The sequence below is a fragment of the Falco punctatus genome, assembly GCF_963210335.1.
Source record: "Falco punctatus genome assembly, chromosome: 13".
NCBI classification, from domain to species: domain Eukaryota; kingdom Metazoa; phylum Chordata; class Aves; order Falconiformes; family Falconidae; genus Falco; species Falco punctatus.
The window spans coordinates 2,960,138-3,104,316 of record NC_137593.1 but is presented as its reverse complement, the minus strand read 5'-3'; the positions used below and the strand labels follow the sequence as shown (position 1 = coordinate 3,104,316).

General features: G+C 40.8%; 2 protein-coding genes across 3 annotated transcripts; one reads left to right on the top strand and one right to left on the bottom strand.

The window, feature by feature from the left end:
• Positions 1-29,261: 29,261 nt before the first annotated feature.
• PPM1L (protein phosphatase, Mg2+/Mn2+ dependent 1L) lies at positions 29,262-137,822 on the top strand. Of its 2 annotated transcripts, XR_013931691.1 has the most exons (5): positions 29,262-30,248; positions 104,475-104,649; positions 123,304-123,465; positions 128,049-128,840; positions 129,783-137,822. XR_013931691.1 is itself a non-coding variant. In XM_080409554.1 (4 exons), the coding sequence occupies exons 1-4, from the start codon at positions 29,850-29,852 to the stop codon at positions 128,393-128,395; spliced, it is 1,083 nt and encodes a 360-aa protein (XP_080265680.1). In that variant the 5' UTR covers positions 29,262-29,849; the 3' UTR covers positions 128,396-137,822. The 2 variants fall into 2 exon arrangements, 1 of the variants encoding a protein (XP_080265680.1); XM_080409554.1 differs by having other exon boundaries at positions 128,049-137,822.
• Positions 129,054-143,402, bottom strand: B3GALNT1 (beta-1,3-N-acetylgalactosaminyltransferase 1 (Globoside blood group)). The gene is given in 4 exon segments (XM_080409555.1): positions 129,054-134,342; positions 138,577-139,569; positions 139,571-140,028; positions 140,032-143,402. Coding segments are annotated over 3 exon segments (945 nt in total). The 5' UTR covers positions 140,326-143,402; the 3' UTR covers positions 129,054-134,342; positions 138,577-139,376.
• Between the last annotated feature and the right edge of the window lie 777 nt (positions 143,403-144,179).

Sequence of the window (144,179 nt, the reverse complement as noted above, 5' to 3'; positions counted from 1 at the left end):
GCTGTGCTTCTCATTCCTATTCCCTGGACAGGGCAGGCAGTTCAGAAGGAGAAGTGTGAAAGTCAGTGAGGTGAGTGAGAAGCTATAGATGCTGCAGAGAGGAAAAGAATCAAAGCCCTGGTCTCCTCAGGGAAGCATTAGCAGGCAAACATTCATATTTTCAAATTCTCACCTTTGCCCCTCTGAAAATTATCTAGAAAAATTACTATGCAAATACTACTCTATATAGTATTTACACTGTATGCCAGAAGTGTCACCAATATAGGAAGAAGTAATTTCCTGTAACAAAGCAGGCTATAACTAAGCTGTTGCATGAAGTAGTTTCAGCTGAGCAGGAAAGCTGGAAAGTTTCAGCCAAGCAGGACTGAGTAATTTAAGGTCAGCTTTGTAAAAAGAAACATCTGCTGTAAAACTCAACATTGCTCTAAACAAATATATGCAAGATAAGAAGGAGTATGTTCTGCAGGATGCAAAGGCTATTGAGTGCTGACAAGTTCATCTCAGAAACAGGATTTTCAAGTCAGATAATGAATAGGTAAGATAAGAACTCCAATTACATTCAGATGTAAATAGCATAGACAACATGCATACATCATAGTAGTGAAACAATAAAAATAACAACAAGGAGCATGAACTTACCTTAGTTCTCTAGAATCTGTTAGAAGTAATCAGCAGCAGAGGGGGTACGGTTCCATGTGAACAAAATCATCTTCTTCATTGCCTTTAGGAAGTTTAAATTATTTGGATCAATAAAATAAAGATTATAGTTTAATGAGAGAGAAGCTGTAAAAGTACTACAATAATAAACCTTCATAATGATGATGCTGTGAATCTACCGTTATGTATTATAGCTGTAAAGATCCAACACTTCACAGTGAACAGCATGAGCAGTTTTATTTTAGCAGTTGTTTATTATTTTGTCCTTTAGTTTCAACTCTTGCTGAACCAGTGTTGCTAAGTTGTGCGATTTAAAGATGAAATTCCTTTTAAAAAGTCAGTGAAACAGTGATCTGAATGGTGCTCTGTGTCACTCTCTCCTTCCTTTTTAATGTATAGTACTGCAGTGACACAAATTTCCCCTGTATAAACGTGTGTGGACCAGGAAGTCACATGTATTCACAGAAGTGGGGAGTGGAAATGATGTTAATAGTACTGGGCTGGTAATATGTCAGAAGTGAACTTTGTCAAATTAAGACTGCATGTTTAAGTACATGTTTGCAAATGCCATAATTTCTTTCTTGACAGAAGGTCACTAAGCAGCACAGACTGCCTATATGAGCATACGCTGTGGTCAACAAGCCCAGGAGATCTTATTTATGCATCTGATTGATAAAACCCTACAAACAGCAATTGCAGCCAACATCTCTTCTCCCACGCACACACCCCAGTGCTCAGCCCACATGGACAGTGGAAGACAGCTGGGTGAATTAGTAGCTATCTCATGCGTCAGGCATTGGCGTTAAGGATTTGATACTCCTGTTGAGCAAGCAGATCTTCTGACAATGTTTAGAAGACTAACCAGCCTTTCCAGTGGCTAACAACCAACCTCCTATTTGTGTAGATGCTCTAAGTGTCTCTGCAAAAAGTGTAGATGGCTGGCCTTGCTATGCGAGAATGTGTGAAAAACTTTGCTTGTTTTGGTTGTGCAAGAAACTTAGGCAAAGTGCGATGGAAATGCTACTGGTGCTAGCAAGAAGTCACAGGGAACTGAACTTAGTGCAAGTGTCCTAAGAAGGGTGTGCAGGCAGGAACTGCCCGGAATACTCAATTTCTTTCGTATTCTTCTTGAAGTACTTTCTGCTTTGGCCACATATTAATAAATCTAATTTGCAGCACTTATCATCAAGTTTGAAAAACAAATATTGTGGCTACTCAGTGCAGGCTGCTGAGCCAGTACAAACTCTGCTGATTGAAAAATATCTTGAAAAATATTGAAGCAGACTGTTGAAGTAGACTATTCTACAGCAGATAGCATCTGTTCTCACACAGCTGGGATCAACATACCAAGCGTATGGCTGGTTTGATACACTCCAAATTATACCAGTGCCTGACTTTGATCAAATTTACATTGCTGGGTGAGCATGCACAGGCCCAGCATTAGCACATCGGGAGCCACAGCTGCCTTCTGTCAATTCAACACCTCGGGCTGCTGGTCAGAGCACAGCTTCCCGTGGGGAATCTGCCTGCACAGGTTTGTGTTTCAAAATTGAAATTGCAAGGTGGAGTTTGAATGTAGTTATTTTAAATCCTCTCCTGTAGATGAGAGACTTGACGATAGGCAGGGAAAAGACTGTGATGAGTGAAGTTAATCGAGAAGTTGGGGGAGGGGGTGTCAGCTGCCACTTAGCCCCTTGTGCCCTCCTTTGGGTTTTGGTGCTTTCCTGGCTCTCTGATTCATGCAGCTGAGCTGGGATCCCTGCTGCTGTGGGACAGCATGAAGACCTGAAATGACACTGTCGCAGGCAGACACCCAGGAGCCGGTCCTTGCCGAAGAAGTGGTGCATGCCAACAGGGCAGCTCACCAGGCACAAGCCTGCATCGGTTGTTGCAAAAGAGGCAGCAGGCGCTTCAGGCAACCACAACAAACACCCAGTAGGTTTGTGCTGGAGAGACAGGGAAAGGGCTGCAATAAACAAAAACACACCCAGGGTAAGAGTTCCTAGTCTCCAGGCTGATGTCAGATTCCTGAATGTCGACAAATACTTTGGATGTATGTGTATAGTAGTCTACTATAGTTTAGTGTAAACATAGTTATGGTGGCCTGTTTATCCACTGAGCTTTTCTTCGCAAGTATACAGTGTGTTATGTGCACGTCTCTCCAGCACATATAATGTGAAATGCTGCATTTTCTTTTCTACATTATAGACTGACAGTTTTGAAACAAAATTGTCTTCGTAAACAGTCTAATAATTGACATAATTAAAATACTATGTTTCCCTCTTCTGTTCCTAAACATCAGTAAATGCAACACACATAATGACCACGAAAGCTGCTACGGGCAAATGTAAGATATTTACTACATAAGCCATTATATTACTTCAATAAAACTTACAATTGGGTTCTAATCTGAAAGTATTAAATAGATTTTTTTGTTGTTTTTGCAGACTTAGAGATTACTTTGGGTACCATCCAAAGCCTTGTAAGTTTAAGCACAGTGGCCTTCATTTTCCCAAATAAACTATTTTCATATCCTATATATTTCCCCCCAGTTATAAACTGGGAAAGTAACTGGATCTCATGTTGACATGACAGATTACGTAATTAGTGTCTTTGTTTTATCACTGTCTATGACAAAATCTCATTTCGTAAGTCGTTTGATTGCCACTTACTAATAACATCCTGTTCTCTTAAAGAAGACATTCTAGTAGCATCTCTGTGCTCGAAAGACGTAAGAAAACTCACCTCTGTGTGGGTGGGAGCAAAGCTGCATTTATAGTACCCTGCAAGCCACCTGCTACTACTCTGTTCTTCTTCTGGGATGATACACAACACTGATTCTAGTTCCCAGGTTCATCGTACTGGTGCTTCATCTCTAGCCAGCTCCTGCCAATGGCTGCTGTAGCAAATTGGCAGTGCAGGTATCTCGTGTTTCTAAGGCTGAAGTTTAAAAAAACACAGACTTTGAAATAAAACCAATTACAGCACATTAATTACAAAGTCTGCAGTCTCAAGAGTTCATGTTTCAGACACTACTCAACAGGTAGAGTATAAAAGGAGGTAAAAGAGGGGAAATGAGAGGTTTAGGAAAAAAGGAGAGACATTGTATTTTAGGTAGGCTTTTTATTGTTTTTCAACTGAAATGGCCCTTCCACAACTGAATATGTATTTTCATGTTCTGTATATGATATGCACGCTTTTTTTAATAAAGTCTAAGAATATGAGAATTTTATTATAAATTTTCATGGAAGTAAATCCCCACATTTTTAATAAATCAACTGCATTGTTTCCATAATGATGATGAACCAGTCAAGTAATTAATTGTATTAAATAACTGAGGAAAGTAAATAAATAACAAAATCATTCTATAAATACATACATACCAAGCTTAGAGAAGCAGTTTATAGTTGTACAGCATCGTGCAAAACCTTTTTTGTACACATCTCTCCTGTCAGCAAAGGTAAGGCAGACAAGAACAAAGGCATGCCATGTACTTTCTCAAGATGAAAACTCCGTATCAGAGCAGCTCTCCCTGGAATAACAAAATATGCAGCACGGTTGTTTCTGTACCAAATCCAGCCTCCTAACTCCAGCCAGTCTTTAAAATTGAAAGCTCTTTAAGAAGCAGTCAGTCAAACAATAAAAACAAGGACGGATTTCAATTGTTTTGGCAAAATAATTTGCTGTCAGAGAGTCCCAGAATACAGAAGAACATTAAAAGATACTGCAGAATAAAACAGTGTTTGCACACACACTGAACCTGTTTCTCAACAAAAATGAAGTGTTAAGAAAAACACTTCGTTGATCCAAAAGTCAGTGTCAGGTTGACAATGTTACTTCACGACAGAAACAGTATTTTCATGTTGGTTTCCAAATAAGTGCAAGAAGAATTGAAAAGCCATGCTAACGTGGACAGGGACAAAGATGTAAGCGGTGTATAATAGCATAACTAACATAGTAATGTTGAAGGTATAGAAAAGCAGTTTTTCCCAGGGCTCCATGAGATAGCTGCAGGTGATCAGTTCAAACTGGCAGTACAGCCAATACAGATAGTTCTTCATGCTCTTAATATCCATCTTAGGCTTTGTGCTGCTTCTGAAAGCCTTCCCTATTAAAATAAAGTATAGTTAGCAGAAATAGAAACCTTACAAAAGAAAAGCAAAAATATATATAAAAACATCATAAGGGCAGCAACTCCATGCTACTCTGTTTGTTCATACTCACCATTTTTAGTAAATTATGTTTTAAAAAACCAAGAGATCTAAAATTCCAAGATCACAAGTACATTTTGAAGCCTGAAACGTGATCAGATGGTAACAGACTAGCATGAGTCATTCTTTTACCCTGTCCCATAAAAGGTTTCATTTGTATTCCTTTTTCCTTTCCTATACTCAATGCTGAACACGATGGTCCAATTTAGACCACTGTGTAGTGGGCACCATTATTTGCAATGGAGTTTCCACAATATCTCTTTTTTTTCCAGAAATTAGTTACCTAATAATTGCTGCAATTCTGTTCTCCAAGCCAAACTCTACTTTCATAACTTTGCCTTGCACTGCATTAAGACACTGTTGAAGCAGCTTGATCCAAAAAAGCACTTCAAGCCCTCTCCCCTTCACCACACGTGAATTTTGACACAGAACTTAGCTAGAATTCTGATTTCTGCTACTACAGACTGACTTTTATGTAATGCCTCAGTTGCTCCTGGAATACAAACTGGGAATATGGAGAACACCACACATACAGAACTACAATAAAAGGAAACTATATACGGATTATCCAGCTGCTTCTGCAACAGAGGTTGACTTGATTTGTTGCCAGAATGAAAACATAAAGAATTATTTTAAAGCTCTGTGTTCAAATTAATGCTAATAATTATTGAGTGTCACATTATATAGTTACCAGAATGCAGAACTGGAGAGGTAAAGGGAAAACAGAACTATTTCAGTTACTAGTGCTTCCTGACACTTGGTAAGTAAGAGGAGACAAAACAAAAACGATGGTTCCTTACTTTTTAGTTGGCAAGTTAAGAACTTTCGGTGGTGTCAAGATCTGTGGGAAAAAACTTATTCCACAGAAATTAAATACAACTTCAAAAACCTATATAGAGTGGGATTTTACCCTAACAAAAGCTACTTCCCAAAGTTTGCAGAAAAAATTTGCCTCACCTTTTCCATTTTACTTCCATAGCTTCCCCACCTCTTTTCTGCCTGACAGGTAATATAAACCAGATAATGCTTCTGTAGTTAAGAACTATTATTAACTACTTTTAGCAATATTCTTAATATAGCCATCACATTTCTGTACATTACATGGAGTTTTTACTATACTTATGTTATACTTAAGCCTCTTATCATCAAATGTATTGCCAAGCTACTTTGAGGAAAGACTTTTAAAAGAATCAGTTCTATAAAAAGTAGAACTTACCTTTTCACTTCTCCCTGATGATAAAACATCTAGGTAAGAGATGCTTCCTACCACTTCTGCCTGTAGCAGCTGAACAGCTCATGTACAGATTGAGAAGCAGAAACAACTAGCTTTGAACCTCAATTACAGAGTGTGTCCTCCACACCCCGCCCTTCTTCACTATTGCTAAAAACTCCCCTGGCCAAAGCTATCTGCATTATGCAACAAGGACAGCCATGGTCTGGCTCAGTACCACACTCTCATGACAGCATTAATTTGATAATCTGTACAAAGTTAGAGTTGAAGAACTGCAGGTAGGGACGAGGATATAAGGCTGAAATACATCTAGGGCAACCAGCAAAAAATGTTTACAATTAGTGCCTTCCCTAATTTAAAATCTCAAAAAATATCTGTTTTCATGGGACTTACAATGCAGGCTGTCAAAGTTCTAACAAGGTGCAATTTAATGTCCATGCAAAAATACAGTGTCAGAGTTAAGTAGCCACAAAAATACAGCGTCAGAGTTAAGTAGCCACAAAAATGTAGCTCAATTAATATGTCACAGGAAAGTCTCTGGTGAAGCCACCACCTCCTGCAACCTTTGATTAATACCACTTTCAAACAGTTCCCAGTCTTCTCTGCATCAGTTTCTCCCAACCCATATACACACCTTATTCATCCTCATCCAGAAACCCCAGAGTGGAGAATAAGCAGACAAGATTTCTGCAAGGAAAAGATGCTGAGTTTCTCTTAAAAATGCTACAAAATAAAACCAAGCCACAAATGCTTGAGGCATTTTAATGATCTAATTGGACAAATAAATTAGGTAGAAATCTGCATAGTATATTATGTTCTAAACCATCTCCCTGCAGTCAAATCATTTCCAAATACGAATCAGCTTTATTTTGGGAGAATATGCCACAAGTAATGTTTAAGACATCTGAGCCTCACCCTCTTTTTCCCTTTCTTACCAAACGCAGCCTGAGCTGATCCATTAGTAAACACTGACCTACTCCCCCAACCTTTTAATAAAGTTTTCTGTTCTAAAACTGTCCACTTTCCACAGAAAATTCAGAAATGGTAAACCACTGCCCCTGGCAGCAGTAGGTGACATGCCCCACCTTTCTCCTGTAGAGCTAAGATCTACCACAGAAGCGTATCTCCCCAGCTGGATGAGATACTACATCATGGAAAATATAACCTAGGTTGGGGTCTACAGAATGAATTCATCAAATGTGAAATATAATTGCCCTGGAGTACTGCTGCAGGATTCTTACCCCAGGAGTTTCTACTTTCAACCAGACTTTCTCAGCTACATATTTCAACCGAGCATGGAGGGCTGTGGTGGGACAAGGAGATTTTTAGTTTGTTTTTTTCCCCCATGAAAATCTTGGTGAAAAATAACTTGTACACAGGAAAAACAATATTTGACTACCACAGTGCCCACGTTCTTGGCGGCCAGCATCCCTACTACATGTTATTCACCTTCCCTGCTAGGTGGATCAGCCTCTTTTGAATCCTTCAGCAAGATGCAGTGGCAGAGCACCCATTACCAAGGCAGCTAAAGGTAGGGCTGTCACCTCTGTGCTCTCTGAATCCCCTCCAAAAAACCATTTACATAAAGCCAGGAAAACTTGTGTCAGTACTTCTGCCGTTCTCAAGTGCAAAACTGTACAGGTGTTTTCATTCTTTTCAATAATTCTCCACAAACATTGAGTTTGTAATTCAATAACAAACTCCCTAGGTTGAAACAATGCAGAAATTGAGCTTTGTCTCAGTCTGCTTTAGTTCTAACAGCTACAGAAAGTTTTTACCTGACAGCTGAGCACCATTGTGAAAGAGAGAGGTGGTAGTGCAGAACAGGCTGTTTCACAGCAATAAAACGTTGGGATAAGCAGAATCCATTCCCAATGTGATGCTGTAAGCAGATCTTGGACGGTGGTATGTAAAGCCCTCAGGCATTCTCTTCTGAGCAGCCACTCCTGCTGCTTTTCCCAGCTCCTACCTCAAGGGGAAATAAGAACTCATGAATACCTTTCACAATTCGTAATCAGATGTGTACAGCATCAGTCAGAATACAAGATTTGGCTAAAATCCCTACCTCTTAAGGCAGATATAGCTTATGTGCTTTAAGATACTTTTCCCCACGCAGAGAAGAAAGTCTTCAAGATTAAAAAAAAAACCAAAACAACAAACAAAACACACATACAAAAAATAACAAAACCAGGCAAAACCATACTGCTACGTTTGGTGAGACACTGTGACACATGATTACAGATGCATGGAGAAAGCTTTCAAAGATCACACTCTGAAGAGTGGGAAAGAGACTCTCCTCCACAGCACCCTGTACCAGAGGGGCTGGACCCTTTTTTACAAGTCTCTTGATCATGCTGCCCACATGATTAAATTTCTAAACCTCTTTTTACTGCTCCTCACTGTGGTTTCCAGCCAAATTCAAACACAACCATACAAGTCACAGAGTGACATAGCAATAATTCCTCCTAGCAAGGGAAACACAAATTAACAAAGCAAATCAGAAACATTCAAATTACCACTGCACCAAAGGAAACCAGCAGCGTCCCTTTTCTAAGTTCAGTGAGGTGCTCCATATGCAAAAGCAGTGACTTCTGGTTTATACAGAATTTAGCCGATTAGCTCCATAAGAAGAGGTAATATTTTTCCCCCCTATTATTTCATGCCTTATAATGGGATCCTCTGATGTCTAATAAAGTATAATAGTAGGTCTAATATAAGGGCTAATAATAAACTCCTACTGAGGCATTTGCTCTGCATTTGGCTTCAGAATGGGTGTCTTCTGTGTAACCTTCTCTGCTGCCTAGTAAGGGCTATGTAATAATGCTGCTTTTCTCTTCTTCATTATCTCTTCTGACAAAATTTTATCCTTGAGATCACTACTTTTTTCTCAACTTAACTGAAACTGGTCATGGGTTAAAAAGTATGGTATGCATAGAGAGATACAGGTAATGAAAGAAAATAAGCCTCGTTTCCTTAGAAGACTAAGTAAAAATGACTGAAATATCTCTACCTTACACCTATACACTGTGGTAATTATTTATCTGTCTACCTAAAGTTTAGATGCTGGAAAATAATCAAAGCAGAAAGTTAAAGTGATCAGGACAGCTTTCTAATCTACCCCATCAGTCTATCCACACAAAGCAAGGCACAGGCAAGTCTGGTTTTTTTGTAATAGTATACACCAATTTTTTTGATCCCTTTTGGCTCCAGCACCACTTGGAAAGAAGCAGCATTTCTGATGGATTATTAACATACTGGGAGGGCAGCCTTCTGCAGGTCTCTGTGACAGCCAGGATCTGCATGAGCATTTAGTACAAGCTCTTCTGGCTGCAGCTTCAAGTTCCTAACACAGTTCTGCTTGGCCCAGCAACCTCTTCATGCCCTCTCCCACGTGCTGGCAAGGAGGACACACCAGGGAACCAGTCAGGCCTGGCAGGACAAAGATGTGACAGTGTCCTCCATCTGCGCAAAACCTGACCACACAACTGCAGGCACTGGGGGAAGGAACAGGGTGGAAACACATGACAAGGGCAAGGAGACGGTGGAAGGTTGGGCAGGCCATGGTAGCCCAGGCAAAGATGAGCTTGACCTGCTACAGAGCCACACCACAGGGTAAGTAATGTGATCACAGAGGTGTCAGCCTCCTCCTGCACCCTTGGATAGTCATCCTGTGTCAAGATACCCAAGCACCAGCTTCATGGCATAAGGAAAGAAATGCAGCAATAAGGAATGGCCCCTATAGCAAGTTCTTAGCTTGACTTCCCAATACAATCAAGCTGCACCAAAGAACCTAGAGAATACATGCTACCGTTCTTGGAAAGGAGAAAAAATGCCCTATAGTGTAGAACAGGCAAATTCTTAGAAAGGTTCTGTTCTGCATGGTGTAAAATACCTGGCGTGCGGGTCCACGAATCCCAGCACCAGACAACAGGTTCATCTGGAGTGGTATCACGCCCAAAATCAGGCTGTATGACACCACATAACAACTAGATGAGGAATGTATCTTGATGAGGAATGTATCTTGGCTACAGCTTATAGGGGCTTGCCATTGTAATGGCTTACTGCCATTTGTAATGCAAATAACATATTTTAATTATTACATTGTTGTCTGCAAGAGTCATACAATTTCCCAGCATGCTTCCCGACACCTAGCTAGACCAGTTCAGGAACTTTTTTTAATTCTACATCAAGACAAATAATTAAGTAAGTGAAAACTGTGGAAACTAGTAATCTCCAAAAGCACAAGGAATATGCATAGTTGCCCCAGAAGGATTAGGCAGAGACTATTGCAGCTTGAGGTAATATGACATCATACCATTTAATATGGCATCAACTGTTATGAAACACTCAGTTCGACAGTTAAGCATGGCAGTTGTGAAGAGCAGCAAGCCTAGACCTTCCCAGCTGCAATTGCTTCTTATCTTACTATACAGCTCACTCACATAATTTTTTATTTAGCTACTAGATGCACAGGCAACTCCAGGAAAGCAAGTTTCTTCTGCACCACCAGTGTCCCAGCAGTATATAAAGCATGCTCTTGGGCAGTCTGCTGTGACAGTCCTTGCATGCCTGGTCTCTCACGGAGGTCAAAGGCCCTTCTCCAAGCATGGTTCAAATTCACCACATTTTCCAGCTCCACACTGTGCTTCATTCCTTGTTCCTTCACCTGGCAGACTTTCATGTCCCTTTCTGAATTGAGGATGCGTCATTTAGGAATAGAAAAGATAAGGGAAGCTATGTGTTACTGCACCGAGCACCTAAGCTCTGCTTTGTCCCTTGTTTCCCTCAGCAGTTAACAGTGTCTAATAATTCCAGTTCTTTTCCCCAGTGTTGCCCATGCGGTGGTATCAGTCAACATGTAACTGATGTTGTTTCAAGTGCGAAGCAAATATAACTGAAAAAGAAATGCTGACTACAAGGAGTTTAAAATCTGTAACTGTACAGAGATACAAAGCCACAACTGTGAATTGCAGAGCTGCATGCCCAGCCTGGGACTAGGAGTGGATTAAACTGAGAGTTCTCCTAAGACCAAGATTCTCCCGTTCGTTAATTTTTAGGATCATTCCGTAGTTTTACTTTAGAACTGGGGTGATACAACCCTAGCTATCTTGCAGACCTTCAGCACACATTACACAAAGAACTGGGTAAAGCAGTAGGAAGAAGTTTCATTGGGCTTTTAGTAGAGAAATAGCTGTGGTTCTTCCTTATTTTACACATTTTTAAATGCATACAGCAAATCATATGCACAATGACAGTCATAGTTCTGTCAAATACGATGGACTCTAAAAAAAAAAAAAGTGTCTAAAATCGTATTTCCAGTCATTAGCCTATTTGTGAGGCACACACAAAATTGCACCAGAATTTCCTCCTAAAGTGACAACAGTAGAGTGGCACAGGATGTGAATCGACAACTTTCCATTAGCACTGGTCACCACATCCTCCTGCACTGCCAGTCTCCTCTTTTTTTCTCTCCCCCTCCTCATTCAGATCAGAAATATATGCACCCCTGGCAAACGGTCTGAGTAAACATTTCAACTACATACTTCAATGAAATTCCACCTTTAACTAAGAACTCTGAAGCAGACTCCCAAGTACTCCTGCAGTAACTGAGTCTCAAGAGATGACAAAAAGCTGCTACAAATTTCAGTTGTGCTGCCAGGAAATACAGTTGTCTCCCACATGTGTGTGGAGTAGTGTTTCTATATATAGGCTCAGGATGGCAACAGCTGCAATCCCGATGTGCTCCATTAAAGCTCCAATCCTTTTCCAGGAAGACACTCAGCTGCCCGATTCTGTCACAGGCATTGAGGGATTCCCAATGCCTTCATGACTTAGCCCAGCTGCAAAAAAGGCAGAAGGGGCTTTTTAGCAGTCAACAACAAATTTTAAATCACTGCAGCATGAAACTGTCCCCCATGTAATGCTGAAACCACACGAAACAGCACAGAGTTGGGAACATTCCACTTACAGAGCATCAAAAGGATAATAGCTGTGTGCTTGGTTCTCTCTCCCAAGAAAGTCAACATATATTTAGCAAGCACTAAGAATCCACCAGAACTAGTGCACTGTACAGAAGACTTCTCTGTAAGATAAATTAGCAAAGGGTGACATCCAAGAAGCTGGTTTTCAGGAGGAAAGATAAGGAATTAAATTTTGAGGTTTTAAGAAAATATGCAAGATGAAAGCATGAGCTCAGTGACTTTCTCTTGTTATAACTAAGACAGGTAGTTACCAAAATGGGTGTCCCTTCCTGGAGACATCCTTGTTAATTTCAGTTGTGGCATCTAAAGCCTACCTGAAGCTTTTACCACCCCAAAAAACATTCTCAAATTCAGTATTTCAGCAGAGTGTAGCTCCTCATCCAGCCATCATCCAAAGACCTGGCCTTGCTCTGAGAAAAAAGCCCTTGCCAGCTGGCTGGTGAAGGGCAAGCAGGAGTCACTAAGTGCTCACTACCATTAAACAAACCCAAAGTAAAAACCCAAACCCAACCCACCCAGATCTCATATTTTCATCACAAGCGAGGGGAGATGGGCAGCCGTGCAAAATCTCCTCAGCACCCGTTCCACTGCTCACCACAGCCGAGCCCCCCAGAGCCCCCCACCCCCTCAGCCTCCTGCTGGCCCCCCACAGCCCCCTCAGCCTCCTCGCTAGCCCCTCACACCCCCTCAGCCTCCTGCTGGCCTCTCACAGGCCCCTCAGCCTCCCTGCCAGGCTGCCCGCAGCTACCGGCCCGTCCCTCACCCTGTGCTGCTGCTTCGTGTCGCTCCCTCCGCCCCGGGCAGCCGGCAGTACCTGCCCTACCGGGTAACCCAGCCGGTGTTCCCCGGCCCCCCCGGGGCGCCATCAGCGGGGCGGCAGCTGCCTACAAGCCCCAGCGGCCCGCGCCTCGGGGCCGCCAGGTGCGGCGGGAGGGCGCCGCAAGGGATGCTGGGGCCGGTAGTCCTGGGAAACGTCGGGCGGGAAAGCGTGAGGCGCAAGGGGCGGGAACAGGTTGTGGGCATATCGTGAGGGGATAACTCGTGTCTGTGACAGTGACAGATAGGAACAATCACACAGACCTCAGAATTCATCTTCCATAGTGCTGATGGTTGTTGCCACATCCACCCTCCTCACAGCTTCTCCAGCCCAGACTCTCCCCTTCCCCAGCAGCAATGACACCATGTAAACACCTTGGGGGGTGTGGGGGGGTTATGTCTCTATTTTTCTTCAGAGTTTCCAAATTAGAAGTGGTTTCGCTTATATGAGCCTCTTTACTGACTGTCTGTCTCTCACCTCAGGTGGACCAGGCAGCCATGTGTCCCAGCCAGTGCAGAGCTAGTGGCCACCCTCAACAGAGTGCTTTAGGTAGCCCACACCCGCCATTTTGCTGCACATCTTTTCAGCATAGCCTTATGCTTGGTGAGTAAAACCCAAAGCGGGTATAAAAGAAAACTCCCAGTAAAATCTAATCACATATTTTCTACAGCATCAGGTAATTCATTAAGAAAGTTATGAGGAAAAGAGAGTTCCTGCCTTGAGTAAGTGATCCTTTGAAAAGGCAAATTTGAGAACATTCAATCTATTACCTTCGACTGTAACAGAAGGCTCTCCAGAGGAATTACAGTACTTGGAGTCTTTTCTGTAATTGCTTGTAAGTACATGGCATTCAAATGTGTCTGTTAAGAAATGTTCCCTTTTCTTTCTGTATAGGCACAGGTATATTTCCTGGAAGAAAGTCTGCGAGTGTCTTTCTCATTTTTTTACCTTTTTTTCCTTTATTTTTGTAGGAGACTATTGCTATTTTAGCATAGATTCTTCCTTGCCTCATCAAACCCGAGGCAGAGGTGTTTATTCCTCAGTGTGCATAGCTGTGCTCAAGTGAATGGGCCTTCAGGAGCACATAGCACATGGCCACAATTGTGTATGTGAACAGTTTGTTAGGATGAGAAACCAAAATTAGGTTTACCAAGTTATTTAATACATCACTCCCAATTGTCTTGAAGAGGTTTTAGATATCAAAATAGCTTTGAGCTATAGGCACTGGAGTTGAAATGGCATAGCCATTTGGGTACTTAGTCTCTTTCAATGAAATCCTAGTTGATAAAATCTTGCTTGGATTTAAATACACGGTGTAAAAAGTGAACACAATGCAAGGGGAAAGCACTGGGAAACTGAATAATCCTTCCAAATAATACATGGTTTATCTCCAAAAGGCCACATCAATCTGCCTATCTAAACCTTATTTCAAAACAGTCTTTGTCAATGTCATCAAATTGAAACTGTTTCTAATTTTACTTAAACCCAATTTTCTTTTATCCCTACACTTTGAAAATTCTGTTTCGATCTCTGGTGCTTTATAACTATAAGGAAGAAGAATATTCCACATACCTCTGAAAGGAAAAAAGTGCTATAGATTACCTATAGAAATGGAAATATTGCTAGAAGTTTATCTTCTGCTGAGATACTAGCCCAGACTGCCTCATGGGTGCCTGTGCCTTTCACAGGGCAGAAGATGACTTTCAGTGAAATTTAATCTACTATAAGATGAGCAGAGAAGACAATTGAAGAGTCAGGAAATCATTTGTTTTCTTAATTGCTGACTCCTAGGAACTAGAGAAGTGAACATCCTCACACTGCTATGAAAGCAGGAGTAGGAATAAGTCAAGGAAAGACCGGAAAAAAAATCAGCAAACCCTGCAGCTTCAGTAATGGAATGTAATTTACTTGACAGAGGGAAAAGTGGCCCATCAGCAATGCTCTCCAAATAAGGAACAGGGATTTGCACTTTTACTGGCTGATATAATTAGTCATTGCTTCCTACAAAAACACAGAAAGCAATAACCAGGCTATTTCAACCCGCTAGATCCAGCCTCTTCTGACTGTCAAACCCACTCACACCAACATGTTAGAGCTCAGTTTACAGAACTGAGATGTTTGCTCCCAGAGAAGACTGTGCCCTTTCTCTGCTCTCCCGAGTAGCTTCCAACAGCCAAGCATAATGAGGTTCAGCAGTATGGAAAATGCTGGCACGCTGGAATCATCTGTGCCCCAAAGAGACAGCTAATTCACCTCACGCTGCCATCAAGCCTTGTGCTGGGGAACTGAAGATGCGTGTTTCACAATGGGTTCATCATGGTCAGCAATGCCTGTCATCGCTTTCAAACCGGCATGCTTCAGGAGTCAAAGTGTGTCCTGTCACCTTTTCCTCTCACAATGCTAATTAGACTGTGCTCTGCAGGTGCACAACACAGACACAAAAGATGTTGTTAAATCTTGTTTGTTGTTGCCCTGTAACTGTAATAAATGCACCTCAGGACGGGCAGATGGATCGAGCAGAACTGTTAGAATTAATCCTGTGTTTTAGAAGGGAAACTAGCAGATAAAACAGGTTCTGCTTTAAGAAATTCTTATTAGCTCATTAAAAATATATATGGACCTCAAGCAGAGACCCTTCACCTTTGCCCAGAAGTCTTCATCAGACTTGGTTTCTACTGTGGCACATGAAGGGGAAAAGGCTTTCTTTCAGGGCTAATTAGGATGGAGAGAATTTTTTATTCTTGGACTGAAGACATGTAAAAGACATCTGCAAGTATGAGAGAGTCAGACAGTGGAAATTGCACAGAATGCAGCAATTTATGTTCAAAGTTAATTTCCCTAGCCAGAGAACTGGAAGTTTATTATTTTAAAATAAAATCTTAACATCTATAAACAGTGTTTAAACTGTCTGCAAAGAAGGCAAACACATAAAATTTGTGTCTCCTTTGTGTGCATTAATTTCTCATTTACTTTTAATCGGTCTTTCTATATAAGATGCTTTATAAAATCGGAAGGCTAAAATGCGCAGAAATACATATTTTGCTTAACTATATTACAGTTCATTGTTCTCCAGGACACTTGAATTTGAAAGCTTCAGATAGCTTTTTTTAAGTTAGCTCTGGCCATCTATACTTTGCAGTAGCATCTATCAGAAAAGTGGATCCACCTTATATTTTATTCCTGTGATTTCTGAGTCATGAAAGTGATTAATTGTGAGTGAGAATTTGAGGCAGATTTGTCTTAATCTTTATGTATTTTCATTAGAAAGTAAGTCTTCTGCATTTCTGCACTGCCAAGACAATTGGGGATGCTGCTTCTTTATTCGTATTATTTTGACAGAGGTTTGGACCCTTCCCTCTATATGAATTCTCTTTATTTAGAGACATCTTTTACATGTGTCCTAGTTTCTCTAGGACTGTGGCATAAGAAACAGGAATTTATTTTCAGTGTAATTCCCAAATCACCACTGACAAAAATAAAATCTGAAGGATAATTAGAACTATTCTAGAAATACATGAGGAAAAAAAGGAAAATAAATATATTAATAGCTTATAATTAAAAGCGATGCAAGAACTGTATGGCTGTTACTACACAGTGCTCACATGCATGCACATGAGCAGCAGAACAGTACATATAGTACTAGTGATACAGTAATGTTAATTGTGTATTTCTTCTGTTATGAAATTTTTACTTGTCAGGTTTAGCAGTATTCCTATAAAATACTGGTTTGTGTGAAATTTCTTAGGTTTTATTGCTGTCTTCTGACAGCTGTTTCATACTGTTGCAAGAACTTATGTATGGATCAACAAAGAGGTTTCCGTTCTGTAGCTTTATTTTCAATGTAATTAAGCATTACCAGAGGGATGCTATCTTGTATATCATACCCAAAAGATGGATGCTTCATTAAATATGATACAGTTAGTTGCCAAACAGTAAATTAAGAGAAACTGGGATTCCTGAGTTTTAACCTTTCACCTGCCTTAGCTCCCTCAGTGCCCCTTCATATTTGCAATCTCTGGAAGCAATGGGTCTTTGAGCCACGAGGTCTCATTTTTAACATTTCTCTCTGCTTTTCTCTTATTAAAAGCCATTTTTCAATGCAGAATTTTCAGAATTTTAGTGTAGATATAAAAATATCTTCTTTTATACATATCCATCTTTATGATTAATAACAGAAATGTAGTGACTGGCCTAGAAAGACTTGATTCCTCTCAAAATTAGAAAAGGTTTTCACCCCATCCTCTGATCTGATCTTAAATGAGGACATTTTCAGTCCTGGAAGGATGAGGGATTGCTACTCCTTATAAATCAAAATCTGAGCTCAGTCTAATTTAATCAAAAAAGGGAAGAACAATTTTTACTGGAAAATGCAGACATAATCATCAATGATGGATAACATCAGGTCAACGGTAAGTCATATCTTAGAAGAAAAATAAACCAGAGATTTGCAGATGCAAGATTGTATTTATAATTAACCTTTACAGTGTAACTAAATAGAAACATTTCCCAGCAGGGATTAGTACCCAGAGTGCAGCTTTTGAATCTTCATGGATTTATGACCCATGTTCAATTACAGTTTTAATTCTTTTCTCATACCCAACACTTTTATGACCTTCTGACCTATCAAAGTACCATAAAAATAGGACTCTGCCACTCCAGAGAGACCTATTGTTTCAAGACTTCACAGACTTACTATTAAAGCCCATTTCGTGTTTCATAAATTTTTATATCAAACATTTATCCCTGGCTTGCTTTCCTGTCTGAATGACATACTGGATTTTATTTTAAAGATAAACTAAATCCTTACAGCCATATTTTCCTTATTCCAGATGTAACCCTAGAGGACCTCTGTAAAGTATCATTTGATGGTGAGAGAAAACAAAGCCCATTTTGAAAACAGAGGGCAAAATTATCCGTAGTTTGTCTCATTGCTACTTAGATGTTGAAATCCTTCTCCATGTTGCTAAGATAAATGTGACAGTTGTTGATCTCCTGCCTCTTTTCATATGCAGAGTTCAATCACTAAGTATGCTTCCAATGAAGGATATTTATTAATATACTCTTAGCATCAAATGGCTAGAGAAAGGGAGAGCTCTGAGTACAGAAAAGCATCATTTTAGCTATAAATCTGCCACTTATTCGAACGGTAAGCAATGCATTAGGCAAAGATTTAGATGTTGCTAAATGATACCAGTGTGTCTCTATGAGTCATTAAGAAATCTGCATCTCATGGAAGAGATTGGATTCAGTTGTCATATCCATATGTGACATTTCACCTATATAAATTTAATGCAGGACTGTTGGTGTTCTTTCAAATGGTATTTATTTAAAAGATGGGCAGGAAAACAGTTTTCCACAAAAAAAGTGTTGTGATTTTCAAATGTTCTAATGAAAAATTTATTTTTTATGAAAACTGTAAATGTCAGTGATTCCTTAAGCAGATCTTTATAGCGACTTTGATATTTTCAATGCCCTTTAAAAACAATTCTGAAGAACTAATACAAAGAAGAATAATCTCAGGAAGGTTTTAAAATGAGAACCTTAGGCTGTCAGGAAACAAAGGAGTTAAGGAATTGTGTGGGAATGGTGAGAAAGCAAAGAATTGCAGCATGACAGTGGCAGCCTCTTAAACTGATTTTGACAGTGAGCAGAAGTCTCATATAGCCACACCTTTACACTCTGTTCTTTTACAACCTTTTGTACGTGTAGGGAGTTAAATACAACCAAATACAGTTTAACAGCACAACAGTGAAATTACGCTATTTATACTTCTAACCACACAGCTATTAACATTAAATAGTAAACTAAATTGCCATCCAAATAAATGCTGTGAAAAGAGCTAGTATTTAACAGCAGCACAGGAGGTGTGGAAGGAACTATTATAAACTATTCCTCAGGTCTTTCACTAGTTTATTGATGTTTGCCTTAGCAGTGCAGCACATGGTACTTATTCTCCCTACGTGATTTTTCCATTTTCTTATGTATGCATTGTGCTATAATGGCAGATAGTGCAAGGTCCTTTAGCATTAAAACAAATACCACAAGCAGTTGTATCATTATCCTTATAACTAGTCCCATTGATTTCAGCAGTATATGTATTCCAAAGAGAAATTCAAGAAAGCTGTGTATAGCAGAGCATAGGCTGAAGGTCAGCGAGACTATTTATGTGCTGAACTGCCTTTCCAGAGCAGGGTCACAGTTAAAAAGCCTTTAATTTTAGTTTTTTCAGCAGAACTCAGCTATTTGGAGAAACTGATTTTAAGACTCAACACTTCATCAAATGTCTCTTGGTATCATAGAGGAATAAAACTAAGTGAACTTACTAGCCTTAAGGAAGTGATACAGCAGGTTTAGAAAATGGCAGCTGTAGTTTCAAATACATATTACTTCACCCCAACATAACTTTGTCTAAGTTTAAAATATATATCTTCATTTAAAATTAGGGTTTCTCACTTCTTCAGAGAGGTTCTGTCTGACTCGCTTTCTTGTGTTGTCACTCCTGTCTTGATGTCTGTCAGCGTGAGACTTCTCAAACATTTAAGAACCCATTTAATTGGATTTAGAGGCCTTTATTATGTTTCATCATGTCCACCAGACAAGTACTTGAACTTCCTTACATCTTCCTAATTTTTGAGTAAAAAATCCTGTAAGGAAATTTTGTGTGGTGTCTCAAAACTGTATTTTACACAAACCAACATATACTGCCACTGCTTCAGCTTTTTATCTTAGACTGCTCCTTATACCTCAGCAGTGCAGATTTTCTTAAAAGTGCTTGCTACTGGTAGTTTCAGGTAGAAACTTATGAAGATAAAGAAAAATATATTAAAGTCTTACAAGTAACATGTTTCATGTCATAATCATTACAGGAATAAAGTATATGGGCATCTAGTTTTTTCACGATGGTTCTGCTGTTTCATGCATACTGATTGAGCCAACTACTGCTGAAGGAAACTCTTTTAAAAGGCGCCAGGCTCAAAAGCACTAGAAAAGTAGGATCTTCCATATCTTTCACAGGAGTTGCGCTGTAAATATAGCTTGCTTCACTTCCAAACAGTTTTGTGATTCAAGACTTGTATGAATTTTCAGAACTGGAAAGATAAAGAAAAGCAATAGAAGAAAGATAGATTAATATGCACACAGCCCACAGATTCTGCACATTATGTTATATTTTGTTTTTCTATCCTCACACACATCAATTCAGGAATTAATTCCTGTTGCTACTGGTTGGGAACATAACTAGTAGAACTCAAACTTTGGCTGGTAGCCCAGTTCCTTTCATATAAGTGCGTCAGCCATCTCCTGTGCCATTACCAATCCATAGTACCATGTATTTGTTACACAGAAAGTGCTGTTAGTTAATGCCTAGCCAAGCTGTGGAATTATTGCTTGAGTACTTTACTTTTTCCATTACAGCAAGGAGCAGAAAGGAGAAACTGTTTTATGTGCATGCAGTTATCTGGTTTTGCTTCTAAAGCACAGGATTAATTCTAACATTAAGATGTTTCTGCTCAGTTGATCTGCTTATCCTGAGGCACACTTCTTATGCTTAAAAGTTAAAGCAGAAATGTTATGAGAGGCCATAGCGGAAAGGGTTGCTGCTTCTTTGTGCTGTCACTTCTGGTGACAGAGCAGAGTGTGGTCAATGCCCTTTTGCTGTAGCAGGTCAAGTCAAGCTGCAATGACCCTGGCCTCCCTGAGCCCGTCCAGGCGGCAGGTGGAACCAGGATTGCAGGGGCATGAGCAGAAGCTAGATGCACGGCTGCAGGAACTGCAGCAGGACTATGGACTGTGCATCAAGGAAGGGAGCTAAACCCTTCCCCTCCTCCAGCAAGAGCTCGGGACATAGCAAGCATGTGAAATACTGTATCATCCCTCCAGCAAACAGCATCACTTCCCATTTACTGCAAAGGTCTCCTTTGTAACTCCTATGGGCAACAACAAATCAGATTCATCAATATCTTCTGTCTGTGTTGTGCGCTTGCAGAGCGCAGAGTCTTAATTAGCATTGTGAGAGGAAGAGGTGACAGGACACACTCTGACTCCTTGAAACATCCTGGTTTGAAAGTGGTGACAGGCATTGTAAAACATGCATCTTCAGTCCCACAGCATGGGACTTAATGGCAGCGTGAGGTGAATTAACAGTCTCTCTGGGGCACAGATGACTCCAGCGTGCCGGCATTTTCCATACTGCTGAACCTCATTATGCTTGGCTGTTGGAAGCTACTTGGGAGAGCAGAGATAGTGATCAAAGAAAGGGCACGGTCTTCTCTGGGAGCAAACATCTCAGTTCTGTAAACTGAGCTCTAACATGTTGGTGTGAGTGGGTTTGACAGTCAGAAGAGGCTGGATCTGGTGGGTTGAAATAGCCCGGTTATTGCTTTCTGTGTTTTTGTAGGAAGCAATGACTAACTATGCCAGCCAGCAAAAGTGCAAGTCCCTGTTCCGTATTTGTGGAGCATTACTAATGGATTGGGCATTGCACAGGCCACCGAGAGATGGAACCCCTGTATAAGGAGGTGACAGTATAAGCAACTGATCAGATTACTGGCTAAGTGTACTCAACTCCCATAATAAATTGAGTTGTGGTTGTTTTCTTCTCATGTTCCAAGTTTACTGGTTATTCTGGAGAATTAATAGCTGCTCATAGTGACCAGCAATGATAATAAGGTAAAAAAGCAGGAGGCACAGTAGTTAACAATGGATTCATAATACAGCAAGAAGGTTTCCCCCCCCATATTTTAGTTTAAAATTAGTTCATTTACTTGGCAGAGTAGGTCTCCTGACTTTCAATTTAAGCATAAAGGTCAGAAGAGAACAATGTTTTTGGAGAAGTCATTAGCTATAAATAAATCAGTTCATAACATCTGATAAACAGCCTCCTTCAGAGGGATCCGTGTAAATACATTCCATTCCTTCTACACGCTCTCTCAAGCTTTATTTGCTTCTTTTTCATCAGCTGAAGGCAGCTACAGTCACTGCCCTTTCTAAACAGATACTGTGATGGTGGCAAATTCTGTGAGCAGTGAGAATGCTGAAAGCAGTGGAGCTTGCAGGGAAGAAAACTGATTTTAGTATTGTCTTGCTATCACCAGCTTTTTCCATATGCACATGCAGAAATGAATCCTTGATAGCTGGAAGTAGCAGTAGGGAAGCCCGCAGCTGTTTGAAACTCATTCTCCCATCTGGTGTCAGCTTTACAGTCTGGTGCCTCAGGAGACTCAGGACTGATGTGGGAATTGGAGGGGGGGGGGAGAGATATAAAAGAAAATTAAAACAAAGTCATAAAATTCTCTTGTAGTCAGATGATTTTCTCCATTAAAATACAGCTCCTATGCGGCAAATCTGCGTCACGGTAAAGCAGATGGTGCTGTGGTATGTATATTTCACAAAGTGGGAAGGAAGGAGAGACAGTTCCGACAGCTGAAGGTACCAATCCATGCAGCTATTTTAGTACAAACCATGCTGTTTGGATCTCAGTAGACATATTGCCCATGCGAAGACGAAGAACAAACAAAAAGAAATGTGTTTGTCACTGCAGACACACAATAAGAATAGATACCACTTAAAACATCCTTCAGTAGTTGTGTATGGGAATGATCACTCTCGTTAGTGCATCCAGTTCTTATGAACCCAGACTTTCTTGTACAATTCAGTGGAGGGTAGACATGTAAATATCTCTAAGCAGTTTGTTGCTATTACCTAACACAGAATGTTTTAAAAGTCGTCTAATGCGAGTGTCCCTAACAGTTAAGTTCTGATTTTTTTTTTTAATTACTTTGTATTCCTTTCTGTGCATTTGTATTTCTCTTGGAGGAAGGTTATGGCTGTATCCAGTGGACAATCAGCAACGCTCTTTCAGTTTTCTGTGCCAGCTCCTTATAAAACACATACCCGTTTTCAGCCCTAGAGGTATGAAAGCTTCATCTTTATTTATCGACAGACCCATTACAAGCAAATTTCAAGCACTGGGCATGAATACAAACACTATCATTTAAAAAACAGGGAAAGTCCTAATAAATTCTCCATATCCCAATAAAAAAAATCTTCCACCATCCTTGTTTGAATATTTCTCTATCTCCATCACCAAAATCTGGGAAAATAAGTGAGCCCTTTGAACTGAGTTAAAGGAGCCTGTCCCTGAGGCTGTATATGAAAATGAGGCAGTATGTGAGAATCAATCACGTATTCCCAGAGACAAAAAGGAACACAGGCTGACTGCTTCATGCCATTCAGGAACCATAAAGCAGTCAGAAAACCAATTTACCTGGCTTGCTCAAGGAAATCTTAAGTGGCCCAGAGCTGAGTTATCTCTATCATGCCTTTTAGAAGGCTTTACTTTTTAGCGTATATTAGGAATACGGTTAAGGGGAGAGATGTCAGGGTTGGATACATGCTGCACCTTTGAAATTCACCATGGCTGTAACTAACCTCTTGAAGAGTCATGAAACTGAGTGCAACTTAGAATCTGTTCTAAATTGTGCCGTTAGCTGAGTTGACAGTTAGTAAAAGTCACAGAAAAGGCACCTGTAACCTCAGTTCCCCTCTTATCTCAGTTTTGGTACAAGCCTAGCATGGCTGACTTAAGGATCTAACCCAGAATGCAGCCTGTAATGTTTTGCATACAAATGTGCCTGCAAGAAGTGAAAATGCAAGGAATTAAAACATATAAATCAAATTTGTAGTCTCTTGCTTAATGCAAATTGAATAGTCTACAACAAAGACAAGAAACATCTGCTAAACAGAGTAAAAATTAATGAAGAAGAAAATTAAGATTGCTTTGTTGTTGTTTTTTATCAATTTGTGTTCAAATCTGAGAAATATTTAATAAGAATGCTACCACTTTGTAGCTAATTCAAAGTGATTCTAAATTGTTTCACTTCTATTTATATTTTCCTTGCATATTTTGGAGTTTTTCATAGAAGTTGTAAGTCTGTGATTCATTAACTTACCAGCAAATACTTTACAAACCTTTCCAAATATATCTTCATTCAGTAGTGATGCAAAGTTATGCTGTGATTTAAATTAAAGAATATTTTATAAAGCAGATTTGGCAGTCAGGATCATCTTCAGCTTTATCTGCTGGGCTTTTTTGGTGATATTTCAGTCACACTCCAATTCTTAGTGAGTTCATCTCTGGAAACTGACAGGGGAAAATGTGTTTTGAATAATTATGATACAGAGGGCCTAACCAGGGAAACCGAATAAATCAGTGAGAATATCCAAGAGTATGTCTTGCCATTGAGAGGTGGACTCAGAATCAAAATTTTGGGATTGTGCTCCCACCAAGGTCCAAGGCAAAGACTCCCACTGACTTCAGTGGGAACAGAACTTCAGCTTTTTCTTCTCATTTCATTGTCCTTGTCACTATTAGTTTCTTTGTGAACCTTTTACCTATTTGGATCACCTGGTAACTGTGTAACTACTGAGATCAGAATCACATTGTGTTTCTATCAGCTTCTTTCCATCCCACTTCCTTATGCCAGCTGCAGATTGTCTTTATGTCAATATGTGAGTTCTCTGTTAGAAAAATGTTTTACTTTTCACCTACAATAGCTGAATTTTTATTGCAATTCTAGAATTGTATTAATTCAAGGTCCTGTAAGTTGATAAACTTCAGAATTTCCTTCTGAAATACATTCCTGATTCAATTTTTCCATAAAATTAGTACCAGCATCTTTTCTTGCACATGATAGTTTGGCTCTGATACTAAAAGTAAATAAGAACATGTAAACACTAATAAGCAACACGCCTTACTTTACTTGGGGAATTACACTGATTTTTGTTTTCTGAAAATGTTAGCTCCAGGTATAACTTACACCAAAATATATACATAAGTAAATAATCAGAAATTATATACATTAGTATATAGTATATAGTACATTAGTATATAGTATAACATTAGTAAGCCAGGTGTAGGATTTCCATTCTTACGTTATGTGTCTGTATATGTGTACTTGCATGCATTTAACCTTTCCAAGATATCCAGGATGTGCTTCAGTTGAGCAGTGATACACTGCTTCAGTGTTGTGGTCTGATGCACGCTATTCCATGGCAGAATCTTATGTTTAAATAAAAGATGTTCCTAAAACATGACTCTTTTCCAGAAATCTCCCTGCATCCTGTGACTCTCATTCTTATTGACACTAAGGTCACTTTATGTTGCCAGGAAATAAATGAAAATCAGACTTTACACACAAAGATGTACTATAATGAGGAATGGGAATTGAGAATCGTGGAAAATAGAAAAGAACAACTTGTGTGGAAAATTGCTATTTTCATTCCACATCTGCAAATGTTCCTCTTCAATGGAGATGCAAGATGAGCAATACTCCTATAATAAGATTTCTCATAGGTTTACCAGGGAGAAGGCAGAATTTACCTGCAGTGCTTGGCATTTGCTGCAACGTGAAATTCTGGAAAGAGTATTAGAAAGTGTTGTTTACATCAACTGAGATCGAAAGAAAGGATAAAAACTATTGGCAGAAAAACTAAACTTAATTTATCTGTTATCAAGACTATTGTAGAAAACAGTTTATGATATTACTATACTGTTATTCCTCTGGAGACCTATGTCTGTTATCCTGAATATTCTAAAACTTGTTTCTTTAAAACATCTGAAAGGAAATGCACAAGATATTTTACTGCATTGCAGTTTTATTCCTGACATGCAAAAAGCCAGTTCTATAGTTATCATTGGTACTAATTTTTCTATTATGATTTTATATATTAACAGAAGAAAAGGGAGATGGCTTTGTAGGCATCTGGGAATATTTTGATGTAAGTTTCAGTGTTCTGACCTGCCATGAAAGGACTAACCTGCAGTAAGCTACATTAGTGTGCACTTCTGATTTATGCTAATAACACTGTTTGAATCTGAAAACCCTGAGAAGACTTTTCAAATAGGCAACAGAATACAGTCAATAATAACAGAAGCATACTCCAAATTTTAGCAACCCTGAGAATATTATAGAATATAAATTCTAGAAATTTTGGTAGTTAGTATTTTTATGAGGAAATTTCCATCAAACTAAAAGTTTCATGTTGGTGAAATTGTCCAGTAAAGCTGGTGACCCATCCAGTATTGTATCTTCACTGTTGATAGTAAATTCAGTTTGCTACTACAGTAAATTAAATGGTTTTAATTGTTATTATTAAAGTTATCCTTGTAAGTATCTTTATAAAAGGAGGCTACTTACAATCAAAAATAACTGGGTTTCTATTCTAACTAATAAATGGTCATGCTAACAGTGTTGGTATTGTCCAGTCGAGGAAAACGTGAGTGCTTTCTCCAACATCTTATTCTGTATTTTAATTCTGGGTACCATGAAAATTGCCTATGAATCAACGTTGTATGTTGCTTTTTTTCTCTGGGACCCAAAAGAATTTCCCATTTTACTCCAGATCAGGCAACATATACGCAGTTCCTACGTATTGTAACACTAAATAGAGGATGAATATATGTTTACATTAACAGATGATTTGCTTCTGTAGCCAACGCATGAAAACAAATTATGCCTTGATCGCTTCATGCCAGGTGCAAGCAGTAGGAGGAGCTGTTGAGCAAGAAATGTTTTTACACACATTCAAATTATTACATAGTCTATACGTTTGTGAAGCAGACTCAGTGATCGCTATTCATTCCTTTCAGAAATAAAACAACAGTCAAGAGTTCTTCCCCCCCCAAAAAAAACAGAATTAAACCTTTCAATAACAACTGATATCCCAAATATTTATGGGATTTTTATTATTGATTTCCAGTGTTTAAAAGAAACATGTTTGGATCTTGAAGTTCTGTTCCTTTGCTGGGGAGATTTGCTGGAGTATGCAGTGCAGGATTCAGCCATGGAGTGCAGAGTGAAACCCATAACTGGGTTTCTTGGCTCACTCTGTATCAGATCATTGGCCTGTCTCAATGTTGCTTTGAATTTTGCACTTAGCAGTAAATTGGTGTAGAACTTTTACTCAATACCTGGATTGTTAGCATTTATTTAGTGGACAGTTCCATATCAAGGGCAGAATATTCAGATGGATGACTTTGAGATGGCCCTAGCATGATAACAATTGCTACCGCATTGCATCTGTTCAGCAGAACAAGACTTTGCCTGTACCCTGTTGTTTCATCTGCCTTCCATTCAGAAAAGAAAAGCCTTAAGACACTCTGCAGCTGCAGAGCATTTCAGATCGTATTTTCACAGTCGAGATGCTTTTGGAACCAGCTCAAACTCTTTTGCAGCATAAAATATGATTAATACAATGGAAGATAGGCAACAATAATCATTTTGCTAATGGACTGCTCCAAGGTAGTATGAAGCATCTTCTGCTTCTGGCAACCTTTAACACAGAGAGGGTCCTATACTTCTTTGGAGGAAATTTTGGACAGTGTATGGATAGTAGTCCTCAGCAACTAAAATAACAATGAGGAGATGCATGCTGGTGACTGGAAGAGTGATTTGTGCACTCTCTGGTTTGAAACCACTTTATTTCACTTTGCAGTTTCATAGTCTGCATTCAAACTTCCATCAGTGTAACACAACTTTCACACAAGTCACTGCTCCCTGACAGTACATACACATTTATATTTCATTAAAATGACAACTGATTGAATAAATAATGAATTAGTTGGTGGTAGTAAGCAGTATTCTCCACATTTTTGCCTTTATTTTATCTTTTCTTAAACATAAATAGAACTAAAAGAAGCCACACTACAGTTGTCATTAAAACCAAACACGAGCATTACAGATCCAGTTTTGCTTAGCAGCCACAAATGGCTTCCAGCCAGTACAATGAACAACTGAAAGGGGAGTTGCTGCAGCAGATACAGCAAAAAGCCAGAGAGAAGAAATTAGCTAAGGGCACATATACAAAGACAAACTGACTGTGCCGAGGGATCTGTGTTGTAATGCAAGTGTCCCAGGCACACTAAGACACAGTTTAGAGACAAAACTGAGGCTTTGTTTGAACTGAGCAGTTTCTCTAGAAAAAGCTCTATTCACAAAATGGGGACTTAGTCTGAAAAATATTATTTCATTGGTGCAAGTTATTTCAGCCTGTTTGTCACATTTGGTCTTATGTTTCCTGGAAGCACTCATTATGTTTGCTCCTCAGTCAGCATCATAAGCTACAGATGCTGCAAAGTCTGTGTTGTTACTGTATTACTGGACTCATGGGCATGTATTTTGGCCTTTCAGGTAAAGAACCCGCAGCTCAACTCAAGTGGATAGAGACAGATAAGAAGAAAAAGGTAAGAGTCTCTTCAGGCTTGAAACATACACCTTTGGATAGTCCTTTGAAATACTAGTACCTCTAAGACTTAAAGCAGTGCCGTTGTTTATACAACACCTGTCATTAACTTTTCTGCTTCTCAGAGCTGGATGTAAGAATCAGGCACAAAAATGCTTAAATCATTAACTTTGGGTTAACAGAGTCTGAGTTTATGAAATTTACTTAAGCTGATCTTTGACAAAACTAGCAAAACAATAGTTTATGTATGTTTCCGTGTGACTTCTATGTTAAAAGTCCTAAGGAAGCAGGAGCTGCTGGAAGACTTGAAAGGCACATACCTGAACGCTCAGCCTTGGCTGAAAGGCAGTTTTATATCTTTTTTCACTCAAAATTGCCAGCTGCTTTTGTGGTTTGCTAATTCATTTTCAATACCACTCTTACGCCTTTGACTATGGTATCAGCTGTCATACTCTTCTCAGGTTGGTGTATGAGTTTTGTCAGCTTTCCGACCCCCACTCTGCCAGCTGGCTGAAAATCACTCCAGCTCATTTGCAGCTCAGGCTCAATGCTGACTTGTTTATATTCCAGCAAACTTCTGCTCACACAGTCACAGCTTGTAATTTTCATTGCTCATCAGTTAGCAGAAACAGACCACTTACAGAAACGGGTCAGGGAAAGAGAACGCACGGGTTTTGCCATTAAAACGCTGACTAGGCAAACTCTACTATCAGTTTAATAATTGAATTCCCACTTTGGTTCCACTTCACCTGCGAGCCCGTGAACGTAGCCGGAGATTGCTTGCTCGTCATGCAAGATTATCCCCCAGAAAAACCACAGCACCATTTTGCGTCCTGGCCGCCCGGGGGTGTCAGCCGAAGCGGGGAGCGGGGCTGGTAGAGTCCCCCCGACTTCTGGAACACGGTCAGCCGCCGCCGAGCGCTGGCTGCCGCGGCACTGCCCGCTGCAGGCCGGGCTGCGCTGCTGCTCCCGCGGCCGCTTGCCCGCAGCCGCCCGCCTCTCCCCGGGCCCAGCTCCACGGCCCCGCCGCACTACAAGCCCCAGAGGCCTCCGCCCCGCCACCGCCCCGCCGTGCCGGCGCCCCGCCGCGGAGGCCGCCGGGGCTTGTAGTCGGGCGGCGGGGGCCGGGCGAGGCGGAGGCGGCGGCGGTGGCGGCGCTCCGCCCCGGGGGAGGGCCGGCGCAAGGCGTGGGGGACACGGGAGACAGGTACCCGCGGGCGGCCCTGCTAGGCACCTCCTCGCTGCGGCCGGCCGGTGGCTCCGCGACGCGGCGGGGCGAGCTGCGAGAGCGGCGGAGCGCGGCGGCCTCCCGCGGGGCCCTGAGGCGGAGCAGCGGCCTAGGGGCGCCCGCGCCGGGCTCGGGCTCTGAGGGGGGCCGCGGCCGCGGGGGTGCGGCAGCGGCGGAGCCTTCCTCCACGGGCCGGGCCGGGCCCGCTCCTCGCCGCTTCTAGCGGCGCGGCTCCCCCGCGGGAGGGACGGGGCACCGCGGGGCCGGGACGCGCCGGTGGCCGCCGCCCGGCAGCGGCGGTGCGCGGAGCGGCCCCCCGAGGCCGCCGCCGGGAGGAGGGAGCGGCGGGGCGCGGGACTCGGCGCTGCCCGCCCGCCGGCTGCGCCCCAGCGGAGCATGCACTGACTCGCAGCCTCGGCTCAGAGCCATACCAGCCGCCGGGGTGCGCGTTGCATGGTGTGGGGATACACGGTCTCGATAATAAATGATAGAGGATACAATGACTTTGCTGTCTCTGCTGGGTCGGATCATGCGTTACTTCTTGCTTAGACCGGAGACCCTGTTCTTACTGTGCATCAGCCTGGCCCTGTGGAGTTACTTCTTCCACACGGATGAAGTGAAAACCATTGTTAAGTCCAGCAGGGATGCGGTGAAGATGGTGAAGGGCAAGGTGGCCGAGATCATGCAGAATGACAGGCTCGGGGGGCTAGACGTGCTGGACGCAGAGTTCTCCAAGACCTGGGAGTTCAAGAGCCACAATGTGGCTGTCTACTCCATCCAAGGCCGGAGGGATCACATGGAGGACAGGTTCGAAGTAATCACTGACCTGGTGAACAAGACTCACCCCTCCATCTTCGGGATATTTGATGGGCATGGAGGAGAGGCAAGTGCTCAGATGGAAAAAAAAAAACAAAACCAAAACCCAAACAAAAAAAGGGTGTGGGGTGTGGGGGGGGAGGATGGTATGGGGCAAGGAATGGATATGTTCTCCCCTAGCAGGTTTGTGCAGTTATCTTGAGACATTGGGGGTGGGGGGGGTGTTGTCCTTGCTTCTTGGGGGAGGGGGGAGGGAGTCTCTAGGTATTGAGAAATACTCCATTCCATTTATGTCTCATTGCCCCTTCCATGATAAGTATGGTATAAATGTGTTTATACCCCTCTGCCCTTTGCGGTAGTAAAGGTTTAATTGAAGTAAAAGCTGTTGGAGGTGGCTCTGACGTGCATGGAATAACGACGATGAGCACAAACTCCCTGGAGTCATCTTTTGTTACAGCGAAGTGTTGTGTGATCTGATTTTGGCACAGGGATGGTCTCCCCCTCCTGTCAGCCAGGAGCTGGGCTCATCTGTAGTGGTTAGAGAGGAGTCCTCTTAAAGGCAGATGTGTGTGCAGCTGTAAAGCTGGTGTGCCTAAAATGTGTCTTCACAGTAATTCCCTCTCAAGTGAAGACCAGTAAGTCGCTGAGAATGAGTAATTGCATGTAGTTTTTAAGTTATTACTGCTGTGCTGTCATATTTGTCCCCTCCCTAGTAGAAAGCCAGGAAAACTGTAATTTTGAAACTTTCTGGTGTTTAACCACTTAACTTTTTTAGGTATGGCAAATTCCTTCAGGTTGTGCTATGTAATTAGTATTAGATGGGATACTTCATTTATTACAGCTGACAGACGTTGAATCTATAGCTTTCTCTTCATTTATGATTATGGTGCTGCCACGTAGCTTTCTGTATAGCTCAAAGTACGTGTTTCATAATGGTGGAAAAGGACAAAGAATTTGCCCTTGTGTGACAGTTAGCTTTAGCAACCCATATGCTGGCTATGCGAAGCTGGAGAGAAATGTTGAAGTTTTTCATATAAGTGCTGCTGCCAAGGAGGGGTAAGGCAGCAAGAGAGCTTGGGTGTTCCTCCAGCAGCTTTTACAGAGTCCTGCCTAGAAAAGCATCAGCAGTGACCAGACACTAATGGAGCAAGAAGGTGGCAGCTGCTGCCCCTCTAAACCTGTAAGTGCTGCCTGAAAAATCCAGGCCTTAGGCACATCATCAAAAAGCTGCTCTTCTGCTGCCGGCACAGTTCTAAAGGGAGCCAGTCATCTGTCCTGCTGCTGTCTTGCAGCAGCTATTGTTTTGCCCCCTTTAAAATAATGTGAACACTGGATATTGAAAATTGTCAGCTTAATGAAAAATTCTGATTGTTTTTGAAATCTGCTTTCCTTTTTATGTCAGATTTCAACTGGGGTACAGCTGTGCCAACTCTTACTGGCATACTTGTGCCAGTTCAGTATTCCTTGGCCTTCGAGGAATGCAAGTAGAAATGTATATGTATCGCAAACTGGTATACATCTGCTGAAGGAATATTGGTTCTGATCTGTGTATTTGATACATCTGGCTCTCTTGTTCTCTGAAGCTTTGGACGGAAGGTGCTTGTGCTCTGTCTTCTGCCTTCTTTCCCTTTGTTTAAACTGATAGTTTTCCTTTTCTGAACTGCTCAGCCAAACCAAGTTTGCAGGAATATCAGTCTCGTGTTTTTAAACAGTATTCTGAGATTGTTACAGATAGAAGTATGATAGACATGCTTAGACTTCACTAAAAAAAAACACTTTCACAGTGTGAAAGGAGGATCTTATTTCTTTCGAGAATTTTGCATCATATATGTATCTTGCTCTACACTTGATTGCAAACTCAGTATATTAAATAACCCAAAACTAACACAGAGTATAGCTAAATTACAAGAATGTGCCCTATATATTTTTGTTTGTTTGTTTTGTTGTGGATGTTGGAAGTACATTCGTAGGGTATATTAATGATAATACAGGACCTGTGGAAAGCGCCTTTCTCTTTTGTGTTCCAGTTCCTTGGAACTTGCTCTAATTGACTCAGTGGCAAAGTCTGAGTATTTTATATGAGGCCTGTCATTTTGAAAGGTGACAGCAGATCTTTCTCCAAACCTTGCTTAAGTTAGTATTTGTAAAATGTATGTATCTATTATCCCTGATTTATCTTTCCCCAGGTGGTCTTAGTGGCCTTTATTCCTACAAAAACACATGCCTAATCACTGAGGACATAACTAGTTTCTAGCTTTTAGATTTTATGTAGAACTGATTAGAAGAGCATGAATTGTGTGCTGTGCATACAGCAAAAAATAATTAAAAACACTTTTTAATCTAAGCAGGTTTTGAGTACAAAAGAGGGGAGGGAGAAGAAACAGCAAAAAATAATGCTCTTATTTAATCAATAATACATAATACTAAATTTTTGGTCATTATTTGAATTGATTTTCTGGATGTTGGGGTTTTTTGTTGTTGTTGGTTTTTTTTATGGTAAGTGACTCTGTGGAACACTTTACCTACATATGTAGCAAAGCCTTTGTGGAGATTAAATTTTTCATATGGGCTTCCAGTAAATTTCTTTATGTGTATTTAAAGAACAAAGAACTGCTAATCTCTGGAGTTACACGTGAAAGAAACTGTTCTGTATAGGGAACAATTGTTTTTCCAAACAGACAATACCACAAATGAGATGCTAGATTAATTCTACCGAGCTATATACAAGGGAGTGTGTCTTCATTAATTACTTCCTGCCATATCATGTTGAAGTAGAAGGACGGAGAAAAACATGATTCAAGTAATATGTATTACTGTGTAGTGATAATTTATGAAGATATCTGAGTTTTGCTTAATTATTACTAACATTTTGCATAAATTCTCCTTTTCAGTTTTGTCATTTCCTCTTCCATCTTAAAACTTTAGCCTGAATAGGTTGGTAGCCTTTTACTTAAATTTTGTGGCTGGCTTGATGAGAAAGCAATAAGCAAAAATAATTATTAATGCTCTGTGTTACAGCTGAGAATCTGGTGTGCTGCTGCAACTACTTGTTAAAGGCAATAATATTTCAGAGAAAAAACTTGATAAATGGTGCGTAACTCTGTCTTCCTTTTATAAAGAGTTAGTTTCCTGAAGATTGAATAACAGTAGTAATGCAGAACAGGTAGTGGGCAAAGAAGTAGACCCAGAAAGAACAAAGAAAAGTTTCTGTTTGTTGTTTTACTGAATGACTTTGGCCAAAGGAGTCTTCAAGTGGTCTAACAGAATCAAAAAAGAAGAGAAGAAAGTATTTTTGTCTGTTCTCTCATCAGCTTAAAGATGGTTTGGGTGCTTCTTCCCCGCCCCTTTGCCTTTTTCGTTTATTTTGAAGTTTTGGGGCTGCCTAGACTGGAAGATTGAGAAGTAGCAAATTCCATAAATGACAAAATAACAAGCAATGAGCTTGAAAGCTGAGCAAATGAAAGATTGGATGCTTAATCAGAATGATTTATTTAACTATTTTAACTATCATTTACTAAAGTGTTCTTTTTCTCAACTATTTAAGGTTTAAGCACTCAGTTTAATGAGATCTCAGTATTAGACAAGAACAAAGTAGCTCAGCTACCATCTGCAGTTTTATGGTTATGGCTATGTTGCATATCATTGTTTTTTCCCTAACCCTATGAGGTGAAGACTTTAAAAATAATTATAGTAATAGATAGTACCTTATATGCTGCCTGTGCTTGTTTGCAGTTGTAAACTGATATGGGTAACGACGGTGGGAAATTAAAGCTCAGTAACTGTCTCATAAAAAATGTCTTGCTCTTTTTATTTCTCTTAGCCTCTTTAAATAGGAACATGGCAAGGCTTGTCCCTTATGATCTATACGTATGAATAAGAGCATTTTGCATGATATAATTGGCTCTTAGAGATGCTGATATTGTGTTACAGTATGTGAAATAAACCTTTTTGTTTTCATTCATAATGTAAGGAAAGATTGGGGAGCTTAAATGTGAAAGGAGGGAATTTGCTGTATAAATGGCTAATGTTTGTAACCACATGGAGAATCACATAACGCTTTGTGTGCCCCAGGACCTTGAAATCAGTAGCACGAACTGCTGGCAGAAGCCTCTGATTACTGATTAACTTACAAAGCCAAAAAAAAAAAAAAAGAAAGGTCAGAAGATAATGGTGAGAGATGGTGAGAGCCCTTACCAGCATTGTCTGAGACTATGGAAACATGAATGCTGAGGTGAGGCCTGAGAAGAGGGCACCCTGCCAGCTGAGTTTAAATGATCCTGCTGTGCATCCAAAATACAGGTACTTGAAAGCATGATTAATTCCTCCCGGATTCACTGTGGTGAACTTGCTGTCGTTTTCAGGCCTGCCACAACAAACAATTTGCCGTGAGGTTAGGTTGGGAAGGAAACTTCTGAAATGCTGAGTACCATGGTTATAGCTTGTGTGCATAGTCTCCTTCTTTAATGAATGAGTTGACTTGGTCCTCGATGAAGGTGAAGGGGTAAAGTGCTTTAAATTTACGAAACACATGCAGATATCAGCAGAGCAGCTGTAAATCTTGCTGTCAGAGCAGGACATGGTGTCTGTACACTTACTTTAATATCAGTTAACATGATTTTTAACCTCTTCACAAACTGATGACCTGAACTGACCTGGGTGTAAGCTGTGCTATGATGGTGAGCATCTTTTCAGGCATTGATAGGGGGAAACATTCCATTTAGTTGGAGGTGATAGTGACAGTTGCAAGATAATATTTGTCTTTCACCAAATATGAACTAATATTTTTATTTTTATGATTTTGGGATTTTTTTCATAGTTTCTGATCCTAATAGCAGAAGGTGTTTATGCTGTGTTGAAAGAAGAGAAAGCTAACAATTTTGGGGTTTTCCTAAATTTAGCTGGGTCTGCTAATTCTAATTCAAAACCTATTCCTCTGTTACTGAACTACTTAAGCAAACTTAGTGATGAAAATTTATCTATCATACTTCTGAGTAAAGGCCATTAAGGATGAATTGCTTGAGATTTTATAAAATGTAAGAATAAATCAACAGCTTTGAATTTTTATGGAAGTTATTGCAGTTTTTAAAAAGAAACTGCTGGGATGGTTTTCCCTTTTATAGTAATTTCCTTCAGTTTCTAATCTAGAATCTTCTGCAAAGTGCCTAAATGTTTGAATAAATAGTTACGTAGGTGAGGTCATGTTGATAGGCAAGTCTCAAATCTGCTTATAAATTCCACAAGTGGCCTAAAATACAAGCCAAAATGATATATAGAAACATTTCTGTCATTTTGTTTAGTTTATCCAAGTTTTGGTTCTTGGATATCATGTTACAGGGTTATGATTTTCACCCTACAAAACCATGCTTATTTGATTTTTAAGTCTGCACTATACACTCATTTGCTGTACAAAACTGTGACTTAAAATTGATTAAAATGGTGTAAAAATACATAATTGGAAGTAGGAACTCTTATCACTGCTGTTCACAGCTGTATCATTGGGTGTAGAATTGGGTCTTTTTCAATTTTTATAAAAATCAAAAAGTCAATTAATTTTAAATGTAGTCTGTCAGCTTAGCTTGGATCAGGGCTTCCATGTTTGGGCACACAGGCAGCCAACTGATTGGCACTGGTTTAATTAAATTAATTTTGATTTTTATATGCTTTTAGATTATAAAAGGAATTTTAAGTTTCTCTGTGAACTTGACTAACTCTGACTGCTCCATAGGAAGCATTTGTGTGCGTGCTTTTTATGTGTGGTCAATGCTCAGCAGCTTATCCATCGCTGTAGATGGGGAGGATATTTCACAGCTACCAAACAGGAATGTTCAGACCGCAGTTGTTAGTGCCTGACGCTTTTTAACTTGATACCCTGCGGCAGCACTGCTGTGGCAATGTCCTTAGATACATAAGCTGTCTCTAAAGATGGATCAAAGCTCAGAGATGAGCAACATCTTAAATTGCTTAAAAATGTGCTGATTTGTGCTGCTGATACTGCTTACCACACAACATAGGCAATGGTGAAGACTTGTTAGCTAGTCGTGCTTAACCTAGTGTCCAGCCTGGACAATAATAAACTTAAATACACTTTTGGGGCAGTAGGATTTTGATCAATTCTGTTCTGCATGTCAGGAACCTGGATATTTTTGCTTTTAATAGTGTGAGAGAAAGAAAATTTGGATGCTTCTGTCATGTGGAATTAGTTAAAACAGCAGATTGCTCTAGCTTTGTCTTGAGTGTCATGCTTTCAGTAGCTTTTTTGGACCAGAGTAGTATTTTTCCTTCCTCCCTGTTGTTAGAGATCCAAATATTTATGGTGTAAATTGTTCCTTAAAGCTGAGTTTTGGCTTCTGGCAATTTAATTTTTTTCAACACTCTCCAGGCATATGGATGCTTTGTTTTGCTGCTGTCTAGTTTTTGCTGGTGGACACGTTTTTCTGCAGCTCACTTGGCCCTGTAGGAAGGCCCCATATGCATTGCTGTGTTCCCCTGCACTGGGTCTGGCACCTCTTAATTTTTCCTTGCTCTCAGGACTCTTCAGCCTTGTTCCTCTTCGTCTGGCCCATCTAGCATGCTTTCTCAGCCCACAGGTATTGCCTTCACAAAACTGAAACTATGGGCAGTGGTGCCCCTTTCCCTCGGCCCCAGGAACCTTTGAATATGCTGATCTCTTCAGAAATGGTCATGTGTGAGATCTGTTGAGTTTTGTGACCCATCCCTGCTGAGGTGTTCAAGGCCAAGTTGGGTGGGGCTTTGAGCAACCTGGTCTAGTGGAAGGTGTCCCTGCACAAGGCAGGGGTGTTGGAAGCTGGCGATCTTCAAGGTCCCTTCCAACAAAAACCATTCTATGAAAGGCAGTCCAAAGGTATTTCACAGTAATGTTTCTGGGGTCTTGAGGTTCAGGGCTTGCTGTCCATTTTAAGCACAGCATAGATACAGATATATCTGGAGAAAGGAACAAAATGCTTGTATACTCCCTGTAGTCCCCTTTGGTTTGAATCTATGTCCTTGAAAGGAGAGTTTCCAAAACTAATTTAAGGGGAGCAGCTGCTCTAATTATGCACAGAAAGTCACATGCCTCTAGCTCCACTTCTTCGGTAAAACCTTAAAGTTTAAGTGAACGCACCCACCCTTTGGATCCTACTGCCAGCCTTCCTACTCTGTGCCCCTGCAAAGACACTGCTTCACCCACATGCCTGTCCCCCCTGCTGTCCAGGCAGTTTGTGACCATGCTTCTGTACTGAGCATTCCATGAACCTTACACCTTCATCTGTTCAGGGGATGCTCTGCTTCAACAAGCTGTACTCTGTTTGTCTGTGCCAGCCCTTGGGTCTTTGCACCTGGTAGGTCCTTGCGTGTGCTGGGACCCAAGCAGACCCAGGAAGAGCAGTACAGCAGCACTGGGGTGCTCAGCCTGCATCTTGGGCAGGATGCCAAAGACAAGCAGTAATGTGAGCTGTTGCTGCTCATACTGTGTGGCACATCCGTGCTGATTAGGATGATCTGCATGTTCCTAGCGTGCATGCCCCAGTTTGAAAACCTCTGTAACAAGTTCAGGAATGTATGCCCTGTGCCACTGCCTTCTGAAGTAGGGAGCAGGTATGAGTGACACTCTTTTTTTTTTTTTTCTTTAAGACAGCTTTTATAACTACAAGTTCCCTTCAGCTGATGACTTCATAGTCAGGTTCATCATCAACGTTCACCATCAGTGACTATTAATAGGTATCAGTCCAGCTGGACAGACCAGTTTCCCTGGCTCATGGGCAGCCCAAGAGATCCCCCATGTAAAAGAAGGTCATGAAGACTTAATAACCCTTTGTCTTTATTAGCCCTGTAGAGTTTCATTTCGCCCTGAAGGTAGTAAGACAACAAACGCTACAGCTACGCCAAGTCCAAAAGGAAGTTTCCATCCTGACAAAGATGTATGTACAGACAGCTGGAGCTCTCGAGGCCATTGTAAGTTGTATGCAGAATCGGTATTTGCAACAAGTTGGAGAATTTCTTTTGGGCTGTTTGTGTACTTTTACTCCTGTTGTTTAGCTAGTGTTAAACGATTCAGCTAGTGTTTTTATTAAAGCAGTTTTAACTTATCGCTGAATGGAGAGATCTCATTTGAAAGCAGCGTAGCTTAAAAAAGTTAATTTCATTGCAGTTCACAAGGAAAAAGGTTTGTGGGTGCCAGAATACTAACAGATACTCACGTCAGGGTAAGTAGGGGAGGCTGGTGAGAATGTGTAAATTGTAGTTTAAAAATCTGTGCATTTATGCCATAAGGCCTGATATTTAGATGGCAAAGCTGTTCCTGATCTGGTATAAGTGAACTATCTTGATCACATTCAAGAAATAAAAAGAACAGAAAGTACTTGTTAAGACCAGGCTTTCAGATCTAGAATAATTTGCAGACCATAAAATAATCTGAATGGAAAAATATACCTCTTTCTACTCTGGTAGACAAGTCATTCCAGAAAAGTAGCTGTTAGGTGGTCACATATGGCACTGAGCTGGGACAGGGGCCCAGGCTCCAGGATAGCGATGTCGAAGTTGTCATGTCATAAGCAAAGCGGACAAGGGGAGAGGAAGAAGCATCATTCTTTTGGTTGGGTGCCATAACAAACTTCTGAGACCTGCATGGCAGCACAGAGTACCAATCCTACTGCTGCTGATACAAATTGATTATGATGCTGAAACATTGCTGGCTCTCATCATCTCCGACCTTGTCTGATTCACAGCTGTGTGAGCAGCTGACATCTCCAGCCAGACAATCAAAGTACGTGTTTTAACTGCTAAACCACAATGCAATTATCCATAGCACGTCATGTTGGCAAACCTCAAAGCTCCCCTGGAGAAATGAACATTTATTTGCATTTACTTTCAGTGCTAAAATGTTATCCCTTGCAAATTTTGTCATTGTCATAAATGTTGAAAAGGCTTGGGTGTTTTTTTCTTTTTTTTTCTTTTTTTTTTTTCCAAATCCCCTTCAGGGGTAAACACTTGATTTTATTAAGTTCTGTTATAATAGCTGAAACTGTCATACACTACTGCTTTCAATCAATGCTTTTTAATGTAATAAATCTCTTTACTTTTTCATTCTCTACCAGATAGAAAACTGCTGGAGGGCATGAAACATTTCTTCTGATAAGTGAAAGTGCGTGGCCCATAATACAGTTCTCTGGTGTTGCCGTGGCTCGCTTGCTTTTCTTTAAACTTGCATTTTAAATGGGAACATAATTTATTTGCAGGTACTCTATGCACGGGCTGCACTACAGAATTGCCTAAACTTTCCCTGAAGTGTATGTTTCCTCCAAACGCACACTGAAGCTGATGTATTTTAATATCTGATTGTGATCAGCATTAAATAAAATGTCTATCCAAGCCTATATACTTCAGGACTGGAAACTTAGTGTGGGAGTAGGAGGAAGGGGAGGGCAAAACACGCTTGTCTGTAGTTTTCTTAATGTTTATACCCCTGAGCTTTCATCTGTTTCCTGCATTTGAGTGTGAAATTTGTTGTCTTAATTTTTCTAGCCTTTTTTTTTTTTCTCTTCTTAACTCTTTTTAGAGATGTGTAGGACACTATGCAGGGTGTAGAAGGTGCTTTGAATGTTTTTCTTTTTTTTTCAATCTGACATACATGTCATGTCATGTGGTTACAGTGGGTTTATTTCTCTTGAGAAGCGGGGAACTTGGACAAGAATCTGGATGATCCCACTGAACAGAACGATTACATTCATTAGATCTTTATTCCTGATCACCCTAAGTTTGGCCCTTTATTGATATGGAAGAAAAGGGAAATCACAAAGGGAGAAGTAGAAAAATAACTGCAGAACAGACAAAAGCAGGCTCTAGTTCACAAGGAGAGAAGCAGCAACACTGGAAAGGAGACAATCTCATTTCTCTGGTGTGGTGTTAACAGGGAGATGCCAAACTGACCAAAGTCGTATGTAGGATTACAGTATATGTGGTTGTGTTATAACTCATGTGCTCCTATAATTGAGATAAAACAAGATTTTGTTGTGAAAGGCCTATGATAATGATCACCTGATACTGGGATCATGATGCTTAAGCACACCTGATCACAGTTGCTGATGTGAGGACTAAGCCAACTTGACTGTGGGCGTGATGCTGCTGGGATTTACCTGGGAGAGAAGTGAAGGTGAATGGCCTTGTATTCCATGCTTGGAGATGCAGTTAACTCTGAATTATGACAAGGAAACTAAATTTTTACTAACTGCTTGTAAAGAAGCTGTTGTTATCTTTTCTGGCCATGAAATTGAAAGTATCCAGTGTCCCTACTGGAATAACAAGGCACAGGGATGCCAGCACAGGAGGGGGATGAGGGAAATGAGAAAGTGGATCTTGGGACTTGAAGACAAGAATTATGAGTAGAGGAGAAAAGAGAATGGTGTGTGTTATTATGTTGTAACTTGCCTTCATTTTAGATTGCTGTAAGACTGCATGTATTTAATAACAAACTTCCTAGCAAGATCACCAGGCAGCCATAGGAAAACTACTATCAGTTTCAGTGTACTATTGTTGATATACTGCTGGAGATCCAAAACCTGAGAGATATATGTGTAAGAGTTATTTCTGTGGTTTAGGATTTTATCTCTCTCTGTGCATGTTTGAGAGAAACAGAGAGCACAAGTGTGCATTTTGGCAGCATTTCTTTATGGCTCTTGAAAGATCATTAACAATTTTGTAACTCTGGATGCTCTGGAAACTAAACTTTGCCCTCTTTGTTCCTAGTGATGGTCACTGGCTTGCTGGCACGTATCAACAATCCTTATTGTTCAGGACTTAGAGAACAAAATGTAGGATCAGCTGCCTGTTTTATAGGGCCAATTCGCATCAACATGTCAGGGAAGAGCTCCGAGCAGCCCCTCTTCTTGCTTGTTTCATGCATAAATAGTAAGAGGTGCTAGATAATTTACAAAGATGTTATGGCAGATGTTTTCATTTTGCAAAATTCTTTATGCTTTCGTATAAAATACATCACATAAGTTTGCCTTATTTTTAAAAGTCACAACTACTGTTATAGTAGTGGTTTTGGAAGGCAAAGTAGCATGATTGAATTCTCTGAGGATGAATGTTGCATAAAAGATTTGTAATCTTTGGCAATTAGAAAATTGTTGCTGAGGTTAATGGTGATATTATTTTTAACTTTGAGGGCAGGAGCAATCTCCTGCCTCCAGGATGGAATTATTTCAATCAGTGCTTTAAATAAACACTTTCTGTGATGCCTTAAATTGACAAACATTTAAGTCATCAACCTGAATTCTTTTTTTGCTTTAATATTTATTTTAGCAATTATGTATCCTGATACACTGATTGACATTTTTATTTTGAATTGTTTCTGAAAAGGAGAATGGTATTTACTATCATTTTCTTTGAGATTTTTTTTGCCCTGCTTTTGTGTGAATGTTGTAACAGTAAATAAAAGCAAAACAAAAAGCTAAATAAGAGGCCAAATAATGTATCTACATCTGTTAAAAGTTATTTAATTATTTGTATCTAGAACTACATGTACACAATATTTTAAGCCCCTGGAGGGTGAACTGATTTGAGACATGCTTCTGGGACTTTTAAGGTCAGTTTTGTGATGGAAGTCCTCTTATCAAGTATCTCCTCCCAAGACCTGGAATCTGTGGCCAGGTTGTTATGAGGTTGGGTACCATCTCTTCAGACTCCAGTTATAACTTGAGTTAGAGCAGGCTGGACAAGAATTGGAGGTAGTTCTACCTGATCGAGCTAACCTACCAGCTCTTCAAAGAGAATGATGATGATAGTCAATAATTTCAAGAATGCCACAGTTTTTCCTGCTTAGGAGAACCTGCTATCCTGTAAGGTATTCTTTGCTAGGTATTGGTGTCCTCATCTGAAGTTGCTTAAAGGCTCTGTTCTAGTGGCTCTAGTTGAGGTGGTACCTTGACTTTACTAATTCAGTAATTCTTATTTCTCTTCAACCTTCATGGGCAAGTATGTGCTGTTTCTAATCTATTGATTAGTTATCTTAAGGAGATAGCTTTTATTATCAGGCTTTGAGATGTAAATTTTGTTAAGGTTTTTTTTTTTAAGTAACATTTTTCTTTAAAAAAGCAACTTGTATCTAACTTATCTGCCTCCTTGTTAACAACAGTGATGGTCTGCCTGGTAGCATTGTGTAGCAGCTCAAGGCGGTAGCTGCGTATTGGTTTGTGTTGCAGGTCTGCATGGGATGACTAGAAAAATACTCTGAGTAAATTTGAGTATCTCTTGGGATGTGTTGGGTTTTGCACTCAACACTTTTAAGTTGCATGAGTTGGAGTTTGTGCATTCCAAAGTGTTCATGTGAACTTTCAAGACTGGCCATTGAAAGACCTGCTTCTAATAAACTATAAACAACATGATGATGCTGTGGTAGAAGAGCCAAAAGAAAGTGTATCCAGCTGCATATTGGAATTAGTTATTTCAAATATAGGTTTTAAAAGCTTTTTTGGCATGTGAGTTGTACGTCTCTTATTAAGGAACAACCTGACTGTGAAGGAAGATGAAAATCATGTTGATGAATAATATGAAAGGCCAGAACCTCAAACCTATTACAGTGAAGAGAGGTATTTTTACTGGAATGTTTTGTTACTGAGCTTCCCGGCACTCCCAATTGGTAGGAGAGCTAAATACAATGTCAGTGACACACACTGTTTAATTGAGAGGTTTATATATATATATATACAAATTGAAAACAGCATTTTGTCTGTTACTATGGCTTTAAGTCGACCTCACTATGCTTCTGATACAAAGTATTTCAAGTGTGTCACAAAAACATATTATACCTCTGCGAACAGGTGTTTTCAGATCATTTTACAGGCTTAAATTTCTGCTTATGTCCCTTGGCTGTTCCAATACAAGTCAGTAACACAACTGAAAATAGAACTTTATAGTCCTCCTCTCATTCTCCCCCAGGTGCAACTGCTCCTCTTTCTCTCTGTCAGACACTGACATCGTTAACTGTGTGCCTTCCGTTATTTGATGTAACACCATCAACCACCTGCTGGGTTTTGCAGTCTTCAGTTTCTTTTCTTAATGTGGTTATCAACAACATAATGGCACCTAAGACCTAGCAGTATCAATGCTTATTTGGCATCGGTACTGTGGATCTTAGTGGTTGTCTTTCATGACAAAATAATGTTACTGGCGTGTCCCTGGCACTGTGAGAAACCCTGAGCTGAACCTGGGGCAAGTGCTGTGCTACTGTTTGTCATATTTAAAATTAATTTTTTCAGCATTTTGTTGTAAACCAGAATTTTTTGTTTAAAAAGTGATCTAAATAGGAAGGTATGAGTGTGAGAAAGTGGTCACAGACATAACAAGGATGAGGAGCACAGCTGGTTTCTCATGAACTGCCAGACCTGGTGGCTGATGTGATAGCTGAAACTCACTGCAGATGTCATGAACTCATGACACATGTGACATGCGAGTCTGACATCAGTCATTTCTGGAGCTGGAGTGGGTCTGCCTGGAAGTTTTGGGAGACCCAAACATGTAACGAATTAGCTGAGTTATCCCCCAGAGCTTCCAGCCCTTTCTTTGTGGTGCTGTGCAGGGGGGAGAAGCTGAATGTAATCCCTGTGCTCACCTGCTTCTCTGTAAAGGGAACTTGGTGTTCCCTTTCTTTGCCAGCAAGAGTCTTTCAGTAGGGAGCCAATGGCAAGACTTGAAAACTGCATAATTTTTCCTCTCTTGAGCAACATAAAGGAGAATCACTGAGCAGTCTTTTGCTTGCAATTTAACTGCTGCAGGTGTTGCAGCATGGGTTCCTGAGGCAGTGCTCTTTCTTCTCTCTAATTTTCTGGTGTTGAGAGTCAAATAAATGCCCTGGAAGACTAAAACTTTGTGGAAGCTTTTGATCCAGGACACCAACTTCTAAGAGGCTGGAACTGACTGAGTAATGTCTTTTTTATTTAAATAAAGAAAGAGAAGTTAAATTAGGGAACATAGGGAAATATTATTATTATTATTTTCATGAAAATGCCCCAGAAGATCTAGTTAAGTGGTTTTAGTTTTGACTTTCAAAGTTATGTTAATAAAACATTCATGACTGCCTGATTGTTCCTGAATTAAATTGCCATATTGCAAGAAAATGGTCCTGAGCAGTGTGGGGTGTTTCAAGGTGAAGAGGGATGGGTTGGGAACACTAAAAGAGCATTAAATTATTATGGGAGTAGGGTGTCTGCATTTTACCATGCCTCTGTATAGTCATATGATGAGAGGAAATCAAATCAAGCAAATAAAGAAAGTGTGTGTATTACCCCAGCTGAACAGGGATGAGCTTATCACTTAACTGACTCCATGACACTGGAAAGAACTTACAGGTATTACTTTTGTGCAGCAAGAGTTAGTGAGATACTACAAAAATAAAATAAATAAAAAAACATGATGAGTGTTCAAAAGGAGCAAATACGTAAATGTGTTGTAGGGAGAAGTAATTAGTGGTAGGAATAAGCTAATGCCCAGGCCCTGAGCTGCCAGAGAATCTAGATTCCTCAGAAACAGTTTCAGAATGCATCACCAGTGCCTTCTCTACTTCAGTCATTAAGCTGTAATACCAAAGAACTTACTCAGATGCCAGAGTTCAAAAGCCTGTCGTTAAACTGACTTCTTGGGAAGAATATGAGTCAAAACACTCAAGTTTGGTTTTTTAGCAATGTGTCTCTGCAGATGCCTGTGTCCTGGGGAGCACAGTTCCTACCCACTGATGTACTTCAGGAGTCTGAGGGAGCACCTCTTTTCATCTGGATTTTGAAAGCTCTGGCCCTGGGTTCACGCGGCCATAAGCATGTGCACAGATGTCTGGAGGGAACACTAACAGCCGTGTAGCACTGGCAGTTCTCTGTAAGTGCTCTGCAGTTTTTCCTCCAACTCCCTAGCTGTGGTGCTCTAGGTTGATAAATTAGAGAAGGGTCAGGGCTGCTTTGGGAGTTAGCAGTGTTTCTTGCACTTCAGTAGGAGATATGGGACCAATGTTGCCTTGAGCTCTCCCTGTCATGTGACCTTACTATTTTAAATATGATAATTTTCAATATTTGAGACCATTTGAACCAACTGGAAATAGTAAACATGTTAATGATCTCTTGCTTGCAGGAAGTTGAAAAGAGCAGGGCTATTTTAAATTACAGTTGAATTCCAAAGGGACCAAAGTAAGGATGGGCTTAACTGCCTGGTGCGTGTCTCACATACCTGTCAGGTACCTGGTAATTGTGGGGCGTGCACCTGAAAGGGGAGGCATAGGCACAGGCTTTCTTATCCCTGATGTCTTCTTTCATTAGCAGAATTTATAGCATTATGGGACACTATTTACAGCAAAACAAGAGCTTGACTTTTTGATTTTTCAAAGGATAGAAACTGAAGATCTCATCAGTCCAAAGTGATATTTGAGGGAAAGTTTAAAAAATAAGTGAAACAAGCTGTCTTTTCCCTTCCTTCCCTTGATACAGAAAACCAAAATCAATTCATTTGTTCCTTGATTCATTACGGTAAAAATAAGAATATCTGTTTCAACTTGAAAATGACGTTTGAAACAAGGATCAAGAGAGACCTGTGTATTGAACTGACTTACCAAAGCTGGCTTTGTTGTGCACTTGTGTGTGTAATAATCATGAACACCGCTGCTCCTGCAGCTGGGTAGCTCTTTCTTAGGACATCTAATGAAAGCCACCACCAGTCCCAACAGAAGTAGTGACAACGTGAAAATATCTGTGTGCATGGAAGCAGCTGTAAACAGAGTTTTCTTAGGTATTCATCATCCTGTTTCATTTCCGGTTGTGTTGTTTCCAAAGCTCTTGATAGAAAAGCTATTTGTTGTTTGGGACAAAACTGAAAAAGGAAAGATGGCCACTCTCTGAGCAAGATGTACAGGCTCTTAATATATTTCTGTGCATTTCATAATATCAGATATTCTTGTGCTGGACTGAGAGGAGATACAAGGGTGCAACTGCAAAATCTTGGTTAGCAGTGTCTCTCTTGTAATTGCAGTGCACCTGTGTAATGTACTTCATGATCCACAGCGCGCCAACTCCTGCTTTGTCATGTGAGCTCCTAGTGGGGAAAAAGAGCAGCTTGTACAGAAGCCTGAGGCTATAATGGCTTTAACGTTCAGTTGAAATGTTTCTTAAGAATGAGGAGAGCTATTGCATTAGAATGCACAATTGCATCAGGTTATGATAGTTTGGAGACATAAGGCATGCTCGTTACCATGGTCGCTGTCGTGACTGTGGCATGTGCAAGTTTGTTTGAACTAGCCTGAGTACCATGACTTGTGTAGCTGTTTCAGCACTCTGATTTCAGACTGAATAAAGATGTGTAAAGTTAGCCTGTGTGGGTCTCCATTTCACAGCAGCCACGTGCTAGCAATATGCAAAGCAGCTATTTAAAATCTGCACGTCAGCACAGTAGTGTAGATTATCTTCAGTATAAATATATCTTCTGCTGTCTCCACCAGACCTACTTAATTCCTGTTCATTTTTCCCAGCAACAAAGCTGGGAAAGTTTAACTGCTTAAATGGACTATTTGTTAGCTATTACGGGAATTCATGCTTGGTATTTGTACACAAAAGCAGACCGTTGTTCATTAGGATGGAATTGGGATTTCAAGTTAGTAAGAGATGATAAAAGTACTGTTTCAGATTCTGCTACATGAGAGAATTTAGTACTAATTGCTCATTCTATGGATATTAGGTTTTGTTATTTTATATACAGCTTTTTAAGTGCAGACTTCAAATCCTCGCATCCTGTCTTGAAAACTGAATTCCAGTCTGAACTTCACAATGTGGATTTAGATGGTTTTGAGGCATGAATAGGGAAGCTTGAAAAGCACTGTCCAGCACTATATCTGCATTTCATCAGTTGGTAACGCTGCTTTTTTTCTGGGCAAGAAATTTGCATACATACTAATTTAATGAATCAAGTCTGGGGAGAAACATTCTGCATGTTTGGTCATAGCGTGTATGTAAACAGGAGGTCAGACTCCAAAATGTTACTGTTCTTTTTAAGTTGAACATGGTTAAGAGAATAACCATAAAGGTTTCATACCCTGAAATATATTTAATAGAGGTTTATTCACAGCTGAGAGGTCATCTTTAAATGAAACCTGTTCCTACATGTGTATGTGTTTTAAGATCAGTGATGTATTTCTTTCATTGCTTGTAAATATACAACTTGCTCATGGTTTGACTGTAGGAGATGGTTAGTGTATAATCTTTGCCTTGCCAGTGCAGACTGGATTTAACAAGGGAGGGGATGCAAGAGCTTGTTGCAGTAACTTCTTGCTCCTTCTTCATAAAAGTTGCTTAAAACTGCCCTAAAAGTGAAATTCATGAATGTTTTAAATTGCCCATACAGTAAAAATTGTAGATTTATGTTGGCTGAATAATTCATCACTCCCTGGTTGTAATCCTGATGTGACTGCTGCTTTTCCCACTGCAGATTAAAGTTCTCCAGACTTCTTTAGTCGCAAGGCATTCAGCTAGACGAAATAGAAACAGAACTTTGAGACCAAAAAAGAAAAGATTCAGTGCGTGAAAGTATGTAAGGAAGGAGATCGAGAAGAGCAAAAAGAGGATAAGAACTGCAGCATTGTGCAGCTATATCAGATTCTTGCTTTTTGTTAGGTTTTTTAGGACTAGTAGTCCGTCCTCGTGTGATTCTCCCAGATGGTGTTTTCAGCCTTTGTTTGGCTGACAGAAGATGACTGGAATGACAACTATTTATTATGTCAGGGGAACGCCTTGGGTGGACAGCACTCTCACTCCACAGGAACTTGTTCAGAGACTGGTGAAATAATGTGTGCTAATACAGGAAAACAGAGGCCATGAAACACGTGTAAAGTATGAGAGAACCCAATTAACAAAGTTTTATTTGCTATTAAAGACAAGATAGAGTTTTCTTTAGCAAAAAGTAGGAGTACTTGAAGGAAAAGTGATATTGCACCAACTGAAAAAGAGTAAGAGGTCTGACTGAAAATTTGCGATTTGAAGGCTACAGATGCTCATTGACAAAATTTATCAGAGCCAAATGTTGGGAATGGAGAAGTAGAGATACACCATCTAGAAGATGAAGAATCTGTAAGCATTTCTGGCGTTCAGGTCTCTTAGTCAGGAGGGTCTTGAAAATTGTTATTTTAAATTGTTCCAAGTGAAAAAACTAGGAAACCTTTTTTAGTACTTCTGTAAAGTTCTGTTAGCATGTCAGAGATTGAGCATTTGCTGTGTATATTATATATGCCATTGAAATGGATTGGTGTTATACAAAAATTGGCTTCGCTGATTCTTTCATTGTGGAAACTACATTTTGCTTTTGAAATGTTTCGAGTATGTATTATAGACATGATCCTTCAAAATAATTTTTGCATTTATGGTTGGATTTGTATGTCTCATCTTAAATTAATCCCATCTTAATAAATGACTTCTCTTTAGAGAAGTAATGCGGTTTTAAAGTCTGGATATAGTCATACTCATGCTCTGTGATTATTTGATCTTCCTCAATCCCAATAAATAATTGGTTTTCCTTGTAATGCTTTAGTCTGATTTTGAGGTAATGACCATCCCATGGTAAATATTGATTGCAGTGGTGTCCTCCATAGTCCAGTGCACACTTTCTTTTTGAAAAGTTAAGTTTGAAAAACAGACTTTAAATTTGTTACACGTTGAGGGAAGGTAAAAAAGAAGAGAAAATTTTGCCATATTATGAAGTCTGTTAATCTCTGATAGCTACAACATTTCAGTCTGTATTTGATTCTTATTTACTTCACCAAAAACATATGATCATTTTTTTTAAACTTCTGAACCACTTTGCAGAAATTGTGCAGCATTTACTTCTGGTTCTATGCTGAAGATGAGACTATTTCTTTAATTTATCAATTGAGCAGCTGCGTTGCAAGAAAACATCTCATTCTAAGATTGAGAGACATGGAAATACATTTTTTGGGAACGACTGTTACAGCTGTGATGCAAACTGAAGGATGCTTGCTAGCAGAGCAAGTCTGTCTGCAAAAATAAATTTAAATAGTTTGAATTAATCTTATTTTTTTTCATAGAAATGAAAACACAATTTGAAACAGAACTCATCTCTGATTTGACAGTATTTTGATGGGACACAAGCAGTTTTCTTCAGTGCTTAGCAGCTCAAAGAAGGAGAAACAACAATAGTCTTGCTATTCCAATAGAACTTAAAAATATTATTCATAGCTGCAACAGAGAAAAAGGAACTGCTAAGTGTAGTATTATTATTTAAAATGATCTAATTTGTCCTGTGACACAAACACCTATTTGGTTGCAAAATCTTTAAATATATTAGGTGACTGAGTAGGTAAAAGGCATTTCAGAACAGAGGTCAAATACTGAAGTTCAAGTTGTTATAAAAAGACTTTTGCACATGGAAAATCTCCAGTCAGTGGGTGGAGCTGGCAGAGAGTTGGTAAATCTTTGTGGGAGTGGTCACTGCCATGAATTCCCCAGCTGTGAAGTTACACTTGCTTCCAAACACCTATAAATGTGCTATTTTTTTCATGCAGGGTTTTTCATTTGAGTATTTTCCAGTTTGAGATTTCCTCTAGCTCTGTAAGATGCCGGTAGCAGGATGTCTCTGGGATGCACTCTTGCTAGCCACTCTTGCCTATCTGAGTTAATGTGACATTATTCCCCATCTGCTTTTTGCTTTCTCCTACATGAAAAACTTTGCACTGCAATGTACAGCCTTCATCTTCTGTTTGTAAGCAGGATACAGTGTATTACCCTATTCTAGGAACACCTGTCTCCACACAGTGCCTTGAATATGTGACGGACCTGTTCAAGCGATGGTCACAAGTAACCACTCCCTTGGATTACCTTGCAAGGAAGAAAGTATTATTTCTTTGTGACACATTAAGATCCAGTTGGTACTCTTAAATATACATGAAATTAAATATATATTTCTTCCAAGGCAGGATTATATGTATATAAATTCATGTTTTCCAAGAAATGGTCCTTGCTTTGTCTTATCAGAAAAGTCCCGATTATTTTACCACAAATGGCACAAGTAAATGCAACCTAATTCTTTCTCCGTGACAAAGCCTGTGTGCCTACAATAATCCTTCTTCTGCTGTTTAGTTAGAGATGCAGTGTCTGGCGAGAGGGAACATCCTAACTAGAGATGCTGATTGAGTATCTAAGCATTAGAAGAAATTTATTTATCAGTCAGCTTTCTTAGGTCATAATGTCTTTTGATTTAGTCTGCTAGTCAGTAAGACAAGGAATGTGTGTTTGATATGTGTATTTATCCAAACATGTATGCGCACACACTTGCTCACAAGTGAAGTCCTAGACTTTAAATGCAGAAATAAAAATCTTCAGTGAGCTATTGGATGTAAAATGTTTCCCTAAGAGTTAATGCAGCAAAGAATGGCAATAGTTCATTTAGATTGCATGCTAAATTCAGATGCCATTGTGGCAAGAATGAAATACAGGAAAGTCTGAAATGCAGATTGCTCTTTCACTGAAGCCTGGAGGGCAACAAAAAATTTCAAGAGGCATAATGGGATATTTGCTTTGATTAGCAGTTCTTGGCCCCATCAAAAAGTTACTGGTAAACAGAACCAAACTCTGTGGATGAAAACTTCATGAAAATATTATTTTAACAGATGCTCTCACAATGTTTATCAGGTTCTGATTAGCCCTGTGGATTGGGGAATTTTTTAAGAAAACCTGAGGAGTTCAAGAGTTACATATTTCCAGTTGATGAAAAAAATCCACATTAGACTGTTAGCCTTTTAAAGATGCAGATGTGGTAGCTGATAATCAGCATGAGAGAGCAAAGCCAGCATTGTAAAAAGAGGTCTCAGAGTCCTTCGCCTTTCAGGTGGTCCCAGTGTTCTCTGCCTTTGAGAAAGAGAAACCACTGCAGCACGAATGCTTTTATACTAGTAGAAAGAAAAATGTCTTAGTATTTCTGAATTTTTGTGTTAAAAGGTTTCTCTGAAATCTTTAGAAAACTGGTGGCTCTTTTAGTGGAATATGTTGTACTTTCTTTAAAAAGAAGAATAAAAAACAATTATGATACAACATTTCAGTTACGATGCAGTGTAAAAAGCACTATGTGCAGTAAGTAATACTGTCTAAAGTTAGACCAGGTATCATCAGGAAATCTGTCATATGTAGAGCTTCCTGCTTTGGATTTAGAGTCGCAGAGTAGGTTTCTTTCTGAGCTCATCAGAAACAGCTCTAACCAGTTTTCCATAATCTCTAGCCTGTATTTTCTTAAGGCTCATCTATATGCAGTGGTTCTGGTAGATTGACACTTAATTTGTTTGCATTAAATTAGTTCGCATCGGCATACAGGTCTTCAAAATCCTCTAGCACAGGATGTCCTGTCTCATCCTGTTTCACTATATTCAGCCCTTTTAACTGGCATGGCCGCCTTCTGCTACTCTACTCGTTTTCTTCCTTTTTCTGGACACTCGAACCACTGCAGTTAAAAGTTTTCTGCCTCACTGTTAGATTAGCTCTCCATGGACTTAGCTTCCTCCCCAGCTTTACTGTGCTAAAAAACAGAAAGGGGGGCATTCCTAATTCCACAGCCCCCCAGGGTACTGTCCTAATAAAAACCCAACACCTTGTCAGCCGACCGAACGGATTGAAATGAGGTTGTTTTATGCAGCTAGGTTGGCAAAACTTCCCTAAGCCAAACTTCTTGGGGTTTACTTTTGTTGTTTATAGCCTGCTATATCATCGCAAGCAAGCAAACAAGCGAGCAAAATAAAACCCTGCAGAGTTGCACTGCCAAGGTGAGTGTACTTTTTCTAACCAGCTGTGTGTTTTATCCAGTGAAATTGGCTAAAGCCACCAACAAGTTCAAAGCTACCAGCCAGTGCTCACCCATCCCAGGGGAGCACAGTCAGTGCAAGGGAGGACTTCACTGGGGCTCCACCAGTTGCAGCATCTCTCCTTGGCCACAGCACCCAGCTGTGCTTGTCGTCACAGCCCCTTCAGGACGAGCAAAAAATACATTAATTTATTCCAGCAGGATGACTGAGACTGCAAAGTTGGTTTTTATTTATTGATTAGGTGCACATGTTGCAATTCATCTGCTGAACGATAAGTTGCTTAGCAGAAGTAACCAGGATGTGGGTTCTGGGTGGTGAGTTGATCTAAAAGAGGCAGTTTCCCCTCACTGCTGCCACGACCTTGCCTTCCTCCTGCACTGACACTCCACTGACTGTCCAAAGCTGCTTCGGGGACCTACTCTGGCAGAAGCTGTTTTTTTTTCCAGCTAGCGTTGCACAGGCATGACCTAACCTCAGAGCCAGCAGGGAGGGAGGAGAGGGGAGGTGAGGCAGGGACCACCACTTTGCTGGGTTTCAGTGCACAAACATTGTAGTTTCAGGCACTTGTTTTTCTGTGTAAGCATGACGTAAAGAACCTGTTTTTCCTTGCAAGGGCAGTGCCTCAGGTTAGGCTCCATGGGGCATTTTTCAAGTATATCTGTGACTTACTGTTTCGTACTCCCCCCAATCTTTCTGTGTGGTTTTTACACCTGTGTCTCATTGGAAATATTTTTCCTATTCTTTTCCAAACCCTTCACTGCCTCCAAACATCAGCTTAGCTCCTCTGGCCCTTGGTTGGAACTATTCACTGCTGACCTCTTGCTGTATATTTTATTTTTTTTTTCCTCCCTTTGTATGTCTGGTCTTGGACATTCAACTGCTTATGGTTTTGAGTCAGTCAGGGAAGCTATGGGAGAAGTAATTGATTCTTTAGAAATGTTACAAAGGTGTGGGAGGCTAGCAGTGCTGCTTGTCTGCATGTTTTTTTTCTTTTTGAAGTACAGCAGCAGAAGGCAGCCATAGTTTGTGTCTTGCAAAAAAATGTATTTAGTAGGAAGAAGGCAGGAGAGGTAATTAAGGTGGTGTCTGAGTGCATGGGTTTGCGTGTGCATCCATTGTGCCAGGGTACAATGAATTGCTTGTCTCTGATATGATAAACTGTTATTGCAGATTTAAAAGTGCTTCATAATACACAAGGCATAGTAGAGACAGAACAACTCTCCCCAAAGGCTCTATTAATATTCATTACAGAGTTAACAGCATTACAATGCTCCAAAACAGACATAATATATAGAGAAGAAACTTTGTGGGGGTTGAATCTGTGGACTGTGATCTAAAAGTAGCTTCTGCACTTTTGGAGCTGAAGAATTTTGGCAGCAGGAGTAACAGCACTTTTCTCCTTCCAGCCATTGAAAGGCAAGTAAAATATAGCATTGCAAAGCCTTTATATTTTGAGCTCTATAAATTCAATTGGAAAAAAAATACACAGGTCTCCTGGCACTGACTCTAGGCAACCTGTCATGAAGCCCGTATAAACTCAAGTGATGTGCCATAACCTGGCAGTTCTGGGGTCTCTTAAATCTGGCTTGCAGAATGACTTCTCTATAAAATACCTCCCTCGATGTGGGCATGTCTCCCATATTAAGCTAAATCTTACATACTGAAACCACTGCTCTGTCTCTGTTTATGCATCTTTGAATTTGTGCAGCATTCCTAATATTACCAAATGTTTTATTCTTAGCAATGCTCTTATGAAGTAAGCAGTAGCCTTTTAAAGACAGAAGGCGCCTAAAATGGAACATGTTCCTATAAAAACTGTGTCACTAGAAGAGAAAAGGGACTGTCTCCACACCAGTGGCTGGAATAGGAATTACTAGGGATAAATGAGCTCCAAGCAGCAGAGGATGAGGGACCTTTGGTGGTGTTTCTTCTGTGCCAGGCCACTATGTATCTGGTTCAGCTCTAAAACAAGGTGATAGGAATAAAGTCCCAAATAATGAAACAAATAAAATCTGTCCCATATTATTCCCTCATTTTTACATGATCAAGTTGCAAAATACAAAGTATCCCATACCAAAGTAGGTATGACTCCTTTTTTTGTTTACCTGAATGTGATATTGCTATGAATTTAGTTATAAGTTGAAGCTGGAGCTCAGGTGCTGCCTTCCTTTGGGCCAATATTTAACATTCCGGTAAATTTCAACCTTACTGAAGTAGCATATTATTATGTTTGTTTAGTAAGCTTTTGTCCTCTTGGGCTCATTGATTGCATTTCACAGATTCTCAGAATTATGGTTTATTTTCATTTTGTAATCAAAAACATGTGTGATTGACCTGTTTGGCATCATCTCAGCCGTATTTATTGATTTTTAATTCCTTTAATGTAAAAGCAGGCATGACGTTTGATGTTTTCTTTGTGTTGTCTCTTCAGTGTAGCAAAAATTAGAGAGGAAGGTCACAGATTATCTAATAATAGCTGTAAGTTTTATAAATAAGGAAGGCCTTGAACACTGCATTTTGTTGTAGTAATGAAGGTGGGTTAATTAATTTTACTGCTCTATGGCAAAGGGAACTGAGTGGTAGGTGGCCATCAGCTCTGATCTGATCAGTCTGAGTTACATGTATGAGCAACAATAGTTTAGTAACTGGTACTGAAGGTTGCTGATTGCTTCAGAACTATGGCTAAAATCAGGCAGAGCAAAATAAAACGGAAATAATTCAAAATTTTAAAATAATAATAATAATAATGATAATACAGATAATGGAGTTAAGTTTATTGTTTATAAATTATATGGTACTTCCATGGAGAAAATGCAGGCTGTTCTTAATTTGTGCTTTAATAACGTGTTTACATAGAAGTTAAAAAAAATAAGTTCACAAACTGGCTGAAGAGGAATTCTGTTTGCAAATTACTTTGAAAATACTCTTCACTGTAGTGTAAGATGAGTGTTCATCTTCCTGTCTGCCAGTGATGGTGAGGGTTCAAATCACAGAGGTCATTATGATAGGAGAAATTTCCCTGTGTTGCTGACAGCCTCCGACTGTTGTTAGTGACGGTTGTGGCATCCCAGAGCAACTGTGTTTGGTTCAATATGAAGATTTGTGTCTCTGTAAAAGTGCTTGCCTGTTTGGCAGTGTCAGTTCAAAAATTCAGCCAGGAAAGTAAACGCTTCATATCTAACAAGTTCACTTGAAAATCATCATGAGTTACATAAATAATACTGTTTTTAATTTTTCCTTCACATATCTTAAGAGAAATGTGGTTGCTAATCCTGCCAGACATGACAAAAGTGTATGAAGAAAAGCTTATAAACAGTTCAGCAGATGGATTTCTTAACATGCTACTTTATTCCCACTTCAGAGCACAGTATTTGCTGGGTTTGTTTATCTCCTCATGTGCACTCCAAGAAGTCTCTTCAGGCCAGTGCTGACACTTAATTTTAAACCAACGATGACATTGATACATCACATTTTGGAGGCTAAAGTTTTTTCTCCAAAATAGATTGCACTGTCTATCTACATTGTAAATATTTAGCTCAGGGAGCATGCTATGTCCAGCACAGATCACTGCCACTCCACAAGTAAGTGTTAATTTAACTTTGAAAGGGAAAAAAGTTGCTTATTATGTTTATAAAAATAAAGGTGAATATCCCTTCTTACTTTTATTTTTTAAAAAAATTGAAGCCAGACCTGTCTGTGACAAAGTGTACATAGGAGTATCACTTTATCACCATTTAATTTGTCAAAGAGCTGGTGGAAATGCCAGCAAACACAATAAAAATTATTTTATACTTCCATCTGTTGAGTACCAGCCACAAAAGAGGTGTCTTTGTGTTAAATCTGTGTTGTATGACATAAGGCAGTCAAGATGTTGGTGAGGGAGAAATAACTTGATAAGAATCCTTGTACACACTGAAGATGGCTTCAGCTGACAAATGTGAGGGATGAAAATTATAAGTACTTTACAGTTAAAAAGACTCTAACAGAGATTTTAAATTAGAGTTGCTATTTTCTTAGAATTTATTCAACCTGATATGAAGCCAACATTTTGGAGAGGTTACGATAACAAATAATGAACCTCTAATTTTACAATTGATTTCCTGCAAAATCAATTACACTTCAAAGTACACCATTCTAGAAATAATAGTGTGGGGTTTTTAATTGTACCTTTATAAATTTTCTTTCCAGAGCCTAAGGAAACTATTTTTTTTTCCATAGAAACCTTCTGGGAATACAATCTTGCTTTTAATATGTTGCTTGTCAATAAGGATTATAATATGTTATAAGCATAGTTTTATAAAGAATTTGGAGAGTGGGGGATTAAACCATGTTGCTAGAGCACCAGTAATGAATTAGAGACTGTAGGCATAGGAAATCAATTACATTTATAAAAACTATTTTAATAGTTTCAAAAAAATCCCAAGTGCTATAAATGTATGTGAAAATTTCAGCAGAGAAGAGGCTGTTTCTAGTGCTGTATTTTGATACATGTATTTGTCATCCATTTGCTGATATTGTATGGCTGAAGCATGCAGTTCTGTGGAAGAGTTATAGGTCCTAATGCTTAGAATTGAAGTAACTCATTTGAGATGACAGCCTGGTGGCTTTTCCTTAGAGCTATGGCATTTTCATGCTGGGGCACAGCTTAAAACAAAGCCCTGACCTGATAGATAAGAGTTCATTCTTCTGACAGAGCTAAGACAGTCAAACTTGAGTGTTGCCCTTTGCAGGCTTATCTTGTCCCATCCTGACACGGAGTGAAATAATTTTGTGACATACCTGCCTCATTAGAGCAGGTGCACGTGTACCAGGTAGGTAAATGCCAGTACTACTGGAGCACCGGAGAAGTTGTCCAGAGACATGAGCAGTCCTTGGAAACACTTGCTGAGCTCCTTTACTTTTGTTTTGACACTATTCTATCACACCTGAATCAACGATACTCTATGTTCTTCAGCCTCTGTGTCTCAGCAGACAGTTGGGTACTACTCCTAAGGTTTCAAAGCACACTTCCAGGGATCTAGTTTCCTGCCTAGTAGTTCTTGCAAAGCTGATACTTATTATGGATAGTCATTAAAACACCTTCTGGTGCATAGGGCTGTCCCCACAAACTCTCTGTACCTTAAATAGTAACTATTTTCAGTATCCCTTTATCTCCAACATGAGGGGGAAAAACAAGTCAACTTTCATTTAGCTTTTCTTCATCATTGTGGTCCTTTCTGCAGCCTCGTTTCAGTACAGTAGTTTTTATAGCAAGAACTTACATTCAATTTCAGTATCCTCATTCATGTTTTTATACAAGTTTCACAAACTGTTGCATCCTTGCCAGCATCTTTCTTCCTAAAATTTCAGGCTCTCTGATCTTTGTAGTTATCTCTGATCTCGTGACCCAAATTGACTTTGAGTTTAGATCTCCTGGTGCTTTTATGTCTCATCTCTTCCTGAGCCTGAGGTTGTGTCCCTCGTCTCTTTCATACTTCTTTTTCAGCATTTTTTTTTTTCCTTAATCTTTCTCTCCCATGTTCTGGGAGAGTCCCTGGAAGCTGTCCTCTTGGCCCTTCTTTTTCTTTTGCTACAGCTAAAGGTAGAATGTGCAAATTTGATCCTCTGTTCTCTCTAAGCTAAGATGTCTGTGCATGGCCAAGTCCTGCTTATCTGTCTCTGTTACTATTATAATTTCCTTGACTGACTGTCTATATATCTGAGGGCTCAATTTTGCAACACCTTGACATGTGCTCATCAATTTCCTTGGACTAAGTTTGTTTTGTCTTTTTCCATGGTGCTGTTTCCCAGATGGTTAACAAGTACAACTGCTTAAAACTAAATAGTGAGGCACTTTCTCCAGTCCATTCCCAGTCATTAATACAGCCTTGGCTCCGCTGTTTTTCCAGGTCTGTTGTTAGCACCAAGTTCTCCTACTCTCTGGTTGAGCTCCTAAGACTGTCAGTCTTGGATCTATGCTCAGATCCAGCTCATGTCTTGTGTGCAGTACTGTTCTTTTTTTTTCCCTGCTGGGAAAGAGTCCTGGATTCCCATTGCTTTGTTCTTGTCGCTATGTAGTGTTTCTACACAAACTCTGGGTTTGAGGGGAGATTTTCTGTTTTTATTCAAGTGAATTGTGGTGTGTGATTTTATAGGATGAGTGTGCAGCCTTATGGAGGAGCTCAACACAGTTTAGAGAATGGGATTTCATACAGAAATAAGTACTAACAGTAATACAATAAAATAATTTTTAAAACCATTGCAAAACATATTCAAATAGCTTTGCAGGTTAACTGCTTGCTGTCGTAGCAACAATTGACTGTGCTTATTGAGTCCTGATTTATTCCTTTGCTGGAAAAGTCATTATTCATTGCCTGGCTAGATTTACTATACTAGCTTATCACTTTAGTAATACAAACGTGAAACACAGTCAGGGAAGGTGGGTAAAAAGTGTAGTTAAATTTGTTATATGTAGTGCCAAGTGAATAAATTCCTTGTTCTGTAGCTATTTGTAAAGTTTTCTGTATATAGGCAATCTACTTGTACTATGCATCCAGCTCTTCAATGTTCAACAGTTCTCACATGGGAAGAGAGTGAGGAATTGTCTTACAGTGCTTTGTCACTTTTTGGATTTCTAATTAGATCACCCAGATAAAGTCATCAGCTGTAAGTAGCATTCTGCTAATTTGATGAAGTTCTGGGCCCACAGTTGGCTGAACAAATACATCTCTTTGCAGAAACCACAGGCACTTCCCCAGTAGACAGCTGTTGTGCTTGGGTGCAGTGAGTAGAAAGAAAGAAAGCAAAGAACAACAATGCATTACGTGTGTGAAACAAAAAAAAGCAAAACCCCAAAATCCGCCTGCCTTGCATGGTGTCTTCATAAAAGGCAATTGTTCTTGCAAAGCTTTTGCTCTCTTCGCCTCCTTATTCTGTTACTGGAATGTCAGCCTACTCAGAGGCAGGCTTGGCTGTTTTGACAAAAGAGCTTTTTATTTAATTATTAGTATTCAGAAACGGGCTTTGGTTGTTAGATACCTTGTTTAAAAACTGGTTTTTACTAGGTATTTAGAGAAGATGGGAGTAAATTCATCTTAGCATCACTTTTTGTTTGCAGAGTAACTTGGTCCAGTGATAGGTTTTAATTACATCCCCGTATAGTCTAATACCATCGGGTGAGCTTTGAAGGACAAGTAAGCATGAAGTGACATATTTGCAATGTTTCAGAACTGGCAGAAAAACAAATATTTAAATATTCGGCCAGTGCCATATAACTGTAGTTAATTTTCCACACCTGAGCCAACACTGCTACTCCTTTCATCAGATCTATATTTCTCCCTTCTGCAGATCTCCATTATGGGGACTGGCATCTCTCACAGTAACATCTAGCATCTTCAAGTACTTTTGCTGATGTTTGTTCGTTATAATTCAGAAGGAGTCTAATACAAGCCCAATGAATTCACTAGATTAGGCCCTAATCATTTCAAGACAGATGGGCACAAATTAGATATCACAGGGTTGAGTACCACGTAAGTGTCTAGCTAAATGTTTAATGAAACAAAATATTAAAAACTAGCTCTCCCATAGGCAGTAAAATATGAGGAGCAGAAAACTACTGAGTGACATTTAGTTGTAATGTGAGTGGCTTCAGGATGTGAAGAGCAAACACTTTTGGGCTTATGTGTTGAAATAAAGCTCCATAATAAATACAAGACTTTATGTCCAATCTGGGAATGAATCCTTTCATGGCTTTCCACTTGGATGTAGGTCCTTTTTATTTAGAGAATATAAAACCCTCTGCCTGCGATGTATGCAGTTCCCTAGGAACCACTAGAAATTTGAAATAAATGATCACAGGGTCATGTTGTTCTCCACAATTGTATCAGTTTCAGCTTTCCTTTCTTAACAAGATATAACCTGTAAGTGCAAAACACTTTTGTGTTTAACTCTTGTCTCTCAAAGCCAAAAGCCGTGTAGTCCTAGTTGATTAGCTTCTGAAGGGCATCAGAATGGATTAGCAAGGTAGTCTCTGTCTTTGCTGTTTTGTGTTGATTAATGAATATTGACATTTCCTCCTGATATGCTTGTTCCTGCTGAAATGTTATGTTGGTTTTATATTTATATGTCAAATGGTTTCCTTTCATGGTATCAAATTAAAAGAATTAACTGTCTGGGAATAAATACTCCCAGAAAACATTAATATTAAATAAACATAATTCTTTAAATATTATGTATTACCAAAAGTGTTTTTCCTTTTATTTAAACGTAAAAATTAATATCATAAACATTACTGCTGCCTTCATTTCTTTGCTTTTCTGTTAAACTGTCTTGCTGGCTGTTGAGGATGTGGTAATACTTTGCAAAAAAAAAGGGGCAGTCTGGAAAAGTCCTTCTCTTAAAAGGCAGTCCCTGAGCTCCGCAGGCTCGGGAGTGTAACTTTCAGTTGGTAACAAGTTCAAAAATAAATCACATCATATAAACATATAAACCACAGTATTAGGATTAAAGTTTGCATATGTGTAGGAAATCTAATATGAGGTTGCACACAACCTTTCCTAAATAGAGGCCTCTTGTAATTACGTTTCATGCCACTTATTTTAAAAAGTTTAGCATTTCAACCTCCTCAATATGTTTAAAGTTTCAAAATGTTAGTGCCAGCTCTTCTTGGGAGGAATCTGAAACCATCTCAAGTGTTTTCTAACCTGCCGTGTGAAGGCAAGAAAGCTTTTAATGTGTTCCTTCAGAGCTAACACGTGGTGGTGGAGTGTTAGTGAAAGGTTGACTTCACGCAGGTGAGCAAAAACACCTGGGGTACAGGACTGCAGCATCTCTTGGCTGCTGCTGTTGGTGGATTTTACAGTTATATCACTATTCCTACTTCTGTTTGCCTTGATCTTAAAACATTTACTTGATAATTAAACAGTGAAGTTTGTGTTTTTTCAGGAACATATTACGTTTAAGAGAAGTACTCAAGATAGTTTTTCAGAATGATGGATTGGACTGTTTTTAAAAAATACTCTTAAGATCATGTTACATGGGGTATTTTCCCCTAAATAAATTAATTCTTATGTTAACTTTACAAGGCTATTACTAGTGCCTTTATTGGATACACCAGAGAGGCAGACTGGCTCAGTAATTATATCACCAGGCAGCCTTTTCTCCGTTGCAGAGTTCCTGTGTGACCTTGGGTAATTATTTAACTTTTATGTGCTCCATTTCCCCATCTGTGAAGCAGGGAGAAAAACTTCCTAGCATTACATATGTCTGAATACAAATATACCAAACATTGTGAGGCCTGTAGATACTATGGGCTAGGTGAAAACAAGGGCACTGTTGATCACAGAAATATGTATCTTTTAAACAAACAGTTTTTTCAATGAATAATCCAAAGTAAGGATTGTTTTTATGTAGTTAACTATACAATCGGCCTCATTAGACCTAATGAAGTTCATTTTGATATCAACTTGGAAGTTTGTTTTCCTGTGGGGACACTTGGTTTTAGGCTGCTGAACCAAAACTCTATTAATTTTTTCAGGAGAGCAGTTGGAGATATTCTTCTGAATGCACGTCAGGAGTTCAGTGGCTGGAGGGAGCTGTAATTTTGAATATGGCTTCTCAGCTTAGTACCTTTTCAGATGCTAATACCTGTGTTGACAGGCGGTTTGTACAGTGGGTTGCATGTGTTCCCATAAGTAACTGGGAGGTCGTTTCAAAAGATGCATTGATGTTGTTAACTACAGACAAATCAAGTGACAAAGGAGTGCACAGTATATTTTCTGTTGCCCTTTTTTTTTTATGCCCTTTTTTTTTTTGGAAGGTATGTTTATTAATTAATGCAAAGCAGGTATGTTCCACAGCTGGTATGGTGAACATAAAGCTAGACTGTGGAACAGATAAAGTAATAACAAAATATTTTAGGCCTTCATATAGTCTGCTGTTAGTTACTTTCTGAGATATTAACAAAGTGACTGTATGTCTAATTTACTTTAAGTTAAACAGGGTTGAGGCACTTGGGCACTGCAAGTTCCTGCCAGTCACCAATCTGTATCTTTTAGAACCTGAACACTTAAAAATATTTGGCACAGCCTGACTTCCTTATTTAGTGCCTCATGGAGGCATTACGAGATCTAAAATTCCTAATTCCTTTCCTCATGTCACTAAGTAACATTTTCTTCCACATAGAAATTAAGATTTTTGAGAATAAAGTGCTACTCAATCAAAAGCCTGGAAAATGTCTTTTTCAATCTACAGTTTATATGTGTAAAGCAGCCCAGATGGTCTTTTCTGCAGTGGGGGGAAAGATGAATAGCAAAGCTCTGGGGCTAATCAGAGATACATTGATGACAATATTTCGTACAAAATGCAGCTGTGAGAGGCCTTCTTGAGTTTTAATTATGTTTGTGAAATCCTCTGGCCTTCGTACCTTCCTGTTCACTGCAGTGAAGCCTAATCACACCCTGCTGCCATGGTGATCATGGAGGACCTCAGAGAGGTATCTTTTGGATCCTTTTACTAAATCAAAATTGCATAAAAGTATTAGATGATAACTGTTCTTCAGCAGGTTGTACAAAGCTTAAGCAGTCAATCAAGAATCAAGCTTTCTGTCAATATGAGCCATTAGAGCCGTCTTTAATCACATGTAGTGACTCGTGAGTTTTCAGTCACAAAATTAAAAGATCACGTGGAAGTGTTTATGTGGGATTGCACTCCATCTTTGTCCTAACAACAAATTAAGCAATACTAACACAGAAGTGTCAAGTGAGTGGATTCTTATCCCAAATTAAATATTGACTTCCTCCGCCTGACTATGATGAAGTGTCACCCTTTTAAAATACTTTTGAAACTTGGAGAAGTGTAGACGTGAGGTGGGGAGCAGGGATGGTACACCCTCTCCCCAGGGAGGGCCAGCGGGCTTGTATGGGCTTCCATACCACGGGGTGGAGGAGTGACTGTCCGTTACCATCACCATTGCAGCCCTACTCTCTCCCAAATAGCTTAAGAATAGTCCTAATGAATTTATTAAAAAAATTACTATGCATCCCAGTAGTTTTTGTTACTTAAAATTTGGGTGGATTTAATTTTTCTTCTGAAGAATACATATAAATAAAAAAAAATCTGTTGATTTGCATTGCATGCAGTTTTTGGCTTGAATCAGGGAACAGGCTGATCCGTGTTGCAAAGTGGCTGGTTTTACAATGACCATACGCACAATTTATTTGCAAGTGAAGGCCGGGTTTTGGGCACTTTCTGGCTTTCTCCCTGTGTGCCCTGAATTCATGTCACAGAGCCCACGTCAGTTGTGCATCTCTCCTGGCTGCCCACATGCTGCCTCACAGACCCTTTCGCATCTATTCTGGGAAGAGCCATCTATGTCACTGTGCACTTGGGGGGTGGGCCCAGCTGAGTTTTCTGACATTTAAAGAGGAAAGTAGGCTGTGCTGTAAATCCCTGGGGCGTGGATACCGGGAAGGTGTGAGTATAACCTCTGTGGGCTCGGAATGGGGATCCTGCAGGATCAGGATCTTCTCTTGCACTGTTTTGGGTTACAGACTGCAGGGCTAGGAGGCCAGCCAGGATTTGCTCAGACTGCATGTTTCGGGACACACACTGTTTATCAATGCTTTACCGTATGCTCCTAAGAGGTCTTCATGTACAATAGTAAGAAGAAAAATGGGAGAAATGTTCTCATGTCTAAGAAATGTTACCTCTTTTCTAGTGGTTTGATATTTATTTGGCACATTTGCATGCAAGAGTTGTTTTTGGCCTTCTCATCTTTCAAACTCAGAAGAACAGAATGGGCCTTTGCAAGGCTTGTAGGGAGTGGTAGCTGATAATTGCTGCTTTTCTTCCAGAGTATTTGACCAAACTGAAAAATAATAGTTTCATATTTCAAAGAGGTACTTTAATTTTAAACCTACTGTATCACCTAAAGGTTTTAAAATAAAAATTACAATTTAACTTCTTATATAGATTTGTATAGGAAAAGATAACTCCAGTTATTGCTTTAAATTTTTATTACAGTTTACTTGAGTCCTGAATAGGTATATGTCAGCAGAAATGTTAGCAGCTAAACCAACAGATTTTTGGGGTGTTAGAGCCATTTTTTGAACGTTAAGACAAAATATCTAGGATGGGTGAGGGAAAGATTTTAGTTTTATTAGAAAAAGTACTGTCTCCGCTGTGGAGCAGGGGCAGCCAACTGAGGAGAATGAATTAGTCATGGTAGCTGGGTAACATCTCTAACTGTGGCATGCTATAATCTGTGGACACATATGCAAATATGAAAGCCTGTAACTAGAGAGTTTACAAGACTCCCACGTGTCCCGTGGGCAGCTGTCTGTTCCAGAACTACGACCCTATTCCTTAATGTGGAGGACAGCCTTCCTGGTCATATCCTAGTAGTTACCTGCCAAGGTAGAAAATAATTGCTGGAGCAAAGCTGACTGTACCTGCTGGAAATGGTATAAGACATCCCACAACACATGTCCAAATCTCAGCATGAAAACCTGCTGCAGTTCTTCATTGTTCAGCTCTTTGAATACACATTTCTTCTTTGTACTAGTTTAGTAAGCTTTTTGTACATTATACCATGTGTTAGCACTTGGATGTTGTCTTTGAGTCTGCACCTTGATGTACTTTCCAATTAAATGGGTTTTTACATATATTAAGCATGTACTCAAAACCCTTTTAGCAGCACCTTTCTGCTCATCTCATGCTAAGCAGTTTTAAATGCCACATTCAGGCGTGTTCTGGGCTGCATGTTGATATGTGCCATACCACAAGTCTCACTTTCCAACTGCCAGTGCTGCCTGTTCCCCAGGCACCCCGGGCACTACTCCACAGCCCAGCCACTCGTGGCACTCCCAAGTTCCTTGGTGCTATTGTTCAGCTACAGTAATTACTCATACTGGGTTAGGTTTTCATCTGTTTACTTTAGCCAGCAAATGGCTATTTACTACAGAATTCTCTGCCATGAGTAACTGAATACCCTATAAGTCCTACTATTTCAGGACAGACTTAAGCCTTTCTCTTTACACAGTTTTATAACAAAACCACAGACATGTGCAAGACAAATTCTTCTGATCCTGGATATGTAGCAGGAAAAGTGATTACGGATTAATAGTTTGATCTGTCTGTAATCCATCTTTTTGAATATACATGTGTTTTTATTAAGTACTCAAAAGTGATACTGAAGTGTATGATTGTAGGGCAACAGAAAAGAAAAATAACAGTAGAATGAAATACAGTTATTTCTCCTCTACCATCAGCACCAGGAATTAACTATCAGAGCTATCTATTCAAGGAGATACAGGTCCTGCTTTGGAGCTGTTTCTCTGAAGAGCCCCAAATCCCAAATGTCCTTGGCATCATGTGCTTTCTCTCGCTTCTTTGATTTGCCTGTGCCATAACCCAATTAGTTGTACACCGTTGATTTTATTATTTTGTGGCCTGAAATGGAGAGTGATTTATTTATTTATTTGTGGTCACACTTGTGACATCTTAATGAAAGGTTAGCAATTTAGGTGCAACATCTTGTAGGAAAAATGGTAATTTTGGGGTTATGTGCTTTTTTTCTACTGAGGAGTTTAAAATTTTTAAAAAGGGATAAAAGCTTTAGAAAATTGTTTGACAGGAGCTGCTATGAAAAACTTCCAGAAGCAGCTGAAGTTACAGCTCTGAGCCTGCTTGAGTTATGTTCAGAAAGGTAAACATGCAAGTTTTCCTTCACTTTGTACAAACAGCGTGATAAATAGTCTGTTTTAATCTGTGTAATGAATGGCATTTCAGTTTTTCATTTACAAATTGTTAGGGCATAGCATGTTGAGTTGTTGGAATAATTGTGGCTTTCAGAAGAAAAGAATAAATGAAAAGAGAATGCCTTTTTAAGACTGTTATTATGCGAAGACTGTGGGAAGCAACATTACTGTTATAGTCCTTCTCGCCGCATCTATTATATCGATGCTCACTATTCTTTAATTTGTTGCAAGTTGAATAATCTGATTTATTAATGCTCACTGACAGCTTGAATGCTCAGTAGTACATCAGCCCAAAGAGATGTCACTGCTTGTGACTCAGATATTGCTTTCTTAAATAAAAGTGCTTACTGAGTTTGGGTTTATGTTTGCCATACCCAGACATACATTCCCCGGGAACTCCTGTGGTATGGTTTTTTCAGCTGCTTAAGTGTTGCAGCAAGTGTCTGTCCCATTGCTTTCACCAAGTCAGTGTGTTTGTCTTGAGCTGCATTGCGTGATGCAGTGCTGCACAACATTTGTTCATACTATTTATAGACTGATACTCTCTGAGCCACAAAGTTGTGTTTTAAATGACATAGCCTAATTATTTTTTTTTCCCCTGTCCGACTTTACATGTAAGGAAGCAATTAAGCCTTTGGGCAATTAGCTGAGAATTAAAGCATGACTTTTCGTAAATTGCTTCTAAATAACCATGAGTTAAGTTCATCAAGATGAGAAATTCAGCAAGTAACAGCAGAGTTTAATCTTAAGAAGGCTTTTGTTTCCGTAGCAGTCAGGCTCTGTAAGACGAAATCAGCGTTATTAGCACTGCCTGGCATGTGTTTAAACCATCTCTCCAGCTTCTTCAGCAGTAATTGCTATGATCAATATGCAATTATTGCAAGTAAAACAAGTTCCTAATTAACTTGGTGAATCAAATAGGTGTCCAGGTTTATTTCCATCCCATTCAAATCAATATTTCAAGGATTTTTTTGTATGTCTTTTACTAAAACAATTATTTTGTGTTTATGTATCTGCAAAATGATACGGTCTACATCTGGAATACATATTTACCTAGCTGTTTTTTATTAAAATCTTTTAAAAAAATGTTTGCCCATGCTTCTTTATGGGCAGGCTGAACTACAAAAACGTTTTGGTTGTCCTGTTTGAGACATTTAAAGCCCAAGAACACAGTGGCCACAAGTTTCAAAGATTTTCTTATATTATTTTTATTACAAATAAATTTGCAAGTGCTTTGTATCTTCACAGATTAAGCTGTGCTGTCTCAAGTTGGTGATCTGCAAAACACAGATACCAAGAAGTTATCAAAGTCCAAAAATTCAGGCTGAGACACACACCAGACATGTCGCAGGGGATTGATGAAGTCTGGAAGTGAAATGAAGTCTGTGCTTCCTGGCTGCAGCCATTGGGAAAGACTGTTTTGGGAGTTTCTGCTGGCTTCGAGGGGCTGGGGGTTGTGGGTTGAGTGGCAGAGGGAGGCTCAGCTGTGCAGAGGTAGCTGGGGAGCTGCACTATGGTTCTGATGGTCATGGGGCCAGGGATGACGGGGTCTTTGGTAGCCAACGTTGGATCCTGGGGCTGCGCAGGGCAGAGGGCAGTTCTGTGGGGCCAGTTCTGAGTGCCGCGGGGGTCTGCGTGACCCCTGGGCAGGAATGGTGGCTGGGTGTGCTGGGGAGGTGGGCTTCTTGCTGGCAGGGTGGAGAGGATGCAGGGAAACACAGGGGGACCCAGGCTGATGGAAGCAGCTTCTGCTTCCTCCTCGTTTCGCAGCTTCTCCTCCATTATGCTGGCCTTGGCAGCTCAGTCCCCCCATTCCTTACAGACAGAGTGACGATACAAGATTATCCTGTTCTCTGTTGACTTAGGGTATTGTAATTGGCAGGTATAAAGATATCTGTGGGTTATGAATGGAAAACACTGCCTTGGTAGTTCCTATGAATATGGATGTGTAAAGTATTGTATCAACGAAAGCAAATTATCCTGAAAAATGGAGCACTGGCAACAATGCTATTAAGAGAAAATTATACAGGCTTACCCTTTTTGAATAGAAGTGCCCCTAGCAATATCGTTTGTCCAAATTGCAGACTACGTGGTCTAAATTTTAAAAGGCACTTCAGTATTCCTAAACCGAGGAATTATTCATAGCATAATGTACACGTGAACTATTTTTAGAATGTGCAGACTAGAGACTATTCATTTTACATTTACTTGGGGATTTAGAGTCTATTTTATGCTGTGTAGCGCAGAGTGAGTTCTCTGTTAAAATGTCTTGCCCATTCAGAGGAGGAAAGTAGAAAGGACTGTGCCTTGCTGCTGTTATCAGACCTGGAAGGACAGAGATACTGCTTTAGTTTACTTAATTTTGTACTTATTATAGGAAAGACATAACATTAAAAGCCTCAATGAAAGAATACAAGCTCCACAGTCATGTGTGGGGTTGAGTGTGCAATATGGGTGGCAGTTAAGTGATTGTCAATAGACATTCAAGTCAGATACATAGGAATGCATACTGCCCTCATCCCACATTAAAAGTATAAACATAGTGCTTGCAAATAGATACTTAACAGAACGGTGCCTTGAACATATTACCTCTTTCCCTTATACAAGAACACAGGACCCATGGCCACTGTAAATGCTTTTTGGGGGCTTACTCATAGGTTGTTGGTGGTGAAGAGGCTGTGTTGGCAGACATCAGTGCCTGGAGGCTGAACACTCAGAGATGCAATCTACCTCACAAAACCACCCCTCAGAGGCCATTTTTTTTTCCAAGAGAGAGGTTTCAGACAAATTGTAGTTTACTTCCCCAGAACGCACTTGTCATGGAGGCCACAGAGCTGCTTTCCCCCACACCTGGCAGCTTTGCACAAATGTCAAACTCATTTTCATATGAGCCTTTAAATCTCACTGAGGAGAAACCCAAGCAAAGCCCAGAAAATATTCAGAGGAAAAGATTTGGTGGAAAAAATACTTTAATACACTTATTTAGTTTCAAGTAGCTGCAGAGGAATCACTTGAGTGTTTACTCCATAGTTTGCCATTAATATTTATCTTGGAGGAGCTGAGAAGGCAGAAAGGAAAGTGCTTTGGTATCGGTCCATTAGTCTGCAGGTGAGACAGAAAAATATGTGAAAGTGTTTGCTGACCATACAAGATATGTCTCTTTCAATAATAGAAATATATTTCTATTTTTGTGCTCTTGAGGGAAGCGTTTGTGTTAATGGCTTCACTGCAGTAAGAGCTGTGACATGGCTCTTGCTCAGCCCAATGACCGTTCGTATGCAGGTCTTGGGAGGGCAGGGGCTGGGCAAGAAAGGATCTGGCAACCTTCTCTTTCCAGCATCAAATGTACAACCGGATTTATGTCTGCTGTAGGGTTAAAAATTCAACCCTGCATTGAGTTTGTAGAAGAATTTGGCTCTTGAAACAGTTTATAGTTGATTGCTACACTATCAGTTCTTGACCAATGTCATGGTTAATTTGCAGCCTAGACTGTTTCTTTGAAGGCCGTTTGTGTGAATATTTATAGAGTAAACTTTTCTCATATGCACTGACCAGAACTGACTAACTGACTGCTAGATTAAAGCAGAAATTCCTCTTTTCTTCATTAGATCTAACATCCTGGCAACAATACCAGATATAGTCCAGCGATTATCTTGAAATGAAGTGGATGCCCTGCTTTATGTTTTTTGGGGGAGAACTATTTCCAGTTCCTATTTTCAGTGGAGGCCTGTCACAAATTTCCTTGCAGGTCGTAAATATAAAATACGCCTTGCATTCACAACTGAGTTGTAACTCTTTGGTGAAGACCAAAAGTTTATTAATTAATTATTAAAGGGGCTTTCAGGAGGTGTACCCATAAAACAGTTATGAATAACTGTCCCTTATCTTTCAGGCATGTTTTTCAGGAAAATATGTCTTGTCAAGTTGACCATGATGGATGACATTTATTGTACTATACTGAATAACATATAAGAATCTGTGCAGTCGTGTTCCTAAGGCGAAACAGCTGGAAAACAGCAGGTAGCAGAGTATTACCAAAACTTAAAATTCACAACAGTGTCTTAAAATCTCCAGACTTCACAAATATTATTATATCCTCTTATTTTGGCCTTTTAATTACTATTTTAGTTTCCCTGTTCATTCTTTATGGGTGGCTTCTCAGAGACTGCTGTGTTGAACGTGTGTGTGTGTGTGTATATATATATGTATATGTAAGTTGGGTTTTGGCCGCCTGTGGTAGAAATACCAAGGTTTGTATCATGGGCTGCAGGGATATGTGAAACTTTGACATAATGCATGAATTTTATGATCACTTTTCCCTTGAACCATGCTGTCCCAGGCTTCTTTCCTTCTTACACCCCTTCTCAGTTGTGGTGTCATTGCAAGGGAGAGCAGCACTTACTCCCCATTTTCCCAGAAAGGGAAGAGGTAGATCTGCTCCAAACTGTTCTCTTTCCTTGTGCTCTCCTTTCCTCTTCTCTCTCATGCAAATGCTTTCCCACATCCCCTGTCTGCCTCAGCATTCTTACTGGCTTCTGAAAATGAAAGGGGAGCATCCCTTTATTGATGCAGTTTATGGCAGTTTGCAGTCTAAAATGCAGTGCAGCAGCTATGACAGTTTATATTCAGCAAAAATCTGCCCTTGGGTAGTATTAATAGTGTAATTTTATATTCATATTAATCAGTTTGACAGCTTCCTCCTGGAAGGACAGCTTCCCACTGGAATGGGAGCTGCTGATCAACATGCTTTAGATAGAAAGGTAGGAGTAAATTATTGAGGTTTTAAAGTTTATAAAAATTGGCTTAAAGAAGTGACACTATTTTTTGCTTTTGGCAAATCATCAGCTCTCTGCTGTCAGCAATTACTGTGGTAGTTGTCACTAAAAATGCATCTTGCTTGTCTACACCATAGTGACTAAGTGATACCAGTTTGAAACAGGTCTGTCTGCTGCTGAAATGCTTTTTGTAACACAAAAGCAGCTCTAATCCAACACATAGTAAGATGAAGGAAGAAGTGGGGAGCCTGGCTGAAGCCTGCAGCTCTGCAAGAATGTGTGTCTCCTGTTTTGGAGCAAGTGTCACTTCCACAGTATTCCTCCAAAACTTGTAGTCTTCTTGGCACTGATTGTTGGTATTCAGACTATGCAAAGAGTGTTTTTTTAGGTTTTTCAGCCTGTGAACACACATATTTCATGCCTTACACGTTCCTGTACTACTTGTCCTAGTTGAAGTAGTGCTGGATTGTGTTAAGGTACATAACATCGCTCATTTTTCTTTGTATCATTTTTCAAGGTGGGAACTTGTTTGTGCAGTGAAATGTTTGCTTTGGTAGGCTTTCATCGCTAAATGAATGCAAAATTTTGCTTTGTCTTATATAAGAGGGTGTAGATGAAAGCAGCATACCTTGGGGGGTGAGTTTTGCAATCCCCTCAGTTTTGGGGGGGATTTCGGTTGTAACAGCTGATCAGGGACGATAGAAAGCATGTCTCTGTGCAGTTTACCTTTATCCATTTGGGTAGTGCTGCATTTTTCCTAAGTAATTGGTAATGTTCTCCATCCTGAGGCTTGAGATGGTGGACCCATATCCATAATTCGTGTAAAGCTAAGGATCAAGATTATGAAGCTGATTTTTTTTTTTTCATATCTTGAATAGTGAGATAATAAAGCCCAATGCCAGACTTGAACTGATAAAGAATTTATGAAAATGTATCGCATTAATGTGAATTTCATGTGGATGTGATTTTGTATACACAAAGTTTGTCATTTTTATATTGTGTACTAACTTCAGCAACTCTATTTAAGCACGTTATTTTCTTTTTGCAGTAATAACGTTGCATGGTCTCTGTAAATGTTCTTGTGTGGATTAAAGATATTCAGTGCATCATGTTTCCCTCAGTCCCATCAAAGACGTACAGCGCAGGCATAAATATTGATAGTGTGTATGTCATCACAAAAAAATGGACAAATGCAGCAAAGAAAATTGTCCTTCTCCAAATGATTCTGGCAACAGTTAAGAATGAATGTTATTCTTGGGATAACAAATCATGTCTTCTCTGTGCCTTTTCCAGGCTTCAGATTTGCATCAGCCTGCAATGATGACAGAACATCAAGCTCCAAAAAACACAACCCACACCCCCAGCTTACCCAAACAAATCATCTCCTTTTTACTACTACTGTTGTGTCAGAAACAAGAAAGAGAGCTGTTTGGGTTTCTCATAATAAAAGAGCATCTTCCTGTATCTCCTCCTCTAGCTTTTCTGGAAATGGCTGTACGTCATTTACCTTTAAACAGTTTTTCTTTTCTCTGATTTGACTTTTTAGTTTAAAGAGATGGCAGCTTTTGAAAGATAAATTTTGTTGTGATGTATGTAAAGCAAGAACCTGTATAATATTGGCCTAGCCATATATGTGCTGAACACATTATTTATAGATATGTTTCATATAGAAAGTGTATGTATATGTTATGTATATATTATAGCATATGTTGTTTATACTGATGTAATGTTGTCTACAAAATTCAAAGTATTACCTTAGACTGCCAGTCCTGAATGAAGTGTAAATGGTACAAGCAACTTTTACAAAATTTTTGAAAGAATTAAGATATGTCAGAGTTCCGGAGAGCATCATCACTTCACTAGCACTAAGGGGTGGCATGTTACCATCAGAAGCATCTTTAACAGGTCACTTCTGAACCTGTTACGCATTAACCTGCCTGCAGCCTGCGTTGCTAAATGCTGTCGTAAGTGCCTGAGTATGAGTAACTGGAGAAATCCCACATTTGGGGCAGGAAACTTTCAAAGCAATGCCTTCACCTGTGCTTTATCTCTTTTGCATATGCATAATTTTAGTCTTTTTTGCTGTTTCTGGAGCAGCAGCCAGGCTTTCTGGATGCAATAGGAAGGACCATGAGCTAGAGAGGGCTACGACAGGGGTTGCTGAATCCCTGGTTGTTCATCCTTGGGAACTACAGCCCAGACTTTTTCTTCCAATTTTTGCTTGTTCCATCTTCACAGTGATTTTATAAAGGGAAATATTACACCTCTGTTTTTTAAACATTGTGTTGCAAAAGTAGCAGTAGAGAAATAGCAGGCTGCTATAGTAATTGTAAGTGTGGCAAAAGATGCAAGTTGGTTTTGTCTTATTGAAATGCCTTAATGTTAGGTCTTCCTTAATCTAGGAAATCTGGCAGATGTTAATGCAGCAGCCTTACTGCAGGGAACACTAAGGAAAAACAAAAAAGGCCAACAAAAAAACCACCTTTTTCACTGTCCTGTAATTATCTTGAATTAAGCAGAGATAACATATTTTAAGTTAACATCTACAAAATTATTAGAGGTTAGACTTGAGTAATAACCCAGACACAGAAAACCCATAGTACAGTAGGAGTGTTTCAGCAGACTGATTTCACAGTCCGCACCAATCCTGCTGCAATGTCATTTTGGAATTTCCCAGGGAGTGGCAGTGTAGAATTATTGTTTGATTTCAGTATGTTCTGCTTGATGTACTTACTGTTTTTGTTGTCCTCCTGACTTGGGATGGACTTTATCTACCTGCCCATTGGCAGGGCGGCTGTCATGCTCACTCAGCCGACCACCTCTGCTTCATGGCCGGGCAATGGGGTGGCAGTGATGTGGAAGTTCTTTGCTATCACCATGCCCTACTGCCTTGTTGTCAACTTTGGGGAGCAGTCCAGGCTGTCCTTACCAAACATTTATTTTTAACTTTCAGTGAAGAGCTGTTACCACAGGGGTTTTTTTGGTGTATTTTTGCTTTTTGCTGGGGGAGGTGGTGTTGGGGGGGGGGGGGAATTCAAAATGGGCTTCAGAAGGCCAATACAGAATTATACACAATTTTACCCATTACTCTAATGTGTAAATCAGTTTTATTGTAGCCAGCAAAGTGTGACAGTATGACTGGGAAGCAAATAGATTTTCTTTAGCATGAAGGATTTCTGAACAGTGGAAACAAATCTTGCAGATTTCTAAAAATAATTCTGTATATTAGCAGCAGCCGAAATAATAGATACCTGGTCAATTCTTTGCTCTGCATGGGCAGCACTGTACGGGAGCATCCATAGCATAGCCTTTGATCTTCATTTATAGTTCATTCACATTTACAAATACTGCTTGATATTCAAAATACTCAATTCTGTATTCATACATGTTTTTGCATTCACATCTGAAGCAAAAATTACATCTGAAATTCAAATCTTAACTCTATTACAGCATCCTTCAGTTCTGCACTAAGGTTTTCATTATGTTTCTGAAATTTATTTATTAAGTGTCTGTGCTGCTGTAAATTTAGGGAGAAAAAGCTGACATATGAGCCACACATCAGCAGCAATTTGGCTACTTAGCTTTTGTCAAGAGTAAAACCCCCCATGATTAACAATTTTCATGCATTGTACAGTATATGCTCAATGAACTATGCAACTGTGAAGAGGTATGTGCACTCACAAGTACAGTGAGTGTAGGAAAATGCCATTTAATCTCCTATTTTGCTTTAAATGTTTTAAGGATCATAGAGTCATAGAATGGCTTGGGTTGGAAGGGACCTTAAAGATCATCTAGTTCCAACCCTGATCTGGATGTTTATAAAAGCACACACTCAAGCAGTATTAAAAGAACATTCTTAAGGCTGTAATTCTCTTAAGTTCAAAAATGCTGGAGTTAAGTTTCTGATCCTTGTAGTGCGTACCATGCTTCCCCCATATGCTCAGTTTCTATGCTATTCGTGCTATTAGCTGTAGCTTTAGATTTAAGTTGTATCTTTTCTTTATTTTTTTCTTTCCCGGTGACATTTTAAGGTACATTGTGACGCTAATTTCACATTAACAGCAGAAAAAAATAATTTCATCTGATCAAATTAAAATGCATGGTTGTGATTTCATCTTCAGCTTCGTACTCCTGAAGACTTTTAAAGTTGCCAGTCTGTTGAAGGCAGGAGGGAGGATATCTGAGAACAGTGATGTGCCAGTGCTGTGCCCTCACCCTTCTCCTCCCGAGAGGAAATCTAAGTAGAGATGCTCTCTCTTTAGTCACAATTTATTTCCCTGTTTTACCTGGGGTTCGGCCTTTAGGTATGCCAGTAAAGTAAACAGTAACACTAACCTTTGCCTATAGTAATACCTTGTGCCAAGCAGTTTGTATTTTAATTTCCATAATTCTAGTGATTTAACTTCTGTTCCCTCTGGTACATAAAACTAGTTCTGTGTTAGATGCAAACAATAGTTACACCGCTGTTGTTTCCCTTCTATAATAACCCATATTTAATGAAGTGGAGAATAAGTAATAAATACCAACTGTTTGTAGATCTGCCTGCTGGAAGCAGAAGCAGGTATAATTACTTTTTAGTACATTAGTCCCATCATTCCTGTGATTAGCCAGGAGCAGGTCTGAGGTGTTTATAACGTGACCAGAATCAATACTTGCACCATCATCACCAAACATGCATCTCCGCTGCTGTGAGGAGCCTCCTTAGGTCCAAACTCAGCTTTGCCTCTTTCTCAAGATTTTAATCTTATAACTGGGAACCTGATATCTAAGAACTCAGAATTAAACAGCTATTTCATTTAAACAAGCCTGGACTTCTAATAAATTCAGAATCCTTCTTCTGCAATCTGTTCATTGAATTTTAACTTGTGCAGTCTTTTCCTAGAAGGGCTTTGAGCAGGATTTTCTCTTTGCTGGGATAAATTAAATTTCTCTGTAGATGCTGTGGGTTGCAGTATATTTAAGAATAATGTTACATGGGTTCTAAAACTGGCGAATACAATTATATTTATTGGATTAACCTCTGAACCTCTAGTCTTAAAAATATCTCAAAACATCAGACATGAAGCAGACAGCTTTTTTTGGTTTATAGCCACAGTTTGGGTATAATTTACTTCATTTGTCATCTTCTGTAATTATTTTTCCAACGCTACATCTACTGCAGAGACAATATGTGAATTTCAATAAGCTACGAAAAGCTGTTCATGAGGAGAATAACAACTTAGACATGTGGAGGTGGTTACTTGCATTCATTTATTTTTTAAATAGAAGTTTCTTTATCCTTGTTTTTGTCCTTTACTGTTAATAATGTTATGGCTTTTCCCAAAACACTGCCATGGTGTATTTGAGTTCTGCAGATGGCCATTACTTGGAAGGCAATTTCTTTTGATTAGCCTGAATTAGCTAAAATAGTTTAAAATAACAAGTAATTTAAGCTGCTAACCTGAGCTCAAAGCCGAATTGCCCCTCGTCACATGCATTATAACTGAAATGAAGAACAAACCTGTTTTCTAGTGCAAGGAACCATAAGTAAATGAAGAACCTGCTCACTAATAAAATGCCATTAGGACTTTAGTCTTAAGTATTGACCCATACTGGTAGTTTTCTGATGTGTTATTTGATAATTTCCTACTCAAGCTTGTCATTACTACACAGGTGACAGTTTTATACTTCTGAATTCCCTGAAGCTTTTTGCTGTAAAGCTTGGGAAGCAGCTTATATATGAAACCTTCTTAAACTGTTTTTAATTTTCTTTGTTCTGCCCTTTTGGTTGCAGACTTGATGGCTTTTACACAGCAATAAAGTTAGTGAATACGGTATCTTGCTCAAACTCAAATTCCTTCCTATGAGGGTGGGAGGCGCTGGCCCAGGCTGCCCAGAGCAGCTGTGGGTGCCCCGTCCCTGGCAGGGCTCAAGGCCAGGCTGGACGGGGCTCTGGGCAACCTGGGCTGGGGGGAGGTGGCCCTGCCCGGGGCAGGGGCTGGAGCTAGGTGGGCTTTAAGTTCCTTCCAACCCAAACTGTTCTGTGATTCTGTGAGCTTTCTAAAACACTAAGCAGAGTCACACATCCCCTTGTTTGAAGGAGGCTAATAGGTCTGCATCAGCCTTCAGAGTCACAGCTGATGCCCCATTGTCCTCCACCAGATCTCCAGACCTGCAGATCCCCAGCAGCAGCTGCAGAAGCCCAAGGTTTTGTGCAAGCCATTGAGATCTTCTCTCTCTGGTTTCAACCTCCTTTTCCTCCTGCTACTTTTGAAGGCTCTGCCATGCAGCGTTCTGTCTGGAGGACAGCTCAATGCCCTTCCTGTTGCTGTATGTTATCTAGCTGTTCCGTAAGATCTCCTGGCCCTGCTGCTGAGCCAGGCTGTTCTTACATCTCCTTTCATTTTTCTTTGTTGGTTGTTCAAGTGTAGCGAGTTAACCGACTGTACCTTTATCTGTTCTTCTATACAGTGACCTTCGTAACTACACCAGATGACTCTTTCTTCACTTACTCATAAATCATTTCCTATTCTTTTATCAGATTCTTTTCTCTTCTGCTTTTTTTCCTAGTGCAGTGCTTTATTTTACAGCTGTTCAGCAGTTACTTGAAGTATACCAGTGTCACCACCCCTGAAATTCTTCCAGTTAGTGAGATGGCTGTTTCTTAACACCTGCTGATCTCTTCATATCTCTATATATATACAGATACATCTCCCCTATTTAAGACCTCTGGTTCTTTATTTAGGAGAAACGCAACAATTCTTGTATTAGCACTGACCTACTGAACATTTGTTTTATATTTGTACTTAGCTGTTCTTGTCCTTAATGAAGGAGAGACAGTGGTTAGTAGAGACCATTGTGAATGCACTGTACTAGTAGAAAAGCATGTATCCATGTGTATATTCTGTGCAGGTATGTATACTTTGTGCAGACTATAGCTGGGGTACTCTCTCCACTCTCCTAGTCCTTTCCCACTGAGATTCATGAAAGAGAGGTTTTCTTTTTATGCTGCTTTTTCTGTAAATAATATTTTTCCAATCTCACATGACTAAGCTGCACTTCTGCTCACTTTCAGGCCCTTTGGGCAAACTCACTTTTCTGTGTTTGTTTCTTCACATTTCCTTCCAAATCCTTGAGACTGCACTGAAAGGAAAATAAAAGAGAACTTGTATATACCATTCACTTAAGTTCATTTTCCTCTATATTGCTTTCATCTCATGCTATATATTGAATATTTTAAGTGCATAATAGACAATGCTATTAAGAAATAATACATTTTATTAAAACACACAACAAAGCTATCTATTCTGGGTGTAGTCAATAAATAGCATCTTGAGAAAGTACCAAACAGCAATCCAGTGTTTTGGTCCAACTAATACTCATTTGGAGGCTTTCTTGGACAAAACTAACACTAGCAATGGTGATGAGGAGGTATAAATGTTACAAATTTGCTCATGGCTAGATACAGAAATATGAGGACTCTTCCAAAAAGCTGGCAAGTCCCTTCCTAGTAGATATTATTATTAGGGAGAACTGTTTATTATGGGATATTTGAATTCAGTGGCAAAGGAAAAAAAGCTGGAAAGAACACTTCATGCTCACAGAGATGTTGTAGTATAAGGAACAATAGAGATAACATGAGGTTTACTAACACAGAACTTCCAGCAGTTCTGTTGTAAGAAGAGGCAATGAAGAACTTGTTAATTTCATTCTGCATTAATACAGAAATTTGCCACTGCTGTTAGAAAGAAAATGGGAAACAATTTCAAAATTCTTCCAGAGAGAAGTAATTGAGAGGGGAGATTTAAAACAAAAAATTTGTTACCCTGATGGCAGTCTAAGATGGTCTTCATCAGAAAGTACCTACCTAAATTGTCAGGGAAGTCCAAGCTGAGTACGAGAAGGGCAAGACAGAGGGAAGGAAGGAGGTAATTTGTGAAGCTAACTAATGTGTAGTATGTGAGGTTATGTCCCATTAATTACACAGATTGAGAATTCATATTTGCACGGGTTTTTCCTGCATGTTTTAGCAGTCAGTTTTATAACTATATTGAGATACTGAAGATGAGAGTCATAAGCCCATGCTGTCCCTCCTGCATGGCAGTGTGATTGATACTTCCGATGGCCCCAGGTAGAGTAACAGCCTGAGAGACAGCAGTGGGTACGCCAGTCCTCTGGTGTTTGTCTCAGGATTAGTCCACTGCCAGGTCATTCCCATGACTGAAGATCTCATGCTAGTCCTTCATTTTTCCACTGTTATCTTTCAGTTAGATCAGTCAGCTGATCTAAACACAGTCCTTGGCCGCTTTTTTGCTGGAGGTAATGTAAGCAACATGCGAACATGTGCCTGGTGGTGGGAGAGAGCAGGGCTGTCCCTTTTGATGATAACTGACTGTTAAATCAAGCTTAGCTTGCATCTGCATGGAAAAAAAAAGCATGGCAAAGAAGCATTTTTGCTGCCACAACAAAAGCATGGCCATGGGGGTTTTCTTGGAGTTACTGTTTTATCAGCTGCAAATGCAGAGGTGATCACACTCCTGTCTTCCCATGTCCCTTCTTCTCCCAAACCACCTTCACCCCAAACCATTTTTAGAGGTTCTTAGGTTTACAGTCATTTGTAGCTTGTTCTTTTCCAATCTTATACCAACATTTTTTTAATGTATGCAGTGCATGTTTCCCAAGGTCCCAGCCATGTTTCTGCATGCTTGTAGACCATTGATGTCAGTGGGACTGTGAAAACCTACCAGAGGGTGGATTTTGGAACAGGAATTTTTTTTTCCCCTGGTCATGGGTTGAGTGCTATTCCAACTTTTATTCTGGCAGCTACCATGAAAAGCATGTGTTTAGAACATCAGGCACAGCTGCTGTTTGTTCCAGGATACAATAATTCCATTTTCAAATACAAAATGTACAAACATCCTGTCCACTTCTGTGATGAACACCACTTCCGAAAAAATGTCTCTTAAGATAGTACTAAAAGGGATACATCAAAGAGGAACCTTGTAAAAAATTTCTCCCTGTCTAAAATAAACCTGCAAACAAAGCACTGAATAGGATGTTGGTATTAATAATACTTTGTGTTGCTTCCTTGTTGACAGAAGATCTATAAACTTAGGGGGGGTTATCTATTTATAAAGCATTTCTGTTCCAGCAGTTTAAATACAGTGGATTTTGTTTTGATTTATGAATGATAGTTAAGGTAGACTGACTAGCTGGTTTCTCTTCCTTCAGTTCTACATCTATTTGCTATAGCGTGCATACATGCAGGTGTGAAAGAATTAATTTAAATATGCTGCCCATAATTATTACACTGTCCCTTGGAATGTGATACCTCCAACAATGGGATGCTCCAAATACTTTTTTTAGAAGCTATATGTAAATTACCCCCAAAATTGCAGATTTATTTGTTTATCGTGTTCTGTGCAGGACAATGAGATTGTTATCTTCATTTATTGAGGTGTAGAAATATGTCAGATGTTTTGTTCTGTTCAGACCATTGCTCTATAGCTGACCATAGTCAATATTCCTTTAATTACAAGAGTTTTTTAATTACAGCCACTACATTTTTTACCAGGAAACTTGCGCAAACAGTGACAGTGATTTCAGTACATGTCCTTGGTTTTGTCTTTCTGTGATCTGACTGAGCTCTTTAACTCCTCAGAACAAGGCAAACCAGCAATAAAGCTCAAAGCAGGGTTTTACACTGCTACATATAATGATGCCACATAGCCTTCAGGTGGGCCAAAATACTTTTTTAAAATCCAAGATAATTCTTTGAAGCATTTATTTCAGTCAGAAAAGGCAGTGGGTTCAGCACAAAATATATTTTATTTATGCCAGAGTTACAGAGTCGAGGCTGTCTTTTAGAGATGCACAGCTACTGTGACTTCTGCAGAGATTTAGGCCTGAAAGTGGGAATTCTTTGATTTTTTTCCAGTTACTTACCCATTCCTCAGAAAAATCACCTTTAGTTTCTTTGATGACTTGTTCACTGCAAAGGAACAGGTCAGCACTGCAAAGCAGCCACTGAATAAGGATATGAAATTATTTGTGCATATTAATACAGAATGCAATTGTACAGATTTCTAGCTGCCACCACGTTTATGTAGTTTCCACTGGCAGTCTCTGCAGGGACACTGATGGTCTCATTGCACCAGGAGAAACTTCTCTCGTTCCCTCTCTGTTTCCCATGATGCAGAAACTTTAGACGCAGAGCCAGAGCAGGGTTTGCCTGTGCTGGGTTTCCTGTCTGTCACCTGTAATTGCTAGAGGTCATCAGGAGATACCAAAAAAATATAAGAAAGTTGAACAAACTTACAGAAATAATTAAGGGAAAGCTTTTGCTTTCCTTCTTTATGGTTAAACATTTGGTATTTTATTAACAATTCAAAATGCCAAATCTGACATGTTTTTATGCTAGACACCCTTAATGAAAAGGAAAGCAGTCACAGGACTGCTGGAGAGCCAAACGTCAGAGATGTGATTTACCCTGAATTCCCTGTCATATTTATACCTCAAGTTATTTTCTAGATGATTATTCAGATAAAGCTGCATGGAAATTATTTTATTAGGTCCCTTTCAAAGTTAAAGTGAGTGTTAGTCCTTTTAGAAAGAAACAATCTGCATGTTATTTTGGTAATATTCGGTGAGAGAGTAACAGAGCACCAATTTTTCTTGTAATTGATTTCATTACAAAAAGTACATGACGCTAAACCACTAAAAGACATTACTTGAATTAATGGATTTCTAACTTGGTTTTTAAGTGTAAGTCAGAGTATTGGACACCTAACTATGAAAACACTGTAACAGCTTTTTTGCTTGACCCTGTAGTTATATATTTTTTATTTTACATAATGCCTACAATCCATAGTGCTGAGAAAGGCTAATAGCTGCCACCAATAAAAAAGCACAGGAATCAGCAATGAAAAGCCAGAAAATAACTAGCAGGTCCATGCACCCTCCTTGTGGATGTGCCACGCTGGAGTTTCTGACGCTGAATTGACTCTCAGGTCCCATTAATGTCATATTTTCTGTTGGACTCTTTTTGGTGGGGTGAAGGAAAGGGAAGGCTGATGTGTTCAGTTTGAGCATGGATCACAGCACCCAGGAGAAGGCAGGGAATATATCCACACTCCTCTGCTCAATCTGTAGTACCATACCAGCTATTAACAAGACTGACCTGGACAAGCAACTCTAGTAAGAGCAGTACTGAAGTTTCCGCCTATGTCCAGAGCTGTCACCCATGCGCTCTAATGCATAGAGCTCTTCTGAGTGGCTGGACTTGGTTTCAGGGTGCGTGAGACTTGATTTCAGCTGATGATAGCTTGTGCATGTAGATGCTCTCCTCAACTTGTAGGTGACAATCCTCATTCAGTTCACGGGGCAGTTCTGGCAGGAAGGTGCCATCTGTAATGGCATAGGGAAACCTTTCTAAACCACCTCATCACGCCAGCTGGCCGCTACATCTGCTCTGCCCTTGGGTTGGCAGACCCACTTGGAGAGCCTGGGAGATCAGCATCACTGGCCTTGGGGAGAGATGCAATAAAATAGCATGTCCACATGTTAGAGCTCATGCCAGCATAGCATCATACATTCGTTAGCACAGGTGGCGTTTGTTATGTGGCATCATACGTTCGTTAGCAACAGGTCCTGTTGATGATAATGGCACATCTGTTGCCACTGTAGGCAAGAGGATACAAGGTCTTCTCTTGCTGAAGGCATCTGTAAAGCATGTACCAGCCTTTTCTTTCTAGTCATCCCCTACAACCTCCCTAAGCTGGAGAAGTCTATGTCCAGCGTAACAGTGGTCCATGTAACAGTAATGTGGCTTTAGCCTATGGGCTGTGATGCCTTTTGTTTTGCTCCTGAGGAGCTGAAGTTCTTTAGGGACTGGCTGAAGCGTTCCTTCTTATAAACCTGTTTTTTTCAGTTGAGTCAGAACCTGGAGTTCAATCATGGGACTATTTCTGAGTCCCACCAGTCTATCCCTTGTGTTGCAGCTAGCAGTAACAGCCTTTTCTATCAAGCACATCATGCTGATGTATATGAAGTACCATCTAAACAGATTTTAAGAAGTTTTAATACCACCTCAGTTAGATTACCTAAATGTGGTACTTAAAGAGTGCACATAGTTTGGTTTTCAGATAAAGCTGTGTCTTACTGTTCTATTTATTCTCTGCATTTTGTATATTATCTAGCATATCATTGATCTTGCCACAGAAAATCTGTAAAATGGATTTTAATGTACAGAATGCCTTGTTATGCAAAAAATATACAGTGGGAATATGAGGTTGAGTAACAAAGTGTCTAGGCTATGTTGGAAAGTTCAGGCCATAAATTCTAAGTTGTTAAAGAATTTAAGGAGTTTAAGGAAAATAAAACTAGATGCTTTAAGAAAGGATGCCAAATAACTGAGAGATGGGGGAGGAGTCAATGTGGGAAAGCGGTGGTAAGAGGCCAAGGGCAAAAGCATGGCAATGAGAAATAAAAATAGCAGGATAAAGACCATACTGCTACCAAAAAATAGCTGGTAGTTCCTCATGTGCATGTGAAACTTGGATAGTGACCAAAATAACCTTCATGGAAGAGAAGTCCAAGCTACTTAAAAGTTCTCCAGAACACCTATGTTTGAATGTAAGTGATGAAGTATGTCCTTGTGAAATATCTTTTTACCCAGCCAAATTCAGTTCTGTTTCTTTGTTACTTTAATTGCTGGGAGTAAAGATTTCACATCCAGGTAGTTTAATCTGCAGTTCTTTAAAAATATAATCTCTCATAATTGTATCTAATGAAAAGATTCATTACCTAATTTTGTATTTGAATTCGTTCATCCCCTCTGATTTCTACCTTATTTCCAAGCAGTAGAGTTTATTGCAAAACTTTGGAAAAGCAGATTTTATTAAAGCAGAATATTTTTTTAAGTGTCAGGAAATATCAAGCATTTTGTCATGATTTCCTACAGTCGTTGCTCTTGTAAATTCAATTTACCAGTACATTAAGATGCTCTTTTTGAAAATATTGCATCTACATTTAAGGAAAAGGGAGTTCATTGACTCAGAAATTGAGAAAAGAAGTTCAGAAGTAGCCCTGATCAAATTTTCTTGGGCTTTTTGGTTATATGTTTTGTTCTGACGTTTTGTGGAGCCTCTTAGGTGGGAAACAAAATGAAGTATTTCCTTAAAGCAAGACTTTTGCCTAAAGAAGCAATAAGTGCATTCAATTTAGCTCATCAGATTAATTTGCTCTCAGATTCATGCATTTCTTTCTAGGATTATTTTTGGTTTTATATATAAATATCTGTAGCTCTGTAAGGTAACGCTCATTCTCAGTATTAATTTGCAGGGGATTTTCTCCTTTGTATAATGGGATAGATTAAAAATAGCCAAGATTCAATCAAAAGGCCAAGCAAGGCAAACTAATCTGGTTTTGAACTACTGAGCTGGCATATACACCAAGAGGGATTGGCACTGGGCTTTTTATGTTGCTTCGCAGCTGGCAAAGCTACCTTTAACTGCAAGTTTCTGAGTGAAGTCCAGTTTAGTGCTCTTATCATACTCATCCCAACCGAATAAGCTTTTCTCAGAAAACAGGAAATTGATAGACTCTAAGTTTATGTAGTGACTTAATACCTGGCAGGGCACTGAATAATGCCAGAACCTGGGGATTTGCCTGCAGAAAGCAGCCCAGAAGTTGGTGACAGCATTAACTTCTAATGATTTTTTTTTTTTCTCTTTGAGGAAAGGGGGTGATGGTTTGTATGTAACTGTAGCCTGCCTGGTACATCAGTCTTTGGATACCCATCTCACTGAAAGGCATTGTAATGAACTGAGGGTTGAGAAGTCAGGTGTGTCCATGTTTAGGCAATTGATGATATTCTCTGATTTACAAAGTGCCTCAAGCACCTCTAACTTGTTTTAACTTCTTCATCAAAGGAATCTTTAAAAGTGTCTCTTAAATTTTATCTTCTCTGTAGCAAGCTTTTGGTGGTTGGGCTTCCCTTTTGTCTACCATTTCCCTCCCTGCATATACTTTCTCCTGAAGTAATCCCGTTATTCTTTGGCTGCAGTACTATACCAGTATGTTGGCTTCAAAATTGGTTTCAGTCTTCTACACACTGTGTGTCTGCCAGGTTTTTTCCCCCCAATGTTTTCTGGTGATATTTTATTTGTCTCTATCAAGATTAGTTTCTGTTACACCCACAACATTCCCAAATCCTGTTTTATCCTTTTTTTGCTCAGTGTTGGCACCATTTCTTTCAACCGTACTCATGACACTGGGATTCTTTCAGATGTTGTTTTCTCATTCTCTGTTTGTGTCCCAACTTCAGTCGCCAAGAAACAGCCCAGTTTTTGGTGCAAAAAGCCTTGACTCCAGCAGTTTCCTGCTCTGAATTATTTTCTCACATTTTTGTCCTGATCTGTTGAGATACTTCAAGTAGCATATTTTTCCATTCTGCTCTTCTCTTTTGGTTTCACTGCAGTTCATCCCTTTAGTATGTACTTCTGCTCAAAACAGTTTACAGTGGCGTTGATAGACAAGCAGTATTGCAACAGCATTTTGAAAGGCTGGAAATAAAGCTAGAGGGCAGAGTGAGGGGTGATCCAGTAGTTAAGATCATGCAGTGCCTGGAAGGAGCACGTTACCTACATGGGTTTAAAAGCAACTGTATCATTAGATGATATACTGGAAGAATGGGGAAGGTTTAGACACAGTTCAGTTATGAAGTGTAGTAAACAGAGCCAGGTCAAAGATACATCCTTCTAAGAATAACACTGGGGTTCTCCTGGTCTCTGGGATAAAAGGATGAGAGGAGGACTTATGAGAGAAGATTAAGAGCTATGCTTCCACTGCTTTATCTTGCACCACTGTGTGAATATCCCCAAGTAAATGTTAGAGCTGTCTGACTTAGATTTTAGTTCAGAAAGCTCTGGAGAGTCAAGGCAGATTGGCAAGTCAACAGCATAAAGATTATGGCTGATCTGGTTCCTTATGAGTGGGACTCGGCCATGATCCTTGTCTTGGACAACCATTATGAAACCGTCGTGGAAACCCTCAGGTGGGACGGGAATAACTGGGTGAAAAAGATCCAGATGGAATAATTAGCAGCAGGGGGGAAGGGGGAAGAGAATGGCATTAAAGCAGGCAAAATTTCAAGAAAGCAATACTGTCAGTGGTGGTTATGTTCCTGACAGTGATGTGGATGGAGGTGTACAGAAACATGTCAGTAGAGACCCCAGCCCATGAGACCTTACCTGAGAGTCATCCCCAGTTATGCTGCTGATCTGCCTCTTTTGTTCTGGGCTGTTTTCTTTGATGGCACCTGCATGTTTTGAAATTTTACTTGAAATATGTCTGCTTGTTCATGCCTCTCAGTAAATCAGTTTCTGCTATGCAATCTGTACAGTTTCTTTGCCTCAAACTGTACCGGACATAGTACAAGCTTGGATGTAGGATCTAAGTTTGAGGAACGTGTTGGTTTAATACAAGCACTCTGCAGAGAGGAAAAAAAGCTGTTTATTATACAAGGACTTAGAAGTACGTAGTAGCAAGGAAATCCATGCACTGCAGGAGAGGTGGAATTTGTAAAGCCTCAGGAGAGCAGATGTTACTCATTGCCTGTTCCGTTCACAGTCCTGTATGTGCCTCTGGTAGCAGTCCAGAGTGTATTGGTGGAGCCGACTTGTGGTACAGAGGTCCAGCTCAGTGTCCTTGAAGCTGTTACATCTTCTGTCAGTTGTGTGGCATGGAAAAAACAACAGGGGAGAGAATAGTGCTTGTGCAGGTGGAGTGCAGGTATTGATGAGCGTGGGGAGAAGGAAATCCAGAGTTCATCCGTCCTCAGGGGGGAAATACTGAAGTTAGGGGACAGCATGAGTCTGAAAGACAGGGCATAGCATCTTACTAAAGAGACCAAGTGCCTCAGGGTTTGGGGGAAAAAATAATAAGTCAAAAACTGAGTGACAAAAGGAAGATTTTCTAGCATCCCTTTTTGCTGAGAAAATAATCTTGATCTCACCAACTTCCTACTATATACCTCAGAGGCTGTCAGCTAACTGAATCAGAAAAACATGAGTTATTTATTCACAAGAGGCAGATATTTCAATGAGGTTTTGAAAGTGAAGGCTGTAAGATAAGCTGCTTGTTAGCCGTGTTAATGTGGTTCACAGGGAACAGCCATATTATACTTAGCTGTTGCTTTTGATGAAAATCTTGAGTAATATTATTCTTCTCACAAGATGCATTATGTGCTGGAGTGCTGAAAAGTGATGATCCAAAAGATGATACTTGTTCCCTGGAGTAAAGGATGCACAACTATTCTTGAGCTGATGGCTGCAGGATATACATAACACACTTTGTAAGAATAACTCCCTTGCAAATAAGCCTGGAAGGAACTTTTCCATGAGCTGTGGCCCTGCACTCACCGAGGAGCTGTGGGGTGATGGTTGTGAGTTGTGGGTCTGACTTCTTAGCCTCTCTACCAGTGTGCTCTGCAACCTTGGCCAAAGCACCTTCTCTGTGTCTGAGATTTCCTTCCTGTGGATAGGACACACCAGGGTGGTGATGGTTCATTTGTCTTCAGTCGAGGCATATGCATGTCAGATTTCAACAAACTGAATATGCCAGGCATGCAGAAAGCAGTCCTCCAGATGTACCCAAGTGGAAGGGTTTGGGTTCATGTGCCTGAGGTCAATGGGTCAAAGCAGCAGTCCAGGTCCAGGCACACTGCCAGCAGTTGTCGTTCTTCAAAACAGCAGTCTCCCCTCAAAATGAATTCACAACTAGCCTTAATGATGTATTGGGTTTCTCTGAATTTCAAATCTGTTTTTCTTTAGAAATGTTGGCTCAGGTTTGCTTAAATTTCTATTTAAACTCCTGGAAGTTAAAGGTTGAATATTTATGGGAACTTTCCAAAATATTAAGCTCTGTTGCATAAGTTGCCTCACTACATACTCCTGATAAAAAGGTATGTGCTTTTTTTGTCTCAAGGCTTGCCATGAAATCTGAAAACTTCAGACTGTGTCACTTTAATATACAAACACGCTCAGCAATACAAAAGGCTTAAAATCAAAGCTGTGCTGTTATCTCTTCAGACCAGGAGCTTTTTCAAGGAGGTTCTAATGCAGAAGCAAAATAACTTCCAGTTGTGTCTTTGAAGTTTTTTGGTGTGATATCATGGACATTTAATCCGTGCTGTGGCTGCTCTTAAAAATCGAAAGAAATTGCAAAGTGAAGCAGTAAGGAAAAGAAGCTGTTTGAAAATTTAATCAGTCTCACTTGATAGAGTCTGCTAGTTCTGTCCCAGTATGGAGAAAACCTGGTCACGGCTACTTTAAGTCTGATGCCACTGAAATGTCCCAGTTTAGGTGTAGTACAGTGTCATGATGTATAGAGATTTAAAAACTACTAACGTGATGACTACAACATATTCTTTAATGTTATCCTGAGACTCGGAGCGTGTGTTTGTGGTTAGAGTCAATGGAGAGGCAGCTGTCCCCAGCAGTGCTGCTTACTCACTTCTGTAAATCAGCGTATTGTGAAGTTACTTTCCTCCCTTTAGGAAAATGCATTCGAAGTTGCATTGAAATAACTTTACTTATTTCTGAGGGGTTTTTTTTTGCCTGTGTGTATTTGGTTTTCTGGATCTGTGTTTTGTGGTTTTTTCCACAATGGCATTAAACTCTGGCAGCTAATGCAGGAAAAGAGGTGTTTGCTGAAACACTGGATCCTAATCCCAGCCACAGGGTTTCAGCAACAAGTCATTTGGCTGAATAATTTCCTTGCTCAGCCCCCCTTTCTTCATCTATTCAGTGATGAAAATAGCCTGAAATCTACTTGACCTTCTGCCTTGTTAGTAAGTGTGATTAACAACCCCTTGTCCTAATGAGATACAGAAACAAAATTACTGTGTACTATCATATTTAATTAAATTGTGTTTCAGAAAACTGTCATTTAAATGGTAACTTATATTTCCCTGGCATTGGTTTCTCTTTCCTTCTTCTGACTTCATTCCCCTTTCCTTACTTTTCTCCCTTTAGTTAGTATCCCTTTGTCCTTTTTTCCTTCTCTTTCCTCCTTATTTTCCCTTCTTTTTTGTTTTGATATAAATTGGCTGGTCATGCACTGAAGTGATATGAAGGATACAGAAATACCTCCAAAGGCAGATGTAATTCTGCTTTTGTTGCTGCCTCCATGAACATGTGCGAGCAAAGCATCGGAGCATGGCAGAGATCCAGGGTGGATAATGGGAACTGAGGGATGTGCAGGAAGGGCAGACACTCCTCAGAGAAAACAAGTGAACAAGTTGGCTCTCCAGATAAGGGTAAGATTGAAAAAGGAGGTGGAAAAACCCAAAGGCTTCTCCTGAACTCTGCATCTCTTTGCTGGTGGTCCACTGCCTTTGCAAATGCCGGGTGAGAAGGCATCAAGGGCGAACGTGCTGCAGACAGCCACATTGCTCTGCTCTGCCACCATTGCAGCCCTGTGGCACAGTGCCCTGGGTCGTCACACCTTGGTCTGCACGCTTTGCTTTCCAACCCAACACAAACTTCTCTCTGTGTGCAGGTGCTGCCCACATGACAGATGGGCTCTGTGCATGCATCTACCAAGAGCGTTAGCTGGTCCCCATGTGCTTACAGGCATTTGGGCTCAATAAGCAAAGATGTGTTGATCACACAGGCAAATGAAAGTCTTTGTTTATTCTTTAAATATGTGCATTTTTAGAGGGAAGAAAAAATAACATCCAAGCATTGGTGTTTATCCTAACTGGAGGCCTGATTTATGCCTCTCCTTCTCTCAAGGGTACTGCTCTCAGTGTTTATGTAGTGAAATGGCACTAGAAAATGAACATGCTTTGGAAACTATTTATGAATTCGAATTGGCTGCTTTTCTGTTTAATGAAGTCCCCGTCTTTGAGTCTGTGCCATTTAATTAAGTGGTTTATATAATTACTCGCTGTCATCAGTTCTGTCCACTCTGGAAGGTTTGAGTTTTCTTACTGAAGGTGTTCTATTTAATGCTGGTTTGTAAGTCCTTCAACTTCGGAGACAAAACAGAACACAAAAATGCAGAATCCCAAGGTAAAGACACTTCCTGTAGCAGGGCAGACTGAGTTAGGTGGGATGAGATGCTGCTAAGGCTGTTCTGTTTTTTCCTCAGTTGCTGATGTACCAAAACTTTCTCCTATTCCTCCTTTTAGGAAGAGGAGCTGCGATCCAATCTCTGTGTCAATACAGACAACATCTGTGTGCTTTTGGCAGAGTACCTAGCCTGGCTCTTTCTTTGCTATAATCCTGGAGATATTTTGGGTTTATGAAAGTTCTGGCATTCTTTACATGCAGGTAGTACCTCTTCGTGCCCTCAGTGGCTGCTTTGTCTAACATCATTCATAGCAGTGGAGTCACTAAAGCATCTCCTGCTTCAGAGCCGTCTCTGCATCCTTACCTATTTGAGCTGTTAATGTGTGTTGCTCATGAGAGGGAAAGTTTCCGTCTCAGCAGCGGTTACTTTGGTGGCAGTGTAGAGATTTCAGAGTAACCTGGTTCTCCATGAGAGTTTATGAGTGGTGTCTTCCTTCTAACTAAATGGAGACCCCTGTGTGGAGCACATGTACCGTTTTTCCACTTGACCTTAGCTTTGATAAACTTCAGACAGAGCCTTGCTTTTCCTGCTGTAAACTTCTGGGGTTACTTAAATTGTTTTCCTTTTTGTTGTTGTTTTCTTGAACCCTCAGATGTTCTCTTGTTTCTCAAATTCCAAGTGTAAGAACTCAACATAGTATTCCATTAAAAATTCCATAATAACTTTACTACAATAAATCCTTATTATTCCTCTATTTATACATCTTAGGATTCCAGTAGACTTCTTAAACACTATATTGTACCATAATCTTATGTTTCAGCTGCTTATCACCCACATGATCACAAAGTCTGATGGGCAAGAAAAATCTTTTTTCCTGGCAGACTGGTGTTACAGTAGCACACACAGAGAGGAGACAAAAGTTTTCTTTATTCTTGAATGGCATTGGATTAGTTTTATGTAAACTGTGAATGCAGTGCTTTCCTCACTAGCTCCCAGCTCATTATTTGCAACGTGGGTCAATACAGTGGCCTTTTTCAAATCTGAAGCAAGAAGAGGACCTAAGCAAAAGAACCATAATTGCATTTAAACAGAGCTCATTGAATCTTCTAGTTGTTATCTTCACAAATTTTAATTCCCATATGCATCACTAAAAGAAAATGTAATCAGGCCCCAGCAGTAAATTGTTTAAAGGACTACACGGCCACATTTTCCTCATTAACTGTTTGTGTGCAGGGTTTGTTCCAGCTTTTGAAGAGACAGCGGGGGACTCCAGTAAATACAGCTGGAACAAATCGCAGTTGTGTTATCTATTCATTAATCCCTCCAGCTCCTCAGAATGAACGGCACAGCAGAACTACTTGGATTAACCCTGAGGCTCTGCAGCTTCATGTACTTTCTCACACTGAAGTGGTTTATCTTGCCTCTTATCTCCTCATCGCAGCATCAGATGTAACATGGGGCTCATTATTAATGTGATTTCTTAATACAGAATTTTTATAAGGTCACTCATAAGAGAAATAGGGACCTAAATGAAGGCTTAAGAACTGTTGCCAGCATTAGACTTAGGCTGTTTAGTAAAAGCCTTATCAGGACAGGACTTGGCTGTTGGGCTCCAGGGCACAACATCTGGTCAAAGCTTCTGCTCCAGAACAGAAGCAGGTGATGTGCAGCCTGCTGCTGCAGTGTTTTGGATTTGCTGGGTCTCTAAGGTGGTGACATGCAGGTGATTTATGACTGCGGAAGGCAAAATAATAGTACTTTATATGTTGACACTCCACAGTTATTTGAAAATCCCTGTCTATTTTCTGCTTGCTGAGCTTTGGAGTTTTGAAACTGTACTGGAATAATTTACAGAAATATTTCATTCAGGATCACTGGACTCAGTATTGGGAAAAGGAGCAATGGGAACCTTAGAGGTACCCTCATTCGTGGGGGGGAAATATCCCCAGAGCAGAAGGGTGGGAACCAGCGTGTGTCATGATACTGTGCTTCCCCTATTCTTTTACATCCATTATAAAAGCCCTTTTACATTTGCTTTTTAGAATGAACCATACCCGTCTTCCACACAGCTATAAAAGTGTAAGGCAGAAGGGCAGGACTTTTATTTACCTTCTTCCATGTCCTAGACCCTGAGGAGTGACTTAGACTGGCATCTGTGCACCTGCCTTTCTGCATGAGAGCCTGTAAATACAGGACAGCTTTGTATGAGCCATCTGTACAAATTACTTCAGCTAAAGTAATGGTCAGGACTGCAGCGAGCCTTGGCCTACCAGTCCTGACCAGCATCCCTCTGAGCAGGCTTCACACCACACAGTCAAACAGATGGCGGGTAGCAAAGGACACAAGCAATAGTGGTATGTTTCTGCACTGTGCATCATAAGAAATTCAAATTCCCAGCTTTATATAAGGTATCTTGTGTGCTGGTCTCTTCATCCATCACCTGATAGCAATGCCTTGCTCCGGCATGGAGACATCCCAGTAAGTGCGAGTGCTCTGCGTGTGCAGTCCCCGCTCTGCGTGGCCAAGGTAGTACTGAGCTGAAGCTATTTAAGGAAGTGTTTGCTGAAACTGTGACTTTTACAAAGGGAACAGCAATGTCTTGTTCCTTATCTTCAGTCCCTAGATGAGTTAAATTATTTGGAATACTTCTTTTTTTTGGGAGGGTGGGGGTGGGGGTGGGGGGTGCAAGGGGCAGTTAGAATAAGAATCTAAAATAGAATACAGGCTTCTGACCAGATGGTTGAATTTTGATAAAATTCTGAGCAGGTGAATATAGAGTCTTTTTGGTCTCCTGCATAACAAACTGATTCTTAGAGTGTTTCAGCCCAGACCAAACCTTTCTATTTCCTGTGATGATTTCTGCTTGGCAGACAGTGATGTCTCTAAATCAGGAGAGGCCATTTAGACTGAAATATTCTGCTGTACTCACTCTTCCTTTGCTTGGAGGGAGAGAACAATGGCAAAGAAAGAATACTTCTTGCTATTTAATTGAGTCTAAGAGGCTATAAATACATTTTTCCTTCAGCTAAAGTAGTAGAATGAAAGGCTTCTGAAAAAACTGATTCTTCATAAACCAGCTCATATCCTGCTACTCTTTGGAAAAGCATCTGCAACAGGAACACCTGTGGAAATCCCCTAGAGTAGTTTTAAGGCACTTTAATTGCTGATGAAGGCTTTCATTTCAGGATCTGCATTGATGCAAGGTTACAATTGCAAAGTTTTAAGCATCAATTTCTCGGGGATTGCACAAAGTTGTAGTCATTTTGCAAATCTGATTTTTTTCGCTTTCTATGTTGAACCTGATGAGCTCAGTAAAATACAAAATGGAATATTTTTCTGTATCCAAAAATGTTTGATGCTTAGCTTACAAAATGAGCAGTTCAATACTCTTGTGAAGTTAGTTGGTTTTATGACATTTCAAACATTATTTTCAGTGTTATTTCTTTCTCTCACTTCTGCTTTTTTATGCCAATATAAAAAAAAAAGATCCTCCATTGCTTCAGTTTGATTATAGTAATATAAAAAAATGTTTCAATTCGTCCTGGTTAGGTAAAATTTTTCTGGCAGGTCTTCAGTAGCTGTATAGGCATTTATATTTAGTAATCACTCGCGACCATAAATTGTAATTTGGGACTAGATTTTTTTGCACTGTTAACTGGTAATGGACAAGTATTTGCATGCGTTTTTAAACCTTTTTTAACATTTCCTTATTTAATATTCAGCTCATCTATGTTAATAGTTACAAACAATTAGCATAAAAATTCAGTTAAATCTTGAAATACCTATTTTTTTTTAGTACTTCATTCAAACATATTTTGCTTTGTTCCATTAGCTAAATCATGCCTTTTGGCAAATAGAGATATTAGTCTCATATGCCAAATACTAATGTCCTTTACATATGGCCATATGGATATGGTAGTCATAATTATTGTGTGTCTTTTGTGCCTGTGCTTGTTGTCTTCCAGGATTTATGAAATACATCACTTTTACAATAATGCTCAGCTTCCTGTTTGTTAAAACTAACAGGAGTGTTATAAAATAAATGCTCTGTTTGTGGCTAATTTTCGGTTCATTTTACCCACTAATCTTAATTCTTCTCCTAAAAAAGGCATGAATAATAATTGCCTTCCTAGCACAATTAAGATTCAGAGTTTGTGTCTGGTTATATGCAATTTAAGTGCTAATGCATTTTCTTTTACTAGGGTAATAATTCCTCTTATTCTCATTATTCTTTATAGATTTACTAAACATTTTTTGGGTGCATATATGTAGTTGTCTAAACAGTCAGAATAAATATTCTAGGTGGAGTAGCCATCCCACTGTATTATCTACAAATATTTTCACAGTCAGAGGGGGTCTGGGTTTGGAGGTGTCTCTGGAGACCATCCAGTCCAGCCTTTGCTGCAGCTGGGGCTAGCTGGAGCAGGTTGCTTGAGAACATGTCCAGTTGGGCTTTGACTGTCTCCAAGGATGGAGACTCCACAGCCTCTCCGGGCAACTTGCCTGTGTTTGACACTGCTCACCACAAAAAGAGTTTTTTCTTCGGTTTAAGTGGAATTTCATGTATTTCAGTTTGTGCCCAATGGTTCTTGGCCATTCACTGGGCTGAGCAGAATCTGGCTCTATCATTTGTGTTTGTACACAAATCCCCCTAAGGATCCCCCTAAGCCTGCCCTCTGCTGAACAGTCCCAGACCTCTTACACTCTCCTTGTATGACAGGTGCTTCAATCCCTTGATCATCTTCTTGTCCCTTCACTGGACTCACTCCAGTATGTCCCTGTCATGTACTGGGAAGCCCCTCGCTGGACCCAGTACTCCAGATGCATCTCACCGGAGCTGAACAGAGGGGAAGCATCACCCCTCAACCTACTGGCAAGGCGCTGCTTAATGCAGCCTGTTGTGCTGTTGGCCCTCTTTACTGCTAGGACACATTGCTGTCTTGTGGTGATCTTGCTGTCCACCAGGACCCTCCAGGTCCTTCTTCAACCAGCTTTCCAGCTGGTTGGCCCCCTAGTGTGTACTGGTGCTTGGGGTTGTTCCTCCCCAGGGGCAGGGCTTTGCAGTTCCCGTTGTTGAACTTGATGAAGTTCCTGTTGACCCATTTCTCCAGCATGTCCAGGTCCCTCTAAGTGGCAGCGCATCCATCTGGTGTATCAAGTGCTCCTCCTAGTTTTATATCATCTGTGAAGTTGCTGAGCGTGCACTCTGTCCCATCATCCAGGCTCTTTAATCAGAATATACTCGATTTCCTTGTGAGTAGGATTCCACTTCATGGAGTCTAAGCATTTGATTGTTTTAACTATGAACCAAAGCATTTGATTGTTTTCATCAGTAATAATAGTTCTCATAGTGGTTAGCCAAATCTTACGAGAAGAACATGTGTTTTGACTTGATGTACATGCTATTTTGAATACTTTCAAATCAATAAGGTATGTATTAAAGGGATTAAACTTGGGTTATGTGATAGACTTTGGGATAATTATAAACAGAAATTGTTCAGTGGGTATATTCATATGGAGAGCCATCCTGGCTCTTATAGGGATGTGACTTATTCTTATCAGAGATTGGAGAAGGGATAAATAATGATGTTCAATTAAAGATCCAGAGAAATTTGACTCATTTCTTGGGTGAAGACATGTAAGCATGCATTTCAGTATAATCCACTATCTAGTGGTGCGCAGTATAAGTCGTAAAAGATTTAGGGATTGCATGAACTGCACATGAGATCTCAAGGCAGTGGTGAGCCAATAAGCATAATGCAAATGGTTAATGAAAGTAAGGACGTGGTTTTGGTATTAGTAAGTCTTCCTCCATGGTGTGTTGCCTTACTGTGATGATTACCCCTAAAGAACAATGTTGGAAAATGTGCTCAAAGGAGAACCATATGAATGCCTGAAAAGATTAGAAAGGGTGCGTCATAATGTGACATGTAATAATGTGCCATTCAATGAGTTCCATCTATGGAATTTATCAATGAGAGATAATGGGGTGATTTGATCAATTTGCATGTATTTACATGAGAAAGAGGAATGTAGGTGAGCAGACATTTTACTTGATTCAGTGGCTGAAAGTCATAGATAATAGCAGATTCAGATTGGAAATAATGTGAACATTTTCTGTAGCATGTGAATTTCTCCTCTAACAGTAAGGATAATTAACTTCCAAGTGCTGTGGAAGATTCTCTGTCTCTGAAATAGTAATTCTGAAAAATATGCAACTTATTCATTCAAACAATGAGACAGGGAAGTCCTACGGTCCTGATTCAAGATGCCAGACAAGATAATCATAATGCTCCCCCTTGCCCTGATAAAATTAATCTTCTAATTAGACGTCCAGATTCCAGAGCACTCCTTGTAGCTCTGCCAATTGCAGTGAAATCTGACAAATGTCTCTGTGCTTTGTTTCTTTCCTCGTCTGTAAAATGAGTAACTGCTTGACTATATCACATGGAACCTATTTTTGTTAATTTTAATTAATTAATTAAAATCAGTTATTAAAAAAATTACTTGTACGTGTATTTCACTAACCACTCCCTCATTGGAAGATGGAAAATAATTGTTCTGTATTTACTCTCACCTCTTCTGATCCATATCCTAGATTAACGAGTACCATGCCAACATTCGGTGCATGCACACTGCAGTGGCACACATTTCTATATGACTAATGGTGGGGGGAGTGGGAGGGAGAACAGAACATGTAATTTTTCCATTACAAATTTCGTTGACTTGCTTCTCATTCTAGGACATTTAAGTAAGTCTATTTAAGAAGTGAATGACAAGTGCTGTCTTAGGGAAGAAACTAAAAAGCATAATTTAAAGCCATAAGTCATCATCATTTTTTATTTTTATCGTTTCTGTTTGGTGATAGGATTATTTGGATTGCTTGTAGCCATAAATCCACATATAGACTGTGTCAAAGAAGATCAAGCTCTCCATGCTCAAAGCATGAAGTCAGAGAAAAGCTCCCCAACAGATGGCCTTTTCTTTCCATTTCATGGACACTAGTTCTCACTGGGCAATTCATTATTTTCTACAGTTGAAGCAGCTGTGGATTACTGTAATTATGTATTTAATATATCTCTGACAATCCAGTATGAATACTAATTTGAACTTTATACATCTCCTTGGAATCAGGTTAATTTTCTCATGATTATATAGCTTCTGATTAACTAAAGATGTTTGTGAGGCTAATATTTTTCCTGCTACAGAAATAAATTGTGCATGGATTGCAAAATAATAGTGGTGTTTTCAGTGTTCAGTCTTGCTGAAAGTCCTAGGAGAGAATTTCTGAGTTCCCCAAACATTTTCAGATACCATGCTTTTGCTAATAACCTTGTTTTAAATTGTGAGTTTGGCTTTCCTAGGATACATATTGATCAATAGTAAATTATTTTCTTAAATATTTATTTTGGAGAAAAAAAGACACTTTTTAATAGAAAATAATAGGCCAGGTGCACCAGAAGTTTCTATTACAGGAAAACTCTACTAACAGGTTTCTTTAGGCATGTTTGTCCTTTAAATAGTTCCTTGCTTTAGAGGGCAAAATGTTTGTCTTGGTGCCATTTGTAGATCTTGTATTATCCTCTTGAGAGTAGATTATGTTTTGCTATCGTATGTTTTCCTTTTGAATAACTATTCATAGCTTCATGTCCTTATTCCAAGAAGTTTGCCTCAGCAAAATCTCACTGACTACAGTGGAGTTATTTGTGGTTCATGCTGATGAAGGAGAGGCATCTGATCCTAAATACCATGTGTGAGATGTGGGAGTCAGGGCTGATATACGTATATTTCTCTGAAATCAGTTGAAGTGGCACATGTGGGCCTGGAGGCAGAATTTTTGTGTCTGCTTCAATCAACACCAGCCTTTCCTGCATTGTAGTGTGAATAAGTTGAGAAGGTGTTTGTCTGCAGTAAGTTTAGCTCTCAGGAAGGCAGGAACCCAAAGTATATGCTTTAACCGTTTCCTTCCTATAGTATGTATCTGACAGGGCATCAGGATGCCAAGAAACAACTCTTGAAATGACAGTAAAATAGGAAAAAATACTTACTACCTGTGCTGCACCAAGTCTGAAAACAGGATGGCTAGACAGAGGGAATATGCTCATAAAGTTGTCCTGGTTCACCCCTGGAAGAAAGGATATCTCTATTAGAATGAGGTGGGTCAGGGGGAGATTGACCTTCAGATCTTTTATTTAATCTGGGATGTGATTTCATTAACCTAGCAATCTGATTTTAGAGCAATACATATATAAAAAAGTATTTTTTGTACTGTAATTTTTAAAAATGGACAGGAAAGCCTTATGGTCATTGCTACAAAAAAAGCATTTCTTGTCCACAACCTTATCATGCCATGGTTTTTCCCATCCTATTGGGAGATATCTAATAAGTGCACTGTTCCTAGAATAATGAATTGTGTGGGTGTTTTTCGGGTTTCTTAAAGATGTGGGTCCAGAAACCTGTATGTAAAATTATTTTTGCTACGGAGTACTACTAGTCTGAAATATGGAATGTGACATTCCAAATGGGATCATTATGTATTTCAAATAGCACCTCTAGTTGAAATCTTTTCTGTGAGCATTGAAATGATTGAGCTGTGAATGAAGGTCGGATTCTGGCAGTGACAGGCATCCGTTCCCTGGAAGCACCAAACACACGCGTTGGGTCCAAAGCGACTCTGGAGATGCATCTTAATCCTGGAAGAGTGTCTGAAATGCTTGATCTGCATGGGATTCAGTGTACTAATTTACATGGTAGGCTATTTCTCTGGGATCCCCTAAGGCTTAAGAGAATAGCATGAAAGATTTGTCTACGATGATGATGTGATCAGTGGTACTCAGACTTTTAAGCACGGGTGTGTTTGCTGGAACAAGCAAGGGAGCATTTGCTCCCTAGACTGCAGTTGACAGGAACTGAATTAGCAGGTCTCCTTACACCTTGAGAGAGCCACTTTGCTCTCTGCATCTTACAAATCTTGGTGCTTTCATGTGCGTAGAAATCATTTGATCTTTTATCCCATTTTTTAGGCATCAAAGTTAAACTGACTAGTCTGTAATTCCATTTCTCTCCCTTTATACTATTTTAAAAGTAGCCCCGATATTTGCCCTTTCCAAATAGCATCTCGCCATCCTCTGTGAATTTTCAAAGACAGAGGTCATTAAAGAGATTGTTTCAGCCCATTACCTATGTATACCTGAATGAATTTCATCTGGCCCAGCCAGATGGAAAATATCTAATCTTTATAAGCACTTTCCAGTGTGTTCTTTCCCTATTCTGTCTTGAGATCTTGGTTATTTGCCTCTGATATTAGCTGCTAGTTGAATGCAACAAGGTAAAGATAGTGAGTACTGTGTCAAAAACCCACATTAAATACTTCAGCTTTTATGGCACCATCTGTCAATATCTTTTCTACTCTGCTGAGCAGCAGAGCAACATTTTGCCTGTTTTTTTTTTTCTTTTATTACAAATGAACTTACAGAATTTTTTCTTGCTACCTTGGCTAGCTCCAAGTCATTTTTTTCTTTAGTCTCCACTTGTTTCTCAGTGTTTGTTATTCTTTTATACTCACATACTATTCTGACTGTGTATATGTGTCCTTCTCGAGTCTGAGATCACTGAGCAGCTTGTGGCTTAGCCAGGTTAATTCCTGGGCGTTTTCTGCATTGGGATAGTTTTCATTCACATAATTTCTCTAAGGAAACATTTGGTCCCATACCTTCTTTTCTCCTTTGATGTGCAGCTGTTGGTCTTTTTGTACTGTGAAGCCTCAGAGATCTTTAAGTGTCCTTACTTTAAAGTCCTTTGTCTTTATTATGTTGTTTTCTCCCTGAAGAATTAATCGGCACTTTCATGCAAATTGTCTTTTGCCTTGCTTATCTTAGGGGGCTTCTCTGTGCTGGAACATCCCTCACCCTGGCTATGTTTTTTGCTGCTATTACCAACACACTCCAAGGTTGCTGGACAACCTGTGCTCTGAATAATTTCCTATAAACATATCTGAGTAGTTGCAGTACTTCATTACATCTTGTGCTTTGGTCGATTATTCCAGTTCCTGGTTAAAAACCCCCAACTTCTTGGTTTTTCATTCAGTATCTGATGGGCCTGTGCTATGGTAGTGCCCTCTGCTTCTCTTTTTTACATGATGACTTTTGTCAGGGCTGTCTCCCTTTTACAGACTGGACCTAAAAGAGCAAATACTCTCTTGATGTGCAGGGCGCTTCCGTATTTCCATAGCCTCTTTTCTTAGTAAGTTATCTGTATTAGTAATCTAGTCTTGTGAGTTATTTACCGAGCTTCTCTTACTGCCCATTTATATTATAGTTTTGATACTGTACTGATTTCCTCCCAGCTCCTTTTGTGTATTCTCCACAAGTCTTGTGGAGATGTCTAATACAGTCCATAGATCAATCCCACTTTGCTCTTTATTGTGTTTCCTTCCCATGAGATTATCATGGCCAACACTATCTTCCATAGGGTTTACACCCATGTTCAGTTGTTGTACCCCCCTCAGGCTTTTATTTGTCAAACTCACTTGATCCTGCTTAAAAAATATTTTCCCTGAGCTAAACCAAGAGGTGAACAAAGCTGAAATTCCTCTTTTCATAAGGTGAACTCTGTTGTTGCCCAGCAGTTCATGGTGTGTTGTCTCTGAAGAAGGAAACTTGTCATAGCGACCTGTGTGTCTTTGGAAGGGAGGGAAATGTGTGAAAAGATAGGCAGCAAGATGTGATAGAGGAATCTGGATGGGTTTTGAAATCCTTCATTGGTGTACGTGCTACACCAACAATACCACACTCTAAAATGGATCCTGTATTTTCCTGTGATCTCTGAATGTTTGCAGTAACTGGGCAGGCAGAATGAATTGTCCCAAGAATATTAAGACCATAAATTTGTGTTTTCCCTCCTTCCCCTGTAAATCATAAGAACTGCTGCAGAGTGCAGGTCTGAGGCAATAAAGTCTCTGTCTTCCATTTTTTAAATTGGAAATCTGTGTTTATAAATAATGGCCATTCCATCTAATTAAATCCTTCAGTTGCTTATGTGCCAGTGTTCTGATCTTCCCATAGCTCTCGTTTGCATTGCTTGCTTTTCATGGGGTTGCTTAACACTTGCCATCTTAATTAATGTATTTTGTCATAGAGTACTCCAGTCACTTCTTGCATGTTTACACACATGCCGTGTAGGTGCATCTTCTCTGTGTGCAAACATCTGCATGGAGAGACACATAATTCAGGAGCCAGTCCTGATGCTCCTCCTAGCCAACCCCACCGAGGGGTGAGCAGCAAGCAGATTCCCAGGGTGTTGCCGCTTAGAGAGGGTTTTCCACTGAACAGTGTTTATCAGCCAGTAGCACAGTTTAATGAGACCTGCATGAGTGTTTCAAGTGCCAGAAATATGCAAGGTCCCTGCATTTGCTTTGGTGAAAACCTGAATTTTAAAGGTCAGGTGGGTTGGTGAAGCCAGGCTGTGGGACATGCTGAGCTGTAGCAGCCTGCAGAACATGATGAGGATGTGCAAGGATGCAACTGTCCCCTGCGGCTGTGGTAGCCTTCCAGACGCCAAATACTCTACTGAATGTAACTGTGTAAGGAGACTGCTTTGTCAAGGTGCTACTTGATTTTTGAAGTAGCTTCATAAAGAAGCCTTTAATTAACTGGTTTAGGTCTTTGCTTCCTCACATACAATGGTGCTCCCAGAAGGATGCACTTCAGAAAAGCAGAACAAATTTTAGTAGGCAGTTAGCATAATTTATAAAATGTCAATTTGTATTGGATATATATTACTTAAAAATTAAAAAAAGTGGGCAAATTTGAAAGTTAAAGACAGATGCTGGCTGCATCTAAAGTTCAGGTTACTACATAGTGAGGCATTTCAGCATTTCCTGATGTGATTTTTATGTAGGGTTTTTTTTAATGAATAGATAAAAATGTGATATTTTTGTGTGTGTGTGAATAAGCACTGCAAGTGTATTTCACTGTATGTAAATGTTTTAAAACTTATTCTCTATATGTGGAATATTAGTTTTCAATGGTAGGATGAAATTCCCTATAGCCAATTAAGGTGTTAAAGTCAATCTTTCATTTAATTTGGAGAAGGGTGCTTCACATTGAAAACAGATCCACAAGGGATGCTGCAGTTACAATTTTATAAAAGAAAAGGATAAATTTCTACCAGAAAATAGGAGGTTATTGTGACCAAGAGAGGTAGTCGTTCAGCAATGTGCATTTCTGCAAAGCTGTTGTTTTGAAGCAGCGATCTGTGGGAAGGTGTCTGCGTGAGCAGGACCACCATTTCTTTTGTATTTCTCACTGCTGCAGTGCCTATGGCTCCAAGTTGCTTTCTCAGAGGGGTGGTGATGAGGAAGGCTGACCAGAAAATATTGTACCACTAGTTGTACCTATAATTAATGGCTGAGGCCAGGCACTTTCCAGGAGCAGCTACATTTGTAATTCCTTCCTGCAGGAGTAAGAGGGACCATAGGGAGGAGAAGGATGAAGCTATTTTGAAACCTCAAAGTACTGAAATGGGTTTATTTCCCCTAACTTCCACCTGTGACACAAATATATATTAATGAAAATAGATATCCTGAGAGCGAGGGGACCCCTGTGCTGGCTGGTGGAGGAGCGGCCGAGCTGTTGGTGGGCTGCCCAGGGGGGTGGGATGCTCTGCCGGCAGGCTGCCCGTGAGCAGCATCCTGGCAAATGGGTCTCTGGATCGTGACCTGCTCCGAGGTCCATGTGGGACGGGTGCAGGGGGCGTTTCTGATCTGGTCAATGAGTGTTGTGGTCTGTGTGGTGAGAACTGCGGCAAGATGGAAGAGCATGGAAATGGTGGAAGTCTTTCTTTGATAAATGTTGTTTATTTTTTATTCACCCAGTACAGTTAGCTTCTTGGTTTCTTTAATTGCAAGCACATGCATAAACATGCGCTCACACCCTCACGCTTTTTATTTTTTAATATTCCAGGTACTGGGAGTAACTTTTTAAAACCAAGATAGAATTGCTTTTGTACTGAATAGAATATAGTACTATCTGTCTCATCGCTGCAGTGCAGCTAAGGACGTAATTACTCAGATGTAGCTGATCACCTTTCTTGCTGGAAAAAGAGAGGAGTTTGTATCAGTTTCATCATTGCTTTACAGTTTAAATCTTTAATCTAGATGTAATTTGAAAGGCAGTGGGCTAAGCAAGTGTTGGCTTTTGCTTCTCGCTGAGGGGGAGAAACCCCGCCTGTGAGATCACACTTGAAGTAGGTGTAATCCTCTGCCTCGATGTCTATGGAAAAATTTGCCAGTTGGGCTGCACGTGGCTGGCGATGGCTGTCCGTCACACCGACTGCGGCTGATGGGCCGGATGGTTTTCCCATCTGCTTGTACCCATCTGTCTCCTGATTTTCCCTTGGGCTGCAAGATCGTTGGGACAGGACGGGTATTTTTCCTTACATGCTTACAGCCAGTAATATATAAATATTCACGTAGCTGGCACTGTATTTCAGGAAATGAATATGTATAAATTATTCTTTTGTTTTCTGCTTTTTAAAGTTGCTGCCTTGGGAAGCGCACAAAAATACTCCCCTGCAGAGTAAAAACCTCTTCTCAAAGGAAACACTAACCACAAGTGCCTGAACTTGGACTAAAATAATTGGTGTATCTTTTGGCCTTCCCTTGGAAGAAAATCACTATTACAAAGTAACATTAAGTATGCTGTACTCGTGTGGAGAGTTTGTTTGGTTTTTCTAGAATAATTTCATTTGTCTCACATGGCTTAGCTTGCAGAAAAATTGAACACAACTGTAGTGATATTTTAAGGTTGCAATTTAATTGGCAGTTGACTTTGGAAAACTAAATATAAATCCAGGAACAGCCTGTTGCTGAGTAGAGGTAACTTCTGGTCAGTCCCAGGCCTGAAATAATATGACCTTGTTATCATTTATTTTTCTCTTTTGTCTTGAGGTTGGCAGGAAAGCTGGAGCAGGGCAGCAGCCTGGGCTACATTCTCCCTTTTCCAGTTCCATTTGTATCAGAGATGGAAAGCAGGAAAAACCAACCCCAAATCCGTGCCAGAAAGAGGGACTTTCTAATTATCCCTTATAGTGGGAGTGTAATACTCGCAGGAGAGGGATGCTAATGCTTAAAAACCAGAAAGCTATCTTGCGTTGGATCTCCTTAGGGTGTCTGAGCCCAAGCCCCGAAGGAGAGAGCTGTTCAGTGGTGGCAGGGATCCTGGGGCACTCACACCTCTCCAGAGGCAGATGCTCTTATTAGTTACCACCATTTATGTTTTTGCACAAAGGTCCATAACATCGGTACAACCATGCCACCTTGTGTTAATTTCTGTTCCCTTATGGCCTGGAGCAGTCAGAGAAAAAAATATAAAAGAATTTTCTGTGTGTGTATGCATGTGTGTATATGTATGTATTTTTTTAATGCTGTTAAACATTCGCTTCTATCTCCCTGTCTAAGCCTGGGTTTGTATCAATAGCAGGTGAAGTGATTCCACTCTTTCAGTTTGTACTTTAAAATTTAGAATAAAACCATTATATTTCATGATTATATTTTCAAAATATGTTAATAAGTTGAGCTGTTGTGGTATGTATGTGTCTAGTCCAGCATAGGTAACTCCTTCTGAACTGCCATAGATTCCCTGCTGAAGAGTGCATTATGCCTCAGCTTAGAGGAATTTGGTCCATTATATCCCTGACTCCTTGGAAGTTTTGGGTGGGCAGGGGTCATTTTGGCAGAGAAATGACCTGTGGATTTTGCACCATGGAGTTAGTAGCATTGAGTATTTTATTGTGAGGAGTTACGTTGGAGAATGCTTTAAATTTAAAAAAAAATACTATGGACATGTGTTAATCTTTTCAAAAGACAATATTAGTTAAACTTTTACCTCTTTTGTACATAGTCGGCAGCAGAATACGTGAAGTCCCGCCTGCCTGAAGTCCTAAAACAACATCTTCAGGACTACGAGAAGGACAAGGAGAACAGTGTGCTGTCTTACCAAACCATCCTGGAACAGCAGATTTTATCAATTGATCGAGAAATGCTGGAAAAACTGACTGTATCCTATGATGAAGCAGGTATATTTTGTGTTTCTTTCTAAATTACATTTTACTGAAAAAGAATTGCTCACTTTCAGTCTTTCTCCTGAATACTAGTGCTTGTGCTGGCAAATTGAACTTTGTCCTCAAAGGTATGAAGTGACTCAGTGAAACATTTCTTTTTCCTAAAATCAAGTTGAGATAGAAAATTTTCCACATCAGTAATTGAATACTAACTATCTGAAAGGACAGTTATTTTTCTAACAGCACTTTGTCCTTTGCAATGCACTGATGTTGACTGATGTAGCTGTGTCTCTTTATTGTCTCTGCAAGTGGTGCGACCTGGTTTCTGTGATTTTCTCCTTCATTGCTAACTTATTTTTGGGCTTACTTAGTTAAGAGTGTACTGGATAGTCACAGAATTTGATTTTTAAATGTGACGTTATGCACGTGAATACCCAAAACTACTTAATTTGTTGAGCGTTGGAGGCATTTTAACAGTGCAGTTACAGGGGGGTTCAGTTTTGTTATTCACCTCTTAATAATTTGAAGGTTTTCTTAATTATAGCTAATACTACTTACTAGCATTTTGTTAAAGTAGTTAGAAGTTTCTTCTAGCTTTTAGATCCTTCACAGAGTTGTCTTGGTGCGTGATCTTCACAGTTACAGAGGAAAAATGAGTTGCTCTTCATGTTTTCTGCTGATCTTCCAAACTAGCTACCCATATATGCTATGCGCCTACTCCCCTGAATCTTCCCAAGTTTCTCAGTGTGTAGATAAATTGAAATTAATGAGGCAACCTTGCAAAGAAGGAATTGAACAAAAAGAAGAATTCATTATTTTACCACTGAATTAGTATTCACGGTAATGAGCGGACTGGCAATGCATATGGAAGTCTGTCTGGACGAGCTGTGTGTTTCTGCTCCAGGTGTGTGCATGTGTGGCTCACTGCACTCTCCCCAGTAGCACATCTCTCAGCATCCATTTCTTAGCTCTGTCTGAAAGATGTTGCTGTGTTTCTCTGCTTTAACCACATGTGGCTGAGAGCTGCAACACACCACTTCCTTTCATCTGCAGCCCTACCAACCAGCCTCAAGCAGCCTTGTCATAGTATGTCCCCATTTGAGGGTTTTTCTTAATCCCTGGTGGCATTTTCTTGTTCTGTTATTCCCCTGACTGTACCTGGCACTGTGGTGGCCTTGGGGAGCTGTGCTGAGCTGTGTTCCAGGCAGAAGCCTCAAATTTGTAACTGGGTTTTTCATATTGTTTAGATCATGTTTTCCAGACAGCAGCCCAAATGGATCACTCTTTTGTTTGGTTAGGTGGTACCCTGCTAAAATTGCCATCATCTGAGTTTCTCATCAGTAGTCCAGCTCTGGAAAACCAAGCACTGACAAGCTGGTGTTATTTTGTCCTATTACTTTGTACTCGGGCTGCAGTGCCCTGAAGTACTTTAAATGCTCAGACTGCTTATCAACTTCGTTCAGACTTCTACTCAGACTCCCACTCACTAGCAATGTGATTCTCTTAAGCTACTTTGATCTCAAACGCACTCGAGCAACTTAAAATGCCATTTGCAGACTGCGCATTCTGGGTACTTACAGGGCTGTGAGCTTTAGTAACTTCAAGTAATTACAGTGCTCTATTACTATATCAATTATATTCAGGCACTCACCCAATAAATAAGCCTGATTCTCTTAAACTGCTTTGATGGCGGATGCTCTCGAGTCCCATACAGTGCCATTTGCAGACAACATGTCACGTACTTCAGGATGTCAGAGTCATATGAGTTCCCAAAAGGAGAACTGAGTTAAAATGAGGGTGCAGGATACTTTTTTTAATCACTTATGGCCTGTTTTTAATGATGCATTAAAAATAAGCTTCAAAAATCATTGCTTTCTGTTTCTTCTGTTTATCTTTTTTAATGCAGAATTTACCAATCCAGTGACTCAAGTAAATCTTTTTCTCTGGTTCAGTCACTTCATCTTTCCAGTCATTTTGATTGATAGAAGTTTTTTAAGGAGAAAATGTAGTAGAGGAAATTACCAAATCCTGTCAGAAGAAAAAGAAAGTATTTTCCTTTATTGAAAACTCTGTGTTTGTAAGAGAAAGCAAAGATTAAAACTGCTTGAAACACACATTTGGGGATTTATATCATGCTACAAAACAGTCATGTAGAAATGAGAAACTACAGAACTAACTAGTTTAGAAAAGTCCCAGCATTCAGAACGAACAGAGAGCGCAGCTTAGTGTAAATAATAAGCCAAAATTTCAGCTGCCCAATCAGGTAGAGACATCTGTAGAGATTAAAACACAGAGATGGAACCTGTTCGTCATTCTAATCATGCCACTTGTTTACAACAAAAGCAGGAATGGTGCTACCTGCTTTTGAAGTAAGATCTGATTGTGAGCAAAGCACAGAAAATGGGCAGTTAAATATAATTGCAGCAGCTGTCTGTGATCCAGAGTGCTCCAGCTATTCAGCGCTCAAGCAGTTGTGTTGGTGACATTTTTCTTTTTATTAGTGTTTTTCCATACCAAAGTCTATTCAGTGAGAAGATCAAGCTGCTGTTCTTACATACATAATGAAGAAAGCAATCTTTAAAAATCAAAATTGTGAAAACAAAAGTGATTGTGATGTGAAGGGAAAATACAGCTTTGACTGGTTGGGGACTATGTGTGACATGAGCAAAACCCGGTTTAATTTCTGTAATCATGAGCAGTTGGAGTTCTGCTATGTCAGCCAGGGAAATTAGAAAGTTATGAGTTTAAGGTATGTGGTACAAGGGGTCAGTGGCTGACTGTAGCAGGGTGCTGTGTGGAGGGGAGCACTTTCCCAGCAAAGGAGCAGACTTTTTTCCATCCAGAAGCCTTTCCCGTCCCTCTTGGAAGGGCTGTTTTCCAAGGGTTCACAGAGTGCTCACCCCCAGCTGACTCCTTTCACCCCGGGGCTGTGTCCCAAAATGGGTAGAATTCAGCTACATCCATTTGTCAGAATAAAACAGAACTGCACTAGAATGGCTTGGGTTTCTGGTACAATTTTGCATGTTAATTTGGCCTTTCTAGTAGCATGCAATATTAATAACGTGCAGCTTCAGTGGGCTCAACATCCTAATGACTTTTTGTAAATCTTTCCCTTTAGGAAATCAGTGTATCAGAGGTACCAAATAAAATGAGTTCATCTAAAAATAATCAAATGTTGACAAGATTTTTAGTAAAGTTTGACGAGGGAAGCTTTATAAAATGAAAGCAGGCCAAAAGTGACAGACGGGTACGAATCCTCTCATAATCTTTAAATCCTTTAGTGTAAAAAGTGGCATTCTTGACTAGCTACGGCTGGGTTAATTTTGTGCAAGAACATTTTTTCCCACTGAAGCTTTGTTGGATATTAATCCTATTCCTTTGCTTTGTAGCATCTCTAAACAGCTGGAGTAGTCGGTGACTACTCTGTACAAATACAAATTTGGGATATTTAAAAGCGCTTTGGCATTTAACTCTGGTGTGGCAGGTAGCGAAAGCCTGCTAGGAGATTCTGGTGGTGGTTTTGTGCTGTCAATAGGGTTTTCTTTAATGGATGGCTCCTCTCCCCCAGAGTCCTGTAGAAATTGAATTTCATTATTGTGCGACAAAAAAGATTAATTTCATTTTTTCCTGCCATGAAGCAGTCATGAAAGATATTTAGGCACTGTATCCACAGCCACATGTCAGCCCAAAACATGTTTTCTTAGCTAATATTTGCCAGGGTGCCCAGCATTTCCTGGAGCACACTGCAAGGAAAATGGGTGGCTGCTCCTCCTCACATCTTCCCGGGGGGACCGAAAGCTCACACCTGCCCAGACCCTGCGCACCTCTCCCTATAGGTGTGGTTTGTGTTAGAGTTCATTTGTAAAATTTAGCTACAGTTGATGTGCACCATTGCTTGCAACGCTCGCTGTTACTACCATAGTGTTTCTTAAAGCAAGGTTTTTATGCTAGCAGTCCGTGTCCCAAATCGCCTGAATACTCCAATTTTAGCAACAGAATTTATTTTCTGCTGAGATAAAATGTGGTGATTGGTGCTACAACACATTGCGCTTTGTCTCTGATGAGATGGGGTTTGTAGTCCGCCTTCCTCAGCAATGCCTGGTGCTGTGCTCTCCCTGGGAATCACACATTCCTGCAAAGCAGATGATGCAGCGTCCTCCTATCCTCATTCCTGGCCTGATTTAGTATATAATAAATTGATAAGGAATTAAATCAGCTCCTCTTATTGAACTTGTATGTCTGTGCTTCACAGAAGGCTAAGTCTGGTTTCACTAGTAGTTGCAGCTGTGAAAACTGGCTCTGAGTAAATCCAAGGCTCAGACCTTCATTCTGACTTCAGGACTGCAACCCAGCGTAGATCCAGTCCTGTGGGCATTTGCTGTTGCTGGCAAAAGTACAGAAAGGCAAAAATATCCAGGATTAAACTTCAGCCCAAGAGGCTGGCAAATCCATCTGCTTCACACAAGCATCCGTGCTAGTGTGGTCATGCTGGGAAAAGGTTAACTTTAATCATCAAAGGGCCAATGATGCTCCTTTTTCAATTACAGTGCTCCCGTTCTAGCAGTGCAGGCAGGTGTTTTCCCCCAGAGAAAGTGACTACAAGGAGAAAATGAGAAAATTAAGGCAGTAAAATTGCATCAAAATACATCCTACAATTTGAAATAATAAATACTCTTCTGGGGGAAAACCTTTTTTCCCACTGCAAAGAGCTTTAGCAGGTAAAGTCATCGTTATGCTACATCACAGGGAAGATCAAGCAAGTTGTCTTTGCTGTAATGTTTATCCCAAGGTGGCTCGTGCTCAGCAGTAACCCATTAAAAATGCAGAAAGAAATCTGTTGGGTTTGTTATGTCCTTCTTCAAAATATAAAAAAAAAAAAAAGTCTTACAATGCACACTTGTGCTTGGACCATGCTTGTGGTATGTGTTTGACTGGTCCTTTTCATGGAGGGCTTGGTCGTTGGGGAAATACGGGAACACACTTTCAGTAGTGCTGACTTTTCAGGTGTTGAAATCCTTGTCCTGACAAGGAGGCTTGGGAATATTTCTTTTCCAGTCTTGGCTACAGCCATTACCAGTAAAGCAGAGTATGGGCTTGCTGTGCTGACAGCACTGGGAAGAGCAGGCATCCGTAATCTGACAGTTACACAGTGATAATGGTCCTACAAGAACATGTAATACTGCCAAAAATGAAGTGACCTGAGCTTAAAAAATGGTTGAAAAGCATTATGTACTTTTTTAGGAGGGATTTAAAGAGCAGGAAGGAGTGTCATACACTAAACATGATAAAAACAACAGTTGCAAAGGCAGTGGGTTGCATGGAATATGAAAGAACAAAACTAGGGGAGCGGGAAGGAGACAGCAAGCAAGAGAAGAGCCAGGGACTATGTCTTTTTCTGAAGAAAAGGATAATTATAGGAGATGATGTGTTTCTATTATCTCGAGAGATGCTACTGGGTAGGATTTGTGTGTGCTGTAGTGAGCGCCCCTTGACAGGGGTTTAGCAATCCAGTACATTTATTTTCTGATGTGTTGCAAACACCTCGACACAGCAGATGTGTAACTAACAGCGCTCAAATGTGTTGGGCAACATTTATTGCTGTGCCAGAGGCTTCCTTCTGACAAGCAGAAAACGAGAGTGGCCTGCAGGCCACCACGGGTGGCTGCTTTCTCTCCAGCTCAGGTTTGATTTTTAAATGTTTTTTAGCTATTTGGTCTCAAAAACATGATCTAAACCAACTCCCTTCTCTGAGTCTTGGTCACTGCAGTGAGAACTTGATGTTGTGCTTTTTCCAGATAATACAGTAGAAGTTTTACCCTTTATAGCCAGATGATTACTGCTGAATTTATTTAATCTCTGCCTTATGCTCCACGCTTTCTTTGGATTATTTTATTTCTTTTACACGTTAAAGGTATAGCTAAAACTTGGTCACTGTGAAACAGTGCTCTTCTTCTGCAGAGGGCCAGTACCTGCAGCAGAAATCACAGGGCAGACATCGAGGGCAGAGTTAGCCTCTTCTACTTTTTGATACCTGCATTAAAGACATCAGTTCTGGCAACTTCTCTAGAGCTCTTCAGTAGTCATTGGAAGGAGAATGGTGTTTCTAGGGTGATTGATGGATTTATTTTAAGCATGTGCTTTAGTATGTGAAGAGTCGTATCCTAAATGTGCCTGCTCTTTTCTGTTGGCTTTGAATTAGCTTGTTGTTCACAGGTAAAATACAGGGAAGCAGCTCTAGTGAGGAGCTGAACGCCAGCCTCAGTGTCTCTGTATGTGAACACATAAACCCATTTAAACTACATTTCAGGTTGTAGCTTCAATGCAAACTGTGTGACTCCTGAATTTCCTGCGTTGTGGTCTTCCAGCTTTCTGGTATATTGGCAATGTTTATAAACAACAGACATGTATTTAAGCCAGCCCAAGCATGTTGTATTCTTTTGCTCCATTAAAATAAATTTTTATTATTCCTGTAATTGTAGCCTTTCAGCAGAAGCTCAGAGCAGAAGTAGCACTTTGACAGGTGCCTACTTGCCTGTGAAATATTCTTCACTTCCTCATCAATTTTTGAAGTAGGTATTTAGATATTTCCATTTGTCAGCTAGCAGTTGCTTTTCCAGAACTGATAAATGCTAACAATACTTGGTTTGGAGTATTTAGTAAATCTATTTATAGATTTGGTAAACCAAAAAAATTTTTTTTTTGTTTTTATATTTGGTGAAACCTCTGTGCAGTGTAGGTCCAATGGTGACTCTGCAGGGCTGTGTCAGTAAGTTAGGGATTTTTTTATTAATCACATGAAGTGTTCTGTTCTCACTCAAGTATATGTAACTATTTTTAGTCTTGCTGTATAAATGCCATGTATTCTTTACTTTGGTGTTTATACATTTGAAGCAATTAAAAAAAAATAATTTTGCGATTACCAAAGTCCTGCAGAAAGAGAAGAAACCAACACAGCCCTGCAGAGTGCTGAGATTCAGAAGTGTAATAGAAAATGGTTTATAATCCATGTAATGGTTTTAATACCAATTATTACTAACTGACCTTTTTCTTTCTGTGTACTTATCGATTAAGTCTGGAAAGCATCTTTAAAATGCATAAACTTATTTTTTGGGTGGTTACTTAGTTTAACCATAACCTGAGATAGAATCAGTTCTGGTTTGTGCCCAGTGGAAGGGTGGTTTGATGTCTCTTGCATTCGGGAAAGGTTGCTTCTCCAGCCTTTTAAAGATTTTTTTCAGGGACACTGCATTATCACCACCTGGTTACCATCTTCCCTGTTTGTATCTTTGGCCTAATGAAGTAAGCTCTGGGGAATTAAAACCATTATTTGAGATTTATTTTGCATAAGTTTTTGTTAGATTTCATTTGAAAACCTATAGATTCAGTTGATGTGCACTGTTGCTTGAGATAGTCGCTGTCAGTACTGTAGTGTTCTTCCTGAATTCTAGATGCACGTGTTGCATGAATAGATAAACATGAGCACGGATTTATTTCATTTTTGTATCCTTTATTAAACAGATATCAGACACAGATAGCATTTGAAGACACAGCTTGCTGCAAATTCAGTGTAGGCAGAGAGGATATCTGTTCCAGGCCTCTGGAAGAAAGCCATCCATCTCAGTGGGGGTTTGTCACCTGCTGATGGATGCAGAGATAGATGCCTGAAGGGTCTTGTGAGTAGCCATGAAAGCAGCAAAGTTTGTTCTGCCTACAAACCTGGCAGACCATTTGGAGATCCTTATTAAATTTTCCTGCATCATTACCCGGACAAGTATAAGCAGCATTGCTGTAGCAGGGTGGAGCGGCACAAAATCATCACCGGCTGCACCTTTGCAAGACTATTCATTTCACCCCACAGTTGCTTGGATTTTAGTATTGAAATGAGTAATTTCACTCTTGCTGCTCCTAGTATTGCCATATTGTGTACAAAAAGCTAATATTTGCTTTCTTTTGAGAACATTTTAATATGAAAATCGTTGGAAGAAAATACATCATAACATCAAGAACACGCACATGCACAGGGATTTATGGTGTAAGGGTGGGCGCTGCTGTGTTTCTGGAGATCACTTGCACTCTTGCACACATCTTTGTGTCATCTGTCCTTGTGCTCTCCGCATTTGCAGCAGCGTTCAGCTCATGCTAAGCCCTGCTTTGCATGCACAACTGCATTGCACGCCACAATCAATCACTGTTAGCCTTTTCCATTATTTCCCAGTGTTTGAATTATACATGGGGAGATGTAGGAGGAAAAAGGAGCAAGAACAAAAGGCGGCTTTCTGTTCTCAAGTGAAGCTTTATTTAAAACCCTATCCATAATCTGTAACAACCCATTAAGGTAAAGAAGTTGGTCATGAACAAGCAAAAACTAGCTCTTCCTCATGCTGTAATACCTAACAGTGGCAGTTGCTGAGTTTTGGCAATACTGTTGCTTTTTGCTCCCTCTCTGTGCATCTTTTCCATCAGCTCTGGGATGACAGGCTGCAGCCACCGTCTGCCAGGGGCTTGAGCCTGTCTTTGGAAAGGTGTCGGCCTGGGCTCCAGCTGCCTGTTGGTTTTGCTGATCTCATACAAAAGTTCACCCCACAGCGTGCTGTTTCACTCAGCCGTGTGCCGGGCGGATGATTTCCAAGGTGACAGCTCTGCCCCCAGAAAATGGATGTTTGGCGGATGGAGGGGTTTTGCATTTGCAAATGACCAAAGTAGGTTTTGATTTGGAGAAGTGGAAGACACAACCAGAAAATACAGAAAGAAAAAAGTATGGTCCAAGGTGACTTTTGGAGGGGTGTTGGAAGATGGTTAGCCCCTGTGTTTGATTAACCTGAAAAGGGGAAAAGTCACCAGTTTGATTAAAGCTGCCACCCTTGCTCAGGCCAACCAGCCTCAATTTACAGCTCTGGAAAATCTGCATCACCGAATTTCGTGTGTTGGATAGTGGAGGGGATGGGAACAGAGTAAGGATCTTGAATTAGATCACAAACCTCTTTAATTGTGTGTAATTCTGGTGTGTTGTCGCTCCCCACCCCTTTTATTCCTCCTCGACTCGCTTCCACTTTTCAGCCAGTGCAGGAAATACAAAGTAAGATTGCAATCCTTTTGGATGGGGTACATGTTTGTGTTTGTAATTCTGTGATAACACCTTGGGCACCGAATAAATAACTCTTAAATACCGCCTTGCTGTACAGCTCTGCCTGTATACTAATAACTTCCTTATTTGTTCAGGAGTTAAGGTGAGTGATCCATCATATAAGTGCTTCAGGGCCAGCTGGAGAGCGCAGCAGATATTTACAGTGGTCCCCCGTGAAATTAGCTGCAACCTGATAGACGGTCCTGCTGCTGAGGGTGCTGGTCCTTTGTAAAACCTGACTCCAGGAGACAAGGGATAATGCAGTTGTCGTAAAAACCATTTGTCGGATACGATTGCCAGCCACGACGGGGGGTTTTGAACAGTCCTGTTAAGGCTGAGTGATGCAGGGATGCACGCAGCATCTATAAGTTAGCTGTTAGTTGCACTGTTTGTGAAGGATTTGCTAATTATGTGTTTTGAGTTCAGTTTAGTGCCTGCCTGCTGACACCTTATTTATAGCTGCTGCTTTGGCTCTGGTATTTATGGCTTAGGCACCTCAGGGAAGTGCAGGGCAGTTCCTGGGGTTCAAATGAAATTTTGCAGCCTTGATCCTTCAGGCAGAACTGGGATAAAGCCAGAGATGTCACAGGGCTTGGCACAAATTGCATGCTTTTAATTATTTGGTGAGGGGGGAGGGGTCCAAGTAGGATTTTCATTTTGCTTTTACTTTTTCCCTGTGATTACAGGCCTCATTACAGTTGAACATCACTAATAAAAGCCTGTTGACCATCTAGCATAACATTTTCTAACTAGATAAGGTCAGTCATGCTCTTAGCGGCTTCGTGGGGCAGCGTGTGGAGCGGTGGCATTGCTGACCCTATTGCTGACGCTTGGAATCTCCGAGCATCGAGCCTCGGCTGTCCCTGTGCTGCCACCAGCAAACTTCTGCTTGGCCCAAAGCGTGGGGTGGATCCTGCAGCAGGTCGGTACCCACCTGACTCACTCAAAAGCCTTTAGTGTCATAAACTTCACGTCTTTAATATCTTTGGCACTGTGATTGTGGAGGGGTTTATTTGTCTGAAATTACTAAGAGGATGAATCCTTTTATTTCCACCACCACGACCACCACCCCCACACCCCCCCGTGCAATCACTTTTGCAAACTGTGTTTTACATTGAAATTTGATATCGTTCCATAATGGGAAATGCAAAGCTGTAGAAGATTTCTAATGGATCTGTAGAAGATCTGTCTTACAGATCACAGAATTTGGGACACATCTTAATGAAGCAGACTATACACATCTCACTGTAAAACTTTTAGTAGCTTTCATTTGTTTGTAAACTTTTATCCAGCTCTTCCTTAGAAAAGTTTAGGTATTGTTATTTTGAAGGAATACCCTCATGTTTCCCAATGAAAAGTGTACAACTTCTTCCTGAACGCCCCAGGTTCATGTGAGCAGCTTTTGTTAACCGAGGCGGGTATTATTCTGGGCTTGGAAGGGTTGTGATATCCTCTGGCTCCCCTTCTGCTGGCCATTTGACCCTATAGAAATCCCACCGCTTTGTTCCAAAATCGCTCAGCACAGTTGCTGAGCTAAACGAAACCAAGCTAGTTACTGCCTTGGGTCAGAGTAGCTCGGATCTGCTAGGAAAGCCTCCGGTTCAAAGGAGAGAAATAGAAATTGCCCCTAAATTTTAGTTCTGCTGTAGAGGTCTGGAATTGGGGAAAACATGTTCAGCAACAGATTGGAGGAGGGCGGGGGAAATAGGTATAATTCCTATTTGAAAGCAGTAACTTCTGGGTTTAGTTTATACGACCTGTGCTTTTCAGCAAGGGAATGCTGCGTGCTTGCCATGGTCTGAGCGGGGGGCTGCGCGTTGTCTGCTCCGTGTGACATCTCTAAACCTCGCGCTGAGCTAGACCCGTCCTCTTGTTGCTCAGCTTATGTAGCAGCTGGTTGGAGCTGTTGTTGAGATTTCTTTTCCTCTTGCATACAGACCGTAATGTAGGCATTTTTTTCTTGTTGTGTCGCTGCAACACTGCACAGGAGGCTCAACTACTGCAGAATGCCCAAGCCCGTCTGCAAAGGAGTTTGCACATGTGGTTTTCTGCACTTTAATTATCCCGGTGGCATATGGAAATTTCTAACCAGAAAAAAATAAACTGTTTTCAACATATTTCTACTTCTAGCATATGCAATGGCTGAGTGGGTTGTTCAGGTGAAACTACATATGGGAGTGATGCCAAGAAATCGATGTTTGAATTGAAATGGAGATTCCCTTGTATTAAGATTATTTTTCACATGGACAAGAAATTAATCAAGTGGCACTAGGATAGCACAAAGGTGGGAGCACTCACCATTTCCGCTGCGGTATTGATGAGGCAATGTCAGAGCAGTCTGGAAGATGGAGAGGCTGCCCAAAAGGCTTTCCACTTTTCAGTAATTAACTTTTGCTACCTGACGCACAAAAATTCCTTCCAGCTCATTTTCCTACCTGGAAAACACTCTTAGCCATTTTTTATATAGCTGAGTCAGAACATCTGCATGAACCTGTTAGTCTGTAAGTATATCCCAAATATGATGAATACAATATGATTAATGGTAAACAGGATTGAGTTGTATATACATACTCACTGATTAGACAGGAAAATAGGATCTAACCAGAAATACAATATGGTTCTCTGCATCAAATACAAAATCTTAAAATACAGCCAGGTAGGAATTGTTTCATGATGAAAATTAAGCTATGATCTTACCAAGATGTGAAGCAATTTCTACGTATTTGTAAGAATCCAATGTTTCTTTTAATCTATTTTAAAAGTAGGAGATCTTTTAATTTTAGAGCGGAAAAAAGCATTATGTTGAGATGATTAACGAATTATGAGACCTTGAGTTTTCAGAATGGTTATTTTTAGGTTCGTGCTTTACAGAACTGACTTTTGCAGAAGAATTTTGTTGACCGAAAGAAGGGGCAAGCGCAGCTCATTTGTAGGAAACACAGCACTGAGGGGATTCGGGGATGAAGCCTGTATAATGTGTAGGCTGCTCAGTCCTGTGTACCTTGCGAGACATTTGAGGAAATTAGGTGGATATCTTAAAAGTGCACATGTATTTTGCAAGGTATTGTTGAGTGATAGGCCGTTTATTTCAGTTGCAGGCAGTTAGCCCAGTAAATTGCCAAAATTGTGTATTTTGGAAATTATAATGGCATTTTCTCTAATCTACGTAGCTTTGGCTAAAGGAAAGTGTGTAGCTATTTAAACATTTCAATAATCTATAAAGGAGTAAAGGATGAGCACAATTAGCTTAGCCTTCCACAAAATCTTTGGTGAAGGTCGGATGTTGTTAGAGAAGCTGAAAAAGCATGAGACGTGGTGCCTTGGATTAGAAACCAGCCGAGGACAGGTGCCAACCATTGGGACCCAGCAAAAGGTCCATCTCAGCAAAAGGTTTTACAGTGATCCCACCTCAGTTAAGGTTGTTTGGATCATTTTTGTTTGGAAAACTGTTGTTTTCAGTACCTGATTTGTCCCTCCTTTTTTGTGCATGGTGGTTTGAGGAGCATCGAGCAAGGAAAGGGCTTCAGCCCCTGCAGTTCCTGCAGTTCGTCTCACTGCTCAGGCGTGAATAAAATGTGAATGTCTCGTGCTTGGTTTTATTGTTTCTTATCTTATAGATAAGCAGTGGATAATTAGATCTATTTATATGGCTTTAGATTCGAGTTGGTGGATCACTTGGAGGGCACATGGAGGCAGCGTTTATGATCTTGAAGGTCACGCACCACTTTTTAGCCATATTCCTGGCAACTGGGAAGCAAGAGACTCCTTTATCCTCCGTCATTTTTCTCAGTCTTGCCTATTCCACAGGCTATAATCAAAGTTTTAGTTGCATTGCCCGAGGGGTATGTGCACAGCATGTGACATCGGAAATCAGGAGACACATGGCTGGCCTCGACAGGAGGAGCTGAGGCAGATGGGCACAGAGGACAGCTACATTAATGATAAAAACATCACATATATGCCCTGAAAACTACTGGAGACTTATTGTTTAGGATCTAAAGTCCCTGTAAGGCAAGTGGAAATGCATGGTCTATAAATGAGAAAGAAGCTGCATGCGGTGTGAGTTGCTAGTGGAGAGTAAATATAGATCTGTGGTTTTCTTTATCCCGCTTTTTGCACTGTTCTGAGTAATTCTGTTTCTTCCTGGAGATTATTGAAGCTCAAAAATACTAGCTCTTGCTTAATTATTATGTGAGTTCAAGCTTGAGCGCTGTTGAAAAGAAGATGGGAAGGGATTTTTTGAGTTGTTTTTTGTTTGTTTGTTTGTTTGTTTTTTAAATCGCTTCACCCAGGTAAGTACCGAATTTCTTGACCTGCCGTGGCTCTGAACACATTTCTGCTCAAACGGTACAGTAGACCTCTGCCCTCCGTCAGTCGGGCATCACAGGAGTGCTATTGTACACCCTCCGCTTGTGACAGGGCATCCAGACTTAGCAAAAAGCAATTGTGTGGGTTGATGGAACATCCCTCCCACACGACTAGGAATCACCTGCAAAGGCAGGACTGGTCTGAGCTGTTATTCCATTCTCAGTTCGATACCCGGGTAAAGGACAGGACATGGCTGCTTCCAACCTGGGACTGAAAGACGCTGCCAGTGCAGGGCTGATGCTCTTCACATCGGCATTTTCCCCAGCTCTTGTGGCTGAGCCTGCGAAAAGCAGGGTGTGAAGAGCTGTGCCCGCCCAGGCATGGTGCAGCCCAGCTAGCCAGGTTATTCCCTCTCTAATTAAGGTTCCTGGGGATCTTTTTCCCTGCAGCTTCACAGTGGTCCCAGCTGGTGCAGCCCACCTCCTCCTTCTGCAGCCCACCTCCAAGATGAGATTAGACCAATTTCCTATTGCACAGACTTCTGTTTAATGCCAATGAGCTGCCACAAGCCCTACCTGTGCAGGAATTAACTCAGCTTTTAGCCCTCTGGGGTTTAATGCTTTTAGGCCAAATGCTAAGAGGACAGTGTTGGTCTCTCTGAAGAGAATGATGATGGTTTTGAAGTCACCATTCCGCCAATTTTCTTCTTTTTCCCTACGGGAAACTTCACATCAGATGTGATAGAAAGCTGAGATGAGGCAGTGGAACTATCTGCTCCTCCTGCCGTGGTGGCACCACGAGGTGCCTGACGGTGCTTTTCAGGCCATGGAACAGGCTGCAAGAGACGCTGGGATAAATACCTGCAAAGGACACGGGCGGACCTTTTAGGTGAGAGAAGAGGCCCGTGTGGGATGGAGAAGCAGGTGCAGGGTCTGTGTGGAAATATTGGCGATGTGTGTGTTTGCAGGTGGGGTTATGCAGAAGTAAGCCTGCGGAGAGGCAAGGCGCTGGTCAGAGACAGGAGAGGAGCGGGAAGAGGAGAGGGATGAAGGGGTCTTCAGAGGTGGTTGCAATTAGAGAATCAAAGCAGAAAACTAGGAGAGAAGTGGTGTCTCGTCAGCCTAGAAGCAGCACTGAGCTGGCTGTGCTGGAGCCAGGGAGAGGGATGAAAGAAGCTCACTCACTGTCTGCGCTGCCACTGGAAAACGCTGCTAGGGACTCATCAGAAGCTGCTTCGATGGTGAGCCTGGGGCAGAGGCTGCGCTGGAGGAGGTGTAGTGTGGAGCTGGAGGGAAGGAAACCTCTGGCAGTGATGGCAGGCGGCACCTTCAGTGAGCTTGCAGGTGAGACAGGAACGCAGTGGTAGCCATAAAAATCATCAAGGGTAGTGATGGGGTTTTAGAGGGGCGTCACAAAGATGTGCTGTGAAAGAAAGGAGCCGGAGAAGCGTAGGGATGAGGTGATAACAAATAAAAGATGTTTCAAAAAAGGCACTGGAGTAGAAAGACAGGTCCGCAGGAGGCAGCACATGAGCAACGTTCGCACACGGGCAAATGGGGAAGCAATGGGTACGGTGTGGGAGGAGGGAGTCTCACTTGTCTGAGAGACTGTGCAAAGAGCTATGGAAAAGGTGGGGGAGGACTGGGAAAGGCAGCGGGAAGGCGTGTGTGGAAGGACAGCTGTTCAGGAGGAAGAGTCTGGGCCAGGGACTTCTGGTGTTTAAGAGTGTGAGGTGAGGGCAGGGTGGAGGTGTGATTTCTCACCAAGGGACAAGCAAAAATTCAGGGTCAAGGAGGGTGGTGAGGGGGGAGAGGAAGGGCAGCGGTTGCACGTGCTGATGGCCTGAAAGCTGTGGGGCGTGAGAGACTTGGAAAACAGAAGGAAAACTCGACAAAGAGGGAGAAAAGAAGCGTTGTGGTGAGAACCTGGTGAGATTATCTGCACCTTTTCTCTAATGGGTTAGGATGGAACGAGGGCACTGGGGGAACTTCAACCAGCTTGGGCCATCTGGAGCCCAAGAGCTCTGGTCCTCACCCTGAGCTGCCCTGCCAGCAGAGATTTGGAGCCAGGCACCAGCAGGATTTCTTGATGCCACACAGGAAGCATGAGATTTCCAGCGGCTGCAGGGTGAGCTGGATCATGCCTGGACTCTCTAATGCCTTTTAATGTATTAATCAGGTTTTGTTTGCACTCTGGTGACTTTTTTCTCGTCTCTACAAAGCAGTTATCTAAAAACTGGTAGAGCCAGTGCAGCCTTGACTTTTACAAGGTGCCTCGTCTGATACTAAACCACACCACCAATAATCTTACCTGAGTTAAGAAAGAAAAACCCAAACAACAAAAAAACCCTATCTCTGCAGCCAGTGTAGTACAGGTTTTAAATTTTCTGGTCATTTTCTTTGTAAACAGCTCAGCAGGGTATTACTCTGGCAGCTGCATCGAGGGACTAATATAACATGTGTTCTCAATTTTGGACCCTTTATGTCGGGAATTTTCCATTGTGCAATTGCATTAAATCTGAGGTGGCTGACAAGAGCACGATGTTTTCTAACTCTACACAAGGTTAAATGACTGAAATAAAAATAGATGGGAAAGAAAACAAAGTAAAATAAGTTTTCTTTCTCATGTAATGGCAGGCAGTTGCGTGAGGTCAGGGATTTAACGATAGCCCAGCCATCAGTCAGGGACCATGAAACAACTGATTCTTCCTAAATCACATTGGAAATTATCTTCTGTTTCAGACGCTCATTCTCTTTCATTCACACAGATCATATAACCAAGATGACTGTGTTCAAAGTTACCATTTTTATATAAATCGTGGTAATAATGACTGTGTTTGTGAAGCATTTTACTTTCTGACTGCCAGGGCTGTAGGATGTTATTTGAAGTATTTTCCTTACTAGGAAACATGTGATTTTTACTACGGCTTGTAGGAAAAATACATGCTGGGCTGGTGTCATGGGAAGGGGGGAAGGCAATCTGCAGAGCAGCAGGGTGGGTTTGCGTGCAGGAGGGTCGGTGGATGTACAAATGCAAATGTCAGGCCGAGACGGCAGCTCCAGGTAAAGCTGGAGCTCTGATCCTCAGAAGGAAGCGTCAGCTGGGTGGTGGCTCACGGAGCCTTGCAGCCCCGCGTGCAGCGCGTGGGTCTCTGTCCCGCAGCACTCCAGGATCCTTCCCGCGTTGGTTTTGGCTTTGTGTTCCCATCCAACAGGGCTTTCACTTTTGCGCCCATTTTACATCTCACAGGTTTTGTTTTCAACCCAAATTGCAAAGGCGAAATGTCAGACCAGCTTCAGCAGGTACCAGCCCTCTAGTCTCATGCAGGGTGTCAGCATGATGCTGCTCGAACATTTGTTAAGGAAGGCTTCATAAATGAAAGCAAGGGAGGGTGCCGTTTATTGCTGCAGTTTTCTTACTGAAGCAGAGTTTTATGGGTGTGGAGAGTTACCAGCATTTGTTCAGGCAGAGAATGAGGTGACCTCAAATGGTAAATCCCATTTTGTTCTGCTTCAGTGACCAGAGGCACCCCACTACAGTAGTTTGTATCCTCGTTATTATTTTGTTGTCTTTCTGGTTTGGATACTGGTATTCTAACTGCCGAGTCCTCCGGGGTTAGAGCGGGTCTGTGCACCAGGGTGCTGAGGCCAGACACCCTGCGTCTGCACAGGGCGGGCGCCCAGCTGGCAGTGCTCCCCCGGCACAGCCTCCCGCGCGCCCTTGGGTGCAGTCTCGTTCAGCCTGCAGAGGAGAGACTTCTCGAGCAGGCAGCTCATTACTGGCTGCCTCGGGTGATCCTGGTGGACAGGTTCCTCTGCACGTCCTGGTGTTAGGTGAGCCGTTGAGTTGTGCAGTTAGCAGGGGGTTTAGCAACGAATGGGAAACTCTATCCATTTAGGTCTGTGACGTGTCAATCAATTGTAAAAATAATACATACGTATATATGCCTGTCTTGTGAAAAAATAGCTCTAGTTTAGAGCTGTGCAAGACAGACCATTAAGTTAAAAATAAATCTTCAGGACACAGTGCATCTAAACACAAATTGTTTATTAGTGGCTATTTCATTTATACCAGTCATGGGATATTGAACTACTGACATGGGAACAGCAAAACACAGTTTTTAGCTTGGGTTCGGACAGCGGTGCAACAAGCAGCAGCTATGAGAATTCAGTTTTAAAGACACAGAGCGTAGACTTAAACCCTAATATGGCTCCCCAGGAGCAAACCAGAGGTCAGGATGCCGCTGGGGGTGGGCAGTGCAGGGATGCCCCATTGCCAGCATTTTCATTAAAACTGCATCTTTGTCCAATTAAAGCATACAAGCAACCCAGCTGTGGATGCACCTTGGTTTTTTTAATGAATAATCAGGTTTAAATTAACAACAGAGCTGAAAACTCAACCATGTGCTTTTCTGGTCTACGTGAAGGAAAAAGAAAGCAGCCATGAAGTTAATTTTATTTACTGTTGAATTGCCTTTTGTAGCAGTATTAGCAGCACTGTGCAATCTAAATTGAGTGCCAGGCACATGGCCTTTTAACGTTTGTTAGTGTGTTAAAAACTTACTTGCCATCTTTTGATTCTAAAGCATGAATGAAATTGTGACATCTGGTCCAAAGGCCGTGCAAGGAACGTTTGTAGTAGCTGGAGTTTATATGAATACAGCTCGCACTAGCTGGAAGGGGGAGATGGAGAAAAGGCATGGTCTTAATAGGTTCTGCTTTGCTCAACATTCATTCTGCTCTGCATCCATTATATGAGGAAAACAAAAACTATAGTGTTTGCACTTGAAAAATAGGCAATTTTTCCAATATTTTCCTGCCATTTTAGCTAATAAACACTATGCCTGTTTGATACTGTGGTCCATGACTAATTAGTAATTAAAAATGTCAAATGTTTTCCTTTTTGCAATAAAAAAAATTTAAAACTGACCATAGCTCTTGGGGGGATGAGGGGAGAGAGCTCTGCTTCACACACGCACGGACCACTGCAGCATGGAAACTGTTCATGGAAGCAGCAAGTGGGCTCTGGGGCCAATTTATACTTTTCATTTATTACTTTCCTTGCCCATGAAGAAAAGCCAGCTCTCAGACCGAGACTGGGAAATGTTCCTCCCACTTCAGCCCCCCTCTGACATTATTAATAGGAAATGCATTTTTCTGCTGATCATTTCTATAAAATATACACACACACCCCCCCCATATATTTGTTTTGCTTCCCATTCTCTTCTGTTTTTCCAGGTACAACTTGTTTGATCGCGCTGTTGTCAGATAAAGAGCTCACAGTGGCCAACGTTGGTGATTCGCGAGGAGTCTTGTGTGACAAGGATGGGAACGCTATCCCCTTGTCACACGATCACAAGCCCTACCAACTGAAAGAGAGGAAGAGGATTAAAAGAGCTGGTGAGTCGTAACGTTTTTGCTTTGGATTGAAGTTTCATCTTTTTTCTTCTCTGTCAATAATATAGACTTTTCCCCTGAGAGAAACTGTAAAGTACCAGACTGAGGCATCAGCAGATAAAATCTCCCATTATTAACACAGCACTTTTCAGTGGGATGTCGTGGTGCAAACAGAGAAATGGAAGCAGATTGACCTATACCTTAATGAGCCAGTGTCGAGTACGAAGAGCAGCCTTCATCTTCAACAGCCCACTGCCCGTGCCAGCCAGTTGCCTTGTGACCCCTGCAGAGAGCGAATTAATAAACAGGGGCAGCAGTGCTACAGGCTTCCTCACGCCAAACCGTATCAGCAGCCTTTATGTGAGAGACTGGGTATGAAGCTGAGTGAGGTTTAGTTCCTAAAATAAGCAGAACATAAATCTAATTCATCAAAGCTATTTTTTGTTCCCATATAGTGACTGCTCAGGAGCACGAACATGTAAATTGTAGCAGGAGTACAGGGAAAGAATATAAGAAACAGAAACCTTTCTGCAATAAATCTTTATCACTTTCATCACTTGTCAGTTTAGTGACCTCCTGGGCTAGAAGTTACATTTGGATCATCAAGTTTAATAGCCAATTCTCCGTAAATTTGTCGAAGTCTCTTTTGAACCCATTTCTGGTTTGGCTTCTGCAGCAGCAAATTGTTTGATGAAAAAAAGTTCTCCTCGTTTGTGTTAAACCTACCAATGAGCATTGCCTCCAGAGATGCATTGCCTCTCTGCCTCCAAGTCTTTCTCTATAAAGTGGAAAGAACAAGTTTCACCACACACCCCCAAGTATAAAACATTTTTAAAACCAACAGGTTATCGGTACACTCACACCAGCAGAGGTGTCGGTATGTGCACCATGTGCGCTTTGCTCTGCTGTTAGTGCCGAGGAGGCGTAAGAGCAGTGGGGATCCTTCCCGCTGCTAGGCAGAGAGCTGAGGTCACGTATGTTCCCCAAAGGAGAATAAAAAGTATACAGATCCTAAGAAGAGGGAATAAGAACATCTTGGTCTCATTTTGCTTCAAGTCTTTACTTGGGGGATGCATTAGTAAAATCTGGAGATTTGTCTGTAAAATTTTTTCCCCCTGAGGCAAGTCCAGGGCCTCTATGCAATTGTTCCCTTAGAAAAGGCCTTCACTGAGAAGAAAAAAATAACATGATTACTTCATTTGTCTAGAAGTGAGGCTTTATAACAACAACATGTAAAGTTAACCTGGATTTTTTCTGGAATTTCCAGCTTGGGAAGAAATTATTTTAATAGACAGGTAAATGTTGTAACTATCTGCAGCTAAACAAGAAATATTCTGTCTACCATAGTGACTTAACGAATTCACTTCTCTGTGACCTGCTGCCCCACTGTATTATCATGACTGATATGGCCTCATAGTGCTGTTAAAAACAAACAACCCAGTCTATACTACTGCTGGATAATTTTACAATTTGGAAAATCCCTTCTTTACATACAGTAAGCGTAAAATTGAAGCAAAGTGCTCAAACTGATTTATCAACCCTACGTTGCTACTGTGACTAACGTACCTGACTCTTTCCCACCGTCTAGATACTTTATCGTCATGCAGAGCTGAAAAAAGCGACAATAAACCCATCATTATGTTATATTTTGGTAGCTCCGACTTCACATTGCACCATCAAGCTGCACTGTCCAGTGCCCTATAGATAGTTATAAAATGACTGCACATTTGTGTTAGTAGGGTTAGATTTAATTTAAAAGTTAAACCCATATAGCCACAGTTGAGAAAATATCTTTCAAAGCTCATTCTGATAGAAATGAATTTGAGGCAGCCTGAAACAACAGCTCAAAGACAAGCGTGACTTGCCCTCTGCGTTTCAGCAGGGCGTTAACATTGGGGTGACAGGTCTAAACGAATCCATCATTTTTGGCTGCCATGCAGGATGTTAAGGAGGCTCGCTGCTTGCTGCTGTCAGCGGTCAGCGGATGCGGAATTAATTCAGTCCCGCTCTTTTCCCTGTTCCCAGCAACCACGTACAAAGTCTTAGTCAACCCACAACCAGAAAAAAAAATATTCCTTTGATCAGTCCAACAGGGCTCGAGCAGCTGTTGCACTGAAGCCTCTGCTCAGGTTTCTCATGGGCGTTGTGCAGCGCAGCGAGAAGACCCTGGTACCCAAGCTTGCAGCCAAAGGCCAAAAGGAAAGGTGGCAGCTACGAGGGCAGGGCAGCGCCCTCCATGCTGAGCCGAGGTGCCACATCCTGCGGAGTTACCTGCTCCGCAGCGTGGCTGTGTAGTTAACAGCACCGGTTACGGGAGGTTTGTCAAGACTGATTTATTTTCAACAAGAGCTGGCTGACGCACGCGCACAAGTACTGCAGTGCTGGTCGTCTCGCAGCTAAATGAGGTGGGGGTCCCACCGCTCTGACCTGTCGCTGTGGGAAAGGGAAATGCATGTCCTGTGACACAAGGACGTTGGTGTCCCTGGAAAACACAAGGAAGCTCCTGATAAGGAGCTTGAGCGATGTATATTATAGCAGTGTAGGACAGTGGCCTGGAAACCACCCTGGTTTGGGCTTGTGAAGAAGGTGGGTTGTAGAGCCACGAGGTGATTGTCACAGATAGAAACTTAAGTGATTCACCTTGAACATAATCCTCCAAGCTCAGCTCTTGCTAACATGCAAAATGTCTGTGCGGCTGCCAAAAAGCTTCTCTTTCTTTGATGCCTTTGCTTCTCCAGCAGCAGCCCGCGCTGCGGAATGTTTGCTTTTCCCTGAGCATTTTTATGTATTCTGTATGTAAGGCTTTAAAAAAGAAAATACTAGAAGTGCCAACAGACACTTCAGCAGACCACTGGAATTCAACTTGTGCCGTAGGCAGTTCCAGGTGCCATGTGAGAATGGCACCGAAAAGTCACTTTGTACACGTAAGCACAGCTTGCAAAGACTGGAGTAAGCGTGCTCAGCAACTCGGCAGCATCAGCTGTCTGCTCTGCAGGTACAGTAGCGGGTGCAGGCATTGCTCTCCTCTAATTATGTGTAAAATGTCTACTTAAAACTGCCTTTTCTTAATTGCTTTTTGCTTCCCCTGTCATTCCAATACATACAGATGATCACACTCCAGTTACTATAGTCCTAATGGCTGAGGAAAAAACCTAGAGCTGGTGAGCAGGTGGCTGTGCAACGTTCAGCCGAGGTGCCCCCAAAACCTACAGCAGCAGCTGGATGAGGTGTGTTTGAGGGAGCTGCTGTAGGCTCGCAGGTCCTTCCTTTCTTTGGCTATGGAAGGAAGCATCTTCACAACGGAGGCTCTGAACACCCAGATAAAAAGTGGTGTTTCTGCTGATTTTAACACAAACCAAGTTTCAAGCTTTTAGCAACCATGAATCAACAAATGAAATATAGTTTCACCTGAAAGCAGAAAGAATTTACAGATTAGATCAGCCAACCAGGAATGGAAACGCTATCATAAGATTTAGGTGAGTAGGAGACTGACAAATAACACATACGCTGAGGTGCAGAGCTGAAAACATCCTGATAACTACAAAGAACAAATACATTTATAAGAACACCAAAGCAGACAGCTTGCAGACACAAAAGACAACAGTTCCCCTAATTTCGTCATAGATTTTAATGTTCCATGTTAGCAATCTTTTTGTCCTCAAGTAGCTTTTCATTCACGTTCCAGTGGCAGGAATATTGCTGTGGAACAGTGCAGACAGTGGCACGCAGATGCATGCACAGGAATTGAAGGTGCCTCAGTTTCACTCTTTGACCTTGAATACTGTGCTGTTCCCTCCCTGGCACAGCCAGAGTGTGTAGCAACCCAGGGCTGCCAGCCTTAGTCATCGATTTCAGTGCAAAATGTTCTCTCGCTGTAAGTAACCCCTAAATAAAAGAATATATTTTCAACTAGAAGTAGCCTTAATCCTGGTGATGGTAAAATCAGTCAGTCAGATCCCACACTGCATCTTTCCGACTCGAAGTAAAATTTCACGATCCGTTTGTTCACAGCAGTTTTTTGGTCCTTTTTGACACCGCTCATTCAAGGCAGCTTGATGGAAGAGCCTATAAATGGTTTTGCACTTACTGCTTTGCTTTATGCCTTAAAGTGAGATGCGCGTCCTACTGCAGCGTGTTTTCAGTGTTGTTTCCTTCGTAGATCTTCTGAAACAGGGAAAATGGAAAAGGAGGTTCACTATCACAAGAACATAAAGATTTGCCTTCTCTATTTTTGTCTTAACATTGCCATGAGGCTTTCTGACCAGTAAGTTGTGTGCTGCAGGGACACCTGTGCTCAGTAAGGTGTCGGTCTCTCTGGGGGAGTAAAGCATGAAGCTGCTTCGTTTGAAAGCTGAGCTATTCATGACTTGCCTGATTCAGCTGTTTCAGTAGCACTAGCAGCCACAATCCAGCTCTTCCCCGCAGCGCTCCGAGCTTTACTTAAGCCATGTCCTGCTTTCTGAGATCGGTAACGTCTGTACGCCTCAGGATGCTGCAGGATGGAATGTTGGGGGGTTCTGGCAGGGAGCCAGGCGAATGCTCTAACTTGCAAAAGAACTGCTTTAAGTGTTGGTGTTTCTCTCCAGGTGGTTTTATCAGCTTCAATGGCTCCTGGCGCGTGCAGGGGATCCTGGCCATGTCCCGCTCGTTAGGAGATTACCCTCTGAAGAACCTGAATGTTGTCATTCCTGACCCCGATATTCTTACCTTTGACCTGGACAAACTGCAGCCAGAGTTCATGATCTTGGCGTCGGATGGTCTGTGGGATGCTTTCAGCAACGAGGAAGCTGTCCGATTCATCAAGGAACGCTTGGATGAACCACACTTCGGTGCAAAGAGTATAGTTCTACAGTCCTTTTACAGAGGATGTCCTGATAATATAACAGTGATGGTGGTGAAGTTCAGGAATAGCAGCAAAACGGAAGAACAGTAATTGCCAGCGGTTCTCTGCCTCACTCTGAACTAAAAACAAACTCTTACATTTTAAACATAGTAGAAAGCTGTAGTAAATACCATTAAGGTTCTACACAAAAGGAACAGATCCCTCTGGTCTTTGTTCTTTGCTTAACAAAAGGAGCAATACAACAAATTCATTCTGAGTGATAAGAATTACATTTGTTCACATGTACCTGTCTCCTGTGACCTTGCTGCTCCTTAGAAACTAACTGTAATCTTCCATTTCAGAATTTTCTTTACAAATCCTGTGTAGGCATTTCGTTTGATTCCATTTGATCATTTCTAACAGTCAAAGGCTCGTTCAGGTGCACGGCAGGGTCAGGGCAGTGCTGCCGCTTAAGAGCAAGTGATAGGAACGATGCTGCTTCTCACTCATCGGTGTGATTCTTCAGAATGATTCTCATGTTTCTCATCTCTTTCTGGTTTTAATCTGCAGTGATAAGGTTGTATAGGAAAAGGTTTGTGATTATTGGCCTGTTATTGATATGAAGGAGGAAGAGGAGCCAACTATTAGCCTGCTACCACAGAACTGGCTCTCTCGCTTTGTTTAACCTCACCCCCCTTAAATAAATCCCCGTCGAGCATGTGATTAGGTATAGTTATTGAATTACCTGAAGCCACATGTTTACTCAGTCTGTGCGATACTCTAATAACATTTCTTCTACGCCATATTGTATTCAAACCAACTAATGTTAAAGTTCAACAAAATACGGTGAGGTCTGACACCTTCCATAGCAAAAAATGGCTCTGACGTGATAGAAGGATGCCTGTCATTCACCGAGACCCACCCTTTACAGTGTTTTTTTGGCATGGACTTTTCACAGACGTGCAAAGAAAGGAATGCAAGATGAAATTAATTTCCTGAGTGACTGTTTGGAAAACTAATCAAAACAGGGCATTCCGCAGAGCTACCTAGATGGAAGTCAAGCCTATTAAAAGACTTCCTTGTACTGCTGCAGATTAATTTGTGGTGTTAATCCGGGGGAAGGTCACTTTAGAACCGTGTGTTGGTATAATGTATAAATCCCAGGCAGTGTCACTGCACTGTGGAGATGAAAGCTTGTGTTAGATCTACATAAAAATATGTTTAGATCTAGCTTTCAGTATTTAATTTTGGAATCTGTGACTGCTGTAAGTTTAAACAACGACCGTCTGAGTTTGCTCTACCTCTGACAGTTTAGCTGCCTGCTTCATGATCGAGAGGCAACAGCCGCGGAGCGCCAGGGCAGTGCGTGTCAGTGGGACAGAGCCAGGGCCTGAGCTGGAGGTCAGTATTTCAGATGGATGGCTTACCCCTGCCGTGTCTTACAGCTGTCCTTGGCATTCCCTCCGCTCACAGTGCGGTCCTGGCCGATCTGCTGAAGTCTCTCATCGTGAAGGTGGTGGAGGCTGTCCGCGTTTAGGTCCCGAGGTGAATCAGGGGTGCAGCGCGTTAACTAGTGTTGTCTGTTTCCTGGGTAGACGCAATATTACTTAGTTTCAAAGCCGCCTGTTTCTCATCACCCTACAGCATTTTGGGGCCAGTGGCTTGCTGATCCCTAAAATACTGTGATGCGTTGTGGTTGTGCAGAGCGGGCGTGTGTCTCTCAAGGCAAAAATGAATGAGCACAAATTTCTGCTCAAGAAGGAATGCCCATCTTAGTCTTTCCATGTTGTCCCTAGGGTATCTCTTCCCCAACAAAATTCCCTCCTTTCATCTGTTTGGAGATCGTCACAACTCTTAATTGGATCTGTTGCTATTCCCAGTGCTCTTCAGGTTGTACACATACCCTTTAGCAGCCTCTTCTCATCCCAGACTCTGGGTAGAGCCCCTTGACGCTGAGTAACAGGCAAGTGAAAAGAGGAGTACAGAAGTGTCCCGCATCCTCTGAAGCCAGCAGGCAGCCAGCCCACCACCGGTCCTTCCCCAGAGGATGGAAGATTTTGTACTTTACATCTCTTGAACTGTGCATTCGGTGAATTTTAAATGCAACTGTGCAGTTAAATTGAGCAGCTAACAGGGAATGTTAATAATTGCCGAGCGCCTCAGTTATTTTATTTTGAAAAGGTATTTGAGGTTAGAATGCTGTGAAATGAAAACCTTGTGTGATATTTTCATGGGGAGTGCTTAATCATGTACTCAGTAATGCTACAGCAGCAGTATCCAAACTGTGCTCCAGGCAGAGTTCCTGGTGCATGTCGTGTTTGCCTTTCCTCTCTCCTTCACAGATGATGTTTCCGTTGTACTGGCTTTTCTTTGGAGGGGACAGCCTGGATGTCTGTCAAAATGGCTGCCCAGGGAAAAGAAGAATTAGAGTCAGCAGCCTACAGAACTCTAAAGCCGAGGGATGCTTGTGTAGCAGAGACATCACTACTAATCCTTTGAGAAACTGGAACTGGAACAGTGGTCAGCTCCAAAAAAACCATTATAGGCTAACGCCGCTTGAGCAAAAAGCTCATGGCTGCCACTAAGGCTCCTGCAGCTCATGTTCTTGAGGTTAGCGAGCGTTGCGGGGGGTGCCCGACCTGCTGAGCACAGCTCGCCTGCCGGTTGCTCTGGCATTCGAGACAGATGGGAAAATGAGGTGGCAGGAATCCGTACGCATTCACAGACTCCTGAGGCAGCCGTGAGGAAGCAGTGGGAACGTGGCCTGCTCTGGAAGTAAGCCATGCTCGCAGGATTTGGGGAAACACATAGTGCAGTGCAATACAGAACTGTTCTGCAGACATGTCTGGAGATTTACTCCAGGACTCATTTACTCTGTCACTCACAGGCCTGTCCAGTCAGTTACTGAATCAGCCCTATTTCAAGCGTCTGCAGGTGCAACAATAGATGTTTTAGCACCTTCAATTCTCTCTGCAACACTCCCACCTTTCTAGTAGCTCTCTCCTGGCCAAAGACATTCACGCCAATGATCTCTGGTAAGGTTGTTGACTTTTGGGTTTATTATTTTAAAAAAATAGTTATAGCTACTTTAGGTTTAAAGATGAAGGACTAACGGAGATGAGAGGCTTTGTGCAGTCTTCCACATACATGCGCAGTGCCTACCTATGCTCCCTGCTAGAAGTCTTCAAAGAAGTTTTTAATGCAGATCTAAACACCTATAACTTTCCAGTCGTGCTGATTTGTGCCAAATTCTGCTGTGATACATACAGCTGCTGGATGACAAGATTAACCAATGTACATATTGCTTATGCAACCTAAACAGTCTAGGGTCTGATCCTCCACTGCCTTAATAACACGTCCTACATCTGGAAAGCACTGCCGGACACTGTAACCAGAAATACCCCACGTATGCTCGAGCCGCCTGGCAGAATGCGTCACAGCATCGGAGGGGCATCCTCGGTGCTGCTTCCCTGTTGCCTGGGCACCTCTGCACGCAAAGGGAGATGCCGTCCGGCTGAAGTGGCTTGTGCAGATCTGAGAGCTCCCTCTGGCCGTGTGTGTTCGCAGAATTTTTTGCTGCTTAAGCCCGAGTAGCTCCATTGGTGACATCTGTTCCTCAGGAGCGTCCCATGGCAGAAAAACATGAAGTTGCTGCCAAAAAGCATCTTCTATACGGTCCAATATGAAAAAATGTACCTTGTAATTAGTCATCTGATCCAGAGCTTGGAAGCGTTTGGGTTTTTCCCAGTGACGTTACAAGCTAACAGTGTAACTCACATCATGCATTTTAAAGATACTGCCATTTAGCTTTTCATTTGGCTTATGGACTGCCATTTAGTTTATCATTCTGATTATATACCAGTGGGGTGTTGGGCTTTTCACTGGTGTAACGGACGGACTGTAACCATCCCCGTTTGTAGCTGCTGGTGCAGCCGCGGGGATGCCGGGTCTGGGTCCCGGCCTGGTTAGGTGCGATCGCAGCTCCGCCTAGTGGCAGGCCTGGCCTCAGCACGTACCCACGCAGCATTCTGCGAATAGTTGCTCTCAGCCCGTGTGAAAAAAGTCATTTGAAGTCCCCGTTGTCCCTCGTGCAGTTCACGAGGAGGTGAATGCAGGCCCGTTCTCTCAGGCTGAATTTTATAGCAGTGCCAGAGCAGCGCGGGCTGAAGGCGTGCATCCGCAGGCGCAGCTACGAAACGCAGACGCTCAGATGCTAAAAAAACAGGCATGAAAGTTTGGCACACCACAGTGCGGCCCTGCGGCCCCTGCCAGCTCCCCCTCCCACGTGGGTGGCTTTGCAACCCTGGTGAATGCATTTTAAACGCTTGTTAGTGGGATCCAAATGTTTGGCAACAGCGCGGCTTACACAGAGCGCAGCGATCCAGCTTGGGAGAGTCCAGAATTCACTGGGAGTCTCGGGGGCGGCAGGAGATGCTAGTTTACTTTGTATAAATCGTACACCGCTTCTTTTGTTGCAACATCCGGCAGGAGTGGTCTGGGCATATTGATACTCTCTCGCGGGGGAGGGACAGCCGCAGACAGCATTGTGAGGCTCGCATCAGCACTGTGGTCCTACAATTTCTACAAAATTTGAAATGAATGAGCCTGTTTTACTGAATAGAACATTTAGGTAACTATAAATAAATTCCATCCAACATCATGTATTGTCCACTGACTTGTGAACACAAGGCCAGTACCAACTGCTGCTGATGTTATTACGGTATTTTACCATTTATGTAAGGGAAAATTACGTAAGTTGTCAAGTTGTTAGAATACAAAAGTTAGTACTAAAGCACTGCATCTGCTTGAGCTGACAGTGTTTCCTACATAAACACTAATGCTGCATCTTGAAAGTAAGGGAGTTTTGTTGTTCAGCTGCCTCTTAGAATATACGACATCCTTGCTTTAAATAATATTAATGTATTGCTAATGTGTCTGATACTTATTTTACACAGAGAAACATCTAGTAAGTGATTATACTAAAGGAAAAAAAACCCAAACTCACCAGCCTTTCATTTCCTGAAGTAGGTTTTTAGGCCTCCATTCCGAAAGCTGGCTGTGCACCATCGCAGGGTCAGAATTTAGAATGTCCTGCGGAAGTTGGCAGCTGTATATCCAGAGCTGCTGCCCCTCCGTGCGGTCACTATGGTGATAAATTACCTTCCTAAACCTGAGGACTCGTATCTAAAGAGATATATACAGTTAAGTTAATACTGAGTTGCAGGTTTAATCACTATTATTTATATAGTGGTGACAGTCTAAGGCTTAGGTAAGCAGCTGTTTTACATATAGTTTTCCTTTAGGTAAGTTAAAGTTGTAGGTATCAGGTGTCTCTGGTTATATATGATAGTCTAGATGCTCTGTCAAGCAAAACGTGTGCGGCCAAAGCAGCCGAAGCCTATCTAAAACCATAGATAGATGCTCACAACAAGAGCAGTTCTTGAGTAAAGTTTTGAAATCCACTTTCGTGAGCAGCTCAGCTCCTGTGTCTGGTCTGCTCAGTCTTAAGGAAGAATTCCAATTAGTTGAGCAATAGGGAAATAAAGCACTTTTTTCTGCATTTAAATGGCCAACCCTCTATTCTTTTAAGCCTTTGGAAATGTGTTAGTACTTCTAGCAATGTGGATGCTCAGATCTACTTCAGCCTTTATTCCACCAAGTTAATTAAATTAATAACCAGTTACAACATTTTAGGAATCTAAATGCAGAACTATCAAACCCTGCTCTCCGGGAATTCATGCGCTGTATTCAGGGGTGTGAGAGCAATTCAGATGAAACCGTACTTGATCTGCACTTACTTGATCCGCACTTGCTTTAATCCTGGTAGGAATGAGAGTCCTGGAGCCCAGCTGTGTGGGCTGGCAGTGGGACACCTGCTCAGCATCCCACACGTCGGTGCCGGTGCCACCACGCTGCTGCCGCCCCGGGAAGGCAGGCAGGCTCCGTGCCAGGCTGCTCCCGCGCCCCTGCACCCCGCTGGCTCCAGCTGTTCTTGATGGCCAGAGGCTCCCACAACACAACTGCCGAAGTCCATGTGTCATTTTTAAATTTCTTCCTTCTGGAAAGACAAATTTAGTTATGTTGAAAACATGATTCGTTTGGGAAAAGTTCTTTAGAGCTAGTTCCACTCTCTAGTGAATCACTCGCTGCTCCTTGGTACATCGTTCCTGTGCATGTAAGCTAGGTACAGAATGTAAGCGGTGGTTAGCCATGCTGGATTTACAAATGAAATCAACTCTTTAAAAAGTTCAAACCGTCACGTAACTTAACTACAAAGTTGTTAGTAGCGGGGTGTGGAAAAACAACTTTAAAATACGTACTGTGTGAATGTTACACTGAGCGGCTATAAAACCGCTTTTACACAGGGTATTGGGAAACACTCCCTGAGAAACACTCGAGACAGTCATTTCGAGAATGAACTGCACGTTTGGAACTCTGCAAGGGCAGGTCAGAGCTTCGTTAACAAAAATCCTACACAACACACCAGATAACAAAGCGCAATGTTTAGGCAATCCATCTTGGTTAAGGACAGCTTCCATTTAGTAGGAGGCGGCTGTATTATTGTAGATAAGAGCCTCTTCAGGCTTGTTTGTAACATTTTTTTCACTCAAAGCCAGAAATGTTTTTAAGATTTTATCTTTATTGCAAGCTCAGGGGACACTGCACTTTACTCCTAGGTGGAGGACCACCGCAGGCAAAGCATTACTGAGAGAAGCAGCTAGGAGTTTGGGCTGAGCCCCATCCCAGCCGGGGCGGCCGTGACACCCTCACACTGTAAAAACCCCACTCATTCAGATTATTTGGATTAATGTGGTCTGGAAAATGAACACACTGCGCAGCAGCTGTCAGAAGGCTAGAGGTAAACAGAGCTCCGGTATGTAAACCATCCCAAGGGAGGTCACTTCGGGTAAATTTTATACTTTTCAGTCCTTATTTTATAGGAGGAAAACTAAGTCCCGGAGTCCCACAAGGGCAGGTGAGACAAACGGTGCTGTACCACAGGTAGTACCTCCTCATCTGAGTTGCAGGTCGATACCACCTTTAGCGAAGCATCACGTAACAGCAGCGTTTCGGAGACAGGCTATGCTCTCTTTAGTCCTGTGAAAGGAAGTGGCTTTAGGATTTTTAGAAACCCAATATATAAATAGAGGAGGGGGGAGGGGGTTGTGTTGGTTTTACAATTTTAGGTTTCTTTAAAATGTGGACTCAACTACACACAAAAAAACCCACCACCAAACCCAACCATCTGCTTAGCTTCAGTTTAACTTGGTTTTCTTCCCCTCCTACATGGAGTACTTGCATTTGGATACGGTTTACAGCTCAATATGTAACATACAGTAACTGCATTAAAACCTGGCAAGCCTAATTTAACAGAGAGTGCAGAAAGTGTGACATCTCCTTCCCTACCACCTCGACCTTAGGTGAACTGTAAAGTACTTCCTGAACAACCAAAATGGTATACACGCTACTCAGACAAAAATGGAGATGAACAAACATTTTAGGAATACGGAGCAAAGTTCTGCCTCCCAAACTTCTTCAACATACCTAACGTAACCCAGGGACACCTATCAGGAACTCAGCATCGCTTGGTTAACAACCTTCAATCAGTTTTTAGTTTAAATTTGAAAGAAATGTGATAAAAATTACATTATTTATTGTGCATCCAGGCATTCATGAGTTACTCGCAATGAACTTCCACTGGAAGGCTTTAGTAGTGACTAGAAAACATAAGGCAAAACTTAGGAAAATACTCCAAACAGTCTGTGTCCTCTTAATAGCGAACTGATCATAGAGAATAATGCCCTGAATTGGCAGCACGTACTGCTTCATGGTTCATTTTGAGCTTGCCTGTTCTCGAATGCACACAAACATTTACGCATTTGACGTTTTAACTCTTCCGAAGTGACATACAGGCAGCACAGGCGTGACATTTCACATTGTAAACCTCTTTTGCTGCCCACCCAGCAGTGGTTTCCCAACATCTTCGACTGATGGATTATTATTAGGCTTTGCAAGTCAGAGCGCCCCATTTTCATACCCACATCACAAGTGCTTGGGATTCTGATTTAATACAGATTTCCGAACCACCTGCCTGCACGACAAAAGGAGCCTTAGGATTTGGAAAAATCTTAGCCAGTGGTTTAAACTTCATTTTTAGTACAATATTGTAGGCAGATGCTATACAATTTGGGCCCACCGCTGACTTAAATGTTTATATTAGTTCACAGTTTTAAGCTTTTTTTTACCTCTTGCATGGCTGCAGACACTAGAAACTTTCCTGATACTTGCTTTAAGTGGAAACATTAGCTTAGTTATGAATTTTTATGGTCTTTTAAGCAATAATAAGGTCAGACTCAAATACAAACCAGATTTGGAAATTAGGGTTTTGTAAAAAAAAACCAGAACAGGTGCAGGCATATTTTCCAATGTAAATTTCTTGCAGAATTGATGTCACTTTAGGTTAAATTTCAGGTGGCATAAACAGATCACTGTGTATAAACCTGCATTTGTGAAAGCAAAAGCCTTGTAATCTACAATCAGTAGTATTGTTCTGGGGCACAAATATAAAAAATACCGTGCTTGGTGACAGTTGCATTTTTAGTGCGGCCATGCACAGCCAGTTCTCTTGATACTCGTTTCGTACTCTCTCAACAGGAGCACTGTCTGCTTTATCTATCCAGTTTCTGAAGATTGCGTAGTCTTTCACAATTACTTTTTTTTTTTTTTGAAAAAGCAATACAATGTGTGCTGTAGTATCAGTGTTCTCATGACAAACTATTTATTTCTAAACATTTAACATGGCAGGTTTATAAAAAAAATGGAGGGTTTTTTTTTTAGGTGTATAAACAATCAAAGAACAAGTTAAACACTTCTCACAGAGCTCTCAGGATCTGACCACAGTACAATCAAACAACAGATCCGAAACCCATAGGAACGGCTGCAGTTCTACCTGTTTCTAGAAATACAATAGCATTCTTCCCTCAGTTATGCAATACTGTATCTTTAGCTATTTAGTTTAACAAAAGAAATCTATTTTTGGAAAACTTTGACCTTCTTAACATAAATTCTTAGAACACTGACATCTGAAATACTTGTCTAGAGAGTATTGTCCCCAAGACCTCATTTTTATATCTAAAAAAAAATAACACATCCTATTATTCCATCAAAAAACATGTGCAGTTGTTGAAAAGATAGCGAGATTCAGTACCAACCATAATCACAATGTAACAAAAAAACTGGTGAAACCTCCAACTTGGTACTAGAGGTTTCTGCACCTCTTCTAATTTGTCTCTAAGAGACTATCTGAAAGACAGCCAAATGTAAATACATCATAACATCTTAGCTGTAGTACAAATAAGGTGGCAGTGCTCTGTCATTCTAGGTGTACAGGATGTTGCCTTCACTGTGTAGTGGGTGTGTCAAGAATAATTATGTTAATGCAATTGCAAATTCTGTATTGTTGTCTATTAGAAGTGTGAACTACTGAAAACTTGGCCTTGCTGATACGAATAAAGTGATTCAAAAACCTGTCTTTACAGATGTAGTAGAGCTTGTCTTCTTTAAGAAATACAAATCTTGGTATTTCTTACTTTTTTGATTCAAAAATTTGAAGAAAGAAAACTATTTTAGAAACAGATATAAAGTCACTGTATAAATGTTTTAATCTTCCCTGTGTGGTTCCAAAGCTCTGGGGATGCATCAGTACACACACATGTCTGCTTTTACAGATGTGGGTTTTGATTATCCCGATGTACTAGAGATGTCTAGTCATTAAACTGCACATGAACTCGCCTGCATCTAGCCCTCCAGAGTCTGCACACATTGTCAAAGCCACCAAAGCCGTTCTATTTTATATGTATATAAATATAGCTAGAAATACACACACACAGTGCATCACATTTTTGGAACTTCCCATCAGCTCCTGCAGACCCCACAAAATCCACAGGCTTGTAACATTCTCAGAGCAACTACGGAGGCAATACGTGTAAATAAGAAGGTGCAACGCGCCCAGAAGGATTACTGAGGTGATGCATTGAAAGGCTGCCGTGGTTTAACCCCAGCTGGTAACCAAGCACTGCCGCTCACTCCCTCCTCAGCCCGAGGGATGGAGTTGGAAAGGAATGCAAAACTCAGGGGTTGAGGTAAGAACAATTTAGGAGGTAAAGCAAAAGCTGCGCACGCAAGCAAAGCAAGGAATTCATTCACCACCTCCCATGGGCAGGCAGGCGTTCAGCCATCCCCAGGAAAGCCGGGCTCCGTCACGCGTAACCGTTACTCGGGAAGACAAACACCATAATGCTGGATGTCCCGTGCCTCTTCCTCCTTCTCCCCCAGCTGTACGTGCTGAGCGTGACGCCATATGGTCTGGGGTACCCTGGGGTCAGGGGTGTCAGCTGTCCCGGCCGGGTCCCCCCAGCTCCCAGCGCCCCCCAGCCCTCTCACTGGCAGGGCCCCAGAAACTGAAAGGTCCTTGACTCAGTATAAACATCACCCAGCAACAACCAGAAACATCAGCACGCTGTCAACACCGCTGTCACACCAAACCCAAACCACAGCGCTGCACCAGCTATAGAGAAGGAAATTAACTCTCTCCCAGCTGAAACCAGGACAAAGAAGGTTGTTCTAAGTTCCATGCTAGGCAGAGAACAAATACTTGGGAGTGGCAAAGGATTATGCAGTTGCAAAAAAAAAGATTAAAAAAAAATCAAAGTAGGAATTTGGGAAGCACCATCAAAGCCAGTTTCTTGGCATAAACATTGTTCCTCAGTGACATTTTATACATTCCAAAAGATTCATGTAGAAATCCCATGGTTACAGCACACCACATGGAGAAGCACCACAGGAAGACGGGGAGAGTATTCCGCAGTATCCTGCACGTGTGGGAGACAGACATGGAAAAGTTCTTTCTGAATTCCTAATATTTTTATTTAAGAATATTAAAATGTCCCAAAGGAACGCTGCCATTGCAGCTTTGCCCCGGCAGCACAGCCCTCCTTCAGCTAAAGTCATCTCTTTAGCTCTGGTTTTGTGCTGCCCTGTACTTCTAATGGTTTTACACCGAATAGTTTTAAGTTCATACATGATCACAGAATCAAAGGCAAGTAACTGAAGTGTTTGATGACAAATCCTGCCAAAACTGGACTATTTCACTTGATGTAAGGCCATGCACCACAATCAGATCTCTATACTTACAAATATGAAAATTAATTTTATAAAGAAAGAATTGTTGTTTACCTTCTGGAATAGTGATGTTCACTTTAAGTATATTTAAACAAATTCCAACATCGAATAGGTTTGACATGACTCATCATTTCATAAATCCTCAGAGCCAGTTTTCCATGCAATATATAACCCAACCCACTGCAATACGAAGGATATACACCGAATATCCATTCAGGTTGTGAGATGTACATTTTTTTGTGAAAGCCCCTGTAGGCAAAGTTATCTGTAAGAGGATAACCAGTAAAAACACTTTCTGAGGAATTCAGCTTCAGAAGAAATTTTACCAGGTTAGCAGTGTTGATGAAGACATCGGCATCGGTCTTCATGAGGAATCTAGCATTTGAACAGCACTCACTGACCCACCGAAACGCCATGATCGTTTTCAAGGTGAGATTGTCATAAGTGTCCATAAAATCCTGGCAAATTATGTCACCATAGAGGATGCTTTCATCTTCTACCGACAGTGCTGTAGGATTGTCTTCTCTTTGAGTATCCTGTCCTAGTAAGAACAGGGTCAGAATTCAATGTCCCCACCAGAAGTTCTGAGATGCCCATGTTATCCGGATGGCCTGCCTTGACTTCACATCCTTAGGACTTGAAGACACCAAGATGACTAGAAGTGGATTTACATCTTTGCATTTCAAGCGCTCCCGCAGTGTGAAAAGGTACTGTTGCTTGTAAATCGGTTCATATTCATAGAAATACGTAAGGTTTGTATGCTCAATTACAGTGTTGGAAAAATAAGCTAGGTACCACATTGTAAGGACAGGAAATACAAGGAGAAACAAAAAAATCCATTTTAACAGTCTCATATACATGATACTAACTGGAACTGGGCAGCAACTAATTTGCAGAAACAGTCAGTGACTTCAAAACCTGTACCACAAGTCCTGAAGTGTGTTTCTTGCTGAAAAAAAGAAATGAAACAGTAGTGTTCAGAATGCTGTTATTCAAATACGGCGTTTTTCTTGTCTTGCCTGAAGTGTCAGTTGAAAGCATGCTGTAATATAATGGAAGGCGAATCCGAGACTGTGGTCCAGCATTACCTGTACACCAGAAATCACTGTTGTATCCCAGAAATGAGTATGAGCAGAACACCAAGCTGCTACTGAGGATGGTATGGATTGAAACCCATAGCTTTCACCCTGGAAATGTGAAACCCTTACATAAACCTGATCACAAAAGAGCACACGTCAAGCACTGTGATCACAGAGATCTCAGCATGTTGTCAACTCAATTAAATCTTGGGGAAGGAATACCATGTGCAAAATCTAATGGCTACAAAGTGCTCAGCAAATTGATGTTCAGAAGCTTCCAGAATTTGTATAGAAAGGAAGTCCTACTAGTTTTTATAAGCTGGGTCAAATCAGCCAAGCAAGCAGGTAAAAAGAGAAGCACAAGTATTTCATCCCTCATTTAAGGGTTCAGCAGCTGCTTGTTCTGAATTGACTGAATAGGTGATGGGGGGAGAGAGAAAATCAGCTTCCTTACGAACAGTGTCAGAGCTGCAGTCACACGAACACAAACCTGTCTTGACAGACAGACTGAGCTCTGACACTGCCCAAAGAAGTGGCTGCTCCCACAACACGCAACATTATACAGCAATCAATTATTATCTAATATGTGCTTATTAAATCAAGTGATTTAAGAAGGGGGCTTTGCAACCAACTTTGTCATAGCAGCTTTACAGTTGATGTAATGGGAGCAGCAGGGAATCCACTGCAGTAGACGAGCTTCAAATCTTAAAGGAGTTTTGTGAATTCTTCTGATATTTTCCATTTAAGCAAACAAGACACTACCAAATCCTCCTGCTACTTCCACCTATTTAAGTTTTAAAGAAGGGATCCTATCTGCCTTATTTTCATTAAAAAGCCTACCCCCATCTGCCAGTGCATGAAAACACAACAGATTCGCTCAGCTCCATCAGGCACGCCACACAAACCAAAAATGGCAATCAGCACAAGAGATGAAGACAAACTAAAGCATTTTTCAATTAAAGCCACACATCTTGCTCTGGAGTCCGATCTACATGTGCAAGTACTTACACAGCCACATAGAGTCCATGCTCAAGACATCGCTGCAATGGCAGGACTAGATATTCAAATCAATACAACTTTTTAATATAAATTTAAATATAAAATCTCAGTCCCATACCCTCCATTTAGCAGTCCTTACCTTTACCGTATTTCTTTAAAACTACATACACTGTGAACATATATTAGACAAGCCAAAATAACTACAATGTCTTACTGTGGGAGTTCCAAATGATTTCTAATGTTTGCAGTAATAATATTTACCCTACACTGTGAAGTATCCACAAAGACATAGTAAGGATGGTGGAAGGTTCAATTTCACAGCACAGTTAATTACTATTTACCTTATCTTCAAAAAGATCACTGCAGGGCTTGTAAATGTTTTATATTAAAAAAAAACAGATCCAAACCCCAACACAGCACACTAGAATTCAGGTGAATTTGATTTGCCAGAGCCCACCTGCCTTGTATTTCTGGGTATAATTTGACTTTATATTAATGAACATTTAAAGGAAGCATTTGGAGTGCAATTCACCAGCAATGCATAGCACATCACTTAAACTGTATTAAAGCAATTTTATACAAATAGCTGTTTAAATAGAAGAATCTCAGATAGATTCCTTTTAAAGCTGCATTACTTCAAAAATACCGAGGGGCTAACAGGAGTCAATCCTTCATTAAAGGTACCTCACATAACTGCAAATGAACAAGCTGAGGTTTGGTAAGAACTTCCCAAAATGACCAGTGTCCTAGCTTATAAAAACACAGAACCACAGAAGCTTTACGTTGGTTCACTTCTTTTTCTCCAAAGGGATTAAACACATGCAAGTAAAATCACGATTCTGTGACTAAAACAGAATAGAAGTTTGGAGTGCAAAGGAAACTAGCATCGGGACTATTCCAACTGCATTTACAAAAGTCAATTATAACTGTAAACAAATTTAGATTTGCCAATCTCATATTTACTTTCCGGCTTTATAGAAGAAACTGGAAGAAACTAACCTAAATCATGTATCAGTGCTTACGTATTTCATTTTATATAAATAACATTTCTCAAAGTTTGATGATCAATTTAAAGTAAAAGCATATAAAACTTTGATCAGTTCTTGACCACCTAATGGAACAAAAATCTGATTGTAAGTATTTTGATTATTTATGGACACAAAAGCCTGATTATGTGACACTATGAACAACAGATTTGGAGGCCAGTGCCTGATCTGCTAGGTAATGAAAAAATAAATCATTAATTCAGGTCCTTTGTCCACACTATGCAATACACAATCTTAAATCCTTATGACAAGGCTGCACCACAGGGCATCCAGGACATGCACTGCAAAAAGCTGGTTTGCTGTACGACTCCTGAGGAGCTAGGAAGTCCAGACCCTGCTGGTCTCTTCCCTAAGGTCCCACTGCTCCAGTGGTACACTAAACTGTTTGTCAGATGGTGTAAGTTCGCCAAGACACAGCCTTTATAATGGTCACAGGGTAGAAACGACACTCCCCAAAACATGAGACATTTCCGCAGCGCTGACCATTCAAAATACAGGCAGCCATCCTCCAACATTAAGCGCAAACACACACAGAAAAGGGCAAACCAGGGCTGACAGCCTAACCACAGCCCTTGGCACGAAAACCTCCATTCTATTTCAAATGCCTAAAACAAAGTAACGATGTTGAAGACGTGAGGTCTGCAAGTTTTGCTGGCACCTCTGCTTGGAAGTAGTGCAGTTGCAGACCTTCCAGGACAGGTTCTCCACCACTTCCAGGCTCTCCCTGTGGGCAGTTTTTGCCTTCCAGTTGCAGCAGGGCAGCAGGTCAAGAACTGCTCCTTTCAGGGGAACACTTTCATTTGCTTCCAAGCTCACAGCTTGCTGGCACATGACACGACCGATTTGGAGATTATGCTGACAGATAAAATCGATTGACTTTAAAACAAATGTAAGAAAACCTGTACTGTGTATGTGCTGTAGCGAGTTTCGATACATTTCCCTCACTCCGCTGCAGCCAGGCAGCGCTGAGGGCAGGCATTCCTCACAGGGAAAGGGTGGCAAATTCCCACATGCGTTAAAGTCTAATAATTACCATAACCAATGGATATCCCTGTGTAAAGTTTTAAAAAAGTCCATATTTATAATGTTAGATGTACATAAAAATATTTATTTGTTTATTAGCTACTAGCAGAAATAATCTGGAAGCATTGCATTGTTCCTGGCTTCTTGTTTTCTTTATAGGGCTTAGGACCAACAAAAACTAGAGGAATTTCTGCAAGATCCTGGTGTACGACGATCTAATCTTAGAATTTATTTGAAATAGCCTTTAACGATGACTTACTCTCACTTCAAATCGCCCAAGCAACCGTCATTCTCCGTTCTAGGCAACTTGTCGCCGCGCACACGCGGTCCCGGCCCGCAAGGCAGAACGGGCTCTGCGGGAAACCTGCCGCGCTCTGCGGGAACCGCACAGACACTCGAAGCGATGTAACGGTTCCTGTGCCGGAACGGGAACGCGGGGCGGGAGCGGGGCGGGAGCGGGGCGCCCCCGCCGCCTCAGCCGCCTCAGCCGCCCTCTCGCGCCAAATGGCGGCGCCCCCGCGCGCCCTGCCGGCCTCGCGCGCCCCGCCGCGAGGAGCCGCGACGTCC

Excerpts from the sequence above, each read along its gene's own strand:
- PPM1L (XM_080409554.1), top strand. The coding sequence starts at position 29,850 with ATGATAGAGGATACAATGACTTTGCTGTCTCTGCTGGGTCGGATCATG. Across the intron at positions 30,249-104,474 it reads TTGATGGGCATGGAGGAGAG|TCGGCAGCAGAATACGTGAA; the intron begins GCAAGTGCTCAG and ends TTTTGTACATAG. Across the intron at positions 123,466-128,048 it reads GAAGAGGATTAAAAGAGCTG|GTGGTTTTATCAGCTTCAAT; the intron begins GTGAGTCGTAAC and ends GTTTCTCTCCAG.